This window comes from Mustela putorius, unplaced genomic scaffold (genome assembly GCF_011764305.1).
Source record: "Mustela putorius furo isolate JIRA1106 unplaced genomic scaffold, ASM1176430v1.1 tig00003853_pilon_pilon_pilon, whole genome shotgun sequence".
NCBI classification, from domain to species: Eukaryota; Metazoa; Chordata; class Mammalia; order Carnivora; family Mustelidae; genus Mustela; species Mustela putorius.
In genome coordinates, this window is record NW_025422005.1 from 80,530,996 (window position 1) to 80,647,665 (window position 116,670).

Genomic DNA, 116,670 nt, shown 5'->3' on the forward strand with positions numbered 1-116,670 from the left:
GAAACTGCGGAAAGCAAGCCCGCGGGAAAGGGAGCGCTGCTCTAGTTGCTCTAGTTGCTCTAGTTTCAACCCAAGCCGACTCAGGCGCCTCCGGGGCTGCCGGCTGTCCCTGAAACAGCCAGCTTGGTGTGGCTCAGTGCAGCGAGCCAGCTGCGTTCGGACCGTGTGTTCAAGGTGTGTGAGAGGTAGTATCTTCTTTTCACTAGTGAGATGTGTACATCCGTGAAAACTGGCAAGTGTTACAGTAGTATGCCCTTTGCTGCAAGTGATGCAGTCCCCAAGAGAACTGGTTAAGGCCGAGAAAGAAGGCGGTTTGGTGTTAGGATTCTGGGAGCGCTCACACAATGGAAGGAAGACCTGCGCTGCCAAAAGAAGGTAAGCTGTCTTCCAGCACAACCCGACCAGAACTGAGTGCTGCTAGGACTGTCATTCTCTCTCTCTCTTTCTCTCTCTCTCATTATCTTCTGTCTTCTTTAAGCTTTCATTTGAACTTCTGGGGATGGTGGGGTAGGGGAGTTACCCAACTGAGAACCGGTTCTGAACTCAGGTTTGACTGCTTGCAGCTCCAAAGTCAATACCTGAGAGACAAGTGACGTGGGAAAGAAAAGCTTGCTCTGCTCAGGAAGCTGGTATCCTGAGAAGATGGTGGACTAACATCTCAAAGACCATATTCCCTGCCTAGGGGAGGCCAGACGGTTTGAAAGGGGAAAAGGGAGGGGGCTACTGGCAGGAGAAGCAGGTGCCCAGGCAGTTAGGTGTCTGTTGAGATGACCCTGAACAGAGTTGGTGGTATCTCTGGCAGCTCTTTTCAAATGTAGTCAGGCCTTACCTTCTGGAAAAGTCTGGTCCTTCACTCCTTAAGACCAGTGGTCTTCAAATTTCATGGAAAGTAAGTTAATTTTGCTACAGACCAAAGGGTTTAGTTCAGCAAGCAAGGAGTGCATAAGCTCGAAGCAAGTTAATCCTTCAGTGTAGTTTGATTGCTGGGATGCCTGGCTGGCTCGTCAATAGAGCATGTGACTCTTGATCTTGGGGTTGTGGGTTTGAGCCCCACACTGGGTGTTGAGAGTACTTAAAAATTAAAACTAAAAAAAAAAAGAGCGAGAGAGAGAGAGAGAGAGTGAGACAAGAGACTAGCTGGAGTGCTGTTCAGGGGAGAGGAAGGGGAAGAAGTTACTATATAAAGTCAAAACAAAGTTCACATTCAGCTTTGCAGACTTACTTAGGCCATGTTATCTAATGGCTCTGACCTGATAATAGTCAGTTAAACGGTAACTTTCTCTCAGACTTTTTGGGAAGAATTACATGTAGTGATATGCATAAGTCACTTAGCATAACACTGGCCTATAGTAGCAGCTAGTCAATAAATAGTTTTTTGGTTACCATACACTTAAGATTTTTTCCTGCCTGGTCTTTCATCTTCCCCTGGCAGAAAAGCCAACATAAAAAAATTGTGAAGATCAGCTTCAAGAGCATCTAAGATGACATCAATTGTAAGGTAAGCCATTATTTTATTTACCTTTAAAATATGCTGCCAAAAAATATGCTGCCAATTATACTATGGCTCATCACTTGGGTTTTTTTATACTCCTTGAAAAAGCTTTTTTAGACTTATTTAGATGTATATTAAAAAGAAGATACACGGACGCCTGGGTGGCTCAGTTGGTTGGATGACTGCCTTCGGCTCAGGTCATGATCCCAGAGACCTGGGATCGAGTCCCGCATTGGGCTCCCAGCACCATGGGGAGTCTGCTTCTCCCTCTGATTTCTCCTCGCTCATGCTCTCTCTCACTACCTCTCTCTCAATAAATAAATAAAAATATTAAAAAAAAAGAAGATATGCAAAAAATTGGTTAAAATGTTCCTGAAACTCCTTCACATTCTGTGTCTGATGGCTGTGAATCAATGTATCAACTCAGAGGCATCAGTGTCTGTGTTTTTCCACATGTATCATCCTTTATTCCATCAAGAGCATCAGTAAGATGGCATTTCTTTTAAAGAAGTCATTCCACCAATGCTAGGATTCTAGAACTTTTTCCAAATTGCTAATACCCATTCTGCCATTCTGCGACTTTTGAGACTGCTGCTTTCATGATCTCCCCAGAAATCACCTGATCAAGGAAAACATCCAAGTTAATGCATGTGCGAGCTATGGAGGTGTCTGCTGCCTGGCCAATGGCCAGTGCAAAGTGCCGTGAATGGTGTAAAGAGACCCAATTTCAGAGCTGTTAAAACGTGAAAATATGTGCATCTAAGGGTTGATGTACAAATGGTAGACAGCGCACATCATTATATGTCCCACACTTAGAAAAAACAGGTCACCATAAAATTATTTGAAATAGTGAGCTCATTTAGTGCATTAAAAAGTATTCGAATAACCCCTCTTTAATCTATATAAAATGAGGTGTACTTGTCTTAGTCACATTTTCTTTCTTTTATATCAACAGGAAATGGTAGACTGAGTTTTAGGCTAAAAACAACTTACCCTAAGTCAAGGAACAGTTTTCTTCAGTTCCGTTAGCATCCTACTCACAGAGACAAATTGGTGCCATTGGAAGATACTTGGGACCTGCAGCCCCTTCTTCCCAACATTTGTTGTTTTAACATAAAAATCAAGCAGCAGCAAAGTTAAGAGTTTTAAAAGAACAATTTCCTTTAATTTTCAAGTTGAGGGCATATTTAGCTCAAAATCAGAAATAAAAGGAATCTTATAAAAATATGATGAACTTACTAACCCGTATCTTCCTCCCAGCACTCTTTTTTTAAAAATTGAGATATGCTTTATGTAAAATAAAATGCATAGGTCTAAAATAGTACAGTTAAATGGCATAAAGTCATATAACCACCACCCCAGTCAAGAAATAGAATATTTCCATCATGACAAAAATGTTCCCTGGGCCCCTTTTCAATCATTTCCCCCGTCCCCTTCAACATAGTAGTCTTTTAACTTTAGACAGTAGTCTTTTAACTTAAATCATGGGTCATGGGTGAACAACACATTAAAGTATCAAAAAGAAAAAAAAAGAAAAAAAAAAGAAAAAACTTCTTAAGTGATTGTGAGTTATAGGGAGAAAAATCTGTTTTGTAACTTAATCTTAATTGCTATGGCTATGTTGTTATATATAATAACTATCCTGTCTTTAAGTGTTTTTGCTATTTTTAAAATTATTAATATTAACCTGAATGGTAAATAAAATGTATACCCTAGTCACACATGCACAGGTGGAAATATGATCTGTTTTTAGCCAGGCTGGATCAGGTAGCTTGTGGTGTCCCATTTCAGTTTAGGACATAAACACTATATAGATTTGCCTACCGCATGACTTTCAGGCTTAGCCCAGCAGTCTCAAAACTTTATATTGTGTAAATAATTACTTAAAATTTAATTTTCCTTTTCATATAACAAAGTGAAGTGGAAACTGTGGGAGACCATTACTGGCATGTAAAAAGTTACTGTGGGTGACAATATGTTTCTCTTTTTCACTCCCCTGTATGAAACCAGGGGACTTTAGTAGGAGTAATTCACTACTTTTTGCCCAGTTGTACTTTCTTCATTCCAAATGTGATTCCAGTAAAGACATGGGTTATAATCTGCTTGCTTAATGTTGATGTGTATTAACATGTTCAAGGGCTAATAAAATCTGGTCAGAATCAGAGTAGAGGTAATAAGAAAAAAATGAGCCACCGTCTATTTACTTTGACAGTAGGACTACGGGTTCACTCATTCTTGATTTATTCTATAAACATTGAGTGCCTTTTGTATGCCAGTCACTATACTAAAGTTGGAGGTACAACCAAAGATAGAATAACCAGACCAGAACCAAAGACAATTTTGGACAGAGTGGGATCTCAAAACTTGTCCACCCAACAAGAAGTCAATCAGTTCCAACAAGGAGTTGATCTCCCTGGACAATCACTTGTCCAGAGAGCGAGGACAAGTACAATGTCAATTACTCATCGCATCAAAGTCATACTCTACTGGGGTTATAGACACATAAGCAATTACAATACAGTTTGATAAGAGTGTAAATATGATAAGTAGTGGGGAAATATAGGAAGAGTCCTCATCTCAGACTCTGATGGAGGGGTGTGATTCAGATCTAAAGAATGAGAAAGAATTCACCAGGTAAAGAGGGGGGCAAGTAGCTTATAAGAAAGGAGAAGGAGATGGGACAGAGTATTTGGTAACATGATCCCAATAGTAGGAACTCTGGCCATGCTTCTTCTCGAAGTATAAAGTTCCTTTTGAAACAAATGAAGCCATCAGTGAAGAAATTACTGGCCAATCAAGGTTTCAAAGAGAATTGAGAATCACATAAATATAGCAGGATTTTACCTGAACAATAGACCAAGTATTCTAGATCCACTTTTCTATTCTAAGATAGTTTTTATATTCCTAGGGAGAGACAGAGACCCTTCCAACTGATAAAAGTGCCACAAAGGAATTTTGATGTTGTTGTTGTTTTCTTGGTTTGATTTTTCTGTCCACTGAAAACAGAATGAAACAAAAAAGTGAAAACAACAGGGAAATACAGAAACCCTACCACAAAGGGACTATTGTCTTGATCCAGATTGCGTTAGAAAAACTGGCAAACTAGTGCTTCTCTGTTCTGATTGCTGGGAAACACATCACCGTCATTATGAAATTCTTGAGATGCACGCAGGCAATTTCATCTATTTCCATGATTTCAACAGGTTGCTGATTACCAGATGAGTTATCTCTTAAGACCTGTCTCTCCCACTACAATACAACTTCCAAGATGTATGTGTCAAAAAGCCATCGTTTCCCTGAGGCTTGGTGTAATACTTGGCACATAGTAAGGTGCTCAATGAAAGCTTTTTGAATGAAAGTAGAAATTTCTTCCCAGCCATCTTTTTCTCCAGCTTTCCTCCTTGTACCCTGTGATGGGGAAATTCAAACATGATGGCCAAACCAGAATTCCTTGGCCTTCACTGACAGCCCTCTGTTCACTTGGCAGGACACTTACCAGCTGGCCCCAGGAAAGGCTGCTGTCTCTCCCAAACTGGATTGGGAGCTTCTGAAGGATGGTGGTGGTGTCTTAATCAGTCATGGAATGCCTAAGATCTCCTAAAATCACTAGGATATAGTAAGTGCTCCTAACTTACTGAATAAGGAATTGTATAAAGAGTTTGTGAACTTTGCAATGAGTTTATTTGTATCAACAAATATTCACTGCATTCCTAATTCACTAGGTACTGTTTTAGGTATGGAGGATACAGAGGTGAAGAAGACTGATAAGGCCCCCAGCTTTATGGAGGTCAAAATTCTGGTGGAGACAGACAATAAACATGTCTGACTCTGTTTGACTGCTGACAGCTTTCAAGCCCCAGCCCTCCCTCTTCCCTGGTGTCCCGCCTCTGGACAAGTGGGTGAGGAAGTCTGGACACTCCCTCCTTTGTTCAGACCATAGAAACCCCAGCGATGTATAGGAGACTTTTAATTTTAATTTTATCCCTGGCCCCACCACAATGAACACCAGAACCTTTCACCCCTGACTTCAGTCAGGCCATTTTGAATTGCCCTGTTCTTCCCAGAAAGCCTCAGCATGTGAGCCATAAGCCCTTTGGATCCTGCTGGTACATGTATGTGTCCTCATCATTCTGGACACCTGAGCCATTTTGGTGGTGCTGGTGGGAGACTGATCCCATTTTCTGTGGAGCAACCACAAGACACATATAAACAAACAAGGTGATTTCAGGTAATGGTAAATATTATGGGAAAAATAAAACAGGACAGGACAAGCAGTGAGGGGTGGCGGCAGTCAAGGCATGGGAAAAGGGTAAACTCTGCAGGATCAGGTATGTGACAACTTAATCTCTTGACCAAAACTCCACTTGATGTTGTGGGGACTGCCAGCTGACTCCTAATATTTTCCCTTTCTCCATAGTAAAGGAATAACAACAGTATTTCATTTCCTCCTCCACTTTTAGCTGGACCTAGAATAAAAATGCCATTTACCAACCCCTTAACTGGGAGTGGTCATGGGACTAAATTCTAGTCAATGGGATTGGATGGAGTCCCATTCTCTTGATTAGATGCAGACTTGGTGGTTGGAGCTCCAGGGACCACCCTGGAGCATGGTATGACAGTGGACCCAAACTGTGCACAGCAGAACCACAGAAGGGAAGTACCATTGGTCCCTACCTTGCGGAGCACCCCAGCTTTGCCTGCCTCCCTCCACTGAAACCTCTAAGACAAAACCCCTGTGTCTTGTTCAAGGTGCTGAAGTTTTAGGTTTTGTAAAAGCTTTTCTCACTTGAATGAATCCTAAACCATACATTTGTTGGACTTACCACTTTTGAACCTATTATTTTCTCTCTTCATGCCTTTCACCAACTCTGTTTTCTTTACTTAGTCCATTTCTTTTCTTTTCCCTTCCCTCCCTTTCTGTTCTTTTCTCCTTATTGAGCATTATACAAAACTCAAATACCTTGACCTATTCTCTATTGAATACATTTTAAAAAGTAACCTATTATAGAGAATGTAAAATACACAAAAGTAGACAGTACAGAATACCAAATCTTTTTGCACTCACAACTCTGCCACACCAATTTGTAATCTATGGTCAACTCAGCCACAGCCATACTCCAGCCTCTCGCCCCTTTCTACATTATTTTGAAGCAAATATCAGATCTCATATTATTACCAAATGGAGTTTCAGGTCTCCCTATTGCTTAAAAAGCAGATGAAGCCATACTTTTCTTCTATAAATAAAGCCAACTTTTAAAAATTCATTATTTTTATTAACATATAATGGATTATTTGCTCCAGGGGTACAGGTCTGTGAATTGTCAGGCTTACACACTTCACACTACTCACCTTATCACATTCCCTTTCCAATATCTATAACCCAACCATCTTCTCCCTAACCCCCTCCTTCCAGTAACCCTCAGTTTGTTTTGTGAGATTAAGAGTCACTTATTGTTTGTATCCCTCCCAATACCATCTTGTTTCATTTATTCTTCTCCTATACCCTTAACCCCCCATGCTGCAACTCCACTTTCTCATATCAGGGGGATCATATGACAGTTGTCTTTTTCCGATTGACTTATTTCGCTAAGCATGATACGCTCTAGTTCCATCCACATCATCACAAATGGCAAGATTTCATTTCTTTTGATGGCTGCATAGTATTCCATTGTGTATATATACCACATCTTCTTGATCCATTCATCTGTTGATGGACATCTAGGTTCTTTCCATAGTTTGGCTATTGTGGACATTGCTGCTATAAACATTCGGGTGCACGTGCCCCTTCGGATCACTACGTTTGTATCTTTAGGGTAAATACCCAGTAGTGCAATTGCTGGGTCATAGGGTAGTTCTATTTTCAACATTTTGAGGAAACTCCATGCTGTTTTCCAGAGTTTAAAACCAAATTTTTAACTCATGTTTTTCTTCACTTCCTTTTCATATTATCTTAAGTGTTCACCTTACTATTTCCCTGCTCTTTGCCCCCCCATTCCTTTTTTTCTCCCTCATTCCCCTCTCTTTCTGTATCTAATACATCATTTGCCAATAGCCCAACCCCCCCCCCCATACATTTTTTTTTTAAAAAGGAAGTCCAGGTCTAATTTTCTCAGTCATAGATGTAGTTCTTTGATCTACCTACTTCTTTTGATTTTCAACCACTGAGAATCATTTTGCCAAAATGGCAGAATTTCCTCATTTATAGTTCCTTTGTGAGTTTGAAAGTATTTTTAAAAAGTCACATAGTCCCCAAACTACTCTCCCTCTGTCCCCATAATAAAAACTGGCTACACTAGTAGTACACTGTGAGAAAATGTAAAAGGAATCCAGTTTACAGTAATAACAAAAATTAAGTATTGGATGTTATTTTAATTATACAAACTCTAAAACCCGACTGATACTGAGGACTTGTTTTTATAATATAGATAAGGCAATGAACTCTTATGTCATTGGACCTGGGCCATGTGGATGTTTTCCCACAAAGCAAGCTAGAACTGCTTCAGTACCACTCATGGGTAAGAATCAAACATGTTTCTCATAGGCAGAATGTAACCAAGCTTTTGGAGTGAGTACAAATTATTTGGACATGGTGGAGGTCGATCTTGCCACCAAGTGGTATGATTACAGAGTCACTGTCAAATTCTTACAGATTTTGTTTTTATTTTGTTTTCTTGGTGAAAAATCAATTTGTGACTTTTCGCACTGTAACAAAACAAAAAGAACTATGACCAATTAAACCAACAGTCTTTGTGTACCTTTGGAAATAGACTACGTTCCTAAACATTACAAATATATTTCTCCTCTGGGAAGTTGTGGGAAGTGGGTGTTACTCCACCCATTTCTTTCACCTACTACATTGACCTTCATACCAATAAGAAAATGTGAAAGAACTTGTAATTGTTGCTCGTTGTGTTTACTTGTCTAACTTAATACTCAAGTCTTTGAGAGCAAGGGCTTGTTGCTTTCATCTCTATTTCAAAACACTAAGCTTGTAGGGTCAGGCCAGTCAACAGTCAATGTGTGCCCAGAACATTTTATGAAATGAGTAAATACAGAAACTCTTCAGTAGGAGAACCGCTCACACAGCTCATTGAAGTTCAGGTTCATTTTGCAAGTTGGCATTTAATGCCTCTTTTATTCTTTACTCTTAGTGGTTCTCTCTCTGTCTTTTAAATTCCAGTTAGCTAACATAGAGCGTTATATTAGTTTCAGGTATACAATACTCTTAGTAGTTCTTAAAAAGCATTTTTACTTTTCTTATAGTCTTAACATGATCATTTTCTTTATCATGTCCCACTACTTCACTATTCTTAGCTTTTTTGACATGATACTAACATTTAACCAACCTCTCCTAATACTCTTAAAATTGTGTGTTCTCACTTCTATGCCCCAGTGGGGTTTGACATACATTTTCTGATACAGTGTATTTAGTTCCACATACTACTCATGATGAAGTGAGAAGAAGTGTTTTCTCAGAAAAGCTAAAAGAACTATTTCCTGAGCTAATGGTTTTAACTGGAGGTGAGAGATTTAAAACTTCTCCTCCTTATGGTCTTGGTAAAACAACTGTTTAGAAAAGTTGCATGTATAAATATTTAGCAAATCATACACTGTTTAAGGGAGGAGAAGTATGGAGAGGGAGAGGCAGAGAAAAAGAAAGTGCTCTAACTAGACATTCATCTACATGTCTAGACATTCATTCCACATTTAAATATTTAGAATTTTCAGTAGCCTGTGAATACAAGAAAATTTATTATATTAAGGTAGGCTGTAGATATTTGACATGTAGCTGATATTTTCATAGTGTGAGAAATATCAAGCTGACATTATGCTTTCTCTGTGATGATTACTTCCAAATGTCAGAGAGTAGAAACTTATTCATGGGATTTCGGGGCCTTAGGATAGTGTCAATTTAAAAGACATTCACATTGACTTCTTTTTTTATTTAAACATGCTAAATGGAAGATGAAAAGCAGGTTAAGAAATCAACAGAGAAAGGAAGAGCAAAGAAGAAACATATTGACAAGAAAATTTTAAATAGATTGATGTACTCTTACATCAATTTCATGAAACCCTAGCTGATAGCAGGCTTTGTGATTGCCTCCTAATATTTCTGACAAGTGGAGCCTTGCTGTTCATATTATTTCACTCCCATCACTTATGTTGAATTTGGGAAATTAAAAATAAGATATGAACTATTTGACTTTTTGTAGACTATCCTTAATAAATAAGGCTAATAACTAAAATTTGTATTTTAATATTGGCATTGGACTTCAAACTAAAATCAAATAACTTATTGATATTTTAAATTTAAAATGTATTCTTTTGTTCACCAAACTCCTTAGAAGTTAATTATGAACCTACTGAATTGCTATTTTAGAAGTAACTCAAAGAAATTTTAAAAATTATTATTAAACAAATTGGCCACATCAGAGATAATTATGAGTTTAAATAAGCCTTTGTCTTTCCCAATTATGTGCACAGCAGTGCTCCTAATTACTTGGGGTCACCGAAATCCCATGGCATCCTGTGAAAAGCATTTCTCCTGCAGTCTATCTGGTTAGATTTCCTTTCTTTTGTGGGGGAAGCCAGCGTCTTCTCCTTTTTAAATACCCCTTTTAGCAACAGTGGGAACGATGTTGAGGATAGTAACATGATTTTTGTTGTGACTTGTGTAGGTCAATGACAGGAGTCACCCTGTAGCCGTCTAAGTTCTCTAATTCATCTTACAAATTTATTTCTGACTCAAAGAAAAAAATTGTGGAACCTCAGTGAGCTAGACAAGCTACTTCCTGGAGCTGCAGAATTTGAAATTGTTACTTAGAAAAACAAAAGGACAAGCCAAACATGCTGGCTGATAGAACTATCTCAGAGGATCTTCGTAATCTTGTTCACTGTATCAAAGCTGGAACAGAATGTATTGATAATTCTCTTATCCTATTGGTGTTGCTCAAACTCTTAAACTGAAATGCTGAATTCAAGGACGATCATTCCATTATTAAAGCTTTAAGTGTCCCATTGTTTTGTATGCATCGAGTATCCTAAAATGAGTAATACTGAAAAGCTAGAGTTTGCTACGTTTCCACACTTGATGTACTCCTCCCAAGGCCAAGGAGTCTGGGCTGTTCCCTGTGAAGGCAGGAGACAACTGGGAAAGTTAAGACGTTGCCAGCACCCTGGCACATAACGACCCACAAAGTCCACAGCCACCCCAGTGACATCCTTAGAATGGCAGGAGCTGTAGGCCCTCTGCGTTAGCAGGGTTAAGAGAAACAGGTCTCAGGAATCTGCCTCTGGCTCATAGTCCCTGTGCCAGGTCCAGCTCAGCATCTGGGCTCGTTATTGCCCCCGGCCTTTTCCGGGTGTCTCACACTGCCAGAGTCACCAACAGCTTCATCCGGACAGAGTGCTTCCTGCTGACTGCAAAGTCCCCAACACCCAGCTCCATTTTGGGCCGGACCAGGGCTCACCTCCTCACTGATCACTTTCCTGCTTGTTTTTGTCTTTCTAAGCTTCAAGTTCCTTTCTTCCACTCTGTCCTTACCCCGAGCCCAGGGCCAAGTCTGGGTGGGAATGGTGGGCGTTCAAAGCCTGGGCTAAAGTTAGGGGATTTCGGGCTTTGCTGGGAGGCCTCCCACCTTCCTCTGTTAGAAAGCAGCGGGGGCGCTGTACGGTCGCCTCTGGCTTCCGAGAGAAGTCCCCCGCAAAGAGACCGAGCCTTGCGCCAGGACTGCAAGGAGCTTGGACGGCGACTCTTAAGCCAGCGTCCTCACCCCGCGCGTCGACCGTGGAGACGCAGGGCGCCCCCAAGTGGCCGCCGGGCCGCGCCGCTCCGGGCCGGTGAGGGCGGCGGCAGCGGAAGTGGAGGGGCGGTGGCGGCGGCTGCGGCGGAGCCTGGGCGGCCATGGCAGATGCCGCGCGGGAGGAGCTCTCGGCCCTAGCGGCGATTTTCTGCGGGCCGGACGAGTGGGAAGTGCTGAGTCGCTCAGGTGACTACCCCGGCGAGGGAGGGCCCGGGCGTCCTTCTTCCCCGCCACTGGGACCGGGCTGCCTGCCCCAGGGTCCACCCTCGGGGACCCGGCTAGTGGAAGGATGGAACGGCACGCCCCGGGACTGGAGATGTGTGGGAGCAGCCGGCAGAGTGAGGCGACGCCCGCCAACGTGGACTGTGTGTCGGCGTGCACTCCGCCCCGCAGGGGACTGAGCCCGCAGCGCGCAGGCCGGTGCGGCCCGCCGGCCGGCCCCCGCCCCACCGCCACCGGCCGAGCGCCGGGCCCTGCGCCTCTGCAGCCTGGCCCCGGAACGCACTCCGCCCGGGTTCCCGGGCCGCCCGTGTTGACTTCAGGTCTCACCTTGAAAAGAGGCGTGTCCTGACACCCCCAATTTAAACCCAGCTACCCCAGATTACATTGTGTCCTTCCTAAGATCTGTGCATTCATTATTCCTTCAGGGCACCCACCATAGTTGTAACTCTGTTAAGGGCATTGAGGGTGCCCAGCAGCAGGTGGGCGGGGACCCTGTCTGTTACGTAATCACAAAACTCTAAGCTCCTGGGACAGTGCCAGGCATATGGTGGTTAGTTAAATGTTTGTTGAATGAATGTTTGAATTGGCTCTGTGCTCTATCCGAACCTTTTCTCGGTTATGTTTCCTAGTCGATTGCTCTTCTTTTGCGTTTTTCTGGCCCGCTGAAAGGTGACGGTCAGAGGCTTTTGGCGTGTTGATCTTTCAGCCCGCATGTACTGATGCGCTGTAAACACAAGGTTTCAGAGACACAGCCCTTGTCCTCTGCGAGCTTACAGTCCAGAAGGGTTCTTTTTGGCTATTTTTTGATGATAGTTAAAATTTATTCTGTCCCTGTCTGTGACTTATATTAAGTAAAAACCAGAACTGCAGATTTTGAAAAAAGTGCAGTGATACAAATAATTTTCAATTTTCACTTAGCTTTTAAATACATTATGTAAATTTTTTGGCATGGGATTTAGCCTTCTGTTATGTTTCAGCAACTATTAAAGTTGCCTTTCGGACCATAGATTGGTTGACCTTTAAGAAAGTAGTCTAAAAATGTTCTGGGTATTGTGAGAAAACCATCTAGGACTAAGATGGGTTTCGTGGTATCATTTGGTTGGTTATTCACACAGGAAGCCAGAGCCAAGACTTTTCATTCTTTCTTCCTTGCATCACCTGTGTGACCACAATTATGTTCTAGGCACTGTGAACCAATTTGGGTAATGCAGCTGCTTCCTTTTCAGTGCCTGGCCTGTCTTGTATCCTATATAGAAACTGTTGTTGACAGTCCATCCGAAATACTTTATTTTTAGTGTTTTCTTTTCACCCTCCTTCTGATTGGAGGATTCATAATTCTTCATCTTTCTTACTGTCTCCATGTGTCTCTTTATTGATAATTACTTCTGCCTGAGGCAGTTATTTAGGAGATCATCAGTTTTTCTAAATTCTTTCATGATGGATCAGTTGAAATATCCTGGAAAAATGAACACAAGATTTCCCATCACACCTTAAAGAGGATGGAGTGGTGGTGAGCTGGGTCATGAGTACATAGATAGCTATGCATGATACTGCTGACCAGTCAGAGAAAACCTAAAAAAGTAAGCATTGAAAGAAAGAGAGCAGATTTTTAATAGCGAGAACACTGTGGACCCTTTATCTGCTGTTAAATTGAGCATGACTTTCAAGCCATGCCTCCTAATTAATTTAATTCAGCATTCTGGCATCAATAAGTAATTGAATTATAAAAGAATTCAGTGTAACAACTTAGGACATTTTGTTGCTGAAAGGTTCATTGGAGAATAGAACAATTGAGTGATTGAAATAAGGATGTTTGATATCCACAACTGGGAATTAAGGGTAAGGTAAGGCTTTCTTTAATAGACCACAGTAAACATAAGTGGGCTGCTGGCTGTCATTCTCACGGTCACTGTCAGCCTGGGTTGGACGATAGAAGATTGATACCAGAACATTAACACCATCAGTTCCATTCTGGCCTCCCCACAAATAATGCTGCTTCTTGTTGCCACTGGAATTAGGGGAACATCCCAGTGGGTGGGATTGCACTTCTGGTATGAGATTGCCCAGGAAGGGTTAGGCTCCCAACCCAGGGGTCAACTATAAAGGCCATCAGATCGAAGAGGCTGACTAATTGAAATCAGTTAAGTTGGGCTAATTTATGTTGGGAATTTCAGGGGATATAAGCACATGGCCTCTTTACAGTGGTTACAGTAAGCCTATAGTAAGAAGCATCAGGTATAACTGTCTCTTAAAGGTACAAATGATGTAAATCCCCACACTGCTGTCTATTAGGGAGGGCTATGGGTAGACCAAATCAGAAGTATTCTGCCCCTCCTTGTATAGTGCAGTCAGGCCAGGTGCCAAGTTTAATGGGGTCACCTTCCATGTACCTCATACTTCAAATGAATCTTACCTGATGAGGGGTACTCTTAGCGTTTTCATAGAGAAGTTAACAGATGCTCAGGCTGGTTAAGTAACCATCAGGCACCAGAGTATATGGACCCTTAATAGAGATGGGGCTGCTGCATGAGGAAAAGAATTCTTAGCAAGGATAACACTTACGAAAGAGCAGTAAGAGCCCCCATAGAAAGGAGATGGGTGTCACCCAACTTATGTTCAGAGTAATTCTACAGGGGTGTGTGCAGGCATGCATCTGTGTGCACACCTATCAGGTAAAATGGATACTGTTATAAATCCTCATTTTCCTGATAGTTGAGGGTCACAGATTATATTGCTGTAGTCAGTGCTCATTATATGTGGAGTTGTAGTTCTGGAGATTATCTTGTGGATCAGAAACTTGTAAAATGGGAGGTATATAAGACTCAGTATCATATAATATGTTGCACAGTAGCTTCAGCATGAATTTTTGTCTTCTGCTAACACTCATGTTCAGATTGGATTGGGCCCTCTTGCAAAATGAATCATGACTGTCACCCACTGACCCCTCTAAATCTGCTCAGCTCTGTTTCCTGCTGATTGTCAGTACCGTGCTCACCTCTGCAAAATCAATTCAGCCTTGAACTTAACTTCTAAAGGATGGGATTGCCACTTTTAGCTTCACTTATTTTTAGTTTTCCTTTTGCTTTTTTTCCCCTGTAACCACATTTTTAAACACATATAAAAACCCAGCTATAGCATAAAAACAAGCACGAGGGGATGCATACTTGTGGCGAGCTGCCTGGGAGGAAGAGGAAAGAAAGCCCCATGCAATGAAATACAACAGGGGACTAGGGCCTGCTTCTTGGTTTTCTGAATAATGGCTTACTTTGAGATATCTAAAAATTGAAGAAAAAAAGAAGCAAATAAAAGGAAAGTCAGTTGTATGTGATTTCTTAATGGGCTCCAAATGAATCTTGAAGAATGCATTCTATTAAATTGTTTACATTTTCCAATGTCTTCTGTTATTGGACAGTATTTATTAAGTTCCTATTGTGTAGCTATGAAAAACAAATTCTTAAAAATAACACTGCTGTGGAATTTGGGGTTCAGTTCAGTTTCTCTAGTTTGATTTTCTGTTGTTTGGAGTGTGGTTAGGTGTACAATTTCTTTCATGTACTTGTAAGGAAGAACAAGGTCTGAAACCTATTTTGGTTAGTGTTCTATTTATGAAATTGATACACTTATAAGGCAGAGTGACTTACTTAAAAAAAAACAAAACAAACAAACTAGGGAATTTATATGTGAATTTCAACCAGAGGCAAGGCCTACATCTTTTGGTAGGTTCTTTAGGTCTTCAAATTTAGGAATCCTAATTTCAGTTTTCTAGGGCAAGTGTAAATTTTCTAGGGCATAGGTGTTTATTGACAATTATGAGTTTGTAAGTTAATGTGTTTTTTGAGCTCAGGGAGGGGCAAAGATTAGTGTTAGATTTAGAGCACGATTCTTTTTTCTGTTAATCACTCTAAGCTGTTAATAGTCTTAAAGCAGATAGAGGCAATTTTGTTTTTTGTGTCTCTCTTTTCCTTTAATGAAAAAATCAGATAGACAGTACATGTGGTTATATGAAAAATTCTGACATGAGAGAGAGCCAGTTTAATTGCATGTACAAACTAAAGCAGATATGAAATGGAAAGGTAATGCACATACTTCTAGAGTTTTAGGGAGAAAATGAGTTTTTAAAAGAATATAATTTTATTACCACATTAAATATCAGCAGAGTGGGGTCATTATTGGGCTTTTCATTTTCCTATAGAGATAACAGCATTTTGTGTAATTTTAGTTTGCAGCCCCAGTATGTGTGTATGTGTTGGGGTGGGTGGGGGGAATGGGCAGAGTCACTGTCTCTGAGAAGACCAATTCTTGAAAGAATCAAAGCAATTTTTCTTCTAAACATATAACTAATAATTTTATAGTTTTCTAAGGCAAAAGTAAGGATTTCTCCCATTGCTTTTTTTTTTTTTTTTTTTTTTTTTTTTTTTTTGAGAAAGAGAGAGATGAGGGGTAGAGAGGGAGAGAGAAGGGAGAGAGAAAATCCCAAGCAGGCTCCACACCCAGCCACCACCCCGAGATTATGATCTGATGCGAAATGGAGAGCTGAATGCCCAACCAACTGAGCCACCCAGGTTCCCCTCTCCCTTGTTTTCTAGTTGCTGCCTAGGACCAGAAAATCCCTATGAGAGAAAAATGAAAACTGGTAAGGATTTGAAAGGCCAGCTCAATAGCATTTTCCTACTTTCTCCCTGAACTGCCTGTTTCTGTCAGTTGGTTACCTGCACTGGGGAGGAACAGGTATATACATACTTACATGGCAGAGATTGAAACACTGTGGGTTTCAGGGGTTTGATCAGAAAGGGATTCTTGCTTGAAGGGAAAGCTTGCTTTGTGGACACAGGTACTGTATTAGTTTCCTGTGGCTACTGTAACAGATTTCCAACAATTGGTGGCTTAAAATAACACCCATTTTTTTCTCTTGTCATCCTGAAAGTCAGGAGTCTGAAATCAGCTTCACCAGACTAAAAGCAAGTGGTCAGCAGGGTTGTGTTCCCTCTGGGGGCTGGAGGGGGAGAATCCACTTCTTTGCCTTTTCCAGCTGCTAGAGCTCATTTCTTGCATCCCTTTGCTCATGGTCCTTCTCTGTCTTCAAAGTTGGTAGCATGGCATCTGACTGCAGTGATTACATTGCCTTGGACAATTGTGATTACATTTTCCTTGTGATTACATTTAGGTCCCGTCTCGGGATCCATAACCCAATCACATCTGCAAAGGCCCTTTGCCATGTTCTGGCAATTAGGACATATACATTGTGGGACCACTATTTAGCCTATCACAGGTAGCAAGGACTTCTGCACCTGTGAGCCCCATGGTTACAAGCTAGCGCTCAGAGCTATTTATCTGTAAAATTTAAAAGCTTCTTATAACTTATGAATTATTTCTTGGCTATTGTCTAAAAAGAAAATTTTAGATAGTCCAGTGGTGAAGAAAGTAGTTCATTTGGTTAAACCATAATAATTCTGGTGTGAGAGTACCACAGAATTAGTTCAAAATACCATGGAAATCGTAAGACAGAGTTTATAGGGGTGATGTTCATTTATGATGAAGGTATGAAGATCTTTAGAAGTTATGCCTCCCTTTCAGGGAGAAAGTAGGCTCCCTAAAGGATTTCTGGAGAATTTATTCCATCTAATGGTCATACATTGTCTGTAGGTGTATTTATAGTGCCCATTTCACATAGTGAAATGTACTGATCCAACTGACATTTAGGGACTCTATTTAATAATAAGGTATTTTAAAAAATAAGGAACTTGGTGGAAGAAAGAAGGGTTTTGAGAAACATGATGAATTGTGGAGGAATATGCTAAGGTTTGGAAAATTTTTCTTTATCCATACCCATTTTACTTAGGTAAACACATTTTAGTTGTATCATTTTTTTTTAGAAATATTTTATTTATTTATTTATTTGACAGACAGAGATCGCGAGTAGGCAGAGAGGCAGGCAGAGAGAGAGGAAGAGAAGCAGGCTCCCCGCTGAGCAGAGAGCCCCATGCGGGGCTCAACCCCAGGACCCTGGGATCATGACCTGAGCTGAAGGCAGAGGCTTTAACCCATTGAGCCACCCAGGTGCCCCTAGTTGTATCATTTTAATATGGTCTTTATAATGGTTGCTGTCTTTGTTTCTGGGTAGTGTCTTTAAATAGTAGTTCTTTGCCACTGATACCAAAAAGTCTATTTAAACAACAACAACGAAAACCGTTCTGTAGCAGATGTGTTTGGTCCTGTGTGAATCAACGTCTGTAACAATAGCTTTTACATAAGTGGAATCAGGTGGCTAGAAAGCCACATTAAAGTTCTGTTTGGTTCTTCTGGGGCGGGGCGCGGGGCGTAGCCAGGTTCCAGTTGTTGAGGCTGTTGAGCAGCAATCCAAGTATGAAAATGAGAAAGGTTTGCCTGTTGCTGTCATGAAGGAGGATGGAACAAGGGCGTGTGGAGAAAGAAGCAGGGGTAGAGAGAGGCAAGTTAGCTTCAAAGATACCGCTCTGCACCCAGTTCTCTTCTACTCTGCTCTTCTGATGTGTGTGCTTCTGCCCCCTGCAGAATGAATCAGCCTGACGTTTTATCAACTTTTTGAAAAGTGGGGTGAAGCGGTGTGGAACACATCAGAGGGGTGAAGTGGAGCAAATCTGAAAGGGAGCAGTGTTTCATCTCCTAGCCTGTGTGTGCCTCCCCCTCCTCCTCGTGGAGCCAGAGAAGGCTGAATTGATGTCCGCCCCATTTTAGTTCATTCTGCTACCTTCATGTTACACTGATACTAATACATTTGAAGTCAGAAAAGAGCGGGGCCGGGCAGTTACTGTTTCATGCACAGTCATCAGTTTCTTGGGCCCTGCAACTACACTGCATTGTGGTGTTTGCTTTGACTTGAATCTGCCACCCGATGACTTGCCTTGGATGCACTGTGTAACTTTTAAATTAATCACTGATTTTATGTATATGCAGCACTGTTTCTCTGTATATTCATGTGAGTTCATTACGAGTTTCCAGAGTTAGAACTAAGTGAGGGTAGGAAAAAAAAAATCGTGTGATGAGAAAGCCTTCTGGTAAACCTGACCAGAAATGGGGCACTAGCCAGTGGAAATGCCTCAGAAGCTCTGGATGCTGGGATGCAGGAATCCATGTGTATATGTGTATGGTTGAAGAAGAGAATCTGTAAATCATGGCTCTCTTGGGATTATGTGTCTCTTTGTAAAATATATCCAGTTTTCTCATGAAACATAATTGACATTGGAAATGAAAATCTTAACTTCTTAGTGTGCCATTCAAATTGAATTATGTATAGCTAATCATTATTTTTGGATGCTTTCCAGGGACAGAGGGGACGGTGTTCAGAATTCTCACAAAAGCTGAAGGCCTCATGGGTGCCGACGTACTTTTAGAATTGGTGTTCCATTTGCCGGTCAATTACCCTTCGTGTTTACCTGGTATCTCAGTTCACTCTGAACACCTGACCCGGGCCCAGTCAGTGACTGTGAAGGAGAAGTTACTTAAGCAAGCAGAGAACCTTTTGTCGGAACCTATGGTCCACGAGCTGGTGCTCTGGATTCAGCAGAATCTCAGGCATGTCCTCAACCAACCAGAAACTGGAAGTGGCAGTGAAAAGTGTACTTCTGCAACTGGCATGACTGTGGATGATGGACTGTGGCTAACTCTTTTGCATTTAGATCACATGAGAGCAAAGACCAAATATATCAAAACTATTGAGAAGTGGGCTTCCGATTTAAAGCTGACAGGAAAACTGATGTTCGTGGGTAAAATAATACTGATTTTACTACAAGGAGACAGAAGCAATATCAAGGTGCCAAAAAGTTTAATGTTGAATATGAATTGGGCTATTTTCTGCTAAAATGGTGTGTCTATAAGTGTGTTTTGTGACAGTGGGACAGGTTAATCATTAAGATGTTAATGGATCTCCATTTTTTTTAAAGAATGTCTCTAACTTCTAATTACAACAACAAACTTGCAAGCCTTGAAGAATAAGTAGATTATATTTTTAAAAATTATTCCACATAATGAAAGGGATAGGTCATTAAAAAAATCTCTATAGTGCATGAATTTTGTTTCTTTAGTTAGCTTTGAGCCTCAACTTTATTAAATGTGCACTAAAAGTTTGTGCATATCTGTATTCCATTCCTCAGGCACAGTGTCTGTCTGTGGGTACTGTCTAACTTTTTGGCAGTTAAAAACATATTCAGACACTTTAATTTGGCTTCTGTAATACCTGGAAAGAGGAGCTGATCCCTCCTAACCAGGATTTAGTGTTAGTGGAAGTAGCATCGTTACGCTGTCAGCTTGTCACCTCCTACCTAACTTTTGTTTTCCACCTGACTTGTCTCAGCAGCTGCTTTCAAAATCATGATCTTCTTCAGATTCTCCAAGTTCGCACGCTCAACTCACCTAACCTATTTTATGTGGGACCAGACAAGGAAAGCTGCTTATTATATTTTAAATCTTGAAAGCACTACAAATCACTTAATAGGTTTATGCTTTCAGATGGGTTGGATCAAGAATACTTCAATTGAATTTATTCAAAACAGATTCAGTTTGCACAACCTATAATCTGAAAGATTTGTAGAATAACTACCTAGCTTTTTCAGAATGGGTGCTTATCACAATACTTATTTGGCATTTGGTTAACCAGATTAGTGCTGGGGTTATAGCATATAGATACCACAAATAATTAAAGCTGAATCAGTCTTGGTTTGAGGTCTGACCAAAGTACCAGATACTGCAAGGTGATTTATAGTATATCTATAAAACTTGACATTCTGGGTAAACTCCTGGCTGACAGAATGAATACAAATTAATTTCCTTGTTCATATTTCCCTAAAAGGCTCAGATTTTTCTTTAAGCCAGCTCAGGAGTGTTAGGTTAAGGCAGCTGTTTTGCAGATTGGATCCTTCAATTGATAAGTATTTATTTCATATATCTAGAACTTTGCTAATATAGAGGAATTGTACTTTTTATTTAAAGAGTTCTTTCTTTTTTATGAGCTTTCCCTAAAATGCCATTTAATGTAAATATCTCTGTTAAAATTTTTAAGATTATATATCAGGATTGAGAATTACAGGTACGTATTTATAGATGTCATCCAATTTGGACAGGTAAGTGCTGTGTGCCTGTTAATTTCTTTCAGATGCAGAAGTAGTCATAACACTACCATTAGCTGGTACTGTTAATTGTGCCAAAGCACTTTGTGCCAGGGTGTCCTCTGTGTGCTTTGCACAAATTAACTCTTTTAATCATCACAGCTTCCCATAAGGTAGGTACCGTTCTGAGTACCATTTTTTGGAGTAGATTCCTGAGGCACAGTGGGCTTAAGTAACCAGCCTGGAATCAGATTTAGGAGGCTGTGCAGTCCAGATTTAACCCTGCATTGTTTGAAGGCCTCCTTCTACCAGCACATTCTGCTGCCTAGTATAGAAAGACAGTGTAGCCCTCCTACTGCTTGATTCAGAAAGAGAGTACTCTAGGCAGGAAAATAAGCCTGCAGATGCATGGCTCCTTTAAAACTAGGACTTGGAGATTCAGAGTAAGATATGTACTTAATGTACTGATTTATCATTTAGGAGTACCTGCTTCTTCAAAAAACCTCCAAAGTAGATGTGGACTCAAGTGGAAAGAAATGCAAAGAGAAAATGATTAGTGTACTGTTTGAAACAAAAGTACAGACAGAACACAAAAGGTATAATTTAGTACTATTGCAGATGGAAAAGTAACTGAATCGATAATTATACTCTGACAAATCTAGGCATATTCATGAGTTTCTCTTGTATAATGCAGGTTTCTGGCATTTGAAGTCAAAGAGTATTCATCGTTGGATGCGTTACAAAAGGAATTTGAAACTGCAGGACTTAAGAAGCTTTTCTCTGAATTTGTGCTTGGGCTGGTAAAATGAAATGGAAGACAGGAATCTTTTAGTTAGACAGCGGTGGCTTTTTGTTTTGTTTTGTTCTGTGTTTTACAGTGGATTTTGGGAATGGTTAATTGAAATTATCGTAAGGAAACAATTTTAAAGTTTCTCTGAAGCAAAATGATAGACACCATTCTAACTTCAGGAACAAAAGCCCATTTTGCTTATGGATTATTAAACTTTAAAAATGCCCATATATTCTAATTTTTGCCACTAAAGGCTAAGTTTAATAGATGGAATGTTATTTGAAAGATAAATATGAAATGATGGTAAATGAGCCCTTGTGATTATATAGAGGATTTGTTTGGAACTGTGCAATTTTCTAGCTAATTTTCTTGTAATTAAATGAATTTTTTTAAAGATTTCTTTTCATGTTTACTTTGTTCATGTTTACATTTTTAGCATTTGGTCATGATTTTCCCCAATTCAGCCTATTATATCTATGTTTTAAGTTGGATGTTATGAAAAATATAACACTGATTTCTTTGTGCAAGTATATAAACTGTCAGTTTAAATACAGAACTTGACTTTTGATCACTTTCTTTGGGGTCCTAGATAGCATAGTACTTATTAGTACACTAGTTAGTTATAGGACTAGGGAGTCAATTAAAATTAAAGTTAATATTATTGTTTTGGGGAGGAGGGGCAGAAGAGGGAGAGAGAGAATCTTAAGCAGGCTCCATAATGTGGGGTGTGCTCTCAAGACTCTAAATTCATGACCTGAGCTGAAATCAAGACATGCTTAACTGACTGAGCCACCCAGATGCCCCTTAAAATAATTTTTGAAAAAACTTATCTTCAGGTTTTATAAGAAAAGAAATGTTTCACATAAAATGAACTTGACTTATTAGATGGAGGAAATGATATAGAGATACCATTTTTTATTTCTTAGGAAATCTGTTAAACTATGATAATCTTAAAACATATAATGACCTAAGGAGAGAAGAAGCCATAAAATGAAGGCTTGTATTACAATCTGTAACAAAAGCGTAAGGAGGCATTTATGTTTGAGAAAAGGTATTTGTGTTCATAAAGCCAAGTGTGCTTCCAAAATAAGGGGCGAGCTGATAGAGGAAAAGGCCATGCAAATCCCTCTCACTGCAATCTGTGAAGTATAGTGATGTCATTATAAAATCATGAAATGTAGCATGCAGGTAGTGTTTCTTTCTTTCTTTCTTTTTTTAATTATTATTTTTTTGCAGGTAGTGTTTCTTGACAGTGCTGTTCTGGGACTTTGGTGGTTCAATTTGATTGTCTCACTTTCAGGCACCCTTATAATTAAATTGTACCTCCTATTAATCATCTTATGGGGTTCTAATGAGAAAGGAATTTTGATTCATTTTACCTCGTTCCAGGGTATTTATGATTTTTTCTTGGAGAACAGGTAAATGTAGTTAGGTTGTTCTATGGGAACAGCAGATGGCAAGGAGAAGCTAGGCTACTCATATGCTCAACTGAAAATAGGCTGGAGAATTGAGGCTGGTCATTATTACTACTACTTCATTTGATTTACTAAGTAAGGAGGTTAAAGGTTATTGCCATCAAAGCTGTAACAGTAAAAAGGCTGTAACAGTAAAAGTAGTAGGGGGCTGGTCTGAATTTTATCACAACAGAACAGCTAGTCCTTTATTTTACTTTGATTCTTCTTTGTTCAAGTGTTTTCCGCACCATGCTTTGTGGCTCTCCCAACTTTCAGCTTCAGATTTGACCCTCTAGGGAAGAAGTTGAATCAGGCAAAATTGAATATTGTTAGTGACTTTCTCCAAATTAATTAAATTTCTATTTGCTAAAATTATGTTTAAAAAGTATTAGTTATGATTAGTTTCTTGGATGTTTACATCTGAGTCTTTCACAAATACACATATCAGAGTGCAAAACTAACCTTGACAGTATTAGAGACTTACATTAATTTAATTTGACCATCTCTGGATAAAAGAAAATTTAAAATTATATGCAAAAAATCTTTAAGAGTCTTTCTGATAGTTTTTTACCTTTAGAGGAAGAGAATTGCTTTCATTGATATTTTTACCTCAAACTCTAATGCTTTCTTTTCAGCCTGAGGTACTTATGAAGAGACAATTAGGGCTCCCAGAAGACAGAAGAGGTGAGGCCAAGGGCTGGGACTCCTGAAGGACTACACTGTAAGAGTAAGACTGAAGTATAAATAAACTAATTGTCCTAGTACTATAGCTAAACTTTGAGGATTCTCTTAGGTCCAGAAAGTCTTAAACTTTGAATTTGGATTAAAGTAGTCCGTGATTCTAATGCCCCCATATCCTCCAGATCTTTGGAGAAAGATAACATTATCCTAGGCATCAGATTTTATCTATTTTAAAATTTTAATATTTTATTTTAAATTCAATATCCAGCAAATTTTAAGTTTTAAAATTCAGTATCCAGCAAATAATCAGATAACTGGACTCATGAATAGACAAGATATTATCAGCAAGAAACAACAGAAAAAATAGACAATAGAAATAGAACCACAGGAACTCTACTGCTGGAATTATTAGACATAGATCATGGAACAGTTATGCTTAGTATATTCTAATAGACAAAAGCCAAACTTGGAACTGGTATTAGAAACCATAAAAGGTGACATGGTATATTTGTATTTGAAAAATAACAAAATAAAAAACAAATAGAAATTCTAGAACTGAAAAATAAAATAATTAAAGAAATAGCTAATGAGTTAAAGCCCAGTTAGGAAATCCTAAACCAGCTTAGGTATTTCAAACAGTGAATTTAAAACAGGAATTGGTTAGAAGTCTGGAAGAGCAAAAAGGAGAAGGAATGGGACTGGATGACAGAAAAGAAAAAGGGGAGGGTGATGTTCTCAGAGTTCAGAAATGGCCAAGAGTGTATTCCTGCTGCTGCACTTTAAAAACTGTTGTAATTGGTCCCAGATCTGCTCACTTGGTGCTGCCTAGACCAGAGCTAAAGGTGCTATCTCTGGTCTGTTGGAATTGCCACTTGCTACCACTACAGCAAATGCCAGCAACTATCACAGAACCCTGTGCTGCCTTCAGTTCTTCCAGCAGTTCCTCCAAAATTGACCAAACCCAACAGGAATCCAGCTGGCAAAAAAGTCCGGGAAATGTAGTTAGAATATCCCAACCCAGATGAACAGCAGAATAGAGGAAGATGTGTGTGTGTGTGTGTGTGTGTGAAGTGAGGGGAGAGACCCAAGCGCCCATAGGAGGTAACCAGCACAATCTTCCTTTTAGCTATTAAGCTTTCCCACATACTCCCTACCCATATTTAAATTTCTGTACAATTTTTATGCTTCCATCTATGCAGACTTAGCTATATTTTGTACAAATAAAGAGATTTTTGCCTTTTCCCTCAAAGGGGGACAACTAAAGTGTCATCAGTTACTATTATACTCACCAGTGTTAATTCTTCTAGTTCAATCACAATTTCACAATTCCACCTGGATGTTCTGTAACCTGAAGATAAAATTATAAAGTTCACCACCACCACGATCTCTTATATCTAACTTGAGGGAAGGAAGGGGAAGAACTTGAGGGAAGAGGGAAGGAAAAATAGTTAATAAATACAAAGATAAACAGAAAAAACAATGAAGCAAATTTTCATGAGTACTTTGGTACTTCTATAACTGGTCATTAACCTATAGCTGGTATTTATAACTTCTTCCTCTACTCTTTGCTCTTGGTCAGCACTTCTACTGGTCAAGGCTCTCTACCTAGTATAGTGGCCAGAACTTCATTTCGGAAGGATCTAAGTCCTCAGTAGTTGAGTTGCTTATTAACTTTGACTATAGAACAAGAAATATTAAGAGGCAAATCAGAGGATTTCCTGGGGTCCTGACATAGTTCTTATTGACCTCACTGTATATCAGTAACCCAATTTTGCTGGATCTGGGTCAGCACCCCAGCCATAATGGGAACCTCTTTCTTTGCTTGTTGGTTTAATATCATAAGGAGCCTAATATATTTGAGTGTCAATCTCAACTTCTAATTGATTTGAGTCATTTTGCGTGCCCTGGTAGAAACATTCTTTCCATGGGAACTAAGATTGCCAAATCAGCAGAGCCCAAGTTTACAGAGGTGAGAAAAAAGTTCAGTGAGTGGATTATTAAATATAATATGGATAGAAGTCCATCCTATTGTTATTCCCTGATTTCTGGACCCTCGTATTCTGGCAGTGGGAGAAATACATCTTATACTGATCACTGATTCAAAATACTTTTTTACCTTGTATAATAGTACCTCAGCTTTTCAGAATCTTGCCTCCCAGCTGGCCAAGTAACTGAGTTTTTTGTAGGTCACTATATTACTTTATCAAGCTGGCTACTTCTTTGTGATTTGGTACAGGGAAAGACCTATGAATTTCATAGTCATGAGCCCATTGCTACATTTCTTTTGTTGTGAAATAAATTTCTCATTTAGATGTTGTATTTTGTTCTCACAATGTCTATAATATTGTGGTTGGTAGTATTATAGGAAGGGACTTCTGATTCATATCCAAAATAAGGCTTTCATGTTTTTATAAAAACAAATTGCTGGCTCTTCCACTAGAGAAGAGATCCAATGTGATTAACTAGCAACTAGGCAGATGGTATCTCCCAGGAAGTGAGGCCCTACGGGTAGCTCAGCATTGATATCTGTTCAGAGCAGGTTAGGCACTTGTCAGTGATAACAGCAAGGTCAGTATTGGTGAGAGAAATTTTACGTTGCTGAGCCCATGTATAACTTCCATTCCTGCTGCCACATTTGCTTTGTAGAAGAGCCCACTGAGCAGGCACTGGGATGCTAGGGAAAGAAATTGACTGATGTCTACAGGATGAGTCAACCTGTCCATTTGATCAATGAAGACTTTCTTCAGAGTGGTTGCCCTTTGATAAGCATCACATGGGACACAAATATCCTCATATTTTGTGCTCGTCCCTAGGCGTCCATTCAGGTATCTCTGCCTCATCTCCTTGTCATTAGTCTTCTGATCTCATTCTTTCAAAGGGACTGATTTTCTGGCCAATCCATTAGCCACTGCCCATGAAATACTGTAGATCTATACCATGGACATTTCTTTACCTAGACAAGGTAGATAGCCAGAAGTACTGCTCCAAGCTCTGCCTACTGAGAAGATTTCACTTTAACCTTTCAGAGATATTCTAGATTGGAATGGTAATTGCTGAAGCATATTGTGAAGGACCATCTGTATCGCAGGCCTGAGTTCGTCCTTCCTTGGCTAACATGTTATGGGCGCTGCTCATGACGTGAGAAGAATCTCGTGCAATAGTTGCTGTAAGCATCTGAGCCACTTGATCACGAAGCCTGCCTGTGCCTTCAGGACCTGCTTGAGCTTGATCTTGCACACATCACTTCATTGTACATACTCAAATTTAAGATTTCATGGATGAAATAATACCCAGTTCATGGTATAGGTAGCTTGGGTCACATGGTCAGTTGGTATTCCACAGTCAAGTGTTTAATCTCATCCCAGATCCAGGAGCAGGCTAGGAGGTCTTTTTTAAGAGAAGGATACTTAAACATAAAAGAGAGCATGGCTTTTATTTAAAACCCTAAGTTCCACTGTGCTTGTGAGGGGCTCTACATAACATCACCACAGGCCATAACGGCATTGAGCTTCATTGGGTCTTCTGGGTTGCAAGGTCCACTCAGCAAGCAACTTGTACTGAAGTTTGGATCTGTAATTTTTTCCTGCTTTGGGCCCCACTCAAAACAGGCAACTCCATGGGTTAATCATCAAATGGGCAGAAAATCACATTGAAAGCCAAAATATATTGCCTCCAGGATCCAGAGATGCCTAGGAATCACTGTACTTAAGTGGCAGGCATAGAAGGGGAAGCAACTTGGGATATCCTGGGATATACCTGACAACACTGGAGCCCTAAAAACTTCATCATGCTTTTGGGCTTCTGAATTTGTGTGGGTTTTTATCTCTCTCTTTTGGATAAGGTATTTAGAGTACTTGCTAATTTCTGTTTACCAGGTTTAATTGGCATGATGTTCAGAGGGATGTTAAAATGAATGAAGTCCTTGAATACTGAATTATGACCCAGAGCCAGAGCTATGATATAGTCCCAAAGTAAAATATAGTTGTGAAGTCAAAGTGTCAGGCTGTACTTGCTAGGTAAAAACAAACTGCTTCTAATGGGCTTTATGAATTGATACCAAGAAAAAGCATTTGCCAGATCCAGAGCTGGATACCAAGTACTCAGGGCTATTTGATTTGTTGCAGGATAAGACCACATCTGGAATAGCAATTATGATTGGAATCAATTATCTACCCAAATTTGATATTCTACAGCCATTCTCTGAGACCCATCTGCTCCTGCCAAGCCCAGTTGGTGAGTTAAATGGGGATGTTATAGGAATCACATTTGGAAAGGACAGAACATGGTCCTGGAACAATTGGTTACCTACATGGAGAAAAAACAATTTTAATTTTGCTCCTACCTAACATCATAACCAAGATTAATTCCAGATGTATTAGAGACCAAAATTATGTATTTTGGAAAGGCAAAAATATTTTAGAAGAAAATACGGAAGCGTTTTTTTCTTGACCTTCAGATCCTAGTGTTAAACGGGACACAAAAGTAACATCTTGATGGGAAAGATTGGTAAATTGGCACCATTAAAATAAAACACTTCTGTTCATCAAAAGATATCATTAAAGATCATGGAGAGGTAAGCCACAGAATGGGAAAAGGCGTTTAGCATTTAATTGACACAGGTCTCATTTCCAGAATATTAACAAATAGACAACCTGGTAGAAAAACAGGCAAAATAATCTTGAATAGATACTTCACAGCTGAAACTATCCAAATGGCCAAAACAGTATGGAAAGGTGCTCAATGTCATTAGTAATCAGGGGGAATGCAAATTAAAACCACAGTAATACCACGAGCCACCCACTAGAAGAGTTAAAGTTTAAAAGATGGATAATAGTGAGAGTGGACAAAGAAGTGAAGCAATGCCAACATTGACACTCCCTTGGCAGGAGTATAAACTGACCCAACTACTTTGAATGAACAGTTTACTATAATCTGGAAAAACTGACAATCACATATCCTATAACCCAGCATTTCTGCTTCTTGGTATATACTTCACAGAAACATGCACAAACATGTGAGATTACCCATACAAAAATGCCCATAACAATATTATTTTTATTAGACCAAATGAAGCAACCCAAACACCCATTAACAAAGAATGGATGAGTTAATTGTGGTATACTCATAGAATGGAATATAGTAGGGCAAACTAAGGGAGCAAAGTATAACCACATAGAACAATATGGATTCCTTTTATAAAAGCAAGAATGCTCGAATGAAGTAATCTCAAAGGAATATGTGCCATATGATTCTAAAAGTTCAAAAGCAGGCAAACAGCACTCAATTACAGATGAATATTCCCATGCTAAAACTCAAAGTCAAGCAAAGCAGTTGTTATACTAGAAGTCAGCATGGCAGTTACCTGCAAGGGGGGGAAGGATGGCGTTGTGGTTGGGGTTGCATGTAAAGATTTGTTTTGTTTTGTTTTTGGAGGGGGAGATAGCTATGTTCGCCTTCCTGACCAGGTGCTCATTTCTCAGACATTTCATTATAGTCATTCATTAAGCTCCATACTTACTTTATTATTTGTTTCTCGATTTTTCTTCTATAAAAGTAGGCTTGGCTCTTAAAAATGCCAGAGTTCTTACAATATTTTTTGTAAATAAGAAAAATATTGAAGATAATTCCTGAATCTTTATAATTAATAGCAATTTCTCCAATCTTATAGCTTGGCTCAGCCATGTAGAAAATTTGGAAGGTAGGTGTAGGAGGATAGGCTATTTTAAGTAGAGTTGTTAGGGCAGTCTTCTCTAAGTGGACGGCCTTTGAACCAATACTTGAATGAAAGGGACCAAACCCTGGGAATAGTAGGCAGCAGAGAGTTCCAGGCAGTAAGAACTGTAAGTGCTGAAGACCTGAGGCCTGAAGGCATATGGCCTGTTTGAAATAGATTCAACTGAGTGAAGATTACTTTTGCAGTGGAAGTTGTACGTCTACCTGTCTCAGCATGCCAAATGATCTCAGTCTTACTTCAGGTATGCTAACTTTATGAGACTTCTGCTTGCTAGCATTGCCTTAGACCCCTTAATTTGCTGTTTTCTACTTATTTTTATACAAGATGGAGAACACAACATTCAAATACTTGTACATGTAGAGCTATATAGGATGAAGAGGTTAACAATTTTGGAATTGCGGTACGATAGCTTAATTTATCTGTCAGTTGATGCACCAATGTCTGAATTTGATAAATGAAAAACTGCATTTCAAGTGTCACTACTATAGAATGCGTAGGGCAGAAAAATGTATTTGAAATAAACATTAAAAATAGGAGCAATTCCCCCATATTATAAAAACAGACAAAAATGTCTAAAGATGGTAAAACTGCCAGTGATGTACAAAAATGATCAAGAAATGAGAGAAGTTGGGGAATAGAATCTTCACTTTTGATCACTTTGTCATTTCAGCTCATCTAATGCCTAAGTCGGTTTGCTTTCCTCCCTTTGGTGTGAGACTAGATGCTTTTTTTCCAAACAACTGGATTGTAGGTTTCAATTTCTTCAGATCACCTGAAGTGATGTTGCTTTTCTCCTTGCATCCCTCTTGGATTAGTCAGTGTTCTCCAGAGAAACAGGGCCAATGGGGTATGTATTTACCTATTTTAAGGAATTGGCTCAAGCGATCATGGAAGCTGGCAAACCCCCAAATTTGTGGAATGGGCCGGCAGGCTGGAGACTTAGTAAGGGCGGATGTTATAGTTTGTGTGGAAGGCTGTCATTGTGGAGCCCTGGGGAAGAGCCAGTGATGCAGCTGAAGTCTGCAGGCAGTCTCCTCGCAGGATTCCCTCTTCCCTGGGGGAGGTCAGTCTTTTGTTCTATTCCCATTTCTAGCTGATTGGATGAGGTCCACCCACAGTGTAGAGGGCAGTCTGCTTTCTCAAAGTCCCTCAATTAAAATGCAAATCTCATCCTGAAACACCATCACAGGACCAAACATCCAGAATGATGTTTGGCCAAATATGCCGGCAGTGTGGCACAGCCAAGTTGACACATGCAATTAGCCATCACACCTCTCAAGAAGCCATCCATAGCTTTGCTTTTAGAGATGAGGAATGTGGCTTTCAGTTCCTAGCTGCTTTACTCATTGCAGTCTCTTACCATGTACCAAGGCTACAAAACACTGAAGCCCGCTGTGAATTTGTAGTAGCATTGGTAAGGAAGATACTATTTACAAAGCAAGTTAACAACTTGACAAACTGTAGTTTTCTTTGGCCTGAATGGCTCCTCTTGAGTCAGAATTGGCCACAGTAATAAATTCCACAAAAAGCTACATTTCTACTAGCCTAGGAGTATAAAAAATATAGACTCAAAGATGTATATTGATTTTTTTTTTAAAGATTTTGTTTATTTATTTATTTGAAAGACAGAGATCACAAGTAGGCAGACAGGCAGGCAGAGAGAGAGGAGGAAGCAGGCTCTCTGCCGAGCAGAGAGCCCGATGTGGGGCTCGATCCCAGGACTCTGGGATCATGACCTGAGCCGAAGGCAGAGGCTTTAACCCACTGAGCCACCCAGGCGCCCCTGTATATTGATTTTTTTAAAATAGTGAACTCACCTGCTTTGGGACAACTTTCTAGCATTCTAAGCTTGTGTTTGCTTAGTTCATTGTTATGAAGGGATATTAAGGGGGGATTCTGGAATTGTAGTCCTTTCTATGTGAACTCCAGCCTAGTTTTTTTCTGATGTGTTAGACAATCCTGTTTCTTCAACACCAGGAGAAAAATGAACCTCTGCTAATTTTTAGTAATAGACCTTTCATGCAATGAGGAAAGCTGTGTTGTAAAGTGACTTCCAAATTTCCATGCATGGAGTTTTTCACTTCTTTATTACTTGGGAATTTTATCCATTTGCTTATCGCCTTTCTGTAGCTGTGGCTCAAGTTTACACCTCAGGTCCTGACCTCTCTCCTGAACTCTACACACCCATTTCTAACTCTGCCTGATATTACAACATAGATGTCCTGCCAACACCTTAAATCCACTATGATGAAAACAAACGATCCCATTTTTTGCTGTTGTTGATATTGTTACCAAAACTGTCACTGGTTCCCAGGATTAATCTTGGATTTTCCATTGACTTCTTTCTTACTTCTTTGCATCCAGTTAGCTGCCAAATCTAGTTCCTACTGATACTTACATTCCCCCATCTTTTCCATTTTCATGGTTACACTGTATGCCAGGTTCTTTTTTTTTCTGAACAGGACTATTGGAGGTTTCCCATCTAGTATTCTCATCTCTGTTCTCCCTTTGACCCATCCTATACATTAATAATCCCTCATATAAAACTTGGGGTCAGATGTGTTTCAGAATGCAGATTTGTCTTTTTCATTGTTGGAGTTTTAGAAAGATAATGTGGAGAAGATACTTTATTTTACAGTCTCCCTAATCGGGACTGGGGCAATGTCCTGTAGCCAAATCTCATTTTTCTGCAGTGAAATATGAGTATTTACTTTAGATAGGATTAATAAAAAGTATAAATAGGCTTGTATTGTTCATGTTGAACTTTAATGCCAAATGAGTTCAGATAAGATTGGCTTTTGCCTCCAAATGAAGTATCTAAAAAGAACTGAAACAACATCCTGCAATTTTGATTTTTAGAATTTTTGCTTTTGAAATTGTGGAAAAGACTTGGTAAATCTTAGCTAGGTAAATCTTCCTCAGGTAACCTGATTACTCCCATTTCCTACTGGTTTAGTTGTAAACTCTTTGCTCTGCTATTTTCAAATGCCTTCTCAGTTTGACCACAAAGCATTGTTTTCTGGTTTTGTCTCCCACTCATCTTCTACATACCCTTTTGACCTACTTAAACTGGCTAAATACTTCTTATTTTTTCTTCTGCATATACTCCTGAAATGTTCTATCCTCTTGTCCATTCTTCTGCCAACTAGCTATTGATCTTTTTTCTGTCTTCAGAATGTTTCCCTCTATAAACTGTTTGATCCCCATTCTGGGATCAGTGATTGTTCTTTGGTCTAAATTCTTGTAGTAAGCATTAATTTTCCCATATGGGAATGGGGGTAATCCTACTTCCTTATAATCCTTCTTCCTTACCTCCTAGAGGTAAATCAGTGGATTAAATAATGTTACAAGTGTGCCTAGCATGGTGGTAGACCCATAGTAGTACTCAGTTGAGGTTGGTTCTTCCTTTTTCTTCTTCTCCTTTTTCTTCCTTGCTTTTTCTTAGTATATTCTGTACTTTATATTATAGTTTTAAATGTGCTTTTATTGTGCCCACTATTAGAATGGGAGTTTTCTGAGGGTAAAAACTTACTTAGTAGAAGCTCAGCAAATATTGAGTTATGTGAAATGAATACAAATGGTTGCTAGAGAAATTTCATTTCCTTCTTTGGATTCTGGAAAGACTAATTTGTATGTCTATGAGTGTGCATTTAAAAACCCAAAACAGGGACGCCTGTGTGGCTCAGTTGGTCAAGCGGCTGCCTTTGGCTCAGGTCATGATCCCAGGGTCCTGAGATCAAGCCCCACATTGGCTCCTTGCTTTGTGGGGACCCTGCTTCTCCCTCTCCCTCTGCCTGCTGCTCTCCCTGCTTGTGCTCTCTCTCTAACAAATAAATAAAACCTTAAAAAAAAAAAAAACCAAAAACCTCAAAATGCAAAACAAAAACAAACCTATGATCACAGGACCCATCTTGGTGTTTAGTGTCAAGGGTAATTTTAAATGTCCAGAGCCCTTGTACAGGACACTGCCCACCCAGATCATGGCAAGCCTCAGGGCCTAGAGGGGCACAATCTTTCTGGTACTTGAACAGCCAGCCATTGGGAAACCTTGCCAGAAACCAGTGGGCAAGGCAACTAACACAGTTCTTTGGCCCTGGTGAGATACAGTGCTCACTCCTATGGAGCCTGGATCATGGGAGAGCATAGATTCTGTTCCTGTGCTGTTTCTTAGGGCTCACTGCGGTGTCCCTGGGCCCCCTCAGGGACGGGGAGGTCTCTGAACACCACCTTTGCTTTTGTGCATTTGGTCCTTTCAAGTTGGTTCTGATTATCTCCAAGCTCTGCAGTTTCCCTCCACAAATATCTCCCCTAAAACCCCTTTCTCTGCTCCCTCCTCCACCCCAAGAATATTATATCCCAAGGAGAGAGAAAAGCTAGTGGTGGTAGAGGTCACTAGGTGTTTACCTAATGTCCATCTAACCTCCTTTCTTAATAAATTTTCTTAGTAATTTTCTAAGTAATTTCTTAGTAATGTAACGTAGGTACATTACTGTCTAGAATAAAAACAATATTTTGCAGTTCCCCTTGAAGCTAGTTATGGCCGTAAGATTAAATTCAGAGTAAAGGGAAGTGCTATGTGATGTCCAGAGAGGCTCTTCAAGGGGCTCGCTTTGAGCCACTCTTCGGCCCTTCCTGCCTTTGCCGCCTGGACAGTGGACACTGTGGCTGAAAGGCCAGCAGCAATGCTAGATTATGAGTTGAGGGTGAAAATGGAGCTGAAAATAGGAGCTATCTTCTAAACGCTTTTTTAATGTCAAAGAAGATACTTTTTTGGCTTTTGGCCCCATTTTCAGTTTTCTATCATATGCCATCCAGTCCAGCCCTGATGGATCTGAAGATTGAGACCTAGTAAAATAATAGAAGCTAAAATGTGACTGATTTTGAATTAGTCCAGATGCCTTAGTTATGACTTCAGTTTGTTACCTGGAGTTCTTAGGAACCTTGATTTTCTTGAAATGAGATTTCAAAAAATGTGATCTAAAAATTTCATTCTTTTGTTTACCTGTGTTCAGTTTCAACAGCCATTTCCTGTCATTAGAGGTGGTGGAGGCCTGAGCTGTTTGGGCTGGGTAAGGGATGCACGAACACGTGAGGGGAAATGCATGTGTGAAATACCATCCCACATCGTATCCTATAGATAAATATGCTTTGACTGTTTTCGGGGAGATATCACCTTGGCGCATTCATAGTTTATGTTTCCATGTTTCTAATAAAGTACATGTCAATTAACTGTGCTTTCATTTTTGTCATTATCATCTTTCTGTTTCTCAGAATTATTACTAATAATTATTGGAAATTCACACGGTGCTAATATCTCCAGTTGACCTAAATGACTTAAGCTTTTTGCTTGGAGTTTTCCAGAAGACAGAGATTCCTCTGAAATTAACACGCAGGGGGGAAAATGGAGAGAAATATGCAAATGTAATTTTTGCCCATTTCTTTGTTTTCTTTAAGCCCATGGCTGGATTTACATTGTCAGCCCACACAAATGTGAATTCCCAAGAAATCCAAGTAGGAAGAGAATAGAGAGAAGGGAGAATGTATTTGGTTTCTTTATGGCTAGATCTTTGTTCTAGGCCCTCAAGTATGAAGTTCTTTATATCTATTTATAAATCATCCATGTATGTCTGTGCCTGAACCCAATCCATGCACCAGGGAGCATCTCCATTAACTTGGATGAATAAGGTTCCCCATGATCCAAAGTTCAGTTCCCTAATTAACAGGGCTCTTTTGGAAACATTTTAGAGATGAAAACATTTTAACAATATTTTGCACTCATCTAATGGACAGAATGGCTAGAACATGATCTAAGCTCATTGCATGGGGGTCATCACTAATAGCTTGGACCCCAGCCTCCTGTAATGTAAGAAAGACAGGTCCTGGTCTGTGGAGGTGAATGAGCCTCAGCTTCCACTTCTACTGTGTGGACCCCAGTGCCTTCATGTTCCAGCTAGTGTTGGTTCCTCCTTTTTCTTTCTGCTCCTTCTGCTCCACTTCCCCTCTGTCTCTTTATCCTACTCACCATTTCTGATGCTTTTGCTTCCCTTAATCTCTGCCATCACAAAGACTGGCTGCTTATTGATTTCTTTCCTCTCTCTTGCTCTCTCTCTCTCTTTTTTTTTTTTTTTTTTTTTGCCTTTTTCCCCTTTGCTATCTCTTTTCTCCCTTTCTTACCACTTCTTCTAAAGTTTATGACTTTAGGGTAGCAGGGCTTACCTTTTAGAGCCATCATCATCCAATGAGAATGACAGCCAGTCACAATTTGTCTTCTTAGATGTCATCTCTTTTTTCTTTTTGTTATTTCCATTCATATTCACAATTGCAGGCTTTACAAATTCTTTTTAGGTTCATAGTCTGTTCCTGAAGGTTTGACAGTGTTTGACTGCTTCACTGGGGTATCATATATATAGAAGTCATAGACCTTAGAACTAGGAAGTTCTAGGAAGAACTAAAAAAATAGTTTAATCCAATTCCTTTTTTCTAAGCAGAGTGCTGAAGTAAGTAACTTACCTAAGAGCATTCATACATCTGGTAGCAAAACCAGGACTAAGACATAAGCCTATACATCTTCATTTGGAAGAGAATTATATTAGCTCCTTAGTCCTATATATAATACAAGGAGACCTCAAGGAGCCAAACAAACAATTATTGTCCAATAGCTACAGTCTCCAGGGAAATATCTCTTCTGTTCTGTTCTGGTGCTTTAGAGAGGAGAGAGGCTCTCCTTTATTCTTGATTTGTAAAATTATCCCTAAATATATACTCATGTATGCATTGTAAGATCATAGGGTTCTTCACAAATGAAAGCTGTTTTCTTATGATTGCAATTATTTGTATATGAATAGAATGTACATGACCCAATGCCTGAAACTTGCTTCGTACATATTGGGTGTTTTGAACAGCTAAATGACTCTTTTTAGTTGGAAATAAGTACTCTGAGTATCACAGAGTCTTATATTTATGTAAAAAAAAAAAACCTTAAAAACATCTTGCTATTAGAGAAATAAGCATACAATAAAATTCTTTTACATTGCATGTGCGTATTTCACCTTCTCTAGAAAAGTAGAATCTAAGACTTAGACAGAAATGTGAAGTTTTAGCTCAACTCCCTACTCAGTGCAGTAATTTTTAAAAGTTATAACTCTGACATATCTAATGTCTGCTTGAAAACCTCCAGAGACTGGTATCACCCTTATGAGGCAGCTGTTATTGTTACTGGACAGCACAAGTGGATAAAAAGTTCCTTCTTGCATTGAATCAGAATCTGCCTTCTTTAACTTCTAGCTTTTTATCCTAGTTCTGGCCTCTGGAGCAACACAGAATTAGTATACGATTCTCTTCATGACAGCCCTTCAAATATTTGAAAGCAGATATTATACCTTTTCTTATTCTTTGCTTCCCAAGTTGCTTGAATAATTTATCAAAAATTACAGCTTCTCCTATTCACCTGGACATTTGCCTTTCATTACATCCTAATTGGTCAAAGTCCCTCTTAAAATGTGGCACCCAGAATTGAATTCTATATTATAGATGTGGTTTAACTAGCTGGAAATCCAATAGAACTGTCATGGGTAGTGATCTGTGGGTAGTAATTTCTCACGGAAGCATCCTAAGTCCCTTAAAAGAAGGTGGATTGTATGACAACGCTCAGTAAACTGTAAAGTGCTTTATAAATGATAAGCTTTGTTACATTCCATTTAAAAATACAAAAAATAATCAAGGAGTTTTTTTTTTTCCCTGTCATTGACAACGTTGATTTCAACCTTTGGGTCTACAGTTAGCAAAGAGGCTGGTATTTATTCCTTGGTAAAAGTGTGAAGATAATTTTAAACTCAGCCATTATGTTGTGGTACTAGCTGAACAAGTTTTAAATAATCAGGTCTTTTTGAGGCATTTTTTTTAAGTGTATGATAAATGTCATTTTTAACCTGTGCATACTCATTTAATGAGACAAAAGCAGTATCTCCTACTGACAAGGCATTTTCACATTCAAAGTAAAGTTTTAAATATGTAATCTGTATTTCTTCCATTTTAAAATATGAATTTTAAACTTCCATTCAAAACATTTCTTTTTTGAATTTTGTGTAATGGCTCAATATTGTCATCTAACCAGTCTTTCTCATTGCTGGGTATTGATTATATGTTAAGAACTTGAAAAAGACATCAATAAATTGTTTATCCTTCTTTCTTCACTAACCCTAGAAGACTTTTGGAAAGAATAAATCTTTATCTAAAATGTTTGTCACGAATTAACATCTTGAACTTTCTGACCAAGGGCTTAATGCCTAAATGGGATAATCTCAAAACTAACAGTAGCAGGTTACAGTTGGTATATATAAATGTGTATAAAAGTTAAATGTAAAATATAAATATGAAACCCAAATGGGATAAAGGTAGTGATGGGGAGCCTAGCATACTCCCTGGCACATAGCAGGTTCTTAATCAACATTGGCCTCATGAATGCTGCCTATTAGGGGAGGATTATTCCTAATCAGGCAGTGAGCGTGGTATGACAGCTGGAGGTTGAGTCCTGTAGATTGATGTGCCATTGCTCAAATGAGTACGGCACATTAGAGACTGCACTGTATTTTAAGACCTCATATCTCTTTCATTGGAACATTATTTCTTGGTTAAGAAAAATTACTACATTTTCTAAAACATGACAATGTTGTGGTGGTTATAGTTGGATTTACAACATATGTCAAATACTCTAAAGAGCATGAATTATTTAAAAATACATAAATACTCAGAATAAAAATCAGCTGTTCTGTATTGCCCATACTGGAAGGAAATTTAGTAAAGAAAATAATCCAGTAAATCACTTCCAAGGATTAGAGTATTCTGATAGCATGCTGCAAAGTCAGAATTCTGGAAAGTCATCCATTTGTTGGTACATTTTTAAAAAAACTTGTATAATTTAATAATTCCTTTTTCTTTTTACAATCCTGGTGACTGGGGCCATGTAAATTGGAGAGGACTGCTTTGTAAAATTGGACTTAGAGTCACATAATTTAAATTTATATTACTCGGTCCAAAATTCCTCTTTCTATTGGATTTTCTTTCTTCTTAATAGTTTAAAAAATGTACAAATAGGTGAGCCTTTCTAGAGAAAGACTGCACTCTTTTTATATTTTGTGCACTTAATCTTCCAGAGCTAGGTATTAGTTGGTTAAATATATAATTTATAGTTATACATAGACTGAGCAAAAATAAATATTCTAATAGCATCTAGTTATTGTTTTTGGCTATACTGATGTGTGGGCTTTTATATCAATATTAGTGTTTTCTACACTTCATAGTATTTTCCTCCAGCAAGAACTGTCTCTTTGCTGAGAAGGAAAAAAAAAACAACAAACTTACTTACAAAATGAGGCCATTTTGCATATTAATTAGGAGGTCTTTGAACTCTAAGAATAAAAATCCGTTAATGCTTTGGGTATGAAACAATTATGCATTCAAGGACTTTGATTTTATGCTAATAATGCGACAAGCTTTACATTTTTCTTTGTTTTGTTTGCATTCCCTAAAGATAATTTAATGCAAATAATCCATCCACATACAGCATAGAGCGTGTCGGATGGTTTCCCTATAGTTAAGATTGTATCAGCACTCCCATTATAAATCTCTATTACCCATGGTTTATAATTTAATTGAAAAAACCCACTGCAGGCAGAAACTCAACACTTAGGGTTTCAGGCTAAAAGCAATATTTCTCTTTTAAAAATTGCCTCCTCTCTTTAATTTCATAGTTAATGGAAATGTAAGAAGGATCATCCCGGAGCTGATTTTGAACAAAACCAAACAGATCTTTGTCTATAACTAAAGTAATTTCTAAATAAAAGTAGTTGATATCTTATCATTGGCCTATTACTACAACATTTAACCAAAGGAGAAGAGACCACAATGGAATCTGCTTATCCTTTCTCTACACAAAAAAACACATACAAGGAGAACAAGAAAATTCTGTAAGACCAGATATCTATAACATATATGTTTGACAGTATGGTGTGAGGCATTACATTTTCCTTTGGTTTTCAAATGTGTACTTTAGTCCTTTCAGTGGATCTGGGCAAAGGCTGTGGAATTTGCTTTTTGTCAGTCTGAGCTAGGAAGAGGGCGCTGGGTGGAGAGCTGCCAGCTCTGGAATTCTATACTTTGTCTGCTGTATAAATCTTATCTTAAGTTTACGCTTCAGTTATCTTGATGGGATTCAGGGGTTAATTAACAGGCAGGCAGTTTCAGCCTGCTTACACAGTAGAATTGAAAAGATCAGTTTTTAGACACACGGTAGTTTTGTCATCAGCTTTTGAACCCCAATCCTGTAGTATAGAAAGGTTAACCTGCCTGCCAGGTAATATGCAATCTCCAATCAAGACTTCACCATAGTTTTATCAACCCAGTGAGACAAAGAAACCGTGAGTTAGTTAGAACAAGATGTTCTTTATTACCTGCAACCCATCAACCTTTTCCTATGTAATTCCTACTTGTACTGCTGCATGTGAGATACATGCCATGGTTACTTAACCCTAAGCAAACAAAAACTTGCTTAAAGATGGTCTGGCTCTGTCTTTGCAATTCATCGTGTTTCTATATCAATTGCCTTTGAGATCCTAAGGGGAGTTACTGAGGACAAGAACACAAACTCATATGTTACAACACTTAGCTGTGCATAAAGGGCTTCAATATATCTAATACACACAACTGCTCAAAAGTACAGAAAGCAGGGGCATCTGGGTGGCTCAGTTGGTTAAGCATCTGCCTTTGGCTTAGGTCATGATCATGTGGTCCTGGGATTGAGCCCTGCATCGGGCTCCCTACTAAGCCGAAGCCTGCTTCTCCCTCTCCCTCTGATACTCCCCATGCTTGTGCTTGCTCTTTCTCTCTCTCTGCGTCAAATAAATAAATAAAATCTAAAAAAAAAAAAAAATTAGAGAAAGCAGAAGCTAAGAGGTTAAGTGGTGGTTAGCACTCACTCTGTCCTATCTACTACTCGTTCTTCTGTGGCCCAGTGGCTCCTTCGTTCCCTTAAGGGAACTATGTTTTTAACTTTGAGAAATAGGGTCTCGTGAAACCTTGATGAGAATCCCCTGTAATTACTTGCCATCTATTGTCGGAGACCATAAGGGAATTCACACAGTTTCTAAGTCCAATTCTTAAAATATTCCATATTTGCTTAGATTTATAAATTAAAAAACTTAGAGCCTAGATAACATTCATATATATCTAAGCTACACAGTAAGTCAATGATGAAATAAAACAAGTCATGGATTTATTGTTCCATCTCTCTGATTAAAATTATTTTTAATGTTGATATTTTGATTATATTAGAAACATTGCTTAAGTATAAAGGTTATGAGAAATTCTTTTCTGAACACTCATAATTGTACAGTCTTAAGAGATTTTTGAGAAAATAGTAGATAACTATTTTCCAAGGATGGTATAAATGTAGTACTGGTATAATGATGCAGGGAATACACAAGAAAACTCCCTAGGGTTGCAGTAAATCGGGCAGTCCATATTTGTTATATATAGTGAAAAGCAGATTATCTTCTGATATTTATAAACTGATTCAAAGTTTTTTAGTTTCTGTTGTAAGAATTTTAATAGATCATTCTCTACTCCTCAGCCACCTCCTTTTTTTTTCCTTTCTTAGATTACTTTTTTCTTTTTAAAAGATTTTATTTATTTCACAGAGAGAGAAAGAGAGCACTGCAGGAGGAGTGGCAGGCAGAAGAAATATGCTCCCCACTAAGTGGGGAGCCCCATGCAGGACTTGATCCTAGGACCCTGGGATCATGTCTTGAGCTGAAGCAGATACTTAACCGAATGAGCCACCCAGGCTCCCTCTTTAGACTACTTTTCCTTTTTTTTTTTTTTAAATTTGAGAGTAAGAGAGGGCAGAGGGAGAGGGAGGAGCAGGCTTCCTGCTGAGCAGGGAGCCCCATGTGGGGCTTAATCCCAGGACCCCAGGATCATGACCTGGGCTAAAGGCAGATATTTAACAGACTGAGCCACCAGATACCCCTCAGCTTAGGTCTTGATCTCAGCATTGTGAGTTCAAGCCCTGGGTAGAACTCCATGCCATGCATGGAGCCTATTTAAAAAAAAAAAAAAAAAAAAAGGTAATATGGAAAATACAGAGATTAAAAAACGGTAAGAGAATAATATCAACACATAAGGCTAATTCCACAGTAATCCTCTGTTTTAGGCACCATCACCTTTTTTATTTCATATATGAGGCAGCTGGGAGTCAGAGGGTTAAGTAATTTGTCCAAGGTTATCATTTATTTAGTATTTGCCTTTTTATTGTCCGGAAGAAAATTCCTGTTTGGGGGAGATTGTCTTTCTTCTATCCCAAACACGTGGTTGTGGTAAAGTGGAGGCTAATCAAAATTCTCATGTCCTTTGGCCACAGAGTGAGGCATTGGTACCAGAAAGGGCCAGTCATCATGCTCTGGTTCTATGGTTTGTCATACGATTCCATTGTGGTGGGCCGTGTGATCCAGGCATGTCCAAGCAGTGGCATTTTCTGGAAGAATTTCAACTGAAGTGCCAGGGAAACTCTTTTCTCTCTGGCCCTGTGGCTTGTAGAATGTGTTTTTATCATTGTGTTTGGCCATGGATTGATCTTATGGGAACAGCTGACCTGAGAGAATGAAGCCAGCCAGAGGGAGCAGAACTGGTAGCTCTGGGAGGAGAGCAAGAGTAGATGGAGAGGAGAGAGAGAAGAACCTGATGAGGTTTGAGTCCTTGGATCCAGGTATTTCTGAAGGCACACATATACTCCAGCTTCTCCATGGTTTGGTGGTGTGAGCCTTGATCAAAACTGTCTTTGTCAAGTCAGTTTGATTTCTTGTCTCTGCGTCAAATAAGTAATTTATTATTACTTTTTTTGTTTTATTGTCTCTGCGTCAAAAAGTAATTTATTATTACTTTTTTTGTAGTAATAATAATAAAAAAATACTGATTGAGCACCTAGAGTCAGGATGCAAATCTGGATCTGGCTCACCCTACAAACTTGAGCTTCCTTCCCAACCTTCCTTGGACACAACCTCTGCTAATGGTTTGATATTTTCCTCACCATTTCTTCTTCCCCCCCTTTTTTTTTTTAAAGACTAAACAAATATTGTATATGTAAATATTTAAATTTATGATATATGTTGCCGAATTGTCATTCAATTTGGCTTTACTAATTGATACTTTCCCTAACACTTATATGCTGAATATCTTATGTTGCACCCCGGTGGAGAGGATGCAACATAAGATATGTGCTCTGAGAGGCTGACCTGGGGGTATAGGTCCTTTGCCTTCAGGCTTCTGTTTGGGTTGGGTTGTCCAGGATAGGGGACACTGGCGGGAGATGAGAAGGAAGGAGAGTTAAGAGATTCTGCTCCTCCTTGGCTCTTCCTGTGGCATTACTGAGGGTTGGCTGCCTTCCCAGACCTAAGGTTACAGTTCTCTCTGCTCTGCTTTGTTTTTCTGCATCCAGCCCTGGATACTGCCCTCTTCCTTATGGGTTCCCTCCACCCTGCTTGACACCCTTATGGATAACCCTTTTATTAAATGCTCTTCAAATTACCCGATTTGAGTATGTTCTTAATTTCCTGTCTGGACTCTGAGTAATATTGCTTGTATAAGGGTGTCTTTTCCCTCCACATTTCATGTCAACATAGGGTATTGGCCACGTTTTTAATCATTTCAATTCTCATAAAGGGAAAATGGTATCTTGTTTTAATTTATATTTTTTTGATTATTATTGCATTTGAACATCTGTTCATATGTTAATTGGCTATTTGCATATTTCTCTTAATTGCTTGTTAATATTCTTTGCCCATTTTTCTTTTGGGTGATCTCTCTTTCTCTCTTTCAAATTCCTATTATGAGTGGAGTATTTGTTCCTATTATATTTTCCAACTGATTGTTAGTATAACTGAAAATTATTGCTTTCATATTTTGTTATTCCTATAAACTCTCTGTTAGTTTTAATAGATGTTAATCGATTCTCTCAGATTTTCTATCATTTACAAAGAATGATAATGCTATCTCTCCCTTTCTGATGTATGCTACATTTCTTTATCCCATTTTACACACTGGCTAGGTCCTCCAGAACACTCTTGGACAACAGGGGTGTCAGTGGGAATCTCTGTCTTATTACTGACTCTAACTCTGCTTTTCCCAGAGTGTGTTTCACAGAACACGAACGCTGACAGATACCCCTTGAGAAAAGTTTAGACTGGTATGGGAAGCATCACATTTTTTTTTTTTTAAGATTTTATTTATTTATTTGACAGAGAGATCACAAGTAGGCAGAGAGGCAGGCAGAGAGAGAGGAGGAAGTATGCTCCCCGCTGAGAGAGCCCAATGCAGGGCTTGATCCCAGGACCTTGGGATCGTGACCTGAGCCGAAAGCAGAGGCTTAACCCACTGAGCCACCCATGCGCCCCAGCATTACATATTCTTAAAGAGTCAAAAGCTCTAAGTTGATTTTTTGTTTGTTTGTTTGTTTTTGGTCTTTGCCTAATATAGCTCTGGTACTGAATTTTCTGTAGTATATTATCAGCCTTGTCATTTCCATAGGTCCTGGAGGACCCAAATACAAACAAAATATTTTGTAATAATATAGCTAAGCCACTGTGTTTTTATGCAAAAACTCTGAATTATTCCAAAGCTTCTTTATGTCTCTTCTCAGTGCTTATTAGTATAGCAATATAAGCCACTGTATTTTGAATGTAAGGGGTCATGTGACACATCCACCACTTTGGCACATGTTACTCTCAAAAGAAACAGCTGAGATTAAAACACTAACTTAAATGGAAGAAAGGATGGATGTCAGGAAATCCAGCTGGTTTCTCTCCCTCTCTTTCTTCTCTGTTTTATGCACACACACTCACACAACTAACCAACCCACCAAATGAATAAAGCATTCCTGCCAAGAGACCTCAAGGTACCATTTTCTTTCATGTATGGGCTTCCTTCGTAACCCAGCCTCCCTTCTTTCCAATACCTCTCCATTGTTTCTTCCGCCTCCTTCACTTTCTTCTGTCAAGTGTGCATGTGCATGCATGAATGAGTATGTGTTGTCTCCAGGAAAATCTCTACCATCCCTTTTTTCCCATTGCGATTATCAGTTAAAAATTACTATTCTCTTTGTTGATAGAAATCAAGTGAATATCAGAGAATACTTGTAATGAGAAAAGAAAAAAAGCACTTGTTTTTTAAACTCATCTCCACTGCTTAATTAATACATGTTATGTTTTCACATGAAATTAAGACCTGATGCAGAATTGGTGACAACAACCTCCAAAGACCTTGAAAAAGCTCAGAAGTCCCCTTCAGAATTCTCACAAATGTCTCATCTACATTTGCTTTCTCTTCCAATTAAGTCTATTATTCCCAGAGCATTTAAGAATAATAAACTATCTTTTATTCAATTTAACTTTCCATTTGCTTTAATTACTAGTATTGAAACAGTTTTGCTTTCTGCTATATTTCATTGCAAGTCTTCCAGCTACACTATAAAGCTAAATTAAGGCTTTTATAGATTTTTTTAGGATCAACCTGATTCTTATTTATTACTTCTAGGGTAATATTCATCTTAAGTCTTAAAAACTGACATATAAGTAATCTGTTAGAAAAGAACTCACTCAAAAATTGGCAGTTTCCTGTGTGGTGAATTAAAAAAAAAAAATACCAAAAGATGAACTCCTATTTTTATATAATTTCTTTAATTAGTTCTGTTAGACCATTTTTGTGAGTGTGAATTTAAATCACATTTCAAGGTTAATATGGATTTACAGAAATTCATTATTACCTCTACTTAATTGTTATGCCATTATTTTAGTCATATGTTTATTTTTCATTTTCTGTAAAATTTCACTGATTTCTGAAGTTGTAATTCCCGTGTTTAAAAGAATGGAGCTCTGACTTTATATTAAATGAAATGGTATACCAGTTTTACAGGGGGGAGGGGCATGGTAGGGGGTAATGTTTGGAAAATGCCTTTTTCATGAAATCTATAAGAAGAAAAATTCATTATTGCTAATGAATGCAAGGATTTTACTTACTGGAAGTAGTCAAGTGGTCTGGTACAAAAATGCACATCGCATTATGAACCATAACATTGCGAGGTTTGTAATATAAGAGCTGTGAAATATATTTTGAATATCACAAAGACTGTGTTTCTTCCCCGGAGCATGCTTTTTGTTATACCCTGCTTCTCATATTCTTATCTTTTTCATGAGTATGAATCTCAATAAAATCTATGGATTGTGTTATGTTTAAAGGCTATTTACTGAACCAATATTTTCACAGATAAGATCAATAATATATGTGTAAACCTTTGAAATTTAGATTGGAGAGGAAGCTGCCTAATAAAACTCTGGTACTGAATTTTATACAACATCTTACCAGCCTTTTAATTTTATATTCAGGTCCCGAAGGATCAGAAAACAAACTGAACACAACTGCAATTATCTGGATTTAGCCTGGATGGTTTTATGCAAAAACTCTGGATGCATTTAATGTTTATGTATTGTGAAGCCACTGTGTCCTGGGTCCTCATTTCATTTCTTTAAGAACCTTTGTCTAATTTAAAAATTTTGAAGGAAAAATTTTATGTTTATACCTATTTAGTTGCACCATTAGTTCAAGATACAGATTATGGAAGTGCTAGAGTTCTAAAGCATGTTTCAGTCAATGATATATATTTTTTTATAAAGTTGGTATCTAATGCTGTATTTGTAAGGCCATCAGTTATCAAACCACGTAAGTGTTAAATTCCTTTTGAAGCTTTCAAGAGGTATTTTAATTAAGTTTTCAAAATTGCTTTCGGATCATCTTCACAATTCTTTAGTGCTTTATTTCCATTAACAAAATAGTAATTAAAATTAAATTTTAAAGGAAATAACCACAGTAGGTCATACTTTTATTAACTTGAGGTAGATAATGAACCTGTCCTATTTAAAGACTGATCTAAATCTGCTGAGAGGCTAGGGATAGTATATTTTAATTAAGGTAATCCTTGTTTGCATCTAACAAACAGTATTGCCACTTAGAAATTTAAGATCTTAGTAATGCATATTAGTACGTTACCTCAACAATCTAATAGAGATTTAATACTTGTGTTTTAAAGAGCAATTTGTCATAAATTAAGAGCATTTGCATAGTAAATTTCAAGGATGTTATTCTTTGCAGAGTTTTCTATAATTAAGGAATGCATTAAACATTAAAATTTTATAATTTTTGTAGTACTAGGAAAGCTTGCTTTGTATTAAACTGAGCCTTATTTTCAGCTGCGCATAACTCTATGGAAAAGTCCAGTCTTAATGAAGACATAATGAATGTACTGTCACTAAGATTTTTTTCCCTCTTAAATCTTGAGCGAAGGCTTATGTGTTTAAAGAACGTTTTATCATATGAAATGTCTGTTTACTTGGATGGGGAGTATTTAATCATTTAAAGAGTAGGCCAAAGAGACTTACCCCAACCCTACTGCTAAACAGTTATAAGCTGCATCGTATATAAATTAAGTGTTCTGTAATTGGGGGTGTGGGTAGAATCTTTCTTTAGTCAGTTAAGTGTTTACAGTATTCATATCTACTTTAGTTAAAGGAATTAAAAAGCCCATTTTAATTAAGAATGACAACCTTATTCTCAAGATTTCTTTTATTCTGATGGCTAACAAGATAATTTTAGCATTTGTATTTTATTGATATAGAGAGAATGCTTTTTTAAAATATGTTTAGGATAAGGCTCAGCATCCTGGTTCACCCGTGGTCAGATGGATTTTTGACTGTGGTGAGAGTCTCTATCACTTAGACATTTTTACCTGCGGATGACTTTAGGGTATGAAAGGATGTATTCCTCAGAGAAGGAATTTGTACCTTACTCAGTTTACCTTAGATTACTGTGTATTCTTCCTTCACATTATCTTCTCCTATAAACTACCTGAGTCTCTTTGCTTTTTCCAACCAAGAGGAAAGGATCTACACTAGATTCCACCAGGATCTGCACAGTTCATTGGCTTGAGTTGTAGTAATTTTTTAAAAAAATTTCCCCTTGGCAGGGAATACAGATGTTTATTGAACATTCATTTAGGGGGTTGTCTTCTGTCAAAGAACTAATTCAGGTTATATGGGTGTGATGTGACTCATGATTTTTAACTCAGCACTGTATCATTTCTAATAATAATTATAAAATATTTAGATTCTTAGTTTTATTATATGTTGGAGCTCGTAAGGAAAGTGATATTTTGCTGTTCTCATAATTTTAGAGTTTTGATGCTGTCAATATATCATCATCATCATTATTATATAATTAGCTATAAAGTTTAATACTTATTATGTATTATAGTTATAGCTAAGAAATAATAGTAATGAAAGAAGATATTCCAATTCTTCCTTTCATTAGAAGGGCAGACAAGTGAAAATAGTAGGCACAGGACAACAGTAGTTGGTGAGTTCAAATCTCAAAATTATAATTATTGGCTGGCTGATCTTGGGCCTGAATTTCCTACATTTGTATGTTGGAATGTAGAAATTCCATTCAATTTTAGCTCCTTCTTTCCTCAACTTTAAAAGACTGTATTAACTTGAAAGCTCTAGTGGTTTCATAGATGACATCTCTGGTGAAGATTCTTTCTTGCCCTGTTTGTACCACCCAACTGCCCATATCTACCCCTCAGTATTTAAGAGTTGGAAAATTAAACCCCAGAAAGACAAAATGATTGGTTGAGGGATAACACTAAATAATTTAAAAATAAAAGTGAATAGTGGCTGCAGATCAACTTAGCCAGGCGTCTCACTCCTATGGATGGATTAAGTGTTCCCATAGTAGGTAGAGTGCTGAGTTTTACCACTGGGAGGAATTGCCAAACTGTCTGTGATGGCAAAGAATATACAGTCTAAGGTCTTAGATTAAAACTACTTTCAAGCTATTTTGTTGTTGAGGTTGCACTGTATTAGATGCTCAGAAAAAGCTGGTGATTGGAAGCTGGTCAGTGAAGATCCTGAATTGTAGATGACCAAATCTCACCTCATTGTAGCTGTTAAAAGCTGAAAATAGCATCCAACACCATTTGGCACTTCCTATGTCATGCACTGAGCATTTCACATTTATTAACATGTGTAATTATCACTACAATTTCATGAGGTCAGTACTGTTACCATTCCCATTTTACTTATGAGAAAACTGAGGCACAAAGAAGAGAACACTGTCCATGTAAGGAAGTCAGAGGACTGGGAAGCTAATCGAGGCCATGCAATGCCATAGCCTAACTGTTAAGCACTTTGCTATTCTGCCACTTAATATTCTATGAGCTGTCTAAGGAGAGTTGGTGCAAAGGTAGGTATGGAGCCCAGTCTTTCCTTCTGTGATTGTTTTTAGGTTGGAAGTAGCTTTAATGGAGGGCACACATGGAAAAGGATCCGAGAGAAGAGCAGCAGAATAGAGAGTAGTCCTGTCACACGGCTTTGGAGGCAGAAGATGTGACTTTTATATATTTATTTATTTATAAATAAATGTGTGAGAGTATGAACAGAAGGGGCAGAGTGAGAGAGAGAGAGAATCTCAAGCGGACTCTGGACTGATCACAGAGCTACCATGGGGCTTGATTTCAGGACCCTGAGATCATGACCTGAGCCCAAACTAAGAACCTGACGCTTAACAAACAGTGCTGTCCAGCTGCCTTAGGAGATGTGATTTTTCACGTTGGTTTTGTAGCTCCTAGCATGACCTCAGGTGAGCTGCGGAAGCTCTCTGAATTTCCTGGTCAGTAAAGTAGTGATTTTAATGTCCACATGGTAGGATTGTTGTTCTACATCACCCATGTGGCAGATGCTTGGTTCAATCAAGGGCTCTATCCATAGTAGCTATTGTTAGGATTTACCCACTTATTACACTTAGAGAAATAAGGGATCGCAGTCGTACTCTTGTGCCCAAAGTGTTCCCGTTCAAAAGTTAAACTCTGCCTCATTGTTAATCTTAGTGGCTTATAATGGCCCTTGTTTTTGTGACATGGGTTTTATAATTGTGTTTTCAATTAAATATAACTTTCTCTTCTAGTTGCTCCTCTTTTCTGTATGAGAAGGTAGTAAGCATCTGCAGGAGATTGGAGGCTCACTATAAAAATATGAGATATGTTTATGAGCCACTTATTTGCAGTTAATCTCTATGATAACACTTTGTGGGAATTAGCACTGAAATTAAACTCATTTTGGAAGGACAATCCTAACATAGGACATTTTCATCTGCAAAGAAGAGAGGGAGCTTTATTTTTTCATTTCAGTAAATACAGAGTACCTATCATGGGCCAGATACTGTGCCTGGGTAGAGCAAATATATTACATTTTAAGAAGTCACTGAGCAGTTGATGGAAGCTGTTTCCTATGCTGTGTTGAGGTGGATTGTGATCCCAAGTGGGCAGGAAAGAGTGCCATGGGTTGAGAAAGGGGGATGACAGACTGGGACTATGTATTTACTGTTCACGATGTAACTACAATAATATGAGCAAAACCAAACCCAAGTCATTTTTTATTAAAAAAATGTTTTGTTTTGTTTTTTTTAAAGATTTTATTTATTTATTTGACAGATGGAAATGACAGAGAACCAGGCAGAGAAAGAGGAGGAAGCAGGCTCCCTGCTTAGCAGAGAGCCCGATGTGGGGCTTGATGCGGGGCTCGATCCCAGGACTCTGGGATCATGACCTGAGCCTAAGGCAGAGGCTTTAACCCACTGAGCCACCTAGGCGCCCCCCAAAAAAGGTTTTTATAAAGTGTTTTGAATATGTTGACTATTTTGGACCTTTTTCTATTATATCTAAATATAGTTTGTATTATGCATATATTATATGATCACTGACATATTTTACATCACTCATACCATCTTTTTATGCCAACTTGATATGATCAACATATAGATAGGAGTTTATCTTCAAAGAAAAGTTATTAATTATTTTCATATATATAACAAAGACATAGATCCTTCCCTCTAGGAGATAGAGTTTAAACTAGATAGTACTAAGACCAGATCACTTTATTTTTTTTTTTATTTAAAGATTTTATTTATTTATTTGACAGACAGAGATCACAAGTGGGCAGAGAAGTAGGCAGGGAGAAGTGGAGGGGGAAACAGGCTCCCCACTGAGCAGAGAGCCTGATGCAGGACTAGATCCCAGGATCCTGGAATCATGACTGGAGCCTAAGGCAGAGGCTTTAACCCACTGAGCCACCCAGGCACCCCAAGACCAAAACACTTTATAATATTGAACAGATACCTACATTGAATAAAACATTTTGTATTTCCAGAGATGTCACTTACTTACCTTAATCAGCATGTGTGCTAGTAATTTTTGCTTCTGTTTCTGCAAAAACAGAAAGAACTAATGATTCAGTCCTAATGGGGAAAGAGCAAAGATGTCACAAAATCATACAGTTCTTTAAATTAGTTTTTTTTCATACTTATTAGGATTATGCTTTTTATATATGATTGCTGCTCTAAAATATTAACCTTTAAAAAATTCATTGCACAGCTGGCTGTACCTCTGTGATCTGCCCAATTACAGCATTCTGAATGTTTATACCTCATTGGGAATCCCCAGCGGGTTTCCCTCAATTCCCTGAAGAGAAAGAAAAATTCCAATCCTTGTTTCCCCTTCCTGCTTTTGTTCCCAGAGAGAACAGACAGGCTCCTCAAGAGCATACCCACCGAGGTGAGAGATCAGTGAGATTGTAGGACAAGGCAGCCGAGTTCTGCTTTGTTGAGCAGAAGGAGTGAGCCCTACAGTCTCCATGAGGTGTCTCGCTGTCTGTGGAGGATTTGTGTGAATGGTCAGTTGAAAGCATTGACGGTGTTCCATTAGTAATGAATTATGGGAGTAATTTCATTAATTTCTTTACCTCAGTAGGTACATGTTAGTGTAAGTTGTTCAACCAAACATCAAAAGAACCACTGCATTGTAACCTTTTAGTCTTTTACTGTGTAACCAGGAACAGCAAAGAAATAAATTAGCGTAACATTCCTTTAAAAAAAAAATGACTGGAGATAAGCAGTGGACATAATTTCTCCTGTTTTTAATTTAATAGCAGGTTTATGGTTTTATGCAAAACCATTCACATTACATTTGACCCTCTGGGAGCTGCCTGTTTTTTTTTTTTTCCTTCTGTGGGTATAATTTTGAGTCTTTAATAATCTGTTGTTAAATCCAGTCTGAATTTGATTAATGAATTGTGATGAGCCAGTGCATTAATTTGCAGGTTTGGTCTAATGCCCTAAAAGGCTGCTTTGTTGTGGATGTTATTAACGCTAAACTCCTCAGGAGGAGCCATGGGATGGCAGTGTGCCCCAAATAATGGACCAGCTACATCTTTGGGAAATCCCAAGGAGGGAACTATAGCTCTAGAAGTGACTTTGGAGCTATGTTATTGAAGGAGAAAATCCTGATTGAGTTTAATGTTCTACAACAGGGGGCTGTAGAGCCCAGGGGTTCTCTGGATGGAATTCAGGGGGGCCTGTGGCTTTAGATCGTAAAACAATTCTTTACTTTCAGTAAGTTTTAACTGAAATTTCACATTCTGGTCAATTATAAATGTAGGCAGCAGACCACAGAATTATTAATAGTATCTGTGACTTTGTCATCAGTAAAAATTACAGATATTTTTATAACATATTACGGGGTTACAAGTAGCTCAACATGCCATTTGTGCTATTTGTGCTTATGACTGCTTCAAAATTATAGTTGTTATTAAGACAGCTGCTGAGTCTGGTTACTTAATGCGTTAGTAAAGAAATATACATATCACAAATTTTAAGGACAATAACCATATTTCAGTATGATTGGTTACATTTGTATTCTTATTTTAGACATTTAAATACATGACTCTGAGAAGGGGTCTATGGCTCCCAAATAGTTAAGAACTCACTGTTCCAGATTGGAACAGATGATGTTCTATCATCATCTTTCTCTTTGGTAAACTGATACTTTACTTCTTCCTCAGAGTTTTGTTTACAGGCGCAGGTACAAGGTTCAGGTGCGTTAACCCATGTGGCCAGATGACAATAGTGACTGTGGGATGCTAATATTACAACTTCTCATTTATTCCCCTGCTTTCCTCCTCTGAGTTCCTGGAAGCTATGGACTGTTTATTTTATTCACTATTAATTTCCCAACCACTTATTATACTGTTTGACACATAGTAGGTACTTAGAAAATATTTAATGAATGAGTGATAGGTTAGGAGGAAATAACTTTTTTTTTTTTGCCCCATTTGAGTGAATCTGGGTTTTAAAATCATTTTTTGAAGTGAAAGAAAAATCTGGTCACATTCTGAAGATTTTATTGCACTGTAAAAGGTATTTACAAGGCATTAGGAATGTTTATAGGAACTAATATTAACCAGTTTATTGTCCAGCAGCTCTGCTTATCAGGGAACTATAGACTCTCATAACTGATTTTTTTTTTTTAAAGTGTTGTTATCATTAAACAAAGAGAACTGGAATCCTCCAAAGGCAAATGTAGCTGCAGAGAGATAAGAAAATTAGATTAAGGAAAGAGGTTAGCATGTGTGCTGGGAGTGTGTATAAGTGTGTGGATGTGATTTTGTGTGTGTCTCTGTCAAAAGAGACCTAGCCCACATGAGAGAATCTTTGGAGCTGTAAGTTGCCTTGGAGATTATTTTTCAATTTAATTTAACAAGTATTGAAACTGAAGCACAAAGAGGTTAAATGATCAGTGACCTCCTAATTGCTAAATCCAATAAAGCCTTCCTGGACCTTATCTTACTCAACCATGCTCCTGCATTTTATGTTATTTACCTTTTACTTTTTCTGAAAGTCTGTGCATATGCTGTTTGCGCCACCCAGAATACCTTCCTTTCTTGCTCCTTTATATCTCTGCCCCCTACCCTTCTTCCAGAAGAATATACCTTTCACACCCACCTGGTCTCCATCCTAGTTCCATGGTTTTGTTTTTTTAAATTTTTTTTAAATTTTTGATTTTTTTATTAACACATAATGTATTATTAGCCCCAGGGGTACAGGTCTGTGAATCGCCAGGTTTACACACTTCACAGCACTCACCATAGCACATACCCTCCCCAATGTCCATAACCCCACCACCCTCTCCCTCCCTCCTCCCCCTGGCAACCCTCAGTTTGTTTTTTGAGATTAAGAATCTCCTATGGTTTGTCTCCCTCCTGATCCCATCTTGTTTCATTTATTCCTTTCCTACTCCCCAAGCCCCCCATGCTGCCTCTCAGCTTCCTCATATCAGGGAGATTATATGATAATTGTCTTTCTCTGATTGGCTTATTTTGCTCAGCATAATACCCTCTATTTTTATCCACGTAGTTGCAAATGGCAAGATTTCATTTCTTTTGAGGGCTGCATAGTGTTCCATTGTATATATATATACACCACATCATCTTTACCCATTCATCTGTTGATGGACATCTAGGTTCTTTCCATAGTTTGGCTATTGTGGCCATTGCTGCTATAAACATTCGGGTGCACGTTATCAAAACATTTTCATTCTTGACATCCCTAAGTAGCCTTCTTAGACATTAAACAACAGAAACAAAACTCTCCTCATTCGCTCCTCCACCAAATTCTGGTGTAGTTTTAGAACCACAGATACACTATAGATCAGTTTATGGACTCTAGCCTTTTGCAGGGTAACAAACCAAACCGTTATAGTATCAAAGAGATTCTTACCTCCAAGAACTAATTTAATCTCTCTGGGGGTTGGATCACCCCTGCTGAGAATGCTTACTCTTGTAGAATTCAAATGTCACCAGACTCTGAATTCAAAAGACATTGCAAAGGGCATCAACTTCTAGTTATTTTGCTAACAGAAATTCCAGTCTTTCCTACAGGATTTCTTCCTTCTCCCAACTTTTCAGGAGTGTTTACCTGTTTTGTATAAAAGTAAGTTTTGTTCCATCTGTTTGTTTCTACCTAGGAGGTAACGGAGAACATGGTCACTATCTCAAGGAAGGACTGGAAGAGAATTGTTCTCCATTTGTCTTTGGTCCTGATGGTCAAGCCCAGTGAAATGCAGCTGGTGGGCATAAATCTCAGAACCCTCTTAGTGCTGCTACAACTGCCTCGTGGGCTGGAAGATGGTCACCTTTCCTGCTCTTACAGCTGGTGACAGGTGCCTGTGTTTACGGGACTTTACCCAGATCTCTGGTAGAGTAATTGCTCAGCCAACTGTGCTTTTTGGTGATAATAACTTCTAATTCCTATCTTACACAACTGTGTTCTCTGGGTGCATCTGAGACACCAAGTCAACTAGCAACTTCCTGAGTATCCCATGGTGTCTCTGTCCTCCAAATTTAGCCCATGCTGTTCTATCACCCTGGGATATTATTCTCCTTTTCAACTAGGTACCTCTACTATCGTTTTTCTCAGGAAGCTCCTCAGATGCTGTCCACAATCTATGCATGGATACCTTTCCTGCAAGATCCCATGGTTTCCTGCATTCGTAAAGTTATTATATACAGACTGCTTACTTTTCCGTATATCCCATTATCATCTAGCCTCCTTACACACAGAAAGCATGAGGGTTATGAGGTTTAGCAAATAAAAATACAAGATGCCAATTAAATTTGATTTTTAGATAAATAACAAGTATTTTTTAGTATAATTATATCCCATAATTGAATATTTGCATATGGGACATACATATTTGCATACGGGACATACATACACTAAGAATTATTCATTATTTATATGCCATTCTAATATAACTGGCCATCTTGTATTTTACCTGGCAGTCCTAAGAACATGTCATGTGTTTTACTGTATTCCTGGAGCCTAGCACTGTTCCAGTCATCAAGGAGACACTGTAAATCCTTACATAGTAGGTAAATTTATTTTAGAAACTAGGGATAGAGCAGTGAACAAAAGTCTTACAAAGTAATATTTCTTGGAGGTTATATTCTAATGGGTTAATATAAATAATAAATAAGTAAGTAAAATACATAGCATGTCAGTGTTGGTAAGTGCTATGGAGGAAAATGAAGCAGAAAAGGTGATATAACATGTCTAACATAGGACTGATTTTTCTTCTTGTCAAACTTGCTGTATGTTCAGTTTTTCTCATTTCAGCTGATGGCAACTCCATTCTTAGAGTTGTTTAGATCAGACCCCTGGAAAGTCATCCTTCCTCTCTTTTATACTTCTCATCCCATCTGTTAGGAATTCTTATTTGTTTCACCTTCCAGAATTTGCCCACTTGTTACCATCTCATAAAAAGTCATTCATCTGAGCTACCATCAACTCTCACCTGGATTACCGCAATAGGCTGGGATGGCATCACTTCTTCTGCCCTTGTTTCTGTATGTCGCATTTTCAACACAGCAATAGAAAGAGGTTTTTTAAATGTAACTCAGATCGTGTCATTCCTTTCTTCAAAATATTCCAATGGCTCCCTGCTTTCCTCATGTTAAAAGTCAGGTCCTTAAATGATCTTTAAAGATCTGGATGATTCAGCTCCATTATCTCTTTGATTTCACCTCCTGTAACACTTTCTCACTAGGGTAACTGACACACCATCTCAGTTTTCCCTGGGTGCCCTCAAAGTCACACATTCCAGGAAATCCCTGAGTCCCTGGTGAACTTAGACAGTTGGTTGCTCACCCTACCCACCACTCTAGCCATTTGTGCCTTTTTACTGTCCCTCCAACATACTGGGCACACTCCACCTCTGGCTTTTGCACTTTATTCTCCCTGTTTTGAACATTCTTCTCCCTATATCTAAGTTATTAATTCCCTTCTACCTTCAAAGTTTTGTTCAGATGTCATTCTTCTCAATAAAGCTTGGTTTAAACACCATACTTATAGTTTGGGGTGCCTGTGTGGCTCGGTGGGTTAAAGCCTCTGACTTCAGCTCAGGTTGTGATCCCAGGGTCCTGGGATCAAGCCCTGCACCAGCTCCCCGCTCAGCAAGGAGCCCCCCACCCCATCTCTGCCTGCCTCTCTCCCTGCTTGTGATCTCTGTCTGTCAGATAAATTAATAAAATCTTAAAAAAAAAGAAACATTAAACACCTACTTATAATTTAATTTTAACTCCTTTCACATGCCCTTTGAAGAGTATAACAAATGCTACTTGACCTGCCCCAGTTTTATTTGCAAAGCGTTTATCTACCTCTAACACACTATATAATTAAAGTAACTATGCTTATTGTTTGTCTCTTCCTTTTAGAATCGAGGCCCCGAAAAGGCAAGAAACTTTGTTTTGTTTACTTATTTGTCCTAAGCACCTGGGTCACATTGGCACTGGATTAATACCTGATGAATTGAACTGAAAAGGGATTGGAAGTTGTTGGTAGTGGAAAGAATTGCAGTGATAGTGGTCAGGGATGAAGGTGATATTTAAGCAGAGATCTGAAGAAATGAGGGAATGAGCCATGTGAATCTAGGTGAAGAAATATCCAGGCCCATGGAAGAATATGTCATGGGGCAGGAATGTGCCTGTCATGTTTGCAAAGAGCCAGAAGGCAGTAAGGCTAGAGCAGAGTGGTCAAGATGTGGGGGGTAGGAGATGAAGGAGGTGATGGGAAGGCAGTCCAGATGATGTAGAGACATAGTTGTGACTGTTATTTGGCTGTTACTATGAGTAAAATGAGAAGCCAATCAGATAGTTTTGTGGAGAGTGGTGACGTACTATGATTCAGCTTTAACAGTTTACACTAATAGCTGTGTTGAAAATTGGCTATAAGGAGCAAGGGTAGAAGAAGGAAGATCAGAGATTAAATGGAAATGAATCAAGAAAGAGATGATGTTGGTTTATACAAGATTAGCAGCTGGTGGTAGTGAGAAATAACCAGATTCTGGATAAATTTTGAATTGAAGCTGGCAAGAAATGTTGATGATCTGGAATGTAAGGATTGAGAAAAAGAAGAGTCAGGAATAATTTCTGATTTTTTTAAAGTAAAATTTTCCTTGCAGTATAATCATGCATATAGAAACATGCCCACATCCTAAGTAGAGCATGCTGAATTTTTCTCAGAGGGACAATACTCATGTAATCACCTCCTCCAGCAAGACATAGAACATTACCAGCCCCTGCTATGCTGCTTCTCAGCCATCATCCCTCCTTGAATAACTATTGTCACTGCCTTTTTCCCACTCAGCACAACTTAAGCTGTGTTCACAAGTTTTGATGTCATGTTTCATCATCATTTAATTCAAAATATTTTATAATTTCTATTATTTCCTTGACCAATTTTCAAGTATTTGTTGGATGTTTTGTTTTTTATCTGGTTACTGATTTTTTGCTTAATTCCACTGGTTCCAAGAATAATACATTAATGGTTTCAATATTTTGAAATGTTGGGGGACTTGAGAACTCATTTTCTGGTCCAGAATGTGGTCAGTTTTGGTAAATGTCTCACGTTCCCTTATTAGATGGAGAATTTTGTGTCTGTCAATTAAATTAAGTTTATTAATATATTATTTAGCCTGACCAGTGAGTAATTTTTCAAAGTTTGTTGAAGTCTCCTACTATAATTGTAGACTTATCTATTTCTATATTTAATTCTGTTAATTTTTGCTTTACTTTTTGAGAGACTGAATTTAAAATTGTCATATCTTTCTAGCAGATTAACTTTTTTACTATTTAAAAAGTTCTTTTATTGTCAGATAAATCATACACATAAAAAAGAGATAATGCATAACATATATATATATATATATATATAGTTTAAAGAATAATAGAAAAAAAAGAGTGTGAATCCACAACACACCTTAAAGATACCCTTGTTCTTGTTTATGTTCCTGCCTAGTTCTATCTCACACCACCATCCTAGATGTTTTTCTTAAAGATTTATTTATTTATTTGAGAGAGAGTGAGAGTGAGAGCATGTGAGTGGCAAGTGGGGTAAAGCGCAGAGGGATGGAATTTTCAAGCAGACTCCCCACTGAATGTGGAGCCAGACTTGGCACTCCATCTCACAACCCATGAGATCATGATCTGAGCTGAAATGAAACCAAGAGTCAGCATTTAACTGACCACCCAGGCATCCCTATCCTAGTTTTTTTTTGTTAAGTGATCTTGCTGTTAAAAAGAGTCTTATCATAATTATAAGCATCCCTAAATTATTGTTTAGTTTTATCATTTTTTCATCTCCACGTCTGGCAGATTAACTTTTAAATATTAGTAGGAAATGTCACTTTTTATGTTTAATGATAGTGCTTACATCTCTCTACTCTGTGATTTCAGATGCACTTATTTAGCAATGTGCAGTTGAATTTCTATTTTTTCATTCAGTTGGACAAACTTTATCTTTCAGTTGAAGTATTTAGTCCATTTACATTTAATGTAAGTAATGTATGGATATATTTGGGATTATATTTACTGGATACAACAGCATGCATCTCTACTTAATAGATCTAATACAAATTACCACTTCTCAGACAATGCTAGGATTTACTAATGTATTAATTCCATTTACCCCCTTTGCCTGAGAATATTGCTCTCATGCATTTTAATCATGTATTTTAAACTTCATAGTATATTATTATTGCTTTTAGTCAATGGTCATTTATATTTATACTCATATTTACCTTTCTATTGCTTTTCATTGCTTCCTGAATTTCTGTCTTTCCATCTGGGATCATGTTCCTCCTGTCTAAAAACCCCTTCAGTATTTCTTTTAGTATGGATCTGCTGATAACAAATGCTCTATTTTTTTTTTTTTTGGATGCCTTTATATCTGAAGGATGTTTTTACTGTCTATAGACTACTAAGTTGTCAAAATTTCTTTTGGCACTTAAGATGCATTCTATATTCTTCTGGCTTCCAAGGTTTCTGTTCAGAACTTAGTTGTATTGTTGTTGCTCCTTTGAAGGTAATATGCTTTTTCATCCAGCTGTTCTTATGGCTTTGTTTTTGTCTTTGCCATTTGCAAGTTTTACTATGGTGTGATGAGTAGCTTATTTATCCTGCTTGGAGTTTGGTATCTTTCATCTGTTTCAGAAAATTCTCAGACATTATGTCTTTAAATATTGCTTTAGACCCCATTCTCTCTCGAATGCACTTCTAGATATCCAGTTACACTTTTGCCATCACTCATGTGTCTCTTGCACTATTTTCTATATTTCCATTCTATTTTTCTTTGTATTTTGGGCTATTTTGGGGCTGAATATTTTCTACTGAGCTCTTACAGTGCTAATCCTCTTTTTACCTGTGTTTAATCTGCTATTAAACCCTTCTGTTGACTTCTTAATTTTAATTATTGTATCTTTCACTTCTAGAATTTCCACTTGATTCTCTTTTAATGGATTCCATTTTTTTCTAGTGAAGCTATCTTGTTATCTATTTTTAAAATATATTTATCCACATTTGATAACTTTAATTTCTGAATTATCTGTGACCCTATTTCTATTGTCTTTCTTTTTCTTTTTTCTTATTTCTTGGTATGTTGGCTAATATTTTATTGAGTACCAGAAACTTTGCATGAAAAATTGTAGACACTCTGGATGGTGCTCTTTTTTTCTAGAGAGGGTTAACTTTATACAATGGTAAGCAGCTAGAAAAAGAGCAGAGCAACTCAATCCAATCAGTGTATGACTGAAAATAATTGAGTCTCATCATTTTTAAGGTCATAGAGTCATCTGCTTGGATTCAACTTGTTTGTAGGCTGGGTAATCTTGGATAAGTACTTAATATTTCTGTTCATCACTTTTTTCATTGATAGTACAGGCAAAATAATAGTACTTTCTTCATGGGGGTGATTAAGAACATTAAATGAGTTCAAATATGAAAAGTATGTAGATTAGTACCATAGTAAGTGGTCAGTAAGTGTTAGGGTAGCTATTAAGTATTGCCCTGATCAAACAAACATTGAAGGCCAAAATCTTCTCTTTCCATTCCTACATTTAATAAATATTAATTGGAATGGCTACTGATGAAACTCAATATGTGGAGAAAAGTAGACCTTGGTACAGGATGGGATCAGGAAATAGGGTGGAAATGTAAAGCACTTTAAACTTTTACTACATTTATAATAGAGTCAAAGCTATAATGTAAGAATCTCAGTGCTGGTCCTTTGTTATTCCAGATAATGTCCTACATGTAACTCAGTTAGTTCCCATAAGGCTAAGTAGAGTTTCAAGGTTTAAGTCTTGCATGGTGGAGGTGATTTTAAAGACTGGTAAAGTTTCTACTTGCTGTCTCTGAAGTGGGAGTGAGAAGTGGTTAGAGAAAGCAAGCCTTAGGAAGAAGGAGTAAATATTTCTAAAGTTCTCCCCAATCTATCTCCTGGGCTTTGTTTTACTTCCTTTTGGAGTGGTGCATTCTTGACGTAGGCTCCAAGAAAGATGTTCTATCAACCATGAATTAGACATAATTTCATTAGAGAATTTCCCAACTAATGTTTCTTCTTCACTTTTAGAAGAATCGTCCTAGTAGGATCATTCTAGTTTGATCGGATTCAAGGTACATGATTATGCCACAGACACTGTACATGAAGCAATCTGTGTTTTGACTGGTGATAAATTGATAATCACCTAGCCGGCTCAGCCAGTCCACAGAGAGGCAGTTAATATTGTGAAACTTCAATAAAGTCGGCTGTCAATGCAATAGATATTACAGGTGAACTCCTTGATCTCTCATTGTAATCCTTTGAATCTCTGTTATCCATCACTCTATAATACATTTGTTTAGGAGGAAAATAAGCTTCTAAAATCGCACCATCAAAGTAAGTCTCCACAATAACATTTCTAAATCTGACATACAAGTCTCAACAACACTGTCAGAACACTATTTAGCTATCAAATTTAGTGAGGTGATGTAAATTTACAGAAGGATGGCAAGAGATTGAAAAGTGTTCCCCTTTGTTTTCCTGGACAATAAAAAAGTTTTAGAAGCATATCCTTTCTACTCCCCTTACCAACCAGACCTTTGGGTAACAGGTCTTGTATTAGGCTTCTGAAATTTTCCTACTGCCAAATGTTAAGTGATACAAAGAATAAGAATCAGCTACAGAAAGGTATAGCTTTGTTCTTATGAATGGACACAAAACTCTGAAGAAGCAAATAATATCAGCAGATGTTTTTTATTTAGGAAAAAGGATTACATTCTTTTTTGTTTTAGTTATCTTGTACTTGGTTTCATTGTCAAAATGAGTTATCACCTCAGTAATTCTTCTCAGAGAACTTTTATCCTACAAAGGCCAAAACTCAAGAGTAAAACCAGTCTTGGCTCCACTTAGCATTTCTAGGGTGTTACCTTTTATGAAGAAGACATTACTCTTCCCATGGTATATTTTGAATTTATATGAACATTCTAATGAATGATCTTATTGTGTGCAGTTTAGTCTCCCGAGGAAAGAATTTTCTTCTATTTAATCTCAGGAAATAGGATCAGCTCTGCCAAAGTATTATAGAGCCCAAGGAAACACTTCCTGTATTTAAATTAAGCAGCTTTAAAATTGCTTAAAGGGGTCTTACTAATTAGAATTCCAGTGGAGAAAGCTTGGGAAGGTTTCAGAGTGCTATATCTGAATCCACTTCTCTTCCACTCCTGGTGGGAATTTTGAAGGGATTTCACGTCGTTTCCCTAGGAGGTCAATTACAGACCTACTTTCCCCAATAATTTTTGAATTCATTATTCTCAAATATCAAATACACAACGGAAAATATAGTCTTTAAGCTCTGGTACGAGATATAGTGATTGAATCAAAGGTTTCTTATAGTTTCAAAAAAAATTTGGCTTTCTTCATCTTTATTCAGAATAGGCTGGGAGAAGTGTGGAACCAAAAGTTTCTGAGGATATGGACTTCATGACAGCAAGCTCTTTGAGGACATGTATCGTAACTTTTCTCACAGCAACTTGCTCAATATTTTGTACAAAATTTACATTCAATAAATGTGTGATTAAACTCACTGATAGCTATTGCTTGGAAAAATACTTCTCACTTAGGTATGCTAGAGCAGCCTGACTCTTTTGGAAAAAATGGATCATTTTAGAATGTGTTTCAAGCAATCTTTAGTGTGTTTCACTTGTAGTTTATCTTTCATGCCAGTTGGACCTTCCTGGTGTCAGTAGAATGTTGCTAACTAACAGGATGTTTGCTCTGGCTTTTGAACCTATCATAACTAAATTTAATAAAAGAGCTGGAAAGCAAGGGAGGCAAGCCCAAGATTAATTTCTTTCTTTCTTTTTTTTTTTTTTACATATGGTACATTATTATTTCCAAAAAGAAAATTATATCTAACATTGTAATTAAAGCAAATTTTCACAGACTTAATTGGCGGCAGTGTGTAAGATTTTTAATCATAGTAATAAGCAGTAAGTTGAAATGCTCAGAAGAGAAATAGTAAGAATAGCTGATATTTATTGACTACATAGATGAGCCAAGTTCATAACCTTTAGGAACAGTGCCTTCTCGAGCTGGGTCACATTTTCCATTTTTTTTATTCAAGAACAAGGTGGCCAACTGTATTTTAGGCCCAACTTAATTTCTTTCAGTCCTAGGTATGTGAGGCTATATTCATTTTCATAGTCATGTTAAAGGTTTTGGAGTTTTGGATCTTTTTTTTTTTTTTTTTTTTTTTTTTTAAAGATTTTATTTATTTATTTGACAGACAGATCACGAGTAGGCAGAGAGGCAGGCAGAGAGAGAGAGAGAGAGAGGAGGAAGCAGGCTCCCTGCTGAGCAGAGAGCCCGATGCGGGACTCGATCCCAGGACCCTGAGATCATGACCTGAGCCGAAGGCAGCGGCTTAACCCACTGAGCCACCCAGGCACCCGAGTTTTGGATCTTTTGATAGCATTTCATCAGATGCTTCTAAAGACCTGACAGAAAATTCTGTGCCCCATTTACCTTGTGTCTTAAAGCCACATTCAGTTCTCCATTCTGGGACATCTTCAGTCATTGGACTCTGAGGAATTTGAAGAGCTCACTAAGGTACTTCATTTTGTTAAATGCTCCCAGCGAGCCTTCCTGTAGTATGTGGAATTTCATTAATTTGGAACTCAATGTCATTGCATTCAGACAAGGCCAGTCTAGAGGGCAGAATTTCAGAGGAATTCACAGAAAGGAGGATGCTGGAATACCCAAAGGAGGAACATAGAGGTAATATACCGATATTGTTATTTACCACACAGGAGATGAGCTCCAAGGGATTTTTAAACCATTTTAAACCTCTTGGTATAAGAAAAGATGATAGATAAATAAATTTATTGCATTTGGGAAAGGCATATGGTTCCTGCACTGTGACACACAATTACAAAGTTGTGAGCAGATAAGCAAGAGAGCAGAACTCACTCTCTTCCTCACTACTCTCTATGGCCGATGCATAATAAGTTTCCAATTAAGTTTTGTTGAGAGAATAAAAGAAATTGCTATGAAGGAAGATTTCTTAGGCTATTAGACCAAAATACCAAAAACACGATCATCTCAAAAGAACATTAACTCTGGATTTACTTGTGCAAATGAGAAGGACAGTGTGAGGGGCGATGGGGACAAGTGATAAAATGAATGCTTGCTCCCTCAAGATTCAGTGTGTCCATTCACTAGGACACCTTACAGTATGAAGGAGGCTGGTTTAAGTAGGAACCTGTGGAGACAATAAGCTTTTGTTTGATTTTTAAAGCTTGTTTGTTTGCTTATTTGCCTCCTACCCTCAGTCATAACTGCTATGTGAGAATAGTGGGGTGGGATAATCTTAGATGAGCCACCTGACTTGGATTTTTCATCTCTGAGGAAATGAGGTTATAACAGGTGAGACTTGACATCTTTTTGAGCTATTATCTTGGATTTTTTTCTTTATTTCCCTTCTCTCTTACTTGCAACTCAACTCCACATGGTTTTATTTATTTTTTATTTTTATTTTATTGGCTCACCCCCAAATTATAAAATCTCTAGGAGAATATACTTATGCTTATCTTTGCCATTTACTATTTGATTAGAGCCCAGGCACTGTGAGGTTACACCATTAATTTGTAAATTTCTCTCTGATGGAAAAAAATAATCTCAAAGATTTTATTAATTACCCTAAGGACATTAACCAGTTTTGTACCTAACCTAGCAGTTTTATTCTATCTTTCCTTTATTAGATTGCCTGTAAACCCTAATTCCTCAAATGCTCTTTGTTTTTATTTTTTATTTTTATTCAAATATAATTAACATAGTGTTGTATTGGTTTCACATATACAATATGATGATTTGATAATTCTATACATTTCTCAGTGCTCATTAAGATAAGTATAGTCTTGTTTTTTCAAGATTTTTAAATTTATTTGTCAGAAAGAGAGAGCGAGAGAGAAAGAGAGTGTGTGCATAAGCAGAGAGTCTCAGGCAGAGGGAGAAGCAAACTCCCTGCTAAGGAAGGAGGCCGATGTGGGACTCAATCCCAGGACTCTGGGATCATGACCCGAGCCGAAGGCAGATACTTAACCAACTGAGCCATCCAGGCGCTCCAAGTTAAGTGTACTCTTAATGCCCTTTTTGAATGAATTGTGTTGTTTATATGTTGGTATACACAGAGTTTCTGATTTTAAGACTTACTTGCAAATGGAAAGAGCACAGAAAGAAAATGAGAGATTGATTGGGGTGGGGTGGTGATATATAATGGGGCAGTTGAAGAAAGACTGATTCTTTCATCCCTTATTTTTTGGATTCCCCAACAGGAGAGACAGAACAATGGATTTCCCTCCATAGTTAAGATGTTGTATAATGTTCCTGGAAAGACCTGTGCGGATCTCAGCTCTGGCAGTCCCCATGCAGGAGGGCTTCCCCTAGCTGCCTCCTGTCCCCACCTTGATTCATATACCTGACAGGGCTGCAGCCCACTGTTCCCTTCTAGAAGTCTTGGGACCAGATTCTCAAGATGGATTAGGTTTTGAGAGAGAGAGAGAGAGAGATCAACAGGCTGTAATAGCCCCTCAGCTTACATTTGTCTTTCTATTTATTTCTCTAGGTAGGGATTTGCATTTCCTTCTTTTAGGAATTACCCTATTGGGACAAACAGCTGTTGAGTTATATGATGGGGAAGAAGGGTTATTGGTCTGAATTCTCACTTTTGGAAAGCAAGATATCCTGCAATTACTTCAGATACCAGGTCCAAGTTTCATAAAATTAAGCTTATTGAGTTGTGAGGCATTATTTCCAGTGAGCACTAGACTCTGTATGGAACACAGTAACATGTATGTAACATCTGAAAAGTCATTCTTTAAAAAATTATGAATAGCACCTTATTGTATGTTAGGAGCTTCATGGATTTTTTAAAAAATGTATTTTCAAAAATTTGATTAAAAAACATAAGTTAGCTATATCCTCCAATGAATTAGGAAACCCATAATAGTGTTTACTTGGGGCTGAATTAATTCCCAGTATACCTGTCTGCTTCTTGGGTCATACTGTATCCAGTCATGGTGGAATACTAGTGGGACTACAGAGCTCTGGTACCAGAGAATCACAAACCAGAACCAGGAATCCAAATAGAAATGCCCAGGTATTCTCAGTAGAAGAGGTCTTGGCATGCAGAAGATGCTCAATAAACATTTACTGAAAGACTAAAGCGGAGGAAATTGCTAAGAGCATGGTGGAGATGAGGCGGTTCCTGGCAACTTTATAAAACATAGCACAAGTAAACAATTACTTCTTGCTGGAAGCCATAGCACAGAAGGATTGAAGCTGGTGAACTAGGTGCCACAGATCTAGTTCAGCCTCTGCTACAGACTTGTGTCTGTGGGCAAGATAGTTCAACTTCTATGAGCCTCAGTTTCCTCTCTGTAAAAGGAAGTGGTTTTCAAACTGTGGTTTTCCTTTTTCAAACTAAATTTTTTAAAGTATTCTAATGTACACAATAGGAAAAGTCGACCCTCTTGGGTTGACTCAAGTAAGGCAGACTGTAGCCCTGACTGCTGTACCACCTATCTGACCCCCATAGCACACAGTTTGAAAGACACTGAACTTCATCCTTGAGGTCCTCTCCCGCCATGACATTTGTGGGCGGTGTTAATAACCAATACTATAAGCAGCTGTCCAGAGGCCAGAGGAGGGCACTCGAGGACATATTTTGAGAAGTACTACTTTAGAGTGTCATCTTCTCCCCTTAGCTGTATTCTGGCCCCGGTGGTCTCTAAGTCAGCATCACAATCCATGTTGTCTCCTATACCTGAACCCTGGGGATTATCCAGGACCGCCTCCTCAGTGCCCCTATCCACTAAGGCACGAACTGCTCTCGGTTTTCATCTCTGAATATTTCTGAAACCTACCATTTCTTCTCCAACTGCACTACCACCCCCAGGATGCAGGCCTTTATCCTCTTTCTCTTGGACAATCACAAAAACTTTCACTAGTCTTCTGACCTGCAGTCTCAGGCCATCCCCTTCTGTGCCACTCCTTAACAGAAGTCTTTTCATTTAACCCATTGGCCTAATGGACAATCCCAATCTCCTTCAGAGGGCAGGCGGGCTCTCCATGACCAGATGGACCTGCCTCCCCAGCCTCTACTCACATGTGACATCTTGTCCTTTATGTGCTGGCAGGATCAAACTGCCCAAAGTTCTTCAGATATACTGCGTCCTGTTACACCCTCGCCCTTGGGTCCTAGGGATTCTCCTCCTATCTTGCCCTCTACCTTTCTTTTCTATAGCTCCTTTATAGTTTCTTTAAAGTGTTGTGCAAGTGTTATCCCCCCATAAGGCCAGCTAAGGGCCCCACTCTGTCTTTTAGGACTCTGCTTGCTGCTACCACACTGTATTAAAGTAACCCAGATAGATATAGTTCATCCACTAGATGTAACTCATTGGAGACCAGTATTAGTTCTTTTTATACCGTTTATTCCCCTGTGTCAAATACAGTGCCCATGAGCTTCTCACTAAGCAGCCTGTCTTGGGATTATCTCTGGTCTCAACACATCAGCTCACTGATTCGGCTTCCCGTGAGATTAGTCAAGAGATGTAAGTGAACTCAGGGGCAAGGGAAGGGCTAATGTAAAGTGTAATACTTACAAAATTACAAAAACACTCTTTCATATAAATGCTATTCTAGTATTTATCGTAAAGCTGTTTAGAACTTTCAAAGTTCTGTTTGCTTTTCATTTTAATAATCTGCGTCATTTAAGAAGAGAAAAGTCAAAATACACAAGTGAACCATGACTTTGTGCTAAGACGAGGGTAGACTATCCTCTAGGCAGATGGCCCCATAGGAAGGGAAGCTGGATTGGAGCGCCTCTACCAGGTACCTTTATGAAAGGTGCAGACATCCATGCCTAATGCAAAGAGCCACACATTTCCTCCTTGTCCTCAAATGATAATCTGTGGCTGCCCACCAAGCAGGGAAAGGAGTAGACTTCTCGGAGAGACTGAGAAGCATTTTGGTAGGTTTGCTTGTTAAGTCTAGCTTGCCATTCTGATGGGGCTAGCTAGTGGCATTCTGTGGTGCTTTCTGAACGTGACCCAGAGAAATCCCTACTTTGCATAGGATTGTCATTTTGTAGAGCTCATTTTGCTTAGTGACAAAGCTGATTCTGTCACAACATGAGCCAAACAAAATGGTGATCACTGGCTCACGCGTGAGGGGTCACTTCATTTCCACACACCCTGTGGTAAGCATTGTTGATGAAGAGTTAATTATTGGTCTTCATACATAAAATGAAGGTGAAATTTGAGACAGATGTTTATTATTTGCTGCATATATATATATACATATATATTTTGTTAAAACTTCAGCCACAGAAATTGGCCAAAATTACCATCACAAAGCACAGCTTTTGTACATTCGGGGCTTCATCCTGATCTCTGACCTGTAGGAACAGTGTGCAGGTATGGTGATAGACAAATGGACAGACTTTTCTTTTTATTGACAAGAGGGATGAAGTTTCTTGAACAACTGTGCTCAGGCTGAAACAACTGCTGAGTTCCACCAGGGGCTGCTGTTGAACTTCTAAAAAAAAATCATATTTTAGAGAAGAAGTGGGGGTGATGGTGGATGGGGAGGGAGGGATGGGAAGGGGGTAGAGGAATAGAAAAAAAAAAATCTTGGAAGGAAACCTGACATTTCTGTCGAAGGTGGAGGAACATGCTTTGCTGATGCCACACGTGGAATGTTTCGGAAGTGTCAGTAATAAATACTTCTATCAGAAATTTTCTCATTCTATATCTCTGCATATTATACCCCAAGGAGAGTCATACAAAGACATAGCTGTCAGGGTCTAATTTTGGATCTGAAAACTATGGCGGTTGTCAGGCATCATTTCCCATGTGTGATATTTATCTCCTCTCACAAACAAACTGAGTGCAGGGTTTTTAATTAATTTCCAAGTGTCTCCCATGATAATTTCCCCCCTAATATATTAATACGATGATTTAAACCTTCATTCAGAGGCAGACTTTTGGTTGGAAATCACTAAAGGCTTAGACGGTGTTTAGTATTATCAATAAGTTACACGTTCGTTGGTTTGCAGGGAATCAATAAAGTTGCCCTTTCCTCATTCTTATTTTTAGAGGCATCAGTGGGATTGTATCTCTTTTAAGTATATTAAGGAAATCATGAGTGAGCTGATTTTGTTATTTTTCTTCTTGTGATTGGAGGCAGTTCTGAGGCTGCTCCCCTTCTTGCTTGTGGTAGAGTTACTTTAAGAAAAGTTCTTGATTTGATGAGAAGGGAGTGAATTTTCTCCTGTAAAGTATTCCCTTCAGAGAAACTTGATTTTTTTTTTCTTAAATAAAGGACCCAGAAATAGACCATAGAAAGGGGCATATCCCTGAAATGTACAAATCAGTTGGGGACAGCAAGTGAATTCACCCCTTCTTTCCCTGCCATATCTCCCTCTCAATAGAAAATGTGCAATAAAAAGCATAACATCATAAAAATTCTAAGGATAAGAGGAGGATGGAGTTATAATGCATGTTTCTTAAATATCATGTTTTTAAAAGAAATGAAAATTAAAAAGTTGTGTCTTCCATAGGAAGTCACATTTGGTAGAATTTTATTTATTTATTTTTGGCGATGCTTTTATCTTTGTTATTATTATACTCTTAGCTAAAAGGTTACCCCAAATTTCATCAAGATTTTTTTTTCTCATTTCACCTTTAAGGTATTCGATTACTGGGGTGACAGGGCAGTCCTCGAAGAAATGTTTATCTTTCTCTGAAAGGGACATTCAAACACCGTTAGAAAATCATGACAATAAAAGGTAAATTCCCAAAGTCTTACATGTGCCTTCTAATTATTGACAATCAAAATATTAAATTCTTGGAAATGCATGAAAGTCCTTATAGGACCGCAGTTTACACTTGTTGGTTTTTTCTGTATGAGGATTTATTTCTTTCCTCCTCTCTCCCAGCTCCCAGCACCTTCTATGCAAACACTTTCTCTAGGTCCCTTAGGAAAATTTAACAACCGAATATCTACCTAGTGAGAAAGGAATTTTTTAAGCTTCAATTGCTCTGTTAATAATTTGTATTTTTTTTTCTGTCTTGCAGTTTCTCTGTGAGCACCACAAAAATCAACTTTTTAAACACAGATTGATTCTGACAGTTTTTATTTTACTAGATTTCCAAGAATTGGTACAGAAATGACTCTTAATTGAAATGGTTCTCCTTTTTGGCTTTTATTTTATTGTCCTTTACTTCTTGACATCTTGTACATTAAATCAGAGGCTGTTTTAGAGACATGAAATGACAGCTTTTTCAGAGCCCGACTCTGGATCCTGATAGATCTGCACTTCTCAAAGCAGACAGGCTGCTCTCCACAGCCTGCGAGAAGCTTCCTGCACGATGGGCGCGTCACCTGGAAACACAACCATAAACTGCAGGTTAATCACCAAGGACCGACTCGTGTCAATTCCCCACTGCCCTGCTTCCCATCTAAGAGGAATAAAGCCAAGAACTATTTTTTTTCCCCCTCTGCTATTTAATTTAACAGAATCTGGGCTCAACTTTAGTTGGACATTATATTTCCTCTCAACCACAGTGGAAAGGCTACTCACGTAATTTGGTAGTGTGTTGTAAAGAAAAATCAAAGTGCCCTCATGGAATATTTTCCCCGATTGCATCTTCCTGTGATGAGAGAACACATAAAGTGAATGAGATGTGACACAGGCATGAACAGAGAACCCATTTGTTACACTGAAATTCTGAGAAAAATGCTATTTTTGTTACTGTGATGTTTTGGAGTTAGAAGAGGGTTATTTGGGAAAAAATGTGTATTTATATCAGAGTCAAGAGGAATAAAAATGAGACAGGATGTGAAAATATGATAGCACAGGAAAGCACAGCACCACAGACCAAACCAGTCCTTGTTCAAGGTAGCAGGCAAATATCTTATAGTGGGAACGCTAACAAGATGAGCATTCTGGATTTGTTTTTCAGTTCTACCTAACTCTTTGTAACTTTACAATGTAAGATTCAGAAATTGGAGCCAATTACCATAATATGTGGTGGTTTGGTGGGAGCATGTTCTACATCAGACAGTTAAAAGGTTTTATTGCTATTAGGAGCATGTTAATGCCCTTGATAATGTCTCTACTTGCTTTGTAATGTCTCTCGTTGAAGTATAGAATTCTTTTATCTTCTTATTACATTATGCAAAAACTTGAATTGAAAAGATATTTGCAGGAACATTTAAAGTAGTGCATCAATCAGCTTCAAAGAAGAGAAAATGTTCTCGGAATAGCTTATAAAAGGATAACTGTCAGTTTTATTTTGGATGAACAAAGGCGGCAACGTAAAAAGCACTTTATTGTAAAAGCATACTGTGCAATTCAATAAATATGCCATATAAATATAAAAGAGAAGAAAGTTCATAATTATCTGATGACTTAAATGTAATTTAAGTAATACTTTTAAAATGCATCTAACAGTGAAGTACTCTTTTTCGGTTGGGTTCCGAGTTCCAGCCTCTAAGCCCCCATTAGGTGATAACTTAAATCTCTCTCTCTCTCTGAGATATTGTAAGGACTTGAATGGATTAGTCATGGTCCTGTTTTTAATATATCTCTGAATGATACATAAAGGAGTATGTGTGTGGAAAGCATTAGCAAAATTTTAACAACCACTAATGGTGCAAGCTTTTCAAAATGATTTGTTCTTGTCTGCATGGTATTCAGTTGTTTCACATCCTGTCATTGCTCCTATAAGACAATTTTGAATTTGAATCTAACTGTATTGTCACTTGAAATAGCATTTCCAAGTGTTTTGTGTTTGTTAGGTAAATCTATCAGCATTGTAATTGCTGGACTTTCTAAGTTAGGGGTGTTTGTTACTTTGTTACTTTCTACAGGAGGATACTTGCACCCTTCCTTGTATCTAGAAATATATATAGATGTATACATGTGTACAAATGTATATGTATATGAAACATATAGGTATATATATAAATGTGTATATACACACAGACACACAATTTTAGAAAGTTGACTTTTAACTGCAAATGCTAAATATATAACCTTATTTTCAAACGTGTTTCCCAGGCGGTAAACTTGAGCCTGAAAAATGCTGCAGAGATGACTCTTTGACAGGGTTTAAAAATCTACAGTTTGAACTGTCTATTAAAGAAAGTATTCAGATCCGGCAAATGGAAAACATATGTAAATTTTCAGAATAGGGAAAAAACATCTCCAGAACTCAGTTTTTCTATAATTTATGTTTCTACACATATCTGTACACATCTAGGCACAGACAGTTCCCTGTGCATAGAAGGCACTGGATAAATATTTGTAGATTAAGGGTTAAAATACAAAAAGAAAAATATCCCAATCAGTAAAACTCTGTTTTCTGTTTTGTCACCTGACAAAGAGATACTTATCTCTTATTAAATAGAGGAATAGACATTTTTCCCAGACTCAGGCCTTCTTAAGATTCAAAAAAAGTTCACTTGAAGTCAAATAACTAGCCTAATTCATTCCCCCACACTGTTGTCGCTTATAAAATTATATTAATGTTCGTAACATTTCTAAGAAATAATCTTCATTTATTTTAAAACTGTAAATATGACACCTTGTAATAAAAAATCAATTCATAACTTTATTTGTAACATCATTTTGCTAGCGACTGATTTCTTTTCACTATTGTACATGACGCCTAATTCATTAAAATAATGTCCTCATTTCAGTGGGTTTCGTCCAGACTCTGTAGAAAACGGACCTCAGTCTGCTGCTACTCTCTGATATACCCCATTTTCTCATCCCTTCTTTCTCTCAGCCTGTATGGGAACACTCTCATTTTGAAAGTACAAGGAAAATTATCTCATAAAAGAAATTTAATAACAACAGAACTTTTGAGATTTCAGAAACGTAGAATTCTTAAGTTATTGAACTATGGGAAAAGCCGTAATTTATAACCAGCAAGTTAGTATGTTGTACACATCTGTGTACTGTTTCAGAAAATAAAGGTTGTTACTATAGCAACTGCCACATAATATGGAACATACGTTATTTGTGAGTTGCCAGGCTTCGTGTTAAAAAAAAACAACAACTCCCTCCTCATGGCTGCTCACTGATGTTTCAAGGATTTCCACCTTTTCCTTTACTATTGTAAGGGGTTCTCATTTTAATACTGTTATTTTAAATATTTTTCTTATTTTCAATTTCCTATGCTTTCGGAGTTTGTTGGCTAAATTAGTAAGTTTGCATAGAATACTTCTAGATTTGGTGACCACTACTGAGACATTCTCTCCATCTTATTTTGATTTTTAAGGAATTCTAATTCATTTTTTAGATAGAGCAATAAGTGTGTAGTAAGGATACATATAACAACTATGAAAACACAGGTGATATGTCTATTAACAGTTTATTTGGCCCTTTCAGGGTTTCATAATTATGTATTGTACAACCATAGTGGTTTTTGACCCTTTTTTTTTAAATAAAAGTAAAAATGTCACAAAGTATGTATCTACTTTATGGATATCATATTTCATTCGAAAATGTGTTTGTCAACGTTACATGTCATACTTAATTTCATTTGAAACAATTGTGCAGACAGCACTGGTCGTTTTATGATGACAAAACTTAACTCCTTTGTGAAGGATAGATTTCCAGTCTTTCTTGGTAAATGGTGTGTCAAAGGACAAGAAAGTTGACCCAAAATTCAGAAATTTCAATTTTGGGAGAGATCCTTTTAGTTTTATAGCCAGAATAATGAATCCATAAAAGAAACAAGGTAATAATGTAAGAAAGGAGCTCCTTTGATATGTCTGGACAAGGCTTCAGGATGTCCAACTAGTTTGAAGTAGAAGTCTGAAAACAACTTGGCACTTAGAACAATGGTTTTTGACTCTTACTGGGTCTGCTTTGTGGCAGAGATTTTTGATATGTAGATCTGTCTGATATGACTGACTTTCTTGTACGTGGTGACTTCTTAGTCCAGATTTAATATATAATTATGATCATCATATATGTATCTTGTCAGCTTGGAGGTTCTTGGGGGCAGTTTCTGAGTTCCCTGTTGCACCAGAGGGGATGCTGGGGACTAGCTCTCCTTAGAGACAACTACTTCTCTATCTTCAGAATGTTCTGTGTCATCAAAATATACCATATCAAGCCTTAAAACAAAACACTTCTGGTGAAAATGGCAGAATGAATAATTATTTTCCTTTTTGGGGGAAAAAAACAAAACCAAAAACAAAAACTTGGTAGTTTAATCAACAAACATTTATTAACCATTCACTAAGTGCCAGGCACCATTTGGGGGCTATAACGATGAGTAAGAGCATCCTTGTCTCTGGGAGACCGACGAGCCTCATCAGGGACGGAGGCATCCCACTAGGAGAGACGCAGCCCAGCAAGGTCCACGCTGGGACCTCGTTCTTGTGGGCCTCAGCAGTCAATATCAGTGCCTCAACAGCAGAACAGTAACGCCAACATCTCTTGAACACTGACTTTTTGATACCTCGGGCGCCTTTGTAATTTAATCTACACAATACCGGTGTGAGGATTTTACTGGCGAGAAACTGAGGCTGAGAGTGACATAGTCACTTGCCTGCCATGGCCCAGCTGAGTGGGGAGTCTCAAGCCGGTTATACCTGAGACATTCCATCTTGACTCCTTGTCTCCATCTGCGCCACTAGCAACCTTATGCAAGGCACGTTCCTCTCTCACAGGGCTCAGCGGTGTCTGTCTAATCGCTGTCCCTGCTGCCACTTGGCCCCCGCAGTGCTCTCCATAAAGCTCCCAAAATGAAGAACATGAAGCAGATCACGCGTCTCCCTTGCCGGGACCCTTCCAGGGCTTTCTATCACATGGGGGATAGAATCCAAGTTTGTAGTGTCTGCTGTTTGCTGCCTGCCAGCACCCCTTCAGCTCAGTTCCTGCTGCTTTCACCCAGCTTGTTCACTGGCCTTTAGACCAGAGGTCATCTGGCTTTCTGTAAAGGGCCAGATAGAATTCTCACAGGTTTTTCAGGCCATAAAATCCCTGTGGCATCTACCTACTCAACTCTGCTATTATAGCTTGAAAGTTGCTACAGACAAACGGACGAGGGTGGCTGTGTTCTAATAAAACTTTATTTAATGAACAGGTAGCGGGCCAGATTTGGCCCCCACACCACAGTTAGCTGACTGTTATTTGGACTTACTGTCCTTCCTTTGTTCCTCTAATATGCCAAATCTTTTACCGGAGGGTCCCACCTTCTGTTCCCAGATCTTCCGTGGCTATTAGCCCTCATTGTGAATGAGAGACTTTAACTTGGCTGCCCTATGTAAGTAGCTCTCTCTACCCCATCTGGACACCATATCATCTGGACACCATCATATTATTGCCTTCACAGCTCCTAAACAGGCAAGACCCTGTTGATTTGTTTTCTTGTTTCTTGTCTGTGGTCCCTTTCTAAGATAGCTCTATGGGAGGAGAAATCATATTTGCCGTGTTCACTGTGGTATTTCCACTGACTAGAGCAGGGCTTGAGGCAGAGGATAGATGCCAAGTAAATACTTTTAGTGGAAGTGCAAACCTGTCTGAAACCAAAGCTTGTGCTTTTAATGATGTCTCAGTATTCCCTTTCTGTAAACATAAAGTCACACCAGTGATAATCTGAGGAATTGAGAACATCAGACCCATAGAGGACCTCTGTGTCCTGGTAAAACCCCACCTCCCAAGGATTTCCGGTGGACCCACGGAATAGTTCCCATGGGCATGTGGGTAAGTCCAGCGTCTCACCCTGTGGGTTCTGCTGAGTCCTGACCCTTCCTATGTGGTCATCACTGCCTTTGCTGACACAGTTGCCTTGTTCCCTGGGTGGCTTCACTTCAACCAGGCTCCTGCTGTCACTCACATTGCTCTGCACTCACTGGCCATCTTGGATGTCTTGTGACCTCACCTCTGGGTACCACAAAGCCCACACAGTGATGGCCATGGCTCCTGATGGTCCCTGCTGCTGTCTCTGCTGAGACTCCATCTCTCTGAGTGCAACTGTCCCTGTCAAGCCCAGGAGCCTTCTGTTTCCTGTCCCACTAGATGCCACCACTTCAAAGTGCCGTGCTGTTTCTGGTCAATGGTAGAGGTGGGAAGAACACCTAGATTTTGTTTTCTCTCAACTTAGTGGTTCCAAGTTAGTGCTGCATGTGCCCCAAGGCCTTATAGCATTTTCAATTTTTTACTTAACTGTCATCTCTCTTCCTAAGTATAATAGCTGGTGCTTATTATATGATGCTTATTGTGTGACAGGCCCTGCTGGGGGCTTCGTGTTCATTAACTTGTATAATTCTCATGACAGAACCATGAGGCAGGAATGCTATTATTACCATCTCCACTGAAGCTAGAGAGGTTAACTGACTCACTCAAGGCAACTCGTATGTAACAGAATTGAAATTTGAATGCAGGCACTGAGCTTTAGAATTCACGCTCTCAATGCCAGTTGATATGACCTACACATGTATCCATGAGGGTGGAGTGGGGACAGGTGCAGGAGGCCAGTCCCACACTGTCCTCTGATCCTCCCTCCCCTGTCATCCCGGGGTTGTTACCTACTCAATGACCCCTCTCAGTGCCCCGTGTGCATAATTCCTGGGTGCACACCATTGAATGTTAGACTTCTGCAGATAGATCTGACCATAGGCTTGAGGGAGAACTGCTTTCCCCACACCCTTGGTCAAATAAGATGCTAAAAGTAGATGCTTGAAATATGTCTGTAACACAAAGGAAGAATAATGAACTCTTCAGGGAAGGAAGAAAAATTTGAACTAGACTCTGAAAGATCAATATTGTTTTGTCCTTCAGAGACTTTGGATAAAAGGGCACAACTAGACCAAGCACAGACTACAAGATCTATAAGGGGTCAGCCTATGACAGGTGAGAGGTAAGGTGGGGAAGGGAGAGTGGGGTGGGTCTGGAAGAGTCCTTGATGCGTGCTAGGAACCTAGGACATTATTTGATAGGCAAGGGTGGGGATGGAAAGGCAAGAGTGATGACAACAGCTTTGACCTCATAGTGCAGGAGAAAAGAGCTCTCTAATGTTCTATCAAGTGGAAGGTTTCAACTTACAGTTTAAAGTCTATTTAATGTCTGCTTGGTCTGTGGATTAACTTTTGTAGTATCGGTTGGCACAAGGCTATATCTGCATGGTTCTAATGTGAGCTAAATACTTGCAATGCCTTTTTTTCAGAATCAGTTCCCTTTTGCTCATTCCTTGTGATAAAATTTCCTTTCATTTTATGCCTGCTCCCACCCCTGCCTCGGCTTGAGTGGAGGTGATTCCCGAGTATTCTATCCTTTTTATTTTTTCTAAAGATTTTATGTATTTATTTGACAGAGTTTGAAAGAGAGCATAAGTGGGGGGGAGAGGCAGAGGAACAGCAGACTCCCCGCTGAACATGGATCCTGATGTGGGACTCTATCCTAGGACCCTGGGGTCATGACCTGAGCTGGAGGCAGAGACTTAACTGACTGAGCCACCCAGGTGCCCTGAGTAGTATTCTATTCTACTAGAATGACCTCAAGAAGGTCTAGGACTACTGCAACAGAGGACCTCAACCTTGGGGATGATGTCACACTTGATTGCCTTGAATGGCTTCATCCAGGTTAACAAGTCTTCTTGGGACCTAAGTGGAATCTCTCATCCATCTTCCTGCTGTGAAGGTTATGAAAGCACCAATTCTTAGTCTGAGAAGCTGCCTGCCTGGCACGGTCATCTCTAATGACTTTGGAGGCTCTTCAGTTTTCATGGACACCTAATTAGGCAGTTATTTACATTTAATTTTACTTATTCTTGTGACTCCCTTCTAACCAGCACACTAATGAAGTTCTTCTGTGACATCACAATGCTCCAACTGATGAAGTATGTCTTCCCTTTGGGAATCAAACGCCTATTCGAAATTAATGAGTCTCTTAGACCCAAACTACTTGTGAATTTTGTCAGCTCTGTCTGTGAGAACTATTTAGACTTGCCTGACTCTTGTCAGAACAGAGATCTTAGTTCTTTGGCAAATTTACATAAAATTGTAAGGAGAGTAACCCAATCAATGTGATCTATGTTCTCTTCCGCCCCACAAGGAGCAGGGGGTATGGGGAGTAAGAAAAGATTTCCAAAGTCACAGAGGACCAGAACAGAGCTTAATGAGCCTTTTGAGGAATCAAAAAAGAAATGATCAGCCTGAAGAAACATTTACCATCCTTATAGTTGTTCTATTTTCCCAGGGTCAATCTAGGAACATGAATTTTTCTATTCCCATGATTTTCCAAGTTTTAAAAACAGGGGGATCCTTTTATTTAAAAAATGGATTCTGTAGTGATTCCCATACATAGAAAACAGGGAACAATGGAGTTGCAGTGGTTGGAGAGGATGGTGGAGTCCCGAGAGCTTGTCCCATAATGCCTTTTCCTTACCTTACAGCTCCTCCCCTCTGCCTCCAGCTACTACAGGGCTCTGAAGAATTTGACATGACTACCCCTGCTCTATCGTATCCATTCATTCTAACAGTTGCTCTAGGAGGTATAGCTTACATGGGAAAGGGTTTTAAGAAATATTCTAAGAATGTTCTGTTTTCTCTTCATAGTAAATTACTCTAGAGTTCCCTTGATTACCATTTGAAATGGCATGACTTCTTCAAAATACTACAAAGTACATCAAAATGCTATGGTTCTCAGAAGCATCCCTCCTATAGGTCTTTGTCTTCTTCCAGTCTATTCATTCATCTTTTTTTTTTTTTTAAAGATTTTATTTATTTATTTGCCAGAGACAGAGGGAGAGAGAGCAAGTGAGCACAGGCAGACAAAGAGGCAGGCAGAGGCAGAGGGAGAAGCAGGCTCCCTGCTGAGCAAAGAGCCCGATGTGGGACTCCATCCCAGGACCCTGGGATCATGACCTGAGCCGAAGGCAGCTGCCCAACCAACTGAGCCACCCAGGCATCCCTATTCATTATTCTTATATTACCTTTATTATTCTTCCCACCAAGAAGGGGAAAAGAGTGCCCTTGCTCCAGCACTAATTATTGCTCTATTTTCAATCTTGAGGGTGGGAGAGGTCCTGAATCATACAGAATATATATTCTAGAACCATGTATAAGTGAAAACCAACTTAAGGCTATTCTTAGACTAATCCAGCCTTTCTTTCTTTCTTTTTTTTTTTTTTTAGGATTTTATTTATTTATTTGACAGAGATTACAAGTGGACAGAGAGGCAGGCAGAGAGAGGAAGGTCAGCAGGCTCCCTGCTGAGCAGAGAGCCCGATGCGGGCCTCGATCCCAGGACCCTGGGATCATGACCTGAGCCAAAGGCAGAGGTTTTAACCCTCTGAGCCACCCAGGCGCCCTAATCCAGCCTTTCTAGAGAACTGGAAATATGAAGCTTTAAAATCATCTCCATTTCAAACTCAGAAGAAAAGACAAAAAACTTTATGTAAAGACAGTAAATAATGATATAATAGATTCCTATGCTACTGTAGTTAGTTCAGTCAATGAGAGACAGGAGAAGCGGGGTGTGTGGGTAGCACAGTTGGTTGAACCCCTGACTCTTGGCTTTGGCTCAGGTCCTGATATCAGGCTTGTGAAATCGAGCCCTTCGTTGGGTTTCCTGTTCAGTGTGGAGTCTGCTTGGATTCTCTCGCCCTCCCCTTCTGCCCCTCCCCACCACTTCTCAAATAAATAAGTAAATCTTTTTTTAATTAATTAATTTATTTATTTTCAGAAAAACAGTATTTATTATTTTTGTACCACACCCAGTGCTCCATGCAATCCGTGCCCTCTATAATACCCACCACCTGGTACCCCAACCTCTCACCCCCCACCCCTTCAAACCCCTCAGATTGTTTTTCAGAGTCCATAGTCTCTCATTCAAATAAATAAGTAAATCTTAAAAAAAAAAAAAAAGTCAGGAGGAGAGAAGAAGGGCAGGGAGGGGGGAGAAGGAGAGAGGGAGAGGAAGCACAGCTGATGGAGTGCATGGAGTGTGGAAAGAGGAGGACGGCTGGCCTGTTCAGGCACATTCATTCACTTCCACCTCTGGGGGACTCCATCGAGGGTCTTCTTCATGGGTAGCTCTCACCTGATGGTCAGCCTCACCCCAGTCCTGCCCTGATGTGACCTTCTGAGCTACTAGAAGCAACATGCACCATGTCTACCAGTTGTCAAGGTTCTTCTTTACCCCTGCCTCTCCTGGCTGCTTGTGAGGTACCTTCTGGAAGAATTCCCCTATGTTCCTGAGAATGCCTGCTCCGAGTCTACTCTCTGCATATCAAGGAAAAATCACTGTGCTGTGGTGCTTTTCCTCTTTTTGAGAAATGTTTTCCATGCATCCAGGAGAGAAGTAAAAAGTAAAGTAGTTTTTTTTCTTTCTTCAGGTTTTAATTTTCTTTAAAAATTGTGTGAAAAAAGCCTTTCTTTTTTAAAATTAAGAACTCATCCCTGATAGAGAAATGATTTCTCTTTGATGACTTTGCTATGCCTGCATACCATCTGTGATATTTTTCCTCCACATTTTTCTTTAAAGCAAGTTAAAAGGCAATAATTCTAAGTAATAAAATTGGTGAAATCAAGCATTTGATGTGATATTATATTTAAAAAAATAAATAGATAACAATGTAAATATTTGATGGGAGGCAACTAAAATGATCCCCCTAGTGGTAAATGTTCTACAATTTGGGAAATACCATTCATTCTAGTAAATGGTCTGCTTCTGGCTTATTATGACTTTGAATATAAACTTAGGGTCTGGTACAATATTCTGCAATACACCAAGAAGAAAAGAAATGGTAAAGCTGGTGGACCTGGAGGTTGCCAGGAGCCGATAGGTCCCAGTATAAAATTCATGAAAATACTGGAATGTTTTCAGTATAGGTAAAATGAATGTGTATCCAACATAAATAAAATATCTACACATACATTTTTTTTAAATTCATACCTCAGTTTTGAGTGATAAAGTTATTCTAGGTCTATGGTATAGAAGACGACTGTGCACAAGAATATCACTTCAGTAATTTTCTTGTTACTTTCAGCCGGTAACTCCACACAGCAGCTCATTGTCCTGAAGGTGGTGTGATGGTCCGCTCATTGTCCCATAAATAGACAGGGTTTCTATGATTAAAAAAAAAATCATGCTACTTAATAATACTCTCAATCAACGGAGCACCTTTGTAGTTTCTCAGGAAAAAGATACAATAAGGTTATATTATTCCTTTATGTTTTTCTGTTTGCCACAGAATTTCCTTTTCAGATTCCAGGGCAAATAGAACAAAGGATCGGTTTTTATGATTTTTTTTTTCCTAAGAGTATGTTCTGGTGTCTCATTATTTGGAGATTGCTGTGAAAACTAGGATCAAAAACATAGATAGGCATAGTTAATTGTGTAATTCATAATAATAGCAAATTTTTCCTGTTCATAGGTCTTTTTGGATGCATTTTTTTTCTTCTGAGAAAGACTGAATGGAATAATTTTCTCCTTTTTCTCTCTTTTTCAAAACTATTGATGCGACACAATGCATGTTACATAATAATCACAGTTACCATGACTTTGGGGAAGCAGGGTTTCAAGTACACATGCTGTACAAAGGATTTTATGAAAATTTGGATTCTCATGTTTGAAGAGAATAAAAGGATTCCTTTGCTTCTTAGAAAGAAACCCTGAAAACAAACGAACAAACCGACTCAGGGCACGGACACCTAGCAGAGCCCACATCTGGGAAGAATGACGTGCCTTCAGCATGAAGTAGCTACAAGAAAAAGACATGTAATTAAGGAGGGGAAAAAAAATCAGAAACTGGAGCCATTAAAGAGACTGTGATATGAGGAACACATTGTACAGGAGATGTGACCACAGATCTCAGATCTGAGAGCTGAAAGGAAATGAAACTAGTTAAAATTCCACTGCTCATTCACTCCACAAGAGAAAGAACCTTCCTGTTCAATGCCACTTGCCACTTCAGTTTTAGAAACAATTAAAAGATGCAAATATTTGTGAATTGCGGCGTATGCCGTAATCCCGTTTTGAAAACCAACAGTGCCTTGTACCTGAGGTCCTCACTGCTGGTTATGTTGGGATTCAGGGGTTAAAGCAAACCCTTCAGAATGAGTTCACTCCTGCTACTCAGACAAAGGGACGCAACTCTGAGTCTGCGTTCTGTTTGCCTGCAAGCTGTTGCCTATGCCAAATGAGCATTTTAAAAACCATTCAAATTAAGTTGAAAATTTGTAATTATATTTTCCCTTTTAATTGTAACTTATGCAAATGTTATATTCCAGCTGTACAAATAATTTTCGCTTCAGACTACAACATCCACATTAAATCTAGCATGTAACACCCTGATAGAAGATTCTTCCCAAGCTGTAGTTGCAGATTTAGAAGACTGGAGTCGGCGCTGTTAGTTATGGCTTTCGTTGCTGTTACCCCGCAGTTAAGTATAGATTGCAAAGTGGCAATAGAGAAGAGAGACACCTTTGCTATAATTTGCTGGAGACAATTTATGAAGAGAGCACCGAGAAAGAGAATAGGAAGGCAAACAAACAGAAAGGCACGAGGTCTAAGAAACCTGGCTGTTTGAGAAAGTGGATATTGTATCCTTGCTGTAATTGATGAAGCTGGCTTGCAGTGCATTAGTTACAGGAAGAGGTTGCCTGTGATTCATTTGTTAATTGTCACGCATTTTAAACCACTTAGTGCAAACAGAAATTGAGTATTTTCCATTTTCAATGGAAATTTCACTTGGGGAAATCATGTATGAAACCATTAAAATTTTTAACCAAGGGTGAAAGAAGCATGGATTGTTTTACACACACACACACACACACACACACACACACGGGATCTCGCAAACGTGAGAAATGAAAAAGAAAAATCCCCTCCCTCCCAGATGCAGCACACTGTTCTGATTACCAAAGTGTTTTCTATCCATTAATTTGGGAAGGTTTTCATACGCTTGGTAGGCAAACACGCGGAACCCTGATGCGGAACCAGTTGATCTGCTTTTTGTGTTTAACTGTTCTGGAAGTGGTGGAAGAGATGGAAGAAGAAAGTTTACTTCACATCCTCAAGTAATTCACAAACTTGTTGAGAAACAAGGCAAACTTACGGAATGAGATGGACTATAATAAATAATACTGTGTGTTTATAGAACTAGCAGAGAGATCAACACTTCATCTCTCAGGGGGACAAACAGCTCTAGTGTGGCTTAGTGATTTGTTCAAAGTCACACCTAATAGTGGTGAAAACATTTTTCAAACTTAGGAGGTCTAACTTCTTGTTCTTTGTTTTTTTCCATCATGAAGGCATCTGTTAATTGAAAGCTGTGCAACTAAAGAATCTATTTGCTAAGCATGGGTCCTTCCTATATTTGCCCATGAAATGAACTTCGACTCAGTTGGAAATTGTATAGGTTTTAAAATACTTTCATAGGTCCTAGGTAGAGATTGGAAGGTTTTGTTGATCTCTAATTAGCTCTGATTGTTAAGATTGATTTTTAAACTGGGAAAATCCAAGATAAAGATCCCATAGCCCTGAAAAGTATGCTGTAAATCCATATGCTTTACGTCAAAGAGCAAGTGATTAGAAGTCCGGATTGATTCTTGTGTAAAGGGGCACTGCGAGGAAATGCTAAAAACGAATGTGCATGGACAAAAACCCTGGTGGTGTGTGTCACTAGCTGGGAATGCTCATTAGACCTCATTTACTACTGCTCTTGGCACAGTCTGTTACATAGGCAGCTATGACAATGACTATACTTTATAATGCAGAGCCTGGGCACTGATGTCTACGAAAAGGACTGACAATGGCAGGATTGGTGTGTTGGTCTACATGCAGTGATTTCCTGCGGGTAAGTATGGGTGTGCTTAGTTCTGTATACACCAGTTGATTCATTCAGCAGTTAATGTATGTACTGACTCATTCATCATGCATCTTGGGGGCGGGGGGCCTTTACCATGGTTCAGGCAAAATTACATTTACCACTGGGAATACAGGTTGGCAAAGTAAAAATGAAATAACTTATTTAATGGATATCCACTACAGGGCAGTTGCTGTCTGACGGAACCAGAAATTCTTAACGACTCCCATCCAGAAAGCCAGCTGTGCTGCCTATATCCAAGGCCAGATTGGTTTCCCCAGATCTCTCAGCAGCTGTCATCTAGCCAAACTGAGTGTCAGCCTTAGATGGTGACTCTTCCTCCTGTGTATCTTCCCAGAAGGTCATTCTGTAAGCCTATTCCACTGGAGGGTTCCAGCATCTTCTGTACTAGGATAGTGTGTAAAAGCATAGACTTTAGGGTGAGTTGTATGTGGCTGGTTCCACCACTCACAAGATGAAGGTCCTTACCACATATTTAGTTGTCTCATCAGGAAAATGAGTGTAATCTGGAGAGTTTGCAACAGGATAAAATTTAAATAAATTAATGCTTGACACTTAATAAGGCCTGACAACTGTGGCTAACCAGTGATATTTTGCTAAAATGTGTTCTTCTCTCAATACTCCTTTCCATTTGCAAGTGGTGTCTCTTGCCTGCCCTGTATTAGCTTCATGGGCTCATGACATTTTGCAGTGTGAGTAGTAACTTGGACATCTGGAGTCGGCAAGAATCATCTGGCTCCCTTTGACTACTTTGATACTCTAGTGTTGGACATGAGTGGGGCTACTGAGCTCATCTATGTATCAATTTTTCTAGTGGTGGACATGAGTGGGGCTACTGAGCTCATCTATGGCTACTTTCTGGAGGGCATCTGGAAATGCGGTTTTGCAGAAAGCTCACCTATGCTGGCTCCCATCCACAGGATCAGGGGGATTTCTGGGATGTAAATTGCTTCAGAGTTCCTTGACCCATTCTTCCCCTCCTCTTCTCCACCTTCTCTTTCTGCTTTCATCTCTTTCTCTTCCTCCTCTTTCCATCTAGTTTTCGGGACATTTACAAATACACTTTAACTCCGCAGTTCCTGACTCAGGCATTATCTTTATTAACATTTGCAGTTTGTGAAGATAAGAGGTTTTCATGACCTCTGCAGAGCCCCAGGGGAGGCCATGGCCCTGTATTTGTAGAGTCTTCTACTTTGATGAAATGCAGATAAATTGAAAAATCTGCCAAGAATCACTGTCCTCAGGATATTGGGAAACAAGCACTTCCATAGTTAATCGTGTGTGCGTTTTTAATTGTGGCCTAATAAATTAGCTTTTCTTTTGTATGCCTTTAAGTTCACTCTCAGAAAAAAATCTCCAAATATTAACATTTTTGCTTCCTGTGTGGTCAGCTAATTATCCTCAGAGTAGGTGCTGGACTGGGGAGAGCAAATAACAAAATCAGGTGGAGGAGGCAGGGATTTTTTTGTAAGTAGGAAGTAGGTTTCCTTCAAACCTTGAAACCCTATGAGGCAGTGGGGTAAGGAAAAATCACATACAACATGCTAGCAGCCCAGGGGACTAAGATTCACAACATGTTTTGTCCATCTTGCTAACTTTTTTTTTTCCCCCTAGGCAAAAGGTCTCTATCCAGAGCTTCTGGATCTTTAGGGCACATAAGAATCACTGGGGTGGCTATTAAAATGCTGAATTCCAGAGAGTCTGAGTCACTGGATGACTCAGTTCGTTGGCTCTCATCCAGAAAGTCAGCTGTGCTGCCCATGTCCAAATCCAAGTTAGTTTGGGATTGGATGAGTTGGGACCTGGCAGCCTGTGTCTCAGAGCGTGATGAGGCACGGGGTCTGCTTTCCTCTCCCCTTTGGTTTCCACTCTTGGCTCTGCCCATCTTGGCAGGCTTGGCTAAGAAAGCCTGCGCGAGAGGAGGTGCCTGGCGAAACAGATGCAGCTGTGTCAGAAGTGTTTATTCAGAACTCACAGCACTGCCTAATACACAGTGCCATCGGGTTGTTGCTCAGGGAGACACCTATGATTCCATTAATTATTTAGGGATCCAAAGTAGCCACCATTAATGAATTTGAATGTATTACAATGATCCTAATCAGAGTAACAGATGCAAAATGACAATATGATACACACAATTTTCCCCCAGCGAGTTACACACTATTAAGGTCTGTTGCAGTCAATGAATCCAGATGCTTCCACACTCTTACTGACCATGAAAGATCCTGGTTTCATTACATGAAAGAAAATAAGTTCATCCTGTCATCTTGCAGAGTTAAAGCGGGCTCCAATTCAGCAGCTGGTAAGGCATCATAAGTTGGTTTGCAATAATCCTGCTTCCATTTCAAGATTGACTGAGTGGAAGAATTCTATTGCATCTGGGTTTATCATTCCCTTTACATTATTTTTATGCTTTCCCAGATGAGATGGTTTATTCTAGCTAAGAAAGCCTCTGATGGACTAAACCAGTTTTATACACACACTAGGTGAGAAGAAAGTGAACTATTTTTATTGAGGGTAAATTCATTAAAACCAGAGTGACAAAACCAAAGTTAACCATGATAAAATGGGAAGCATAAAGCTTCTCGAGATTATGTCAGAATTCTGGTATGCATGAGGCTGTGCATGGCAGCACTTCCCCCCTTGTCTTAAGGATCATACAAAAGGAAAAGAGAGAGGAAAAAAAAAAAAACCCAACCAGGAGACAAATATAAGCCACAGACTGCAACACCTGTGAGAGCTGCCAAGAGAAGATGAAACCGTGTAGTAGCTGTAGAGGAGGAAACAAAAAGAAGCATCACAGATGGCGGCGAGACATCCTGGGGATGGTGGGATGTAGGGGGTGCCAGCAAGAATACTCTTCCTGAAGGCGAAGGGCTCCCTTGAAGAAGTGCTAAAGTTAACAGAATTGTTGAGGAATCCAGGTTAGCAGGGCTGGCGCGGAATTTGTCCTCTCCTGAGCTGGCTCTGACAGATACAGTAAAGGGCTGAACAAAGGAGCCAAAGAGGAGCTGTATTTGCAGAGAAAGACCTAATTCTAGGGCAGCAGGGAAGGACAATGAAGTCTGGAAGCCCACTGTGGCCCCACCCCAGGAAAAGAACCTCTGGAAAATAGCTGACTTGGGAAACTGTAACTCGTTCACTGATGAGAAGTTACAAAGGAAAAGGCATGGATAGAAAGATCCTATAATGAAAACATGTGGGAACAAGCAACACAACTAACCAGCAGATGGAGAGCACTCCTAAGTAGATAAAAATCTTGTCCTAACAATTTTTCATGAATTAAAATAAAAATATACTCAATGAAGCAATTACCTTGATGCAAGAAGACCACAAAGCAGAAATAGAAGAATACAGAAGGGAGGTGGGAAGTCACTGAAAAATATGAAAGATGAGCTGAAATGCAGAATGACTTTGCTGAGTCCTCATAGGTAATAACTGACAAATTATTTTACTTAAAGCTGAGAGAGAAAGTAGTAAATGTGAAATGCTTATTTAGCAGTACAAAGATGACAAACAGAAAAATAATAACATACCACTGGGTGGTAGAGGGGAGAGAGAAACGAGGAGGAGGACAAAGAGAGAGAGAGAGAGAGTAAGAAAACAGCAGAGGCGACTTTTCTCTGCTGCACAATACCTGGGGCCTCATCTGAATGACTGGAGACTGGAAATATCTGGGAGATTCTTCACTTGCATGGTTGGCTCATGGGCTGAGATGACCTAAGGCTGAGTTCAGCTGGGACTTGACCAGAGTCCCAAGGTGTGATATCTCATGTTGCCCGAGCTTCCTCATGGCATGATGGCTTTGGGATACCAGACTTCTTACACTGGCAGTCCAAGAGCAAGTGTTCCCAGAAACAAGGAGAAAGCTGCATGGCCCTTGCTGAGCTGGCCCTGGAGTCACGTAGCATCACTTCCACTGTAGTCTATGGGCTAATGTAGCCCAGGTCCACCCAGACTCAAGACAAGAGGCAGAGACACCACTTCTCTAGAGGAAAAAGTATCAATTGTGCTCATGTTTAAGTCTGTCACAGTGTTGAAGGATTCAAATTTTGATCTAATAAAGCAGTTAATAATATAAGAATAGACTAATATTTCCTTAATATGGTAAAATACATTTGGCTCAGTGGAAATGCCAGAATCAAGCTGAATGGCAAACAGCAGAGGCATTCCTTTTAAAGAGAAGAAAAAGTCAAGGATATCTGCTATTGCTAATATTAACATTCCTTGAGAAGTACTAGCCAAAGCAAGTACCTGAAAAGAAGGAAATAAAACTAACATTATTTGCAGATAATATATAATCTTTTACCTGGAATTTCCAACAGAATTAGTTGGAAAAAATGCTACAAATTGAGAATTCAGCAATTAGTGGGAACAAACTTAGTACAAAGAAATTAATAGCTTTCATATACAAACAGGACAGAGGATCGAAAAAATACCCCATATAGTAGCAACTCATAATACTAAATACCTAAGAATCCACGTTAAAATGGTCTATTTGAATGACAATAAATATAATAACACACTTTACACTTGATCTTAGCCAAAAGGCCGAGAAGCAATAGATAATAACACACTTTAAAACACTCCTTAGAAAATCGAAACAACTTCGAAAACAGGTTGATAGAAATACTTAACATCATAAAGATGTCATTTCCCCCCCTAAGTTAACTCTAATCAAACTAATAATTTGATTTTTGAAACAAATCATTCAATTTCAAAGTTCACCCTGAAAATTAAGAGTAGCCAACAAAACTCTGAAAGGAAGAACAATGGTGGTGGTGTTGGGAAGGAAATGTATCAGGTGATACCGTGTATCAACCCATCTTTTAAAGCTTAAGTAGATGAAGCAGTGTGGTAGGTAAATGAGTAGAAATAGATTAATGAAACAAAGCAGAAAGTCACCACATAGCCAGATATCCACAAAAATAGATCTCAATGTATATGGGAATTTAGTACATGGTGAAAGTAGATTATTCTAAAATTAATGTTTCAAACTCTAATGTGAAAAATCTGGAAAAAAATTTATATCTCCTAAACCATTATAGTAGAATACATTCCAAATGGATCAAATATTTCAGGTAAGAAAGGAAGTGTTGACAGTACTGGAAGAAAACACAAGGGCAAAGGAAATTCCTTTAAGTCCTTAGAATGGAAAAATCTTTCCGACAATAAGATAAAATCTAAAAGAAAAGCATGAAGAATTCAACTATGTTAAAAAAAACTTTTGCATGTATAAAACACCATAATCAAAGTCAAAAGACATATTAATTGCAAAATTTTTCAACTTCTAAAGGGTTAATCACTCTAATATATACAACAAGGAAGAAATGGATAAGAAACAGACAATGATATAGTCAAAAATGGAAAAAGGATATATGTAGACTACAAAAAAAAAAGAAATCCCAATAGCTCTTCAACATATAAAAATATCCTAGACTTTGCACACAAAAAATGCAAATTAAATCTGCTCTGAGATGACATTTTTTAACCTTTCAGACTGGCAAAATTCCTTATGTTTGATGATACACCGTGTTGATGAAATTGTAGAGAATCTCATCAGTTGCTTGTGGAAGATGAATACAAATATTGTAACTATTATTTGATTCTCAACTTAGTGTCTAAGAAAAGAAACTCTATACCCTCTTCTTGATCTTTTTAAAATATTTTGAAGCCAGTAAAATTCCAAAGTTTTTGTTAGCTCTTATGTATGATGATGAATTGCTAACTTAGTCATTATACCACAGTGGATGAAAACCCTAGACCCTAGTGGAGTAAATATGACCCTAGGAAGTCACTATGACCTCAGTTTTCTCATTCAGGAAATGGACATGGTAACCACTTCATAAGTTTGTGTTGGGAATTAATAAGAGTTTTGAAGAACGATAGGATGAAATAAATGCTAGCTAATAATATTATTATTTCATACCATATCGGTATATCATAAAACAGGTTTTTTGAGGGGAGGAGAGAGGCTGGCTTTAAAACCTTACCAAAAATACCTCTTAGAAGATTTCTTATCAAGAAATATTTTTTTAAGCCTTTTTAAAAAAGTTATTATATAAAAAATTTTATGTGTAGTAATGGGCAATTTAAATGGCTATGGCAGAAAAGAAATGAAATGATGAAAATACTATGTTACTTCTCCTTAGCTCTTATTCTACCAATGGGTTATGCGTGGCTGGGTGGACTAGAGGAAAGGATTATTTTTCCAATAGGTACCTTTTCTCTCTACTATTTTCAATCTCACCCTCTTCTCTGTTTCCCTTTGGTTAAAAAAAATCATAATGTTCATGTCTTCCTTGCCTTGGACAATACCCTTCTTTCATCTCATTGTCTCATGGAGCTGTCTTTCTTTCGGACCTCACCAGGAAACTTTTTGGTGGAGTGTGCTACCTTTGCCACCACAGGACCATCCCCTTACTTCTTGCAGCCTGCATTCTAGCTCCCCTCTTCACGCTCCAGCTGCAACTGTTGACTCCAAGGAGCCAACCACCCAATGACCAAATCAAAAGCTCTTGCGGTTGTCTTCCTTCTGGACTGCATCTGCATTTAGCGGTTGATTATCCTTCTATTGGTACACATTTCATCGCCCTGCTTCTCCCACCCTTCTGTCCATTTCTTTCCTCTTTTTCTGACTTTGCTTGCTTTTCACTTTTCACCCATCAGCATATGCACATCCCAAAGTTTACTCCTTATCTTTCTGTTTTTTTTTTTTTGTTTTTTTTTTTTAACTTCCTTGGAGCTTTTCCTCAGTCTCACCATTTTAACTCCTGGAACATGATAGAATATTCTCCACAAGGAATCAGCTTCCTTCTTTAAAACTATAAACCCTCCAAGTTAAAGGCAGGGAGAAGAACTTTAAAAGGTGACTTTCTTTTGAGATAAGGTATCTCTATCTCTATCTCTATCTATCTATCTATCTATCTATCCCTGGCTCTTGTTCCTCTTTCCCTGTTTTTCTTAAGTTTTCTCTAAATGTTTTCTTCTTCTGTAAACATATCCATACCTGGAGTTTTCCACAATAGGGGGAGTTTTCAAGAAAAGGTATTTGCAAAATTCCAAAAAGAAAAATAAGGAAAATTATAGAAACTCTATATGGCATAAGAACAAGTCAGTTTTAAAAAGACAGATATCCAAATTTGATATTATATAAAAGAAACATAGCCTTATTCAGATAGCTAGGCTTGGTTGAGATGATGGGGACTGGCATCAAAGCAGCAGAGAGGGAATAGAGAAGTAAAGGTGGATTTGTGACATATTTATTGGAGGTAGGACTGTGATTGATTTCACTGTGCCAGTGAAGGCAAAGCAGGTGTTGAAGATGACTCCAAGATGACTCACTTGGGCAACCAAGTGAATGGTGATGATATTAATCAAAATGTAGGTGCCAGTAAAAGGAATTCAGTCTGTAGGGAGGATATTGAGTTTGATTTAGGACATCTTGAACTTAAACTACCAGTAGGGTCTTTGGAAGTAAGAGTCTAGGGGTGATATTATTAAATTTTATTTTGTAATTCTTCCCTTCTTGGGAGTAGAAGATCTCATTCATTTTCATAGTTTCAACTATTGTCTACATGTCTACATGACAGTGACTCCTGTGGCAGTCATCAGTGCTGGTCATCCAATGTTTTGGGTTTCTGCTTCCCAGACACATTATGGTAGGATGTACTTGCTGCTTTTTTGAAATTAGATATGACCACGTGGCTTGCTTCGCTGATAAAACCCAAGAAGTGACATGTGTAACTTCAGTATGGAGGCTTAAGAGACAATGCATTATTCTCCACATTTCCTCCTCAGTGACAAAGGGATTGTGAAAATACTTTCTGAAGCACAGGCGTCCTCTGCCAAGTGTCCTAGCAAATATGACACAGAACACCGGCACAAGTCATGATTTTGAAAAGTAAACCTTTGTGATTTTAAGCTGGGTGTTTGTCAGCATGCCATAGCCTACCATTTCAAATAATTAATTCTTAAATCTTTATCTTCAACCCCTCTTCTACTAAGTGATCATAAATCCACTAATTTTGCAGAGCAGACCTCATTTCATGTAATTTTATCCTTTCCAAAAGGGTCAATTGCAAAATATAAGAGTGGATGTGATTTGCTTTTTATGTGTCTTCATATGATCTTAGAACAACGGCTTTAAAAGTCTTTCAACCATGATACAGAGTAGGAAATAATTTTACATTAGGACTAGTAGACACATCAGTCAGAAACAAAAACTTCATGGAATAATACTGTTAACTACGTGTGAAGCATGGCATCTTTTTTTTTTCACTTAAAAACACTTACTGTAAGCCTCTAAGTAGATGTTATGACCCAGTAATGGATCTTAACCTATAGTTTGCAAAACCCTGACTTAGGGTGCAAGCTTTGGAGTTGGAGTGTCTAGGCTCAGCCCTGGCTCTTCTACTTACTACTACTGCTATGTAACATTCAGTAAAAGGTATAACCAGTGAGCCTCAGTTATGTCTTCTGTAAAATGGGGTACTAATCACTTATTTTGTAATTAAATCAAATTAAGTGTGAACATATATAAATATATAATCATTTGAATAGATATATAAATATATAAATAAAATTACATATATGTGTATATTATATACATTTAAATTGATGGACATATTTCCTGAAACATTTTAAGTGGTCATAAAACCCAAACCTTATTTTTGGCTGGGAAGATAAGTCCTGGTAAGACTGTACAGTCTGAGGATTCAACTTTTCAGGAGTGCAATGGGACAGATGTATCCCTTGCTGACATAGCTCACTCCCTGGTCTGCTTGTTCCCACAGCCGTTTGACCTCCCTGGTATATGCTCACTTAACACAGTTCTGTGCAAGTTGAGTCTGGGGGCTCCTTGTGAACGTGGGGCTTGTATACAGGGATCCAGTGCATGATGGGGATGGGTCTGGAATGCATTTGGGGACACTCTGCTCTTAGGACCATATCGTATTCTTTTCTCAGCCTTCTTGCTGGTCACTTTGTTATGAAAGAAAACCTCCTTGCCTCAGGACCTAGCTCTTAATTAACCCTTAAACCTGACACCAATCATCAACATCCTGTGTGTCTTTGTGATGGCTGGGTTGTCTTATCTCCCCACCCTATTAAGAGCTCATAGAAGTTGTGGGTAGTAGGTGCTTACAGATGGGGATGTACTGTGATACTCTCTATCTATTTGTTTTCCTGGACACTGCCTATTGAGCTTTCGGTTCTTTGCTTAAAAACCACTTCCTCAGGGCACCTGGTGGCTCAGCTGTTAAGTATCTGCCTTCAGCCCAGGTCATGATCCCAGCGTCTTGGGATTGAGACCCACCTCGGGTTCCCTGCTCAGCGGGAGGCCTGCTTCTCCTTCTCCCACTGCCCCGGCTTGTGTTTCCTCTCTAGCTGTGTATCTCTCTGTCAAATAAATAAATAAAATCTTTAAAAAATAAAAAAAAATCCTTAAAAAAAATCACTCCCTCTGTGTGCTCCTATCTTGAGCTCCCAAGGTCCCTCTTGGTTTTCTTATCTTTCAATACTTTCCAAACAATTATGAAATTCCTGTCTTTCCTGCTGGAATATGAGTTTTGAGAGGGTTAGAGATGTTCTGATTGGTTGTAACCTAGGACGAAACACAGTACTCTTTATTACAGAGCATTTTGGTATATATCATTCTAGACCAGACATCACATGCTTGAATGTCTGGAAGGACGACACAGCTCACATACGTGAGGCAAGTCAGCTGGTGGGATTTGGGGATTTGGTGGGCTTTACCCAAAGGGACAGCTACTACTTTACATCAACAGAACATTATGCAGAGGAAGTAGCCTTTCATTGCTAAAAGTTCTGATTTTTTTTCCTTAAATTTGAGATCTTCTGGATTTTAAACGCTGGTAGCTAACATTTTTTGGAGTAAAAAACAAAACAAAACAAAACAACCCTATAGGCTGCCAGTTAACAATTTACACTACGTATAATGAATAAATGTACACATGTAAAATATATATTTTGGGGGCGCCTGGGTGGTTCAATCAGTTAAGCATCTGACTCTTGATTTCGGCTCAGGGTTGTGAGATGGAGCCCCATGTTGGGTTTGAGATGGAGCCCCATGTTGGGCTCCATGCTGGGTGTGGAGCCTGCTTAATATTCTCTCTCCTCGGTAGACAAACCATAAGAGACTCTTAATCATAGGAAATAGACTGAGGGTTGCTGGAGGGGAGGGAGGTGGGGGGTGGGGTAACTGGGTAATGGGCATTAAGGAGGGCATGTGATGTAATGAGGACTAAGTGTCCTATATATAAGACTGATGAATCTGACCTCCACCTGAACTGCTAATACACTATATGTTAATTAATTGAATTTAAATAAAAAAGTAAAAACAAAGATTCTCTCTCCTCCCTCCCTCTGCCCCTCTGCTCCTCTCCATCTTTCTCTCTCTCTCTCCGTCTTAATGTATTTGTTTTATCTTGATTTTTAAAACTTCTTTGTGAGCATCTTTCTTAGCCAATCTTACATATAATTTTCAGTTCCCTTATTTGTCAGGCGGGGATAAGATGCTATTTCAAAGGACTGTTGTGAGGATCAAGTGAAATTGAGTATGGAAAGTCCAGAGAGGAAAGCTGGGTCCACAGTACGTGATTTACAAACGGGGTCCCTCTTCCCTCTCTTGTTCAGTCTTGTCAGAGAATCAGCAGCTCGAGACCTGGCTACAGAGAGTGTGTTCCCTGGGATGCTCTGGGAGGTCTTAATATGTATCAGGGTGGCAGGGCTCCTAGGGGCAAAGAAATTTGGAGATTGTGACCCGAACCAATTTAAGTATATGTCTTTACAAAGGACTTCTTAGAGACTTTAATATGCTAATGTGCCTCCTAACTCTTCAAAAAGGGAAAAGAGATGCAATATTCCTCACATTTAATTGACCTGAATGAGTGTCTTACGAAGCACACTCCGTGTAATGCTGAATCCACTGGAGTCTGGCTTTAAGGCTTCCTGGGGTGCAGTGGCTACAGCCCAGGAAACAAGCTTCCACCGTGTGGGCCTGCGTTGCCCAGCTGCCTGCCTCACCAGCCCGCATTGGGTTGGCACTCGAGTGCTACAGAGTCAGAAATCCAGGGCCCTCCAACAACTTCATTGATCCCACAACGCTTTTGTAGCGAAGCCATAAACAAACGTACCCATGGAACAGCAGTAAGTTGATGCTGTCTAGTGAAGCCACCGTCTCCCTAGCATCGATTTTTATCTTTAACTAGCTATTCTCCCCGAAGAACCAAAGGAGGCGATTTCATTTCTGTGGATTCCATTCTTGAGATCGTTATGTTGATTATGTGTATTCTCTTTTTTTGTGTAGATGTTTGAAATTTCCCTAGGAAACATTTTCTTCTGCCTAAGATTGCACAGAGCATCATTTTAACACATAGTAAATGTTGCTGAGTAGAAAAATGCATGCGTTACCACGTATTTTTGCAAAGTAAGAGGTTTATATCTTTGTAATTATTTTCAATGTGTGTTTATTGATTTTTATAATACAGGGGTATTAACTTGAAAGGGAACAAATTACATACAACAAATTAAGCACTTGCATGGATTAGAAAATGAAGGTAGTGCACTCAAGGCATGACTAACACGTGAGTGTTGCAACACAGAAGAACTATGTGGTTTCATCGCATCTGGGAGGGTTTCATCCCGCCACTCGTCTGAAAGGCTCTTTAACTGGAATGCAGGTGCTGGAGGGAATGCATTCATGGAATCTTAGTATTTGAGAACCTCATCTAGGGAAACTGAGGACAAGATGAGTTAAGACCCCATACAAAAGGTCACAGATTATTGGAGACATGGCCAGAGTGAGAAGCTAGGTTCGGGGACACTGGCCCCATGTTGATTTCCAATCACACATGGTGTCTTCTCCAAGGTCCAGTGTTACCGCTTATCAGCTGTGTGTCCTTGGGCAAGTCACTCTTTCCTTGTTCATAGAACAAGAGCAATACTTGACTGATGGGATAATGTGCATGGACACAGCATTAGGTTTAGAGCAAATTAATGCCCTTTGAATAACACTTCATTCATTTATCTGAGATGTATTTATTAAGTCTCTACTAAGTTTTAGTCATTAATTTCTTGGAGAACAGATTTTTCCTTCCAGTACGGATATTTACTGAAAGTTTTAACATAACTTCCATGGCACATTTTTAAGTGTGTAGGCATAATACTTAACATTTGAATAAAAACCTATAAAGAGGATACATTTAATCTCCAAATTCTAAAACCCCAAGACTTATAATATGATCCTAGAGCTCCTTGGACTGAAATTGCTATATAAACTACCTTATTAATGTCACAAACATTGCCATCCCCGATGTCTTTTTAAAAAGGGCCATGATAAGTGACTCCTACCCTCCTAAATACTGGATCAAAAGTTCCTGGAAGGTGGAGTGCAGCTATCCCAGTGGGACAGTGCTTTCAAATGGTCGAGTTTAGGGATCTCCAATTTATCCTGTATCATAGAGTTTTTCTTTCAACTTGCTTTCCTCCCAGTTCAGTGACCTTGTTTCATTTATGGGTGAGGGTTTTGGGAAAGATGATTTCAAAATGGGGGATAAAAATTCATCAGGATCCTGGAAAGATTCATTACATGGTGACCATACCCTGGGTCTGCTTCTCTGTAGAGGCTGGAGTTGAATTTGTAGAAATAGAAGACATGGGGAGCAGCGATCATTTAGGTCATGTGTCATTTGTTCATCAGTGGTGGGCACTTAAACCAAAGATGATCTTAGATCTACTTGTGTTTTTTTAGAACTCAAAGATGGGGTTGGAAGGAGTAGGGTGTGGGAAACAGTATTAGATTTTTTTGAACATCCTTTTCAGCAGGACCTGATGTGTCCTTTAATTTCTTAATGTGACAGGTGGGTGCATGACATATCTTGGCTAACTCTGGGCAGGGGAAGTTATGCTCCAGAACTATAAGAGACTGAGTGGGAGTCCTTGGAATTGCCTTACAGTTTCAGCCTGAGAACTGAGGGATTTCAAGCAGACCACATCTACTCTTTAGAGGAAGGTCATCTCTAGATCTTTCTGGTTGATTTCATTTTGATTGCCCTTTTTGGTTCTAAATGCACAGAAATAGTACTGGTTCCTAGAACACCTTTTTTTTTTTTTTTAAGTTGTTTTGAGCAAGTGTCTACTTTACTAATAAATTGGACGGATTTATTCTTCAATTCATATTTGGCAACCCTGGTATTTATAATCAGCTTCATAGAGAGTCAATAGTTATTCATTGGTACTTGCTGTCACCGGATTCTTGGCTATGTTTCCCTCCCTTTCATGAAATATGAAAATACATTTTCTAAATTTTATTGTATTGCCTCGAATCTTTTTTTTAAGATTTTATTTACTTATTTTTATGAGAGCGAGTGTACAAGTATGAGTAGGGGCAGGGGTAGAAAGAGAGGAATCCCAAGCAGACTCCTTGCTGAGTTCAGAGCCTGGTGGGGGACTTGATCCCACAACCCTGACATCATGCCTGAGCCAAAATCAAGAGTCAGATGCTCAACTGACTGAGCCACCAAGATGCCCCATTGCCTCAAGTCTTATATATTATATTGGTAAATGTGATGTCTTCTACAGGATAGTCTCCAACTCATAGATTATTCCTTCTTTCTAAATTTATTTATTTTTTTAGATGTTTATTTTGTTCTTAGAAAGCTCTTTTCCCAAAGAAATATCATACATATGGAGAGTTTGCCATATAACTATGTTCATCTGTAATGCACCTGAAATACTGTACATTTATATTGAAAAGTAGAGAAGGACACAATTACTTAAATAGCAAATAAAACTAAAAATGTAAAATGTAAAAATGTAAAAATTGAAAAAGAAATCAGTATTTATTTACATTAATTGCTGTATGTTGGGGAAAAGGATTTTAATTAACAGGGAATTTTTAAAACTTCAGAACAGCACCTGAAAAGGGTTTTCAGGATCATTAAAAGGGTTCATTATGTGGGTTCTTTAATACATCAGCTTTTGTTTTTCGATTGTTTTATATAAGTGTACTAGTAACATTATTCTTACATGACCTCAGCTATGCTCAGGTCAACTCTTTGGCTTCATAATATAAATTGAAGAGATGGGATGTGATAGGAATCCATAAACGAATTCTCATTGAGCCTTGAAGGTCCTGAAGAGAATGTACATCAAGGATTAGAAATAGGGCTGCTATGGACTGAATCATTTCTCCTTCCCCCCACCCCATGCCTTGATATGTTGAAGCCCTAACTTGCAATCTGATGGTATTTAGAGATGGAACCTTTGAGCAATACTTAGGGTTAGATGAGGTTATGAGGCTTTACTGTGATATTTATGTTTGGAATTTGAAGCTTTATGTTTATTTGTTTGTTTTTCCATGTAAAACCCTTGGCTTTTTGATTTCTCTCTTTTTTACATTAGAACATTATGAAATAAGGGTGCCTGGATGGCTCAGTGAGTTAAGCCTCTGCTTTTGGCTCAGGTCATAATCTCAGGGTCCTGGGATTGAGCCTAGCATCAGGCTCTCTGCTCGGGAGGGAGCCTGCTTACACCTCTCTCTGCCTGCCTCTCTGCCTGCTTGTGATCTATCTCTCTCTGTCAAATAAATAAATAAAATCTTTAAAAGAAAAAAGAACATTATGAAATTGTTTTTAGGGCCCTGTAATAGGGACACTGGGATGGACAGTTCTTTTGTTTAATGCTTTTTCTAAGCTTTGGTTCCTCTCTCTGGATAACTTACGTATTTCATGCTTAAATGAGGCATCACAGAGTTTTATGTGATTGTCTAATAAAGTAGCCTTATTTAATTAATTTAATAAACTAGCTATTTGTATTACAAGAAAAGAAGCCAAAGCCATGGAAGATTCACTATAGTTGAACGTGAATCTGTTGGATCCAGGATAAGATGTTGCTGAAACAGCCTTCCCACACCTCCCCCGCAAGTTTGGAGGGGAGTGGCTGTGGATGGGTTTTCAGAATTTTTTCTCAACGTTTTATAAGTGTTCCCAAATGTCTTTGGCTGTTCTAACACATGCGTGCTTTTTTCCATTTGTCTCCTAAGGTTCTTTCAAGGATCAAGTGAGATAATGCTCATCATGTAAGCACCTTGTAAATGGTCAAGTTCTATGCATGCGTTAATTCTTCTCTGCTTTGTTACTTAGATACAATGGCTGTACTCAAAATGAATGCACCATGCACCGAGGGCAACTTCCAGGACCATGAGCTACCGCTCTGTACTCTCTCCTGCTACACTCCCGGGCTTACTTCTTAGTGAATGCTAAATGCATGTGGCAGGATCCTGACCCCAAATCATTACAATGGATAGACTGTGCGCGCAGAGCTTAAACTATACGTGTGCTTGCTGCAACATGATGGATATAACTGCTTGCTGAGAATTTGATTTATTTTCCAATAGTTTAGCATCCCTCTGCTTTTATCTGATATGACTATTTTACAAGCGTGTGTACCAAGCATGGCTTCAAAATTGCAGGTTACGAAATACAGAAAATGGAACAATTGCCGTGCATAGCAGAAATCTTCCTGTTCAGCCTGTGTGCTGTATATTTTAAAGTAAGATGGACTGCTGAATGGTGATGGGGGCTTGCCTTGGGCTTCATCATTTTTCCCCCTACAGGTAAAAGGAAATGCAAGACTTTCTTCTTCATTTTCGACTTCATATTGTTAGTTGGTTTTTCACAGGTTGGTTTGTGATGATGGGTTTTTGCCTTATCATTTGTTGGCATAATAAAAATGACATGATGATGGGGGAAGAGAGCAGTTCCCTTTTAGGATGGAACAGAGCCGCTGATACCAGCGATGAAAACGTAGCTGGCTGATGGGGATGCCTCCCCCTTTCTCATTTCACTGCAACCCAAATCTCTATTTTTTCAATAATACACTTGCTGGCAGAGAAATGCACATCAGAAACTCACTGCTATTATGTATATGCCTATGTTTGTGTGTAGAAGAGGCTGGCTGGTTGGCAGTCTGTGTAAGCTGTTGTACCAGAGTAGGGACACAGTTCCTAGCAGGACAGCTTGCTTCGTTGGAGGTTTATTTATTTCAGGGTTCTTACCTCAAATATCCCTTCTTTCCCCCTGGTCAAAACGGACTCTGGGTTGCAAGTAATTGGCATCTAAGAACATAACAGATCGAGAGCTGGGTCGACTCTGATAACACCTGTACTCTGCTGGAGGTTTCCTTCAGGTCAGCTGTATGGAAAGGATTGCCAGGCAGCGTGGGACTGTGATTGGCATCATTTGGTTCAGACTTAGGCAGAAGCCAAGCGTGACAGATCTGGGGAACGTGTGGTGGTGTAGCAGAAGGAAGGTGCTTTAATGGACGGTGCAGGGGCTGCAGAGATCAGGCGTGCACCTGCTCGTTGGATGTATCTGGGATGTCAGTCCCCTGGGACCTTTTCACCTGGCCTGAGTCTTCACCTCTGCATTAAAACCCTTGCTGAAAACTCAGATGCAGACCTGAAGGAGCGCTATTTCGTGGTTAGACAGCACCCTGTTAAGTATCTTTCCTCCCATGCTTTGTCACTCCTGAGTTTCTTCCGTTTTAAGGACCTGAGTATCTCTTCCCATTGTTCTGCTGTTACCTTGGATGATGGATCCCTTGATTACTTGAAGTAAGTTAAGTCTATACAGAGAAGTTAGCTGTTATTTTGGAGGAGCAGATGGTTTCCTATTTCTTTTTGATAATAGTGCCTTCATTGGCTTTTCATATAAAACACATGCTTAGGGGCGCCTGTTTGGCTTAGTTATTAAGCGTCTGCCTTCAGCTCAGGTCATGATTCAAGGGTCCTGGGATCAATGCTTGTGTTCTCTCTCTCCCTGTCTCTCTCTCTGTCAAATAAATAAATAAAATCTTTTTAAAAAACCACATGCTTAAACTTTATTGAGCATTTACTATGTTTCAGGCACTACTCTAAGCCTTTTACATGGTCTTCATTACACTTCTGTGAAGTAGATGCAGTAATTATCTCCATTTGCGGAAAGGAAACTAGGCCGTAGAGAGGTTAAATGACGCGTCTAAGGTCACACATCTGTGAATGGTAGAGAGGGATTTAAATAGGACACTTTCAAAGTTGGGGTCTGAATTCTTCACCCCTACTTGAGGTTCCTTGCAATGGCATTTGTCAGGCACAACGAATGTTTGACAAATGTTTCCAATGTACTGAATTCTGATTTAGGGGTTATACCTAAAATAGGTCAAATAGCTCATGGAACATTCATTCTAGGGATATGGGGGAGGTCAGACATCAAACAAACAAACAAGCAGTTTTATATAGGAATAAGAAAGTATAAAAAACCAATATAAAAAACTCAAGTGACTGGTGGAAAGAGAATGAACAGCAGGGGTTATTTCTTAGGAGATGGCATTTGAACTTTGACCTCGGTGAGAAGGAGCCAGACAGACAAATTTGTGGGAAGAAGGAGCAAACTGCAAAGGCCAAGGCCATGTGGTGGGAAGATACATGCTGTGTTCAAACACCGCCAAGCAGGTCACTGAGTGTACTGAGTGGAGGGGAGGTAATGAGAGACTTGAGCCGGACATGAGCAGGAACAGATGTCTTGGTGAAATAAAAGTGTCTTCAGGAATGACACATCCCATCTCCCCCAGCTCCGGGTGCCGTGCTTTGCACTTGACGCAATGTTTAGCTACTTGTGATTCCCTAGATGCCATGTTGTTTCACTTCTCCATGGCCTAGCCTTCACCTCTCCTGCCTTCCTTTGACACTCAGCTCAGTACTCATTTCCTGTGGTGGAGCTTCTCAAATTGGGTCTGAGTTTTGCTCCTTCTCTGGATTTCCCTTCATTTCTGTCTGAATACTTAGCATGCCTTTCTAATTTTTCATTTACCTGCTACTCTGAAAGAGCTATGTGATGGCAAAGAGTATGTCTTGCTCCTCCTCGAATCCCCAGTGCCCCGCACATGAAGGCAAATTAAAGTGAAGAATCACAATATCTCAGGGCAAAGGAAGTGTAGCAAATTCAGTGGCACTTGGAGTTTCCAGACATGGGTGTTAGATCTGTTTGTTATTCTTCTGTCCCTGCTCTGTTCCGAGGGTTCCTAGCTTCTGAATAATGAGAGATGATCTAGTCATTACAGCTAATGTCACATCTGCGTTACTTGTCACAATAACCAATGGGAAAAGCACTCTTACTTTTCCATTTGACAGTTGAGGTAACTGAAGATGAGGGGCACTAGGAGATTTCCCTGAGGATGGGCACCCATTTAGAGATGGAGCTGGGATTCAAGCTCAACTTTGACTCCCAAGCTCCTTCTCTTGACTGTGATGCCCTGGAGCCATTTTAGGCAAAAGCTGATTCAGCTTGTGTTTTCATCAGGCGTGGCCTGATGGTTCTGGAAGCCCCTAAGATCGCCCAGAGGATTTAAATGGAGCCAAAAATACTCAACAGCATCCATCACTTTGAAGGGCAAAGGATTCTGGCCCCCGATCATCCCTGCCTAGCCACTGGATGACCATCTTCCTAGATCTCTGCACAAGCTGGGTGCATTCCTGCCTCAGTGCCAATGCTCCGAGTGTTGGCCTTTCACATGCCTTCCCCTACCCCCTCCTCCTCCAAGGCTTTGCTCACTGATGGCTTGAACTTCCTGTGGTAGAGATAATTAATAATAACTAATAACTATAATAACTAATATAAAGCTACCATTTATGGAATTCTTACTACATGCCAGATAGGATCTCATTTAATGCTACAATACTTGGGAAGGTTGGTACTATGACTATCTCTATGCTACAGAAGTGGGAAAAAATGTAGGGAGGTGATCTGCAGGAATAAGGACTCTAGTACGGCAGAGCGTTTTTTTCCCTTCTCTTCTCTCCACTCTCTTGTTCTGTCTCTCCTTCCCTCTTTTCTTCCTTCCTTCCTTCCTCCCTTTTCCTTTCCTCCTTCTCTCCTCCCTTCTTCCCTTTTTCTTCTTCTCACCCCCCCCCCCCGGTCTCTCTCTCTCTCTCCTTTCTCTACTAAGCACCATTGCCCTTTTCTGTAGCTAACAGTTAGTTCCCCGATGGCATTTGGAATTCCTTCCGCCACGTTGGGTGTGGTGTTGGTGAAATAGTCAGTCGAGGGGACTTCCAATCCTTCCTCCATGCTGTCACTTGCTCCAGCCCACCAGTGATGTGTGACCTGGTGTGGGCCAATCAGTTTTTCGCTTGAGACACTAAACCATGGCAGAATGGTACCTGGATGGAAAAGTAGCTGGAGATGATTTAGATGATGCCCTGTCAGGATATCAATTTGCTGCCGCCACCTTGATCCCTGGAGGAACCTTTACTTTTGCCCCTTCTGCATCCAGTCTTAAGCTACTCTTTGAATTCTGGGAGCTACCCTGTAGCTTTGCGATAAATCCCCTTTTTGGTTGAGCTCGCCAGGGTGAATTTCAATAGTTTGTAAACAAAGAATCCTATCAGATAGAACTGGTCACACTGACCTCCATCCCATATCGCGTGACAGACCTTCCCGGATCACCTTGAGCACCCCTAAAATATCTCTTCCTCCATGACTGCCTAAGGTACCTGGGATGTTTGCTTTAATCGTCAAGTCTAACCTTCTGTCAATTTAGGCTTTGGATCTCTTAATAACCATTCAACAAGCATATAATTGGAATCGTATTTTGAGTCTTTCTTATTTAATGAGTGGTGGACATTGGGGCTCTTCACTCCCCCCCCCTACCCCAGAGTGTGGAGCCGAAGATCTTCTATAAGGAGGCATAACACCTGTAGCAAACTGTGGTGTTTCTTTCTGCTCCCCCCAGTTTTATACAGTGAGACTTCTGGCTTCTCAGTTGAGTTTTGATCTTTGCTCTGGTGCTGCTGTGTATAAGAATTTGTTTTGACAGGACTGGTTTCAGATGTTTATTCTATAGTTCTAAATTTAAAATTCTGTTAGTTATTGGCATAGTTGAGCTTGCCTGTGGTCTGGTTGACCCATCATCAATAAAGAGGGGATTTACACTAAAAGAATATTAGATTTAGATGATCATCAAGGACAACTTGGAAGGGAAAAGAAAGTAACAACAAAAAAGCCCTATTCTGCAGCCTTAGGGTGAGGAAGGTGGACTGGAAAATTGTTCCATTTGGTTTTCTAGGAATGGTGGTATTCTTCGGGCCTAAGTGTGTGATCGTGCCCCTCCACAAGGAAAATCTACCCTTTTCTAGCATAGCTGGGCCGTGTACACTCTTGCCTTCCTCTCTTTACCAACAGATTCTGAGGATCCCCCAGAAGACTGAGTATGGGATACTTGACAAATTTTAGGGTCCGCTGGAAATGGGTAAATGGCTGTGGGTGGGCTCGTTGTCCACCTTCTTCCATCTCCCTACAGGGAATTATTGTCTTTGTCCAGTACTTGCTCTTTTGTTTTTCTGGTAACAACAATTTGATTTCATTTGGGACTATTTCACAGTTTATGCAGTTCAGTCCATACCCTCATTGTCAGCCTCTCGGTGGGCTCACGCACTAGCCATATTACCCCCTGGGTCATGGCAATAGTTTGTAAACAAAGAATCCTATCAGATAGAACTGGTCACACTGACCTCCATCCCATATCGCGTGACAGACCTTCCCGGATCACCTTGAGCACCCCTAAAATATCTCTTCCTCCATGACTGCCTAAGGTACCTGGGATGTTTGCTTTAATCGTCAAGTCTACCTTCTGTCAATTTAGGCTTTGACATCCAGTGGCATGCTTCTGAACTTCTTGGAGGAGTCCCTCCAAGTAGGTTATGGGAAGATAGGAAATGGCTGTGGAGCTGCTGGCAGGCTGCTTGCTATGCAGTGCAGGGGAGGATGGCACCGAAAGAGGATGACACTTTCTGATGACAGTGTTGGAACACCTGAATCCAGCCTTGCCAGTCCTTGTAGCTTTTCACTGATGCGAGCCTATACATTTCCTTTTTGTCTCAAGCATTTTGGTCCCTAAAAGATCCACCTACCAGGACTCCTGATTAGCTTCGGGATCACTGTACCTCACAGAATAGAGGGCTAGTAAATTTTACAGACAGGAATTCTCTCAGCCTCCAAAGGGCTTCTTGCATCTTTCACTATGCATCTCCAGTGGAGAATAGTCAGAGAAGGGATATAATGACTTCTTTGTCAAGTTCAACTGAAACAGAAAAGATCTGAGCAGGTGATTGAGGTGTCAGCCCCTGCAGATATGTCCCCACAGTGTGGGAGGAGCTTCATGGCTTGGATTATTATAGCAGAGAAACGCCTAGATTGTCAACAACAGTTGTATGAAAAAAAAAGAAAAAAATCTCTTTTCCCCTTCTCTCAATTACTTCCCTTTACATATGTTTTGATGGGGCAAATATTGCAAAAAAAATTATTGCAAAAAATAAGCTGGGGAAACTTAAATTTTCCTACCAAAGAATAGGCACTGGAGTTTCTGTACAATCTCAGACTTTCCTTTTAGTGACTGAGAATGACGAGGAGCTAGCCTAGGATTAAGGGATGCCCCCTTCTCGGTCACCACCAGTAGCATCCCCTGTCTTTCCTTTGATGAAGTCTCCCAGATCATGATAGGCTTCTCCAGAATTGGGGTCATGAGTTCTCCAGAATATGACATAATTTGACTTATCCTCAGAAATCAACTTGTCACAAACCTAAATTCTTGTGGGTTAACTAGAGTGACAAATGTAGAACACTTCTCTATAGCCACTTGATTTCCTCTGGACTCACGACATCAAAGAAGCAGAGAACAGTTACTCTGATTGAAGGCTAAGTCACGTAGAGAGGCATCTAAAAACTGGATGAAAATGAAGATACAACCAAGAAAATGGAAATGCAGAGAAAGCTTGGCATGGAGGTGTACAGAGCCCGACAAGCTGACTGTGAGCGAAATGGAAGGTATCAGGATGTTATTGGTGAGAGAAGATAATGGAGAAAGGGAAAAGCTCCAGGGAAATGAGACTTGACTTGCTCTCAGAACTCCTCTGGTGCTGGGGCTTGATTGGCTAAGGATAGTCTAACATCTTGGTGACATTAAAAGTAAGTGGCATTTGTAGCTTTCTTAGGAGAAAAGAAAACAGGAGAATGTACTGATCCTTTGAAGTTGTCTTAGGAAACTGCATTATATATTTAAAACGGAATGATGTTTAGATTTAGGAATAGGGTAGAAGCAGCAAGTGGAGTGTTTCACATGCCACAATTTCCCTTCACTTATTAGCTTCTCTACACGTCTGGCATTAGCTTTGTTTCTTATTCACATCTATGTGTACATATTTGCACAAATTTGCATTAGCCAGGGTGCTGTGATGAAAAATTTGTGGACTGCCTGACTTTCTTTCTTTCTTTCTTTCTTTCTTTCTTTCTTTCTTTCTTTCTTTCTTTCTTATCCTTGCTGCTCTACTTTAGGTGCGGGAGCATAGTTCTAAAGTGGCGGCGAGGCACTGTGTGTAGAAGACCCTCTTGTAGTCACCATTTCATGGAAGCAGGGGATATATGCCATTAGAATGGATTTGGGGGTTGGAGCAAACTGAATCTCAACACTGATTCCACCTAATTATTAGACACATGATAACTTGGACAAGTGACTTTTTCTCAGAGTGTCAGTTTCCTCATCTGTAAGGCAGGGATAATAATGCCTTTCTTTCAAGATTAAATGAGATGAGGTACACATGTCTGCAACAAGGCTGCCATCTTGGACACAGACTGTGATGTGAATGGTGCCTTCTAGAGTGGTGGGACGAAATTCTGGTCCCCACGCCCTTCAATTACCTGCGACCTACCTTAACTTTAAGGTAAACAGAAAAGGACTTGAGCTACCATCCTTAAGACAGAGGTAAGATCAGCTCCTTTCTCATGTTTCCTAGGATTCTCTGTGGTGTGGTTGGTGGGGACTCGCATTTGCCTCTTGTCTCTTGCCTTCAATGTGGTTCCTGCTGAGACCTTGTCTGCCACCTTGTTTTCCACAGCTGCTGTTACAGATACAGTCCTTTTCCCTCCTTTCCCTAAAGATAATACCACTTGCCTCCAGATTTTACTGAAGATTTGGGTCATGCAGCAGAACTACAGCATGGAATAGGAAATACATCTCAAATGAAATACTTGTTTTTACTGGTCTCACGCTCCCTGCCCATTCTGGCTCAGGGAATTCCCATTTGCTGTCTTGATTCTTTAGCTTTGGTAGCCCCTCATCTCTTGGGGTCCACTCCCATGGTCCCTTCCACCTTTTCTCAGATGCTCATATTTCCAGGTCTCCTAAATCCCCATCTCCACATCTGCCACTGAAAAGCGGAAGCATTTTCTCACCTGATGATGTAGTGCATTTAATAATCCCATTTTACACAAGGCCTTAAAGTCCACCGTTGTTGAATCTAAAAGTGCACCTGGGCATCCATCTACTCTGTAATGAATGCCTGTCCCTTCTTCACTATGTAAAAGTGCTGCAGACCCTTCTTCTGTAAAACACTGATTGTTCCTCTATTCATTACAACTAAGCCTACAGTAGATGCTCAGCAAATGAGAGCTACTCACAGAATGAAAACAATAGTATTTACAATAAAAACAAGGCAGATATGGAGTTCGTCGCTTGTCTGTAGAGCCTGTGTCTCTTACGCTGACACCGAGGAAAGAGGAAGACACTGGCAGAAGAGGAACTCATTCAACAACCAGTTGCTGTTCCAGACACCTCAGTAAACAAAATTTCTCAGATAAGATGTTCACACGGCTCCAGTTTGTGTCTTTGTGTTACCCGTGGCACAGATGATACTCGGCTGACTCCCCTAAAAGTGATAGAAGAGGGGAGAAGCATCCTCAAAGAAGGAAAATTCTGTAAGTATTCTGGATCACAGCTGTTTAAAGCCCAGCTTCTTCTAGAATTGGTCTGCACAAGGCAGAAGGTGGACTTTGCCCCCTCCTTCAGCTTTTTGGTCAAATTCGCCTTCTTGCTGAGGAGGCCTTCCCTGACCACCCTTTCTGATTTGTAACCCCCTCTCCTCAATGTTCGCTCAGCCCATTTTTTCTTATTTTTCTCTATTGCATTTATCACCAGCTGGCAAACTGTAGTGTGTATTTGTCCTGTCCTGTGGTCTCTCTGTTCCCATGCTAGGATGTAAGTGCTACATGGGGTGTGATTTTATTCTGCCTTATTCATTGCTGTGTACTGGAGCCTAGCACAGAGCCAGGCATGTTGTGGTCTCAGTACAAGCTTGTTGAATGTTTATTGGCTCCCTGACTGAGAACCTGATAACAATGTCCCATTCTTCTATGTGCTGCTTTGTTTTTTACAGAGAGCTTTCATGCACCTCATCTCGGCTCACCTCCCACCAGCTTGGGGCGGGGGCAGAGAAGGAAGGCAGACTAGCATGGTGACATGAGCTCTCTGGGCCATCGAGCTTATGAATAGTCACCCTGGGGGCTTGAGCCCTTCTCTTTTGACTCCCACTCTCAGTGTCTTCTGCACTGCATCTACCAAGTCACAGCAAACAAGGGCTGTTTGCATAAAACATAACAAATACTTTGGGGTAGAAAGAGTGATGGAAGCATTTGGGGCTAAGCATCCCACAGCATCTCTGTTGTCCCATTATCCTAGTCTGAAATGCTTGGCTGAGCGGTTCTTGCCTGCCAAAGTGAGGCCAGGTACATATACATCATGATGGCTCCTCACCAGCTGCAGTCTTAAATGTGGAGGCTCCATGCCAAGTTTAACAAACCCAAACCAAAAAAAAAAAAAAAAAAAAAAAACAAACCCAAACCAGACTCACTATAGACCTTTCATGAGCGTATCTTAACTAGTCCAACAGCATGGGAGCGGGGGGTACAAGAAGGAGTAAACCCCTGAAAGTGGATGGGCGTAGGGGCTCCTGTTCATAATAATAAAGACATTTGTCCAAAGATTTACAGTCACCACATTTCTTTAACATTTACCATCAAATTTGATTTAAAATAATTTTTTTTAAAAGAAAGTCTCTTGATTAAAAGGGAGGCAGACATGAATTTGTCTGCTTTACAGATGGGGAAGCCGAGGTCTGGACAGATTGGGCAATTAGTCTAATGCTAGATGATTTGTAAGGGACAGAATTGAATTTTCAGCTGAGGAGTTTTGAAGCTAAGATTGGTGGGTTCTTTTTATGTTGGTGTGCTTCTCAGGGTTTAGCATAAATAAGAATCACATGGAGAGTTCAAGTACCCCCACATATTTTGATTCAGTAGATTTGGGTGACATCCAAGAATTTGCATTTCTTCTGAACTCCCAGGTGATGCTGATGCTGCTGATCTGCTGATTACATGTTAAGTAGCATTGACATCGACATTGGAGCAAACTTCACAATTTCCTATGCATTTGGGTTTCCTTCTAGCCATCTCCCCGCAATCCCTTGTATTACACATTTGACATAGGTTCCTGCTATACACCCTTGCCTACTCCATTCCAAGGAGCTGGCCTCTATACTGTTTTTTGAGCACTCCATACATGATCCTACCCCAGGATCTTTGCACTTGCTTTTTCTTTTGCCTAGAATGCTTTTACCCCTAGAAAGCCATGTAACTCATACCTTCTTTTGCTTCAAGCTACTCAGATGTCACCTTTGCAGTGACACCTTCCTGACTACTCCCATCCCAAGCACTCTGTATTACTTTCTATAGTGTTTATCGCTTCGTAATATGGCAGGCAGTTCCTTATATTTAATTTGTTCATTGTCAATTCTGAGGATAGATCTTCATCTTCTCACCATATTCCCAGTATCGAGGACAGTGCCAGCCATAGAGCAGGCCCCTAAAAAATAGTTTCTGAAGGAATGGAGACAAGGAGGGAAGGAGAGAGCAAAATCAAGGACTCTGCCATCTTGTAAACCCAGATTTTCTTATAAATAGAAGAAAACTTGTTTTTGTTTACTTAAGTGAGAAAATAAGGATATATTTTCAAACCCTTAATATATTTATTTAACTTTGAGAAGTTAAAAAATTGTAGAAAAGCACAAGGAAATCACCCAGGTATGTATCACACACAACTAACAATTGTTGCCATCTTGTCAGATTTACTTCAGTATTTAATACAATAAATAAAATTGTTAACTTTCCATGCCTATTGTCTTGTTCCGCTTGCCAGCTCCCTGGTGGGGAGAGGGTGGAGAACCCTCTGTCATGAATGTCGAGTATTTTCTTCTAGTTAGTGTAAATAAATCTTATGCAGTATTATGCATCTCAAAAAACACAACTTGATGCAAAAAGAAACTTGCCGAATGAATTTTTATAGTACAATGTACTTACTTGAAATACACACCCACAACTATATCCTGTTCAGTCATTAAACTGAAACTTCTTTAAGTAGAAGAGAGCACGTGGATTAAGTTTTAGAAAGATCAGTACTATTTAAGAATAACTCTCCATAAAGGAAATCTTTATAATGGAGAGAAAATAATGATCTAACCCTGTTTAAGATGATGTCACTTTCATTTTACATGTTCTGTTGAGTTTGTGAGGATTTTAAAAAACTTTATGGTGATAAGATCTAGAGAAATGCTAACATAGGTGGGTTTGATTTTATTCATTGATATAATTGTGCAGTTGAAAGAAGCCCTTGGAATGAATTAGACGCATGATTGATTAATGATTAACTTCATTCACTCTTGGTGTACGGTACCTGGGGATAAAGCTTTCTGTACTATGTTTGTTTGCAGAACTCTATTTAGCAAACCTTTGGTCTTGGTGACTATATAAATTGGCAATTACATGCACTTTAAACAGAGGAATATTGTGTTGAATTAAATTGTACAGTGGTTTGGTTTGAACTGGGCTCATGCTAGCAAGTCTTTTGCTTATTAAATCTGTGCAGTAGGTATAAAATCTTTATATTATCTGAAGAGTTTTACTCTTTTACAAAACAAGCACATTATCAGATGGTTTCTCAGAGTGTGAAAAGAATAAGAAATTAAAATGTATTTGAATCATGAATCACATTTGATAGCATATGTTCTTTTCTCTTTGCCTCCTTTATGCATGAGGCTCAGTACTGGGAAGTGTGTCCAAAGGCTGCTGTGAAAGTATCCCTCATGTCTAAGGAAGGAGGAAGACAGGCTCAAGGACTCTGGGGTTTTGCTCAATGCTGCCTCTTGCAGGCAGGAAATATTTCTTTACCCGTTCATACTTTTCTTTAAATTTCCCTAGAGTTTGCCTTCAATTCTGAAATATTTGCATTTAAAATATACATTTATTTAAAGTTCCTAGTTAAGTCAACTCACTTTAAAAAAATATATATTTATTTGAGAGAGAGAGAGATATCATGAGTTGGGGGAGGGGCAGAGGAAGAGGAGCAGACTCCTATGGAACAGGGAGTCTGTCGCCAGGACTCCAGCCCAGGACACGGTGATCATGACTTGAGCTGAAGGCGGAAGCTTAACCGACAGAGCCACCCAAGTGCCCCTAATTCACTTTTTTATCCTCAAATCTTGACACAAAATGGATACTCCAAAGAACATGAACCCTGTTTATCCTGGCATTCTGTCACATTTCCTGGTTGATGGGAACAGTAGGGTGATAAACAAGACTGTCAAGTATTATGTTAAGTTTGAGAAAAAATCGTATTTTCACTGCCTAATTAATTATGCTTAAAGTTATCTTACTGGCAATTGATTTGAGATTTTTGTTTTTTAAGCCAGTTGTTTTCATCTGTCTGTCTTGGTTTGTCCATTTATAAAATGCAGCAAGAAAAATACTATGAGTTCCCTCAATTAAGGTAACCACATACGAAATTATATGAGCAACTGCTGACATTCACTGTTTGTTGACGGTGTGTCCAGGCACTGTTCAATGGCTCAGTGTGCTGCTTGTGGATTCATTTTTTTCCTCACAACTGCTGCGTGTGGCAGCTGCTTTTATCATATTCACATTTAGAGTAAGAGTCCACAATGCTAGGAGGTCAGGAGATCACTTTACTAAAGTACAGAATTTTTTAGGAATTCTCATAATCATGACTCAATAAGTTTTGGAAGTCCTGCTCATTATGTAATACTGGAGAGTCACAATGACAATATAATATAAGCTCTGGAAAGTGTTGCAATGAAAAAAAAAATAATAATAATCTTTCCTTAATTTTGTTAAATCAAAAATTTCCTAAAATAAGTTGATCCCAGTGCCCCTTTCCCTTGCTCCCTCCTGCAGAACAGCATTAGTACCTCTCAGAATTGGTGTTTTCAGAACAAACTTGGAGGACTAGCTGACACAGCTCTACGGTTCTGGAAAGGGACGATGGGGCCTGCATGATTGGGGACAGGAAGCCTTAATCATGATATTCCAAAAACGGAGGGAGCAGTTTGCTTGCTGAATCTTTGGCATGGCTCTTTGGAGAGAAAGAAAGGTAGTTAATTCAACACAGATGAGACGCTATCCATAAATTAATGATAGCTGAGAATTAGGGGAGATTTTTCAATTTAATCAAATAAACGTCGAGCGCTTCCTATGTGCCAGATGCTGTTCTAGATATTGGGAACATAACAATGAGTAAAACAGACATGTATCCTTGACCTTATGGAGGAGATGAGGCATAAACAAAATAATTAAGTAAATTACCTATTACATGAGAAAGAGAATTATCTGAAACCCAATTTTTTAGATTTCTGATAAAATGCTTCCAGAATACTTTGCAAAACAGAGCTGAGGCATAGCAGGGGTGAGACAATAGGAAGATCCACCCCAGGGCAAGCCAGAAGGGCACGTGCTATCCAGAGAGTAACAAAACAGTGATGGAATGGACAAAAAGTCCATTCTAATGATCACCACGTAAGTTCTGCTTCTAATGATCACCGTACTTTTAAACAATGCGAGCAACAGAACGTTCTTCCTTGAGAAAAACTTTTGTTGATCTGTAGGTCTAAACAGTTAGTATGGTTACTGTTCTGTGTTAATAACCATGTAAGCTCCAAGGAGCCTACACTTACTACTTTTCCCCACCCCCCACCTTCCCCTCCCTCCTCTCCCCTCCCCCCCTTCTTTTTCTTCTTCTTTCAAGATTTTACTTACTTAATTGAAAGAAAGCACAAGTTGGGAGGGGGGGCAAGACAGAGAGGGACAAGCAGACTCCCCGCTGAGTAGGAACTCAATTCTAGCACTCTGAGATCATGACCTGAGCAGAAGGCAGATGCTTAGCCCACTGAGCCACCCAGGAGCCCCTCACTACCTATTCTTTAATAAACATTGTATTGTACATGAAAATTAGTGTAGACGATTCCTACTTGTTTTTTTGTTTGTTTGTTTTTTAAAGATTTTATTTATTTATTTGACAGACAGAGACCACAAGTAGGCAGAGAGGCAGGCAGAGAGAGAGGAAGGGAAGCAGGTTCCCCACTGAGCAGAGAGCCCGATGCAGGGCTCCATCCCAGGATCCTGGGATCATGACCCGAGCTGAAGGCAGAGGCTTAACCTGCTGAGCCACCCAGGTGACCCTAGACGATTCCTACTTGTAAAGTGTTCTGCCCCACCCCCCTGAACAAGGAAATGCGGAGTTATTAGCGTGTGCTTCAGCGGCAGCACATGTCTTCTATCCCCTATTTAGTCTGTAAATAGTAGGTTTGACAGAAACAACAAGAGCTGAGTGATGGTTGAGACAAAGAAATAGAACTCAGGTTGTATCAGTTCTGTCCTTCCTTAGGACCAGATTTTCTCTGTGTTTGCAATTTAAAACGACGAAACAGAGCGTGAGTAGTGAAGCAGCATGTTTTTGCTTGCTAAGTGAAAACTCGAGTTCATACATGAGATATTCTATCTCGTGTGAATAGTACCTTTAAAATAGAAATTTGATTTTAGAAAATTCTTATTTATTTATTTTTCTGTCTCTCATCTTTATTGTGGGCTGATCCAAAGTGTTCAGGGAAGGATCCTGTGCTCTGGTCTCAGTCACTGATGGACAGGAAATCCAGGTCAATCCCAGAGGGCTGGGTGGTAGGAAGATGTGGGTTGTCTGCCCTTCCCCTGACCTGCAGATGCGCCATCACTACCCTCATGCGATTTCCAATACTTGCCTTGTTTTTAAAGAAAATTCTTTTTTTTTTTTTAAGATTTTGTTTATTTATTTGGCAGACAGAGATCACAAGTAGGCAGAGAGGCAGGCAGAGAGAGGAAGGGAAACAGGTTCCCTGCTGAGCAGAGAGCCCGATGCGGGGCTCGATCCCAGGACACTGGGATCATGACCGAGCTGAAGGCAGAGGCTTTAACCCACTGAACCACTGAGGCGCCCCTTAAAGAAAATTCTTATTATTTGTCATTAAACTGCAATTTGTTCATTTCTGAGGAAAACACTATGTGGATATAACCTTTTCTCTTTTTTCCCCAAAATACATAAATGTGATGAAGTTATTAACCCATTGCTTTCATTCTATTTTTGTACTGATATTTATTTCATTTTTGTTTTGTTCATTGTTATATTGTATTGCTGGCATGTGTATGGATAGAAAGATCGATGAAAGAAAATGTCCACAGTTTCTGATTCTCCTCTGATCATTATTATTATTAATTTCCTGACTATTTCTAAAATGAATTCTATTGTAGGGAGGAGAGAGAAAAAATTATCTGCTCTGAGTGTTAAATACACTAGTTATGTCACTGCTTTTGAATGAGATTAAGGTTCCCTTTTGGAAAAGTTAGATTTATCTGCTCAGCTAATCATCTGTCTTGTGACAGGCCTAATAACTTTTAACCAGACATCCTTTATTGTACCTAGTCTAACAATATTATCTAACCACTTTCCCTGGCTAGAAATGTGTCTCACAAGAGAGAAATCTTGGAATTGGCTTTCTCAGGAGGCTTTTCCCTTGTGGCGCCTTTGAAATGACACTTGGTCCTGAGTTTACAATTAAGTAGCCTAAAAAGTTGCTTTACATTCACTTAACGAGTCTATTGATAAAAAACAGAAAGCAAGAGCAGTGAAGGAAATGCAGGGGTTTACCATGCAAGTATCTGCAGGAAGAGTATTCCAAATAGAGGGAATCACATGTGCAAATGCCCGGAGGTAAAGAATTGCTGGTGCGCTTGAGAGAAAGGCAAAAGGCCAGTGTGGCTGGTGTGGAGCAAGTGAGGGGTTTGGTAGGAGATGTGGTTGGGGGACTTGTGGGGAATTGTAAGGACTGCAGAGGTCCTGTCACTTCTCAGATGTCGTTCCTTATTTATGATCCTATTTAAAGCCGTGTATTTTTCCTCCACTCCTGGGGTGGTTTCTTCATGTAAATTCATATCATATCAAGTTTTAGTCACACCTCTTAATATTATGCTTTGTCCTAAATCTTTGGTTTCTAGTCTTATTCACCTTTTCTTGAGTTTTAGCTGCTTCAGGGCACAGGTGTACTTTATCTGCCTTTGTAATCTCATTCATTCACTTATTCATTAGAAATTTATTGAGCACTTACTATGTGCCAGGAACTGTCCTAGGCCCCTATTAAAGAGTATAATCTTGAAAGCTATGTCACCCCGAAATATGCCACCCCAAAATATGCTACTTTGGCATAATGATTTTACTGAGCTGTAGGTATTTGAAAAGTGGCAATGCAGGAAGGGGCTTTCTCCTTTCTCCTTTCTCTGGTTTTTTCCTGAACATCCTTATCTGCCCAAAGACACAACCTCCAAAAAGAGCTCAGTTGTCATTAATGGCCTCTTAAGAGTTTCATCAAGATTGTCTCTTGTCACAGGAGAGGAGACTGGAAGTTAATATCCCACCCAAAGTTTGTCACAAACTATCACACCTCCTATCAATTTTTCTGAGGGCTTGTTCATTTCCTTAAAAACCATTCACTGTCCTCTAAGTTGCCTGTAAACTCTCCTTCCTTTCTCTAGTAAGATGGTTTTTAAGTCTGAATTCTAAGCTACTTCTTTGAGTTACTCATTTTCCCTTATGTGTCTCCCGTGTAAACATGTGGTATACCTGTTAATCAATGTCTATTTGTTTTCTGTTATTTTATTAATATGCTTTTTATTGGAGGGGTTACAGCCAAAAATTCAGAGAGGTAGAGGGAAAATTATTTTTCCTTCCCTACATCTTCTACTCTCAAGGAACTCATCATTTACAGGAAGACATGAGTAAAGCAAGTATTTACAGCACAATATAAAAGGTATCATTGAAACACAGGGCATCTCACAGAGGAACTAGAGAAAGGACAGTTGTGATGAGGGAAGACTCTCAGAAGAAGGTGATGATTTAACTGCACCCAGAGTCCACTGGAGGAATTCTCTCTTATTGAGATTGTGTTTTGAGGTAACTCTCCTGTAGCATAGGGGTGTGGGTGGGGGAGGGAATGTACAGTCTCTTTGCTTTTGAATAAGGCTTCCTAAAACTGTCAGAGGCCCTTTTGAGCAGCTAAGGTTGCTGAAGCCTTGGGTCCTGTTACTGGGAGGGACATGGTCATCAGTCTTAACCCTTTCTTGGCTCAGTTCTTTCTTTCCTGGTTGGAATGTCCTTTTCTATTCAACCAATGTTTTTCAGCAGTCTGACTCCAATAACTCAGGGTGAATTATTTCAGGGGACATGGCATCCCTATAGTTTTGGAATGTTTTTGGTTCACAGTGAGATTTTTATTCTGCGGGTAAGAAAGAATTTTGAGCTGCATCTCATGAATATTCACAACCTTCCTGTGAAGCTAATAGCCAACTTGAAATCATTTGAATGTATTGTTTTATTTTTGTAGATATAAAAATGGAGACACAGGTTGGGTAAATGCCTTTGCTAGTGTCCCATGGTTAGTTGATGACTGAAGTGGGAGCAGACCTGCAGATTAATAATTTGGGGTCATTGTCCATTAGCCTGTGCCAGCTGGCCTGGAGCCAAAGACCTTACCTTATCATAACTGCAAATTTCTACACTTTTGTGTTTAAAATGCAGAAAAATAATGATGCATTAATTTGCATTACGTGTTGTTATTATTGCTTTTATGTGTATGTGCACGTGTGTGTGAGTTTTTCTTTTCTTTTTTTTTTTTTTTGAGTGAAAAAAGAGGTCTGTGTGCATGTATTATGCTTGACTTGGAGACTCTACACTGAGGGCGTTCATTTGAATGACTGTGTAATTACTCACCCTATTAAGTGCTTTGAGGGTATTTGTTTTGTTTTAATATTCAAGCACCCATAACATCTTCTAGCCAACAATAGGAAGTTATTTACTGTGTCATATATCTTAAAGTACTTTGAAAGTATTAACTTATTCTTCACTCTCAGCTTTCAGGAAGATGACAGTATTGCCTATTTTC

General features: G+C 39.2%; 1 protein-coding gene, 1 long non-coding RNA gene and 1 pseudogene across 8 annotated transcripts; 2 read left to right on the plus strand and 1 right to left on the minus strand.

The window, feature by feature from the left end:
• The first annotated feature begins 251 nt into the window (after nucleotides 1-251).
• Nucleotides 252-21,783, plus strand: RWDD3 (RWD domain containing 3). 7 transcript variants are annotated; one of them, XM_045064885.1, is made up of 7 exons: nucleotides 252-375; nucleotides 1,433-1,498; nucleotides 4,980-5,108; nucleotides 7,918-8,007; nucleotides 18,819-19,306; nucleotides 21,078-21,193; nucleotides 21,292-21,783. In XM_045064885.1, exons 4-7 carry the CDS (start codon nucleotides 7,926-7,928, stop codon nucleotides 21,404-21,406), a joined length of 801 nt encoding a protein of 266 aa, XP_044920820.1. In that variant the 5' UTR covers nucleotides 252-375; nucleotides 1,433-1,498; nucleotides 4,980-5,108; nucleotides 7,918-7,925; the 3' UTR covers nucleotides 21,407-21,783. The 7 variants fall into 7 exon arrangements, with proteins under 7 accessions (XP_044920820.1, XP_012911572.1, XP_012911578.1 ...); XM_013056118.2 differs by lacking the exon at nucleotides 252-375 and adding an exon at nucleotides 488-889; XM_045064884.1 differs by lacking the exon at nucleotides 252-375 and having other exon boundaries at nucleotides 1,117-1,498.
• Nucleotides 21,784-23,580: 1,797 nt separating this feature from the next.
• LOC106005784 lies at nucleotides 23,581-72,231 on the plus strand. Its single transcript, XR_006601830.1, has 4 exons — nucleotides 23,581-26,347; nucleotides 27,647-27,755; nucleotides 69,305-69,403; nucleotides 69,693-72,231. It is a non-coding gene; the product is annotated as an uncharacterized LOC106005784 (long non-coding RNA).
• Nucleotides 72,232-87,958: 15,727 nt separating this feature from the next.
• LOC123387469 lies at nucleotides 87,959-88,034 on the minus strand (annotated as a pseudogene).
• Nucleotides 88,035-116,670: the final 28,636 nt, after the last annotated feature.

What these genes read in the sequence shown, in the direction of transcription:
- RWDD3 (XM_004752546.3), top strand. Translation starts at nt 11,397, where the DNA reads ATGGCAGATGCCGCGCGGGAGGAGCTCTCGGCCCTAGCGGCGATTTTC. An exon ending in GGAAGTGCTGAGTCGCTCAG is followed by an intron (nt 11,482 to 18,818) that starts GTGACTACCCCG and finishes GATGCTTTCCAG; the next exon opens with GGACAGAGGGGACGGTGTTC. An exon ending in GAGACAGAAGCAATATCAAG is followed by an intron (nt 19,307 to 21,077) that starts GTGCCAAAAAGT and finishes TTTATCATTTAG; the next exon opens with GAGTACCTGCTTCTTCAAAA.